This window comes from Gymnoscopelus microlampas (assembly GCF_963454915.1).
Source record: "Gymnoscopelus microlampas genome assembly, chromosome: 18".
Classification (NCBI taxonomy): Eukaryota; Metazoa; Chordata; class Actinopteri; order Myctophiformes; family Myctophidae; genus Gymnoscopelus; species Gymnoscopelus microlampas.
In genome coordinates, this window is record NC_139955.1 from 41,462,546 (window position 1) to 41,606,724 (window position 144,179).

The 144,179-nt window shown below is 42.2% G+C and overlaps 2 protein-coding genes across 4 annotated transcripts in view; both read right to left on the reverse strand.

Moving 5' to 3' along the window:
• Positions 1 to 4,921: 4,921 nt before the first annotated feature.
• LOC311033793 (mitogen-activated protein kinase kinase kinase kinase 4) lies at positions 4,922 to 114,700 on the reverse strand. Of its 3 annotated transcripts, XR_014599545.1 has the most exons (34): positions 114,296 to 114,700; positions 110,297 to 110,362; positions 91,354 to 91,410; positions 85,946 to 86,071; positions 84,495 to 84,605; positions 80,930 to 81,020; positions 79,311 to 79,441; positions 79,051 to 79,105; positions 77,635 to 77,713; positions 75,471 to 75,643; positions 64,556 to 64,628; positions 63,475 to 63,604; positions 62,640 to 62,756; positions 61,698 to 61,826; positions 57,698 to 57,751; positions 53,531 to 53,914; positions 52,273 to 52,407; positions 50,991 to 51,167; positions 43,981 to 44,051; positions 43,575 to 43,654; positions 42,038 to 42,126; positions 39,938 to 40,050; positions 38,365 to 38,443; positions 37,705 to 37,887; positions 36,192 to 36,297; positions 35,085 to 35,240; positions 33,550 to 33,693; positions 32,231 to 32,365; positions 30,601 to 30,701; positions 21,059 to 21,208; positions 15,790 to 15,949; positions 8,100 to 8,239; positions 5,312 to 5,734; positions 5,157 to 5,234 (listed from the first exon to the last, which is right to left on the reverse strand). XR_014599545.1 is itself a non-coding variant. In XM_084041446.1 (33 exons), exons 1-33 carry the CDS (start codon positions 114,356 to 114,358, stop codon positions 5,651 to 5,653), a joined length of 3,942 nt encoding a protein of 1,313 aa, XP_083897572.1. In that variant the 5' UTR covers positions 114,359 to 114,700; the 3' UTR covers positions 4,922 to 5,650. The 3 variants fall into 3 exon arrangements, 2 of the variants coding, with proteins under 2 accessions (XP_083897572.1, XP_083897573.1); XM_084041446.1 differs by having other exon boundaries at positions 4,922 to 5,734; XM_084041447.1 differs by lacking the exon at positions 53,531 to 53,914 and having other exon boundaries at positions 4,922 to 5,734; positions 114,296 to 114,699.
• A 26,967-nt stretch (positions 114,701 to 141,667) lies between these two features.
• LOC311034062 (beta-1,3-galactosyltransferase 5-like) overlaps positions 141,668 to 144,179 on the reverse strand; it is a 20,770-nt gene continuing 18,258 nt past the window's right edge. Inside the window, exon 4 of the mRNA XM_084041802.1 lies at positions 141,668 to 143,309. Within this exon, the coding sequence (XP_083897928.1) occupies positions 142,648 to 143,309 (662 nt within the window). The 3' untranslated portion in view covers positions 141,668 to 142,647. The remainder of the gene's footprint in view (positions 143,310 to 144,179) is intronic.

A 144,179-nucleotide genomic window follows, 5' to 3' on the forward strand; every position in this document is an offset into this window, starting at 1 on the left:
GCCCCCCATGAAAAATATTTAAATTTATGCTGTAACACATTTTTTTAAAGTATTTGTCTTGTTTGTTGTTCAAGTCAAAGCACCAGGAAGGCTGTACTTGTCAGCCATCTGTTAGCTCAATGGGTTGAGATACAGTATTCATGATCCAGAGGCCATGAGTTCAAATCCCATTGATGTCTTTCCTATGATTCTTTCCTTTGCAGACTGGCTTGCAGAAGATCAACTGAAAACGACCAGGAAGGCTATATTTGTCATCCAACTGTTAGCTCAATGGGTTGAGACGCAGTATACATGATCCAGAGGCCATGAGTCAAATCCCACTGGTGTCTTCACTGTTATGCTTCCCTTTGCAGACTAACTTCTAGAAAAACAAGTTAAAACCACCAGGAAACCTGTAACTCTCAGCCAACAGCATAGCTCAACTGGTAGAGCGTCTGTCCAATAACATGACTTGACTTGAGTGGGTTCGATTCCCACTCGAGTCATGTGTCCCCGGTAACTTGGGGCAATAGATAAATTGACTGATATCCTTAGTGATGCTTCCCTTTGCAGACTAACTTCTAGAAAAACAAGTTAAAACCACCAGGAAACCTGTAACTCTCAGCCAACAGCATAGCTCAACTGGTAGAGCGTCTGTCCAATAACATGACTTGACTTGAGTGGGTTCGATTCCCACTCGAGTCAAGTGTCCCCGGTAACAATAACATGACTTGACTTGACTTGAGTGGGTTCGATTCCCACTCGAGTCAAGTGTCCCCGGTAACAATAACATGACTTGACTTGACTTGAGTGGGTTCGATTCCCACTCGAGTCAAGTGTCCCCGGTAACTTGGGGCAACGGACTTGGCTTGACTTGAGTGGGTTCGATTCCCACTCGAGTCAAGTGTCCCCGGTAACAATAACATGACTTGACTTGACTTGAGTGGGTTCGATTCCCACTCGAGTCAAGTTTCCCTGGTAACTTGGGGCAACGGACTTGGCTTGACTTGAGTGGGTTCGATTCCCACTCGAGTCAAGTGTCCCCGGTAACAATAACATGACTTGACTTGACTTGAGTGGGTTCGATTCCCACTCGAGTCAAGTGTCCCCGGTAACAATAACATGACTTGACTTGAGTGGGTTCGATTCCCACTCGAGTCAAGTGTCAATTTATCTCGAGTCAATTTATCCGTTGCCCCAAGTTACCGGGGACACTTGACTCGAGTGGGAATCGAACCCACTCAAGTCAAGCCAAGTCATGTTATTGGACAGACGCTCTACCAGTTGAGCTATGCTGTTGGCTGAGAGTTACAGGTTTCCTGGTGATTTTAACTTGTTTTTCTAGACGTTAGTCTGCAAAGGAAAGCATCACAGTAAAGACAGCAGTGGGATTTGAACTCATGGCCTCTGGATCATGAATACTGCGTCTCAACCCATTGAGCTAACTGTTGGCCAAGAAATACAGCCTTCCTGGTGCTTTGACTTGAACAACAAACAAGACAAATACATTTATTTTTTCACCATTGTGTCACTACCGAAACGAAAGTTTGTCACTACCCAAACGAAAGTTAAATCCGAAAAAATCACTAAGTGTGGAGGCCAAAATCGTCCCCCCAAAAACCTGTTAGCAGGTATTATTAGGAGTGAAATGGTTGTGTTTTTTCACCCCATCTGCACAGGACAGCAGTTTTATATCTGTTTACATGTACGTGATTTTCAGTGATGGAGACAAACCGCACAGACGTTCACTGTACTTTAGTATATTTTGTAAACTTATGACTCTGAGTAGAGCATAGCCTGACTTAAACAAATAACAACTTAGTATAGTCAGACTTTTTTTGACACAACTTACATTTTGTAAAGCTTGACTCTGACTCAGTATAGTCAGACTTTTGTTTCCTTTCATTTTCTGACATGATGTTAATCAGAGTGTAGCAGAGTGGTTAGTGGGCCTGCCTGGTGAACCAGAGGTCCTGGATGTCCTGGGTACGATTCCAGGTGAGGTCAACAATGTGGCAATCTTAGAGTGATTTGAGGCTGTTAGTTGTTAAAGTGCAGAGGACACATTTCACGTATGTGCCTAACAGTATATACTTAGCGAGCACACTGACGTTATTGTCACTATGTATTCGGCCTGTTTTTTGACCCCTAACTAGTCCTTCATACTTTTAGCTACAAACTCCGTTCCAACTCTACAACGTTCGGCCTACTTAGGACATATCGGCTACCATTTGAATTTTATAGAATACCATAGAGCTTTAGAAGATTTAAAACCTTTTCCCCCCTGTTCTGAATTCCCATAGACGTGTTTAATATCGCGTCAAATAAGAACTGTGTTCCAAACATAAACAAATGACCCCGGCGGTTTTACTCTTATGGATATGAAGCATCAACTGACGGTGAGAAAACGCTAATGTTACTTCTGCCGAATTAGTTAAATTTGCCAGAAACGGACTGTTTCAAATATGAGTGACTGACTATCATAAACGATGCAGAGGCTCCTCCCTGACAATATCGCCGAGGCAGTTTGTTTATTTTTGGACCACAATTCTTATGAGACGATTCTATGATGGGATACCCTTTTTGCTTGGGCCGGTTCCACAACAACTGAAAAATATTAAACAAGTGCTGTACTGAATAGCCAGTGAGCTACCAGGGTAAGGTCCAACCAGAGCTACTTCATTGAACAGAACACAAGTTCAAATTACACAATACTGTACAATACTGTGACACTAAGATCCCCCACAATGGACAGTGAAAGTTCAAGTTAAATCAGTCCTACGTGACAGGTGACTCCGTGCGGACATCAGGCTCAATTCGAAGCTTACTATTGGGGGTTTCAGGTTCAAGAAATGCTCATCGACTAGTGTACTGATGGAACCTTTTTTAATACCAACAGTAAAATGGCTTTAAATGTTTTGTGACTTCACAATAAAAAAAAAAAGCATGCCAAAGCAAGCTATATTACAGAAAACATACAGTGGCCATTGTGCAAAGGGCCCGGTTACAGAGGACATATAAGTGAATAATCGACCACAAAGATAAACAAAACCAAAAAACAAAACAATAAAAAACCCAAAACAATAATTCACGTTTATTTTCCACGATCATGGACAGCTTGATTCATGGACATAAAAAGTCCAAAAGCCACTTTATGGAACAGAAGTGTCTACAATCGTAGAAATAATAGGCAAGCGTGGTGGTCTTAGGGTGGAATATTGCATTAACAAGCCCAAAATTCTATACATGTACAATACTGATGGCCTGCAGATTATAAAATATCTATAAAACAGTGCAAATTACGACATTATATATACATCCTCTATGCTGTACAAATGTAGAAACCACACACTATCCTCCACAGCCCTGTAGATCTGTATCTGTGTGTACATCGCCTCTATGCTGTACAAAAAAACACTGGTCCACTTAAACCCTAATTACCTAGTTGAGTCCCCCAGGAGTCTCTAGTAGGCCTGCTTCCTTTTTTCCCCTCTACACCAAATATATTCTCTAATGTTCGCCTCAGAATAGGGATGCTAGGGTTCCTGTGGCTAAAGACAAAGAATGCTCAAATAAATTGGGGTCTAACAGAAGGCAGTTCTGTTGTAAAAACAAACAAATATACTAAATGTAATGCTAAGTTTTAAAGTAATGCATATTTTCCTGCTTAATTGATTTACTGTTTTCTCAGTTGAAGAAGAGATATATCTTATTGTTATTGCTCGGCACAGGAAATAATACTGCTTTAGAATAATAATCTAAGATTAAGATAAACTATGTCATCAAAAAATAAACACATTTTGTATAATGGATGGAATACGATTCTCACATTTCTGGGCCAAACTGTGAAATGTGCTAATTATATTGTGATGACAATTTTGGAACAGATCTGTTGGATACATCTGGAAGGATGTTGTGACATTGTCACACTAAAATAAATGTTTGTTAACCAGTTAAAGTCACTATAATGTAACCCTGTGAGTTACGTTTTAGAACACATTCAACCAAATGCTTGAAGCCTAGTTATGGCTTCTGCTGTTGAAAATGTATTTGTGGTGCAAGGCTCTTTTGGTAATGTCACCTTTAACCACTTAACGCCTCTAGTCTTAGTGAAACGGACTTGAGTTACAACGCTTTTTTTTCTGTCTAAAAAAATAGCCGATCTACAACCTCAACTGCAAACACAGCACACTTTGAGCTTGTAGATCGGCACATTTTTGGCGAATGTTCCCCCCAGAATAGGCATGCAGGGGTTCAAGTCGCCTGACATGGTGGGTACTCAAGAGAAAGAGAAAAATACAAATTAAGCATTGGTATTGTGCAATGCAACGTAACAGTATAACGATCACTAAAGGATTCGACAAGAAAAAATAATGGCTTCAAAGCTTTCATTATAATTCAGAAAAGCACAACCAAAGGCCAAAACTAGCAGACAGCATTTAAGAGGCACTGAAGATAAGCAATTAATACCTTTCTATGAGGGGGGGGATTAGGGAAAAAATACTGTATGCTTATGGTCTTACTAGTTTTAAGCATTAACATTGCACTCCTAAATTGACAAATTATTACCTATGTATTGTGCCATAGTCAGAAACAAGCATAAGCACACGTCCATGCGATTTTAAATCTTCACTGTGCGGCCGTTATTTGGGCCACAGCCCGCATCCTGAATGACATCTCTCTCTGATTATGGTTTAGAGAAATGGCACTTGTACGCTCCGCTCTGGAAAAAGAATGCTGCGAACGGCGACACCTCCGGATTCATAAAGCTAGATGAATGTGACCCAAAGTGTAGCATTATTATGAGATTAACCCATTGAGACCGGGATACGCATCTGTATCATTTTAGATTTCTTTGGCTATTAAAAAATAGCAGATATACAAGCTCATAGCGCGGCACCGAGTGCCGCGCTATGAGCTTGTACATCTGCTATTTTTTTTTAATCGTGAAAATGTGTGCAAATCTTTGAATATATATATTTTTCGAAGCGAACATTTTAAACTCAAATCTGTCTTTTCTGGGGATTCTACAAATGTCTTCGAAATCCGAACAGTTTATTTTTTACTTATGTTATATCAGTGGTTCTCAAACTCTTTTGCAGATGTACAAGCTCATAGCTATGAGCTTGTACAGCTGTTTTTGGAATGGCCCGAAGAAATCAAAAAATGACACACAGATGCATTCCCAGTCTTAAGGGGTTAAACATAGAACACGGGGATGGATCCAATTAAGCCTGTAACTCCTCAAGGACCACCTCAAGGGGCCCCCCCCGGGCTGCACTAGATGATGACAACCTAATGGATTCATGTTTCTTGTATATTTAAGGATGACGGTTTTTATCTGCATCATCAGCTGCAGTTCCAGGCATCTTTAGACGATCAACGATTCACGGAGAGACAGTGTGTGTTCGCGACGGAGACAGAGTGGGCAGGACGACACATTCAAGACATTTCTAGTCGACGCTCGCACGTCTTCTTACTCCCAGACGTCAACGGGCTGAGCACCGACCATCAGGGCCAGACATCACCAGTCCAACAACCCCGGGAATCCCAGGATAAAACGGATCCTCGATCACGTACTAAACGGCGACGTTTCGACAAAAAGGGGGCGAGGAGTTAACGGATCCGATCGGCCGATCCCGGAGCGGACTGACGGACGGATCCCGGGTCATCACCAGTTGAACAGCGAGTTCTGTCCGAGGGTCATGAAGTAGATCTGACTGCTGCCTCCGGACTGCACCGACGCAAAGAACACCTGCAGGACAACAAGAGACGACATTTCAGTAGGCCTGCAACGATCCACTGTGCCCGTAAACCCACAGAATAATGTGTTATAAACCACCCAGCCAAATTAAAGTGTTTTTTATTTATTTCACTCTTTCACTGCCAGACTTATTCCTGGCTGTGTGCACCCACTTCCAGTGATTTTGAGATTTTCTTTCCTTTTCAAGTAGTCACAGAATATTTATCTCCAGTATGATCGATCCCCTGATGGTTGCTAATCACAGAGGGTTTCACTGTGCTTCCGAGAAAGAAAAAACTAAGTGTCATCGCGACCCAAAAAGAAATACATAGTTAAAAAAAAAAGTACACAGGAGCCGAGATACAGGATTTTTAAGTAATAAGTTAACTAGGAAGTGAATGGAGCAGTACGTCTTCCGATCTTGTTATCTCTCGAAAAAATTAAAAAAAGTCGTCATAAGTCATTCTGGGCAGCCAGGGCGTTATGACGATGTCTCGTCATAAGTCGTTCTTGGCAGTGAGAGAGTTAAGTATATAAAGATTGGTTTTGTGACAAATGAGCTGTCGTTTTTCTGCTAATGACTGGCGATGATGGCGATGAGCTCCGGGGTATACGACTGGTGTGGTTAAGAATTAGGGATGTCCGATATTATCGGCCTCCCGATATTATCGGCCGATATTAGCATAAAAATTGATATCGGGAAAATATCGGTATCGGTTTTTGAAAAAAAAAAATTTTTTTGCTTTATAAATAAGTTACAGGAGTTCTTACTGTATATGGTGTGTGTGATATGAAATTTGAGCTTACCCTAATCACAATAATCCCCGCATATATCGGTATCGGTTGATATCGGTATCGGTAATTAAGAGTTGGACAATATCGGTTATCAGTAAAAAAGCCAATATCGGACAACCCTAGTTAGGGACCAAAAAAAAAGTCACTACCAATCAACTTTAAATTGCCTGAAACGTACTCCTAACAGGTTTTTGGGGGAACAATTTTTTTTTCGTTTCGGTAGTGACACCATTGTGTCACTACCGAAACGGAAAAAAAATTACTAAGTCCAGAGCTCGATTAATGTTAGGGACCAAAAAAAAAGTCACTACCAATCAACTTTAAATTGCCTGAAACGTACTCCTAACAGGTTTTTGGGGGAACAATTTTTTTTTTCGTTTCGGTAGTGTCACTACCGAAACGGCAAAAAAAATACTAAGTCCAGAGCTCGATGAATGTTAGGGACCAAAAAAAAAGTCACTACCAATCAACTTTAAATTGCCTGAAACGTACTCCTAACAGGTTTTTGGGGGAACAATTTTTTTTTCGTTTCGGTAGTGACACCATTGTGTCACTACCGAAACGGAAAAAAAATTACTAAGTCCAGAGCTCGATGAATGTTAGGGACCAAAAAAAAAGTCACTACCAATCAACTTTAAATTGCCTGAAACGTACTCCTAACAGGTTTTTGGGGGAACAATTTTTTTTTCGTTTCGGTAGTGTTACTACCGAAACGGAAAAAAAATTACTAAGTCCAGAGCTCGATGAATGTTAGGGACCAAAAAAAAAGTCAATACCAATCAACTTTAAATTGCCTGAAACGTACTCCTAACAGGTTTTTGGGGGAACAATTTTTTTTTCGTTTCGGTAGTGACACCATTGTGTCACTACCGAAACGGAAAAAAGATTACTAAGTCCAGAGCTCGATGAATGTTAGGGATCAAAAAAAAAGTCACTACCAATCAACTTTAAATTGCCTGAAACGTACTCCTACCAGGTTGTTGGGGGAACATTCTTTTTTTTTCGGTAGTGTCACCACCGAAACGGAAAAAAAATTACTAAGTCCAGAGCTCGATATATGTTAGGGACCAAAAAAAAAGTCACTACCAATCAACTTTAAATTGCCTGAAACGTACTCCTAACAGGTTTTTGGGGGAACAATTTTTTTTTCGTTTCGGTAGTGACACAATGGTGTCACTACCGAAACGAAAAAAAAATTGCTAAGTCCAGAGCTCGATAAATGTTAGGAATTATGCGGTTAAGTGACTGAAACTCACCTGAGTGTGTCATCAGGTGAGGTCATTAGCCCCGCCAAGAAAAACAGCTCTCAGCAGGAAATTATCTCAGCAGGAAATTATGCCTAACACTGGGCATTTCTTGTTTACGGGCTCTTTCAAAAGGTAGGGTAAGTGATGTTTTGTTTTTGCTAAAAAATGTTTTTTTTTGTATGTTTGTGGGGGGCTGCAGCAGCCAAATTTCACAAGTGGACAATAAAGTTGACCGTGGCCCAGTCTTGTCGTCTCTTTTACCCCCATGCCCACCCAAAAATGTTAAATCCCAGCTCTGCCCCTGGAGTCTGCTGTAGGTGCTGTAGATGACCCACCTTGTCGTTCCTCTCACACAGGAACTTGAGCTTCTGGGCCTTCTTGTGCATGAAGACGCCCTCCAGGTTCCCCGTGTTGGCCGACCTCAGCTCTATGGCCTTGTCACCCCAGCCCATCACCTGATTGGACTGAAGGTAAGCTGCAGGGGGAGGGAGACAGAGACAGAGACAGAAACAGGGGGAGAGATATTTCAGTACCCTAGCAGCATTACATGGTCAAAACGAGGCCTTTTTTTTTACTGTTGCTTTTCTGTTTGTACCCTTTAAGTGATGTTTGTATGTGCTCTTTTTGTAATGTTGCTCGTTTTCTGTATGGGGACTGCGGATGGAAATTAGCATTCTTGCTAAATCTGTGTATTTACCTTGCATTGTATGGTGTGGTGTTCATTAATATGTGCTGTCCCTCCCAAATAAAACGTATAATAAATAAATACATATATGTATAATAATACGCATGTTGAAAAAGTATGTATATTAAAATCAACAGACCTTATTTCAAATGAGTACAAACATTGGCAGAGAGACAGACAACAGAGGGAGAGAGAGACAGACAGACAGACAGACAGACAGACAGACAACCCCTTTCCTAAAATAATGACCCAGCTACTGGACCCAATAGAAGACTCCCACGCACGCACACACGCACGTCATTATTTTTAGTCCTCCCTGTCCCAAATCTGTCTCCACTTGGCTGGGATCAGTGGTGAGGAGGACAACCAGTGATCTACAATCATCAGGCCAGTGCTCTACGGCCCAGAATGACCCGAAAAATTTCGATGCCATATCAATGTTTTTCAGATTATCATTTTTTAAATCAGCTTTTTTTTTCTTTTTCGAGGGCACGGTGGCGCAGTCGGTAGCGCTGTCGCCTCACAGCTAGAAGGTCCTGGGTTTGATTCCCGCCGGGGACGCCGTGGGCGCTGGGGTCGTGTCTTCTCCTCATATGCGTCATCTGCGCCCATACCCTAGGTGGGGTTGGCGAAAGGGCCCACTCTGTGTGGAGTTTGCATGTTCTCCCCGTGTCTCTCAGGGTAGTTAAAGCCCTCACAAAAACATGTAGTAATCCTGGTCACTATAACGCCTCCCCCATGACAGCCGGGGCGCCTGATGGAGGGGGAGGGAACTGGTTGGAATAACGTTTTCCTTCCACGCGCTACGTCCAATCAGGGAAACTCTCCCCTGTCAGGTGACAAGAAGGTCAGTTGGCTCTCATGCATTGAAGGAGGCATGAGCTCGGCCGGGGTTCTCCTTCCATTCCGACATCTCGCCACTCCAACTAGTGGCTTCCGCGTGCGGTTAGGGTTAGGGTTAGGGTTAGGTATAGGGTTCGTTAACGTCGGAAAGGCGACATGTCGGAAAGGCGAAATGCACCCAGCTCGGCCCTGGCCTCCCTAGGCTGGTAAGCTGATTGGTAGTGATTTTTTTGTGAATTTTTTTTTCCGTTTCGGTAGTGACGAAAAGTGACGAAAACAGAAAAAAAAATGTTCCCCAAAAAACCTGTTAGGAGCACGTTTCAGGCAATTTAAAGCTGATTGGTAGTGATTTTTTTGTGAATTTTTTTTTCCGTTTCGGTAGTGACGACTAGTGACGAGTGACGAAAACAGAAAAAAAATTGTTCCCCCAAAAACCTGTTAGGAGCACGTTTCAGGCAATTTAAAGCTGATTGGTAGTGATTTTTTTGTGATTTTTTTTTTCCGTTTCGGTAGTGACGAAAAGTGACGAGTGACGAAAACAGAAAAAAAAATATTCCCCCAAAAACCTGTTAGGAGCACGTTTCAGGCAATTTAAAGCTGATTGGTAGTGATTTTTTTGTGATTTTTTTTTTCCGTTTCGGTAGTGACGAAAAGTGACGAGTGACGAAAACAGAAAAAAAATTGTTCCCCCAAAAACCTGTTAGGAGCACGTTTCAGGCAATTTAAAGCTGATTGGTAGTGATTTTTTTGTGATTTTTTTTTCCCGTTTCGGTAGTGACGAAAAGTGACGAGTGACGAAAACAGAAAAAAAATCGTTCCCCCAAAAACCTGTTAGGAGCACGTTTCAGGCTATTTAAAGCTGATTGGTGGTGACTTTTTTGTGAATTATTTTTTTCCGTTTCGGTAGTGACGAAAAGTGACGAGTGACGAAAACAGAAAAAAAATTGTTCCCCAAAAAACCTGTTAGGAGCACGTTTCAGGCAATTTAAAGCTGATTGGTAGTGATTTTTTGGTGAATTTTTTTTCCCGTTTCGGTAGTGACGAAAAGTGACGAGTGACGAAAACAGAAAAAAAACTTGTTCCCCCAAAAACCTGTTAGGAGCACGTTTCAGGCAATTTAAAGCTGATTGGTAGTGATTTTTTTTTCCCGTTTCGGTAGTGACGAAAAGTGACGAGTGACGAAAACAGAAAAAAAATTGTTCCCCCAAAAACCTGTTAGGAGCACGTTTCATGCAATTTAAAGCTGATTGGTAGTGATTTTTTTGTGAATTCTTTTTTCCGTTTCGGTAGTGACGAAAAGTGACGAGTGACGAAAACAGAAAAAAAATTGTTCCCCCAAAAACCTGTTAGGAGCACGTTTCAGGCAATTTAAAGCTGATTGGTAGTGATTTTTTTGTGAATTTCTTTTTCCGTTTCGGTAGTGACGAAAAGTGACGAGTGACGAAAACAGAAAAAAAAATGTTCCCCCAAAAACCTGTTAGGAGCACGTTTCAGGCAATTTAAAGCTGATTGGTATTGATTTTTTTGTGATTTTTTTTTTCCGTTTCGGTAGTGACGAAAAGTGACGAAAACAGAAAAAAAATTGTTCCCCCAAAAACCTGTTAGGAGCTCGTTTCAGGCAATTTAAAGCTGATTGGTAGTGATTTTTTTGTGATTTTTTTTTCCGTTTCGGTAGTGACGACTAGTGACGAGTGACGAAAACAGAAAAAAAATTGTTCCCCCAAAAACCTGTTAGGAGCACGTTTCAGGCAATTTAAAGCTGATTGGTAGTGATTTTTTTGTGATTTTTTTTTCCCGTTTCGGTAGTGACGAAAAGTGACGAGTGACGAAAACAGAAAAAAAAATGTTCCCCCAAAAACCTGTTAGGAGCACGTTTCAGACAATTTAAAGCTGATTGGTAGTGATTTTTTTGTGATTTTTTTTTTCCGTTTCGGTAGTGACGACTAGTGACGATCGACGAAAACAGAAAAAAAATTGTTCCCCCAAAAACCTGTTAGGAGCACGTTTCAGGCAATTTAAAGCTGATTGGTAGTTATTTTTTTGTGATTTTTTTTTCCCGTTTCGGTAGTGACGAAAAGTGACGAGTGACGAAAACAGAAATAAAATTGTTCCCCCAAAAACCTGTTAGGAGCACGTTTCAGGCAATTTAAAGCTGATTGGTAGTGATTTTTTTGTGATTTTTTTTTTCCGTTTCGGTAGTGACGAAAAGTGACGAGTGACGAAAACAGAAAAAAAAATTGTTCCCCCAAAAACCTGTTAGGAGCACGTTTCAGGCAATTTAAAGCTGATTGGTAGTGATTTTTTTGTGATTTTTTTTTCCGTTTCGGTAGTGACGACTAGTGACGAGTGACGAAAACAGAAAAAAAAATGTTCCCCCAAAAACCTGTTAGGAGCACGTTTCAGGCAATTTAAAGCTGATTGGTATTGATTTTTTTGTGATTTTTTTTTTCCTTTTCGGTAGTGACGAAAAGGGACGAGTGACGAAAACAGAAAAAAAACATTTCCCCCAAAAACCTGTTAGGAGCACGTTTCAGGCAATTTAAAGCTGATTGGTAGTGATTTTTTTGTGAATTTTTTTTTCCGTTTCGGTAGTGACGACTAGTGACGAGTGACGAAAACAGAAAAAAAATTGTTCCCCCAAAAACCTGTTAGGAGCACGTTTCAGGCAATGTAAAGCTGATTGGTAGTGATTTTTTTGTGAATTTTTTTTCCGTTTCGGTAGTGACGAAAAGTGACGAGTGACGAAAACAGAAAAAAAAATGTTCCCCAAAAAACCTGTTAGGAGCACGTTTCAGGCAATTTAAGGCTGATTGGTAGTGATTTTTTTGTGAATTTTTTTTTCCGTTTCGGTAGTGACGAAAAGTGACGAGTGACGAAAACAGAAAAAAAATTGTTCCCCCAAAAACCTGTTAGGAGCACGTTTCAGGCAATTTAAAGCTGATTGGTAGTGATTTTTTTGTGATTTTTTTTCCCGTTTCGGTAGTGACGAAAAGTGACGAGTGACGAAAACAGAAAAAAAAAATGTTCCCCCAAAAACCTGTTAGGAGCACGTTTCAGGCAATTTAAAGCTGATTGGTAGTGATTTTTTTGTGATTTTTTTTCCCGTTTCGGTAGTGACGAAAAGTGACGAGTGACGAAAACAGAAAAAAAATATTTCCCCCAAAAACCTGTTAGGAGCACGTTTCAGGCAATTTAAAGCTGATTGGTAGTTATTTTTTTGTGATTTTTTTTTTCCGTTTCGGTAGTGACGAAAAGTGACGAGTGACGAAAACAGAAAAAAAATGTTCCCCCAAAAACCTGTTAGGAGCACGTTTCAGGCAATTTAAAGCTGATTGGTAGTGATTTTTTTGTGAATTTTTTTTTTCGTTTCGGTAGTGACGAAAAGTGACGAGTGACGAAAACAGAAAAAAAAATGTTCCCCCAAAAACCTGTTAGGAGCACGTTTCAGGCAATTTAAAGCTGATTGGTAGTGATTTTTTTTTTCCGTTTCGGTAGTGACGACTAGTGACGAGTGACGAAAACAGAAAAAAAAATGTTCCCCCAAAAACCTGTTAGGAGCACGTTTCAGGCAATTTAAAGCTGATTGGTAGTGATTTTTTTGTGATTTTTTTTTCCCGTTTCGGTAGTGACGACTAGTGACGAGTGACGAAAACAGAAAAAAAATTGTTCCCCCAAAAACCTGTTGGGAGCACGTTTCAGGCAATTTAAAGCTGATTGGGAGTGTAGTGCCCAGGATCACTTAGTTTGGGAACCACAATAACATTACTGCAATGTAGAAATAATCTGTTACAAGTAAAACGTGTTCAAAATGTTACCTGATTAAAAGTACAAAAGTATTGGCATCAAAATATACTTAAAGTACCAAAAGTAAAAGTACTAAATGTTTGAAAATAGCAGATCTACAAGTTCACAACGCGTCGCGATGAGACACGTTGTGAGCTTGTACAGTAGATCTGCTATTTTCAAATAGCCTATGTATAAAATTGGGCTAAAGTGGTTAATGTATGTTTTATAATATAATCATGTATATCTGCAAAGCAACTAAAGTGTTCAAATAATTGTAGTGGAGTAAAAGTACAATATTTTCCTCAGAGATGTAGTGGAGTAACATTTAAATATTATATTTGGAAATACTCCAGTAAAGTAAAAGTACCTCAAAATTGTACTTAAGTACAGCACTTGAGTAAATGTACTTAGTTACTTTACACCACTGATTATATCTCAGTGGTTATTATTAATATCATGACGATCACAACGTGACAGAGGTGCAGCTGGCGGCCGTTCCGTTGCCAGGTAACACGTGAGGTAAACAAGGTGGGTGTCAGTCAATCACAAAGCCAGGTGGGAACCTGGAAAGCGTTATATAAGCTGCAACACAATAATGGCCATGTTTTATTTTACACTGATGGGAATGTTCAGTACATGCAGTGCTGGAAAAGGCACTCAAATGTTTTACTTAACTCATTCAGTGCCAAAATTATTTATTCATGTTAATGGAATTTTGGTTCTGAGTGCCACAGCCAAAATTCATTGTAAAAAAAAAGTGCTTAGGAAGCGAGATACAGCCTTTTTAAGTTATAGGTTAAACAAGGAGTGGATGGAGCAGCAAATCTTCAAATCATCATATCTTGGGTTCTGAACATGTTTTTTCCCCCAAAAAAAAAAAAAAAAAAAAAAACTTTTATTTTGAAATTTTTTTTTTATTTTGAAATTTTTTTATGACGGATTTGACGGATCGTGGCGCTCTGGGCGTCAGGCCACGTGACGGATTTGACGGATTGTGGCACTCAATGAGTTAAGGAAAAGTATCAATACTGCAATGTAGAAATACTCTGTTACAAGTAAATGTCCGGAATTCATAATTTACTTGAGTAAGAGTACAAAAGTATTGGTATCAACGTGTACTTTAAGTACCAAAAGTAAAAGTACTCTTTATGCAGAATGTCCCATTTCACAACTTTTCAAATGTATGAGATGTATGAAAATCTTTTGAAAATAGCAGATCTACAAGCTCACACTGCGTTGCGATGCGACGCATTGTGAGCTTGTAGATCGGCTATTTTCAAATAGCCAAAGTTTAATAGGACTGAAGTGGTTAATGCATGTTTTGTAATAATAATCAAAATCTACAAAGTAACTAGCAGCAACTTAAGTTTTCAAATAATTGTAGTGGAGTAAAAGTACAATATTTGCCTCCGAGATGTAGTGGAGTAGAAGAAAAAGTACCAAAAATTGGAAATACTCCAGTAAAAGTACCTCAAAATTGTACTTAAGAACAGTACTTGAGCAAATGTACTTAGTTACTTTACACCACTCACACTTACGTCGCACCACCGATCAGACAAAATATGTCTGAGTCATACTGCCGGGGGGATTTTTCAGAGTACCCGTTGTACCTGTCTGTCTGTGTTGTGTATCTGTCTGTCTACCTGTGTCCCTTTTATGCCCAAATATGGAGATCCCTGATGTCATCAGTATATGCCCATATACAGTTGGTCGGTCCCATGGGCATAGCGGTTGGATCTGTGGCTCTGGACAACCGGATCTCTATATCTGTCAGTCCTTGTCCCTTTTATGCCCATATGGAGATTGCTGATGTCATCAGCATATGCCCATATATGGGTATCCCCCATAGAGTTAAACATAAAGAGAGGGCACCGGAAATCCACTTGTATGGAGTAGCTCACCCAGCGCATACTCCCTTCTCACCCCTTCTTCCGGGTTGGGAAATGTGACTATTTGGGGCCTATGTGACGCGTTTTGCGTCACCTCCGTGCTCAACCCCGCCCGTGCTCAATGAGTCGAGCCCATTCGTCCATGTGTCTGGCCCCAGCCGTAATAAGCTGCAGTACCTATGATTGGCCAGCATGTCCAATGCGCTTCACTGCTCCCTCTCCGTTCTGGGGGCTTGGTATCCCCCCTATTGTGCCCATATATGGAGCCGCCTGATGCCATGAGTACACATTGAGGTTAAGCAAACAGATCCATATTTGGGCGTAGCTTTATTGGGAACTCCTTATATGGTTATGGCTTAATCATGGTGACATTAACCCACAGAGATAGTGAAAACAAACAAGATATCAAATTTTGATTTAAAAAACTCTGACGGAAGCCTGGACCTGAATCTCTGAATATATTCCTAAAATTGCTGCACTTTATGGTAAAACTTGCAGTCTGTTTAGTACCACCTTGATAAATAAAATAAAACTATATTTTGTTGCTTAACCTTATCGATTGATGCACTCATTGATTCCCTCATATAAGAAAATCCGTTTTAACTGAAAATAAATTGCTTCTCAGGTCAAATATTGATACGCGATTAAACATGCAATTCATTTCAATTAATTAATTACAAAGCCTCTAATTAATTCGATTTTTTAATCGAGTCCCAGCTCTAGTAAATTGTAAATAATGTGCAAAAACGGTCTGAGTTCTTTTTGAAGGGTCGCTGTGTGAAAACAACAGAATTACAGAGAGAGGGTTTAGGCTCATCGTACCGACGGAGGCGGGCATCTCTCCCCACTGCAGGACGGTATCCTTGGTGATGCGTCCGTAGGTGTCGATGTAGACGCCCTCGTCCTCGTAGCACACCAGCACCTCTGTCCCAGCGCTGTTTGGCAGGATGATGATAGCATGGGGGCGGATGGAGCCCTGGATCTATGAGACACACACACACGTACGTAAAAAAATAAATGAGTATGTAAGCGAAACAAGGTAATTATTATGGGTTCATAATCCTTACGCAAACAATCCAACTTCTGTCACAATTTAGTCTCGACTCGCAAGAAAGTTGTTTGTCCAAATTGAGTTTCTATACAGAGTAAAGTCTAGTAACACAGTTCAGTTCAGCAACAGGTCTCTATCGGGAAATCAGGTCAGCACTGTGTGTGTGTGTGTGTGTGCATCATGCGCACATGCGTGTGGGTGCGCGTGGGTGCATAGCATACGTGTGTGCGTCCGCATGTAGAGCAAGGTTATTATCGTTAACTAAAAGCAACATAATAACTACTTAAATTTGACAAAACTTTTTTTTTGTTAACTGAAATAAAAATAGAAACGAGACTTTAAAAAAAAGACTACAGTTTTTTAGTGTTTACAAAACTACAGTTAACTACAATCAGAGAGAAAATGTCCTGCTAAAATTGCAGATCTACAAACCCAGTTGTGAGCTTGTAGATTGACTTTTCTTCTGACCGTGTTGAATCTTGCCCCTGCTAGCGCATATGCAAAATAAATTAATAAATAAAACTAACACTAAAGCTAATAAACCATCAACTAAAAGCATTTTCACAAAATAAAAACTAAACTAAACTAGCATAAACCTGCTTTAAGAACAAACTCAAACTAACCTTTTCAAGTCAAAAGAAACTTCAATAAAAAAATAAAAAATAAAACCCTCTAAACCATGACATTAAGCCTTATTTGCAGATAAGCAATAGTATGGCAATACGTGCGTTACCTGCGTGTGTGCCACCACAATCCGGAGCATTAAAACGGGCATCCACAGACGCAGCGCAATTTTAATCCGTTGCCTTGGAATCAGCATGGTTACATAATCCTACTGACAGAACTATGATGGCACCAACGAGGCTCTGGGAGGATGCACACGCGCATGTGTGTGTGTGTGTGTGTGTGTGTGTGTGTTTGTTTAAGTGTCGGTGCAAGTGCATGCGTTCAAGACAAGCTACATGTAACTGAGAATGAAGTGTGTGTGTGTGTGTGTGTGTGTGTGTGTGTGTGTGTGTGTTGGTGGGTGGGAAGGTGGGCGAGAGAGAGAGAGAGAGAGAGAGAGAGAGAGAGAGAGAGAGAGAGAGAGAGAGAGAGAGAGAGAGAGAGAGAGAGAGAGGGCAGTGTGATAAAATGTGGGTGAATGAGAAATTGAGTGTGTGTGTCAGAGAGTGCTTTCAGCAGGAAAGCGCAGCATAGAACCTGCAGGAGTGTGTATGCTCCGCGGAAGCACTGTGTGTGTGTGTGTGTGTGTGTGTGTGTGTGTGTGTGTGTGTGTGTGTGTGTGTGTGTGTGTGGCTAGCTGACTGCAGCAGTCATGTAAGGCACCGATGTAGGCAGCTGTGTGAGTGCAGCACCTTGATATATACTGGAGGAAATGGGTGAGGTAAAAAAAAGAGAGAAAAAAAATACAGTCCTACAGGCACAAGAACAGGTCAGGACACACACACACACACACACACACACACACACACACACACACACACACACACACACACACACACACACACACACACACACACACACACACACACACACACACACACACACACACACACACACACACACACACACACATACAGCGAGGGAAAGAGGACAGAAGAGATGTATTTATAGAGCTTCTTCTCTCCTCCATATCTCTCTTCTCCTTCTCTCTCTCTCTCTCACTTCTCTTGTGGAAACTAGCACGCCTTAAGGGTACTTGAACTCCAAGAGTATATATATATATATATATATATAAAGAAAGACGTACCCTCGTGGGACTAATTTGACACTTTCTGAGATCAGGAAAAGGCAGATCTACAAGCTCAGAATGCGTTGCGCTGCAACAATGTATTATTACATTATACATAATACATTATAGTTAAGAATAGTCTTTTTTTAATCATTCTAATTTGGCTGGGTGGTTTATAACTAGGGATGTCCGATATTATCGGCCTCCCGATATTATCGGCCGATATTAGCATAAAAATTGATATCGGGAAAATATCGGTATCGGTTTTTGAAAAAAAAAAAATTTTTTTTTTTTTTTTTTTTTTTTTTTTTTGCTTTATAAATAAGTTACAGGAGTTCTTACTGTATATGGTGTGTGTGATATGAAATTTGAGCTTACCCTAATCACAATAATCCCCGCATATATCGGTATCGGTTGATATCGGTATCGGTAATTAAGAGTTGGACAATATCGGTATATCGGTTATCGGTAAAAAAGCCAATATCGGACAACCCTATTTATAACATATTATTCTGTGGTCTCACAAAGATCTATCTGTGGTCTATTAGTAGGCCTACTAGGCCTACTAATACTGGGTTAGGGTACTTCCTGTTTACGGGCTCTTTAACCCTTTAAGACCTGGAACCTGTTTTTTTTAGATTTGAGCAAAAAAAAAAAAGCATTATTTTACACTTTGGGCTATTCAAAAATAGCAGATCTACAAGCTCGTAGCCGCGCTACGAGCTTGTAGATCTGCTATTTTTGAAAAATCGTGAAAATGTGTGCAAATCTTTGAATATATATTTTTTCAAGCGAACATTTGTAACTCAAATCTTTGCATCTGGGGGGTCCCTGGAACAAAATATTTTGAGATGGGTTCGGCGGCCAAATTCATATCATTTTGGGGGTCCTTGACATGAAAAGGTTTGAGCACCACTGATATAGAAACATACGTTTAAAAAAAAAACAGTTAGGATTTAGGAGACATTTTGTAGAATCGGAACCTCAGGTCTTAATGGGTTAAGTGGCCGTAAAAAACGTTTCCTCCCACCAGACCCAGGTGGGTGTGAAGCATTCCCACTGAACGCACATTCAACAGAATAATGTATGTTGTCTCTGTCGGAGTCGGGTGGAATACTTGTATGTCCAAAAAACTGTTCCTTTTTATTAGTATTTAAAAAAAAGAACATATCATACTGAAAATAGCCGATATACAAGCTCACAACTGAGCTTGTAGATCAACTATTTTCACTGCTTGTATGATGAAGGGCGTTAATTTTACAGGGGGATAAAACATTGAGATACAAGGTTTCTGCCTGACAGAAAAGATGCGTCGCTTAGTGTGTTTGTGTGTGTGTGTGTGTGAACATGATTCACCGTCACTGTCATGAGAACCACCTGTCCACCACACCGAACCACCGCACAGGAAATGAAGAGACATTTCCCGTCTCCCACTGGGGCAGGTGGGCGTCTCCTTCTATTTAAAAAAACGATTTGTTTAATTATTTAACCACTTCACCCCAGCGTCTCTATTCTGGGAATGTCTTACAGTATATATAGGCAGTGGTGGAAAAAGTATTCAAATGTTTTACTTATGTAAAAGTATTAATACTGCAATGTAGAGGAATGAATTGGCATAATGACTAAATTGGGGAGAAAAGGGGGTACACAGAAAAAATGTAACTTTTTTGTTAGAAAGTGTATTCTTTTAAGTGAAAGTGCTCAAGTGTGCCAGAGGATTTTCAAAATGTTGAACCAATGAAAAGTAAGAAGAGTTTGTGACTAAATAATAACTACATTGGAACACAGGTTCTTCCCCCCACCTCCCATGTTATGAAATGAAACTGTTTTGGACATACGAGTTTTGCACCCGACAGTGATGATATATAATACAGGTTGATGTGTTCTATACAATATCAGGGTCATGGCTTGGAAGACAATCACTATAAAAAGCGGTGACATGGTGTGTACCTGGGTGACTAAGCGCCTGTGGTGCGCAATGTAAATCGTCTCCGTCGGGGTGGAAATCTCATATGTCCAAAAACGTTACTTTTCAGGATTCAAATTCAAAAGTAGCAAAAACAGCAGATCTACAAGCTCGAAACGCGCCGCGTTTCGAGCTCGCAGATCAGCTACTTTTGTGTGACGCTGTAGCGTGATCGACTAGGGCTTTAATTTAACGAACAATAAATAAATATGGAGATAAGAGGTTTCTGAATTGCAAAGCACCACGAGAGAGAGAGAGATAGACTAGCTGTGTATCAGTGTGACGGTGAGTCACCAACGGGGCTGCCACTGTTAGCTGCACCTTCCCACATACTGTACTGTACTAACTGCATCAGTGGTGGAGGAAGTACGCCGTTTTTTTTCTTCATCCATTTTCAACATATCTTCATATACATTTACAATTTAGGCATTTAGCAGACGCTACATTTTTTTCCAATTACCAATTCTGCCACGGACGTAATAAACGTAAAAAAAATGTTTTATTTGATTTTAGAAACGATCGCACTGTTCTTTAACACCCGCAGTGACCACTTTCACTCTAACTCACCCGGATACGGAAATAACGTCATTCAAAGATTTCCGTTTCCGTCCGCTCCCTGTTTAACTGTTTGTTCCGTGAGACGCTCTGTTTTGAAACTGCTGCTACAGGAGAAGGAAATGTTGCGGATGGAATATTTATTCTCTGGGCGACACACACACACACACACACACACACACACACACACACACACACACACACACACACACACACACACACACACACACACACACACACACACACACACACACACACACACACACACGTACCCTGTGTGTTTACAAACAGTCGCAAACGCGATCATAAGGGATGTACATTTTCGGTGGCGAGCTGAAAAAGTAAGACAAGCGCGCATCTTTGGCGAGAAATGGTGTGTTCACACGGTGAGTGACCTGTTGAAAGTTAAAAAAAAAAAAACTAAAATTGCTGGCAGTGGGCAAACGCAGCCAGAAATACATCTGGCAGTGAATGAGTTAATGGTCTAAATGGTCCTCACTAATGCTCATGGTAATATATGGTTGCCATTTTTGTCTACTCACTCTGTGTCTCAGAGGAGGGCTGTGGACAGTTCAGACACCCACCTACCAGTGACATCATCGATGGGGAATCCAAGCTAATATAAACTTAGCATTTGGTTCCATCTGTACACTCTCAGAGGTCCATTTGGACCCCTGGTGGTCCCCGGACTCCATGTTGAGAACCAGTGGTCTATTAGCGTCTTTAAGCGGTCAATTAATGATCAACCAGACAGACAGACAGACAGACAGACAGACAGTCTTACATGTGTGGGGAGGTAGAGGTCGTAGGGTGTACCAGAGTCCACGTCGATGGCGTGGAAGCCAGAGAGGGAGCCATAGATGACCTTCAACCTCTGACCTTCCTCCACTGTCAGGTCCACGGACACAGGCTTCTGGGGAAGGTTGTTGAACGACTGGACACACACACACACACACACACACACACACACACACACACACACACACACACACACACACACACACACACACACACACACACACACACACACACACACACACACACACACACACACACACACACACACACACACACAGAGGCCTGTCACAATTAACACATAATCATCTAATCGCAATTATTTAAGATAATCACAATTATTTTAAATCGTCATAATCGTTTCCATGTAGAAACATGTTCGAATGTAAATGAAAAGCAGAAATAGTAGATCTACAAGCTTACAACTCGTCACTTGGTTTATTGAAAGCATGCCTGTGTAAAGATGTTGTTATTGTGTTCTGGCTTTTAACATTTGTTTTAGTTTTTTTTCTCCTTTTTCTAGGCCTGGGTGAAGATGGTTTCCAGGCAGCGGGTTAACCATGTGGGATGTGGAGCACAGAGAGGAAAGTAGCTCAGGCCACTGAGGAGACTAGCAAGTGGAACACATGCTCTGATGAGAGGGTGTGTATGTGTGTGTGTGTGTGTGTGTGTGTGTGTGTGTGTGTGTGTGTGTGTGTGTGTGTGTGTGTGCGCATGTGCGTGTGCGTGTGTGTGTGCGTGCGTGCGTGTGTGTGTGTGCATGTGTTAACCCATTCAATCCGAGAACGCATCTACAAATGTCTTCTAAATCCTAACAGTTTTTCTGAAAACCCGTATATGTTGCTTTAATATCAGTGGTTCCTCAAACTTTTTCATGTCAAGGACCCCCAAAATGATAAGTATTTGGCCGCCGACCCCCATCTCAAAATATGTTGTTCCAGGGACCCCCCCCCAGAAGCAAAGATTTGAGTTAAACATGTTAGCTTAAAAATATATATACACATTCAAAGATTTGCACTTTAATGTTTTTCAAAAATAGCAGATCTGCTATTTTTCAAAAAACAGCAGATCTACAAGCTCATAGCGCGGCACTCGCGCTTTTTAGCGGTGCCAACCGCTCTACGTTTGACTCTGTCTGCGTGTCCGTCCGTCCATCCGTCCGTCCGTCCGTTTGTGTGAGCACGGGATGAGCACGGGATTTTAAACAGCTATAACTTCAGTTTGCAGCATGCCACCAAGTCCACATTTGGTATGTGGACTTAGACCACCAATAGGGACGAGCATGAATTGATGAACTTATCAAAGAGGGGTCCAGGGACCCCCAGCGCCCGTATGAGCACCGCAAGAAGCTTGGGAAGACGAGAAGAGGAAGGGGTGGGTTAACCCTTTAAGACCGGGAACGCATCTGTGTCATTTTAAGATTTCTTTGGCTATATAAAAATAGCAGATATACAAGCTCATAGCGCGGCACCGAGTTCCGCGCTACGAGCTTGTAGATCTGCTATTTTTTTTTTATCGTGAAAATGTGTGCAAATCTTTAGTTTGAATATATATATACTTTTTAAATAGTCTCTCAGTTCTTCAGCTGACTTCCTGCTCCAGGAACAATGGTCTACATTATGTAGGCGAGCTCATCTTATCAATGACTTTAAGACATTTCCCAGGACTCTCTGCATGCCCCCCCACCCCCACCGAACCAAAATGATTGCTTTTATATCTCTTCCTCGCCTCCTAGCCCCATGCACGTCTTTCAGATGGGGATCGAGGAGGAGGAGGGTTTGGTGGGAGGGGGCCAGGGGGGTGGTGGTACTCCTCCTTTGGCCTAGAAGCACCACATGACCCATCTGCACTCCGCACTTCACTCCTGCACTCTGACGAGGGGAGAAGGCTTATGGAGAGAGACGGTGGGGGGGAACAATTTTTTTTCTGTTTTCGTCACTGGTCACTTTTCGTCACTACCGAAACGGGAAAAAAAAATCACAAAAAAATCACTACCAATCAGCTTTAAATTGCCTGAAACGTGCTCCTAACAGGTTTTTGGGGGAACCATATTTTTTCTGTTTTCGTCACTCGTCACTAGTCGTCACTACCGAAACGGGAAAAAAAATTCACAAAAAAATCACTACCAATCAGCTTTAAATTGCCTGAAACGTGCTCCTAACAGGTTTTTGGGGGAACAATTTTTTTTCTGTTTTCGTCACTCGTCACTTTTCGTCACTACCGAAACGGAAAAAAATAATTCACAAAAAAATCACTACCAATCAGCTTTAAATTGCCTGAAACGTGCTCCTAACAGGTTTTTGGGGGAACAATTTTTTTTCTGTTTTCGTCACTCGTCACTTTTCGTCACTACCGAAACGGAAAATAAAATTCACAAAAAAATCACTACCAATCAGCTTTAAATTGCCTGAAACGTGCTCCTAACAGGTTTTTGGGGGAACAATTTTTTTTCTGTTTTCGTCACTCGTCACTAGTCGTCACTACCGAAACGAAAAAAAAAAAATCACAAAAAAATCACTACAAATCAGCTTTAAATTGCCTGAAACGTGCTCCTAACAGGTTTTTGGGGGAACAATTTTTTTTCTGTTTTCGTCACTCGTCACTTTTCGTCACTACCGAAACGGAAAAAAAAATCACAAAAAAATCACTACCAATCAGCTTTAAATTGCCTGAAACGTGCTCCTAACAGGTTTTTGGGGGAACATTTTTTTTTCTGTTTTCGTCACTCGTCACTTTTCGTCACTACCGAAACGGGGAAAAAAAATCACAAAAAAATCACTACCAATCAGCTTTAAATTGCCTGAAACGTGCTCCTAACAGGTTTTTGGGGGAACAATTTTTTTTCTGTTTTCGTCACTCGTCACTTTTCGTCACTACCGAAACGGAAAAAAAACATCACAAAAAAATCACTACCAATCAGCTTTAAATTGCCTGAAACGTGCTCCTAACAGGTTTTTTGGGGAAGATTTTTTTTTCTGTTTTCGTCACTCGTCACTTTTCGTCACTACCGAAACGGAAAAAAAAAATCACTACCAATCAGCTTTAAATTGCCTGAAACGTGCTCTTAACAGGTTTTTTGGGGGAACATTTTTTTTTCTGTTTTCGTCACTCGTCACTTTTCGTCACTACCGAAACGGAAAAAAAAAATCACAAAAAAATCACTACCAATCAGCTTTAAATTGCCTGAAACGTGCTCTTAACAGGTTTTTTGGGGGAACATTTTTTTTTCTGTTTTCGTCACTCGTCACTTTTCGTCACTACCGAAACGGAAAAAAGAAATCACAAAAAAATCACTACCAATCAGCTTTAAATTGCCTGAAACGTGCTCCTAACAGGTTTTTGGGGGAACAATTTTTTTTCTGTTTTCGTCACTCGTCACTTTTCGTCACTACCGAAACGGAAAAAAAAATCACAAAAAAATCACTACCAATCAGCTTTAAATTGCCTGAAACGTGCTCCTAACAGGTTTTTGGGGGAACATTTTTTTTTCTGTTTTCGTCACTCGTCACTTTTCGTCACTACCGAAACGGGGAAAAAAAAAATCACAAAAAAATCACTACCAATCAGCTTTAAATTGCCTGAAACGTGCTCCTAACAGGTTTTTGGGGGAACAATTTTTTTTCTGTTTTCGTCACTCGTCACTTTTCGTCACTACCGAAACGGAAAAAAAACATCACAAAAAAATCACTACCAATCAGCTTTAAATTGCCTGAAACGTGCTCCTAACAGGTTTTTTGGGGAAGATTTTTTTTTCTGTTTTCGTCACTCGTCACTTTTCGTCACTACCGAAACGGAAAAAAAAAATCACTACCAATCAGCTTTAAATTGCCTGAAACGTGCTCTTAACAGGTTTTTTGGGGGAACATTTTTTTTTCTGTTTTCGTCACTCGTCACTTTTCGTCACTACCGAAACGGAAAAAAAAAAATCACAAAAAAATCACTACCAATCAGCTTTAAATTGCCTGAAACGTGCTCCTAACAGGTTTTTGGGGGAACAATTTTTTTTCTGTTTTCGTCACTCGTCACTTTTCGTCACTACCGAAACGGAAAAAAAAATTCACAAAAAAATCACTACCAATCAGCTTTAAATTGCCTGAAACGTGCTCCTAACAGGTTTTTGGGGGAACATTTTTTTTTCTGTTATCGTCACTCGTCACTTTTCGTCACTACCGAAACGGGAAAAAAAATCACAAAAAAATCACTACCAATCAGCTTTAAATTGCCTGAAACGTGCTCCTAACAGGTTTTTTGGGGAAGTTTTTTTTTTCTGTTTTCGTCACTCGTCACTTTTCGTCACTACCGAAACGGAAAAAAAAAATCACTACCAATCAGCTTTAAATTGCCTGAAACGTGCTCCTAACAGGTTTTTTGGGGGAACATTTTTTTTTCTGTTTTCGTCACTCGTCACTTTTCGTCACTACCGAAACGGAAAAAAAAAATCACAAAAAAATCACTACCAATCAGCTTTAAATTGCCTGAAACGTGCTCCTAACAGGTTTTTTGGGGAACAATTTTTTTTCTGTTTTCGTCACTCGTCACTTTTCGTCCCTACCGAAACGGAAAAAAAAAATCACAAAAAAATCACTACCAATCAGCTTTAAATTGCCTGAAACGTGCTCCTAACAGGTTTTTTGGGGGAACAATTTTTTTTCTGTTTTCGTCACTCGTCACTTTTCGTCACTACCGAAACGGAAAAAAAAAATCACAAAAAAATCACTACCAATCAGCTTTAAATTGCCTGAAACGTGCTCCTAACAGGTTTTTGGGGGAACATTTTTTTTTCTGCTTTCGTCACTCGTCACTTTTCGTCACTACCGAAACGGAAAAAATAATTCACAAAAAAATCACTACCAATCAGCTTTAAATTGCCTGAAACGTGCTCCTAACAGGTTTTTTGGGGGAACAATTTTTTTCCGTTTTCGTCACTCGTCACTTTTCGTCACTACCGAAACTGAAAATAAAATTCACAAAAAAATCACTACCAATCAGCTTTAAATTGCCTGAAACGTGCTCCTAACAGGTTTTTGGGGGAACAATTTTTTTTCTGTTTTCGTCACTCGTCACTAGTCGTCACTACCGAAACGAAAAAAAAAAAATCACAAAAAAATCACTACAAATCAGCTTTAAATTGCCTGAAACGTGCTCCTAACAGGTTTTTGGGGGAACAATTTTTTTTCTGTTTTCGTCACTCGTCACTTTTCGTCACTACCGAAACGGAAAAAAAAATCACAAAAAAATCACTACCAATCAGCTTTAAATTGCCTGAAACGTGCTCCTAACAGGTTTTTGGGGGAACATTTTTTTTTCTGTTTTCGTCACTCGTCACTTTTCGTCACTACCGAAACGGGGAAAAAAAATCACAAAAAAATCACTACCAATCAGCTTTAAATTGCCTGAAACGTGCTCCTAACAGGTTTTTGGGGGAACAATTTTTTTTCTGTTTTCGTCACTCGTCACTTTTCGTCACTACCGAAACGGAAAAAAAACATCACAAAAAAATCACTACCAATCAGCTTTAAATTGCCTGAAACGTGCTCCTAACAGGTTTTTTGGGGAAGATTTTTTTTTCTGTTTTCGTCACTCGTCACTTTTCGTCACTACCGAAACGGAAAAAAAAAATCACTACCAATCAGCTTTAAATTGCCTGAAACGTGCTCTTAACAGGTTTTTTGGGGGAACATTTTTTTTTCTGTTTTCGTCACTCGTCACTTTTCGTCACTACCGAAACGGAAAAAAAAAATCACAAAAAAATCACTACCAATCAGCTTTAAATTGCCTGAAACGTGCTCTTAACAGGTTTTTTGGGGGAACATTTTTTTTTCTGTTTTCGTCACTCGTCACTTTTCGTCACTACCGAAACGGAAAAAAGAAATCACAAAAAAATCACTACCAATCAGCTTTAAATTGCCTGAAACGTGCTCCTAACAGGTTTTTGGGGGAACAATTTTTTTTCTGTTTTCGTCACTCGTCACTTTTCGTCACTACCGAAACGGAAAAAAAAATCACAAAAAAATCACTACCAATCAGCTTTAAATTGCCTGAAACGTGCTCCTAACAGGTTTTTGGGGGAACATTTTTTTTTCTGTTTTCGTCACTCGTCACTTTTCGTCACTACCGAAACGGGGAAAAAAAAAATCACAAAAAAATCACTACCAATCAGCTTTAAATTGCCTGAAACGTGCTCCTAACAGGTTTTTGGGGGAACAATTTTTTTTCTGTTTTCGTCACTCGTCACTTTTCGTCACTACCGAAACGGAAAAAAAACATCACAAAAAAATCACTACCAATCAGCTTTAAATTGCCTGAAACGTGCTCCTAACAGGTTTTTTGGGGAAGATTTTTTTTTCTGTTTTCGTCACTCGTCACTTTTCGTCACTACCGAAACGGAAAAAAAAAATCACTACCAATCAGCTTTAAATTGCCTGAAACGTGCTCTTAACAGGTTTTTTGGGGGAACATTTTTTTTTCTGTTTTCGTCACTCGTCACTTTTCGTCACTACCGAAACGGAAAAAAAAAAATCACAAAAAAATCACTACCAATCAGCTTTAAATTGCCTGAAACGTGCTCCTAACAGGTTTTTGGGGGAACAATTTTTTTTCTGTTTTCGTCACTCGTCACTTTTCGTCACTACCGAAACGGAAAAAAAAATTCACAAAAAAATCACTACCAATCAGCTTTAAATTGCCTGAAACGTGCTCCTAACAGGTTTTTGGGGGAACATTTTTTTTTCTGTTATCGTCACTCGTCACTTTTCGTCACTACCGAAACGGGAAAAAAAATCACAAAAAAATCACTACCAATCAGCTTTAAATTGCCTGAAACGTGCTCCTAACAGGTTTTTTGGGGAAGTTTTTTTTTTCTGTTTTCGTCACTCGTCACTTTTCGTCACTACCGAAACGGAAAAAAAAAATCACTACCAATCAGCTTTAAATTGCCTGAAACGTGCTCCTAACAGGTTTTTTGGGGGAACATTTTTTTTTCTGTTTTCGTCACTCGTCACTTTTCGTCACTACCGAAACGGAAAAAAAAAATCACAAAAAAATCACTACCAATCAGCTTTAAATTGCCTGAAACGTGCTCCTAACAGGTTTTTTGGGGAACAATTTTTTTTCTGTTTTCGTCACTCGTCACTTTTCGTCCCTACCGAAACGGAAAAAAAAAATCACAAAAAAATCACTACCAATCAGCTTTAAATTGCCTGAAACGTGCTCCTAACAGGTTTTTTGGGGGAACAATTTTTTTTCTGTTTTCGTCACTCGTCACTTTTCGTCACTACCGAAACGGAAAAAAAAAATCACAAAAAAATCACTACCAATCAGCTTTAAATTGCCTGAAACGTGCTCCTAACAGGTTTTTGGGGGAACATTTTTTTTTCTGCTTTCGTCACTCGTCACTTTTCGTCACTACCGAAACGGAAAAAATAATTCACAAAAAAATCACTACCAATCAGCTTTAAATTGCCTGAAACGTGCTCCTAACAGGTTTTTTGGGGGAACAATTTTTTTCCGTTTTCGTCACTCGTCACTTTTCGTCACTACCGAAACTGAAAAAAAAAATCACAAAAAAATCACTACCAATCAGCTTTAAATTGCCTGAAACGTGCTCCTAACAGGTTTTTGGGGGAACAATTTTGTTTCGTTTTCGTCACTCGTCACTTTTCGTCACTACCGAAACGGGAAAAAAAATCACAGAAAAATCACTACCAATCAGCTTTAAATTGCCTGAAACGTGCTCCTAACAGGTTTTTGGGGGAACATTTTTTTTTCTGTTTTCGTCACTCGTCACTAGTCGTCACTACCGAAATTGAAAAAAAAAATCACAAAAGAATCACTACCAATCAGCTTTAAATTGCCTGAAACGTGCTCCTAACAGGTTTTTGGGGGAACAATTTTTTTTCTGTTTTCGTCACTCGTCACTTTTCGTCACTACCGAAACGGAAAAAAAAAATCACAAAAAAATCACTACCAATCAGCTTTAAATTGCCTGAAACGTGCTCCTAACAGGTTTTTTGGGGGAACAATTTTTTTTCTGTTTTCGTCACTCGTCACTTTTCGTCACTACCGAAACGGAAAAAAAAAATCACAAAAAAATCACTACCAATCAGCTTTAAATTGCCTGAAACTTGCTCCTAACAGGTTTTTGGGGGAACAATTTTTTTTCTGTTTTCGTCACTCGTCACTTTTCGTCACTACCGAAACGGAAAAAATAATTCACAAAAAAATCACTACCAATCAGCTTTAAATTGCCTGAAACGTGCTCCTAACAGGTTTTTTGGGGGAACAATTTTTTTTCCGTTTTCGTCACTCGTCACTTTTCGTCACTACCGAAACGGAAAAAAAAAATCACAAAAAAATCACTACCAATCAGCTTTAAATTGCCTGAAACGTGCTCCTAACAGGTTTTTGGGGGAACAATTTTGTTTCTGTTTTCGTCACTCGTCACTTTTCGTCACTACCGAAACGGGGAAAAAAAATCACAGAAAAATCACTACCAATCAGCTTTAAATTGCCTGAAACGTGCTCCTAACAGGTTTTTGGGGGAACATTTTTTTTTCTGTTTTCGTCACTCGTCACTAGTCGTCACTACCGAAATTGAAAAAAAAAATCACAAAAAAAATCACTACCAATCAGCTTTAAATTGCCTGAAACGTGCTCCTAATAGGTTTTTGGGGGAACAATTTTTTTTCTGTTTTCGTCACTCGTCACTTTTCGTCACTACCGAAACGAAAAAAAAAATTCACAAAAAAATCACTACGGGATGCGCAACAGCTATAACTCCAGTTTGCAGCATGCCACCAAGTCCACATTTGGTATGTGGACTTAGACCACCAATAGGGACGAGCATGAATTGATGAAGTTATCAAAGCGGGGTCCAGGGACCCCCAGCGTATGTTATGTCCGTCCGCCCGTATGAGCACGGGATGAGCACGGGATTTAAACAGCTATAACTCCAGTTTGCAGCATGCCACCAAGTCCACATTTGGTATGTGGACTTAGACCACCAATAGGGACCAGCATGCATTGCTGAAGCCCCACCCCCTCTGTCTTCCCATTGGCTGGCCTTCAAACAGCCATAACTCAAGTTCGCAGTATGCTACGGAGTACAAATTTTGTACATGGACTAAAACCAGCAATAGGGACAAACTGTAATTACTTAAGCCCCGCCCCCTCTGTCTGCCCATTGGCTGGGCTTTAAACAGCCATCATTCCAGTTTGCAGCATGCTACCAAGTACAAATTTGGTAAGTGGACTCAGACCACCAATAGGGACGAACTGAAATGAGTTAAGCCCCGCCCCAAAGGCACCGCTTCCTTCACACAGGGTGTGATTTTTTGAATAGCCAAAGTATAAAATAATGGTTATAGGCTCAAATCTACAATATCACAGATGCGCTCCCGTATTGAATGGATTAAGGTGACACTGTCGGTGGCTTTTTGTTCTGCATACAGTGGATAGACGGTAGGTAGACAAAAGCGTTGTGAGTGTATTTTTGCGCGAATAAGTATCACTCTGTCACTGAACGTCACTGACCTTAAAGGCCATGAATTTGTGGTAGGGTTTGGGAGCCCACGCATACACCTCCACCGCGTTCTTCAAAGCAATCACCAAGAACTTGATCTTCTCATAGCGGACTGAAGGAAAAGACACACACGCACAGGCACACACGCGCGCGCGCGCACACACACACACACACACACACACACACACACACACACACACACACACACACACACACACACACACACACACACACACACACACACACACACACACACACACACACACACACACACACACTTATTTATTTTAAACACTTTCAATCTGGCTTCCCAACTTTGGGGACATGTCCAGGCACAACAATATTTTCAAAATGTTCACGTGTTTTAACATTTCCAAACAATTCCCCGAATATCGAAAATAACTTTACTTGAATGTCGTGTCCATAATTCATCATAAACAAATGTATAATGCATTAGAATGCACTTACAAGGTTTATGAAGTACTATAAGTGCTGGTCATAATGCATCATACGCACATTACAACCATAACTTAGTCATTTATAAAGTCTCTTTATACAGTAACTGACCAAGTTATGGTTATGATGTAAATAGGGCTAAAGTGGTGAATTGATAATGTACTTTTTTCCCCTTTCTGGAAATGTAGTGGAGTCAAAAGTAAAATATTTGAAACAGAATTTTGTAGTGGAGTGAAAATGTACTTAAAGGTACAGATGTGCCATTTCAAAACTTCACATGTCCTGCCATCGCCAAGACAGTAAATTTTCAGGGGATTCCCAGGGCAATAAGAGGGAGAAAGAAGGGCATTTAAAATGCTGAATTATGTTGATGATCACTGCTTTTATGATGCTAATTAATTTGAGCAACTGGTCAAGGACCTCTTCAAATTACCTTTCGCCTCACAATGAGTCTGACACACATTCTTTTGTTCTCATGTATATGGATGTCTGTTGAAGGGAAAAACGGGGGTGTGTAGTGACAACTTCTTTTCAGGGGCAAAACAGTGCCTTTTCAGGGCAGAACAGGGGGGAAAACAATGCATTTTCAGGGCACTTTCAGGGAAAGAACAGTAACGTGTGAAGTTTTGAAGTGGCACATCTGTAGGTTAAGTGATATTTATTGGTTAAAACAAAAAGTGTTTTTGTTAAAAGCACTATTTTCTGATGGTAATCATTGCTATAAAGTGTTTGTTCAGATACAGGGGTCTCCCTGTCTCTCCAGCTCTTTAATAAACAGATAATCCATTTTCAGGTAGGTGGCAACATTTCAGCCAATCAGGAGAGAGTACCAATTTATCAGCTTAATCTTGTATAGTGTTCCAGTTCCATTGTGTCTGCTCATTTATTTGTGTCATCACTTACAATTTCACTTTAATCTGTATCCTGTCTGAGTTCTCTATCCTGATTGGATAAAATGAGTATCCCGAACTGAAAATGCATTTTCTGTTTAATAAAGAGCTGGAGAGATATGGAGAGACTCCTGTTACTGAACACACACTCTATAGCAACGAGTACTATCAGCATATAGAGCTATATTAACACTTATTTTAACCAAAGAAAATCACTTACCCTGCCTTCAAGTACAGTTCTCAAGTAAATGTACTTTGTCACTGTACCCTGCTAAGGCCTGCCCTCAGTACTCACCCACTTTGTAGTGAGCACAGCCCTCCAGGTCTCCCACTGACGTCCAGCCCTGTCTCTTCTCCACCTCCGGGTCGTTGTGGAGGATCTTGTTCCTGAGCCAGGACAGGTAGTACAGACGAAGCTTGTTCTTTTTCCCTGGGGGACACAGGACGTAAGCATACGTCCTTTAACCCTTTAAGACCTGAAGCCGATTCTACAAATGTCTTCTAAATCCCAACAGTATTCTGAAAAACGTATGTTACTATGTCAGTGGTTCTCAAACTTTTTCATGTCAAGTCCCAACTCCCAAAATGATATGTATTTGGCCGCCGACCCCCATACAAGCTCGTAGCTTGTAGATTGTATATCTGCTATTTTTGAATAGCCAAAGTGTAAAATAATGCGTTTTTAGCTCAAATCAAAAAATGACACAGATGCGTTCCAGGTCTTAATGGGTTACATAAAACACTTGCCTGCCAAGGACGTAAACATACGTCTTTTCAACAAAACAACAAACAAAAAATTCCACAAGAGGGCGCTCTAACACAACGTATGAATGATCCCTCGACGCTCAGAGAAGTAATGGACGTATGTGATGTCATCCCAAAAAACGGCACCTCCGTCCACTCCTATATTAGGACTTGTAGAAAAACACAACGAGCTCGCATTTCTCTTTTTTTTTTGTTAAAACGAGCCTTATTCAACGGGCGACAGCAACAAAATGGCCGATCGCGTCAATTTAAGGTAATAAACGCTGACATGGGGATAAAAAAAAAAGATGTTTTAATCTCAGGCAGTCAATGTGTTAACGGTTCGCTGTAACGATACCTATATATTTAGAAAAAAAAATCGATATAATTTCTAATAAAAAGTTTGAAAAACACCAACATTGCAATTGTATGGCAGACGTGATAAAGTCCACATACTGTACCAGCTCTGACAGTGTGAAACAGTTCTAAATGTTGGAACGAAATGGATGGAACGGATTCCGGTTCGTCAGTGTTGCATCCGGTTCCTCAGGTTCTGGATCCCGACCCTACTTGTGCATGTTTAATCGTGTGTTCCTGTAGACGAATCCACAGACGCGCTATCTGTAGGCAGCCATTGCTGCGGTGTCGCGGTGTGGAGCCTACAGCCAGCTACAGGCGTCTGTGGATTCGTCTATAGTAAAGGTCCAGGTCCATACAGGTGATCTGGCATGTTTAGCCCAAATCATGGAATACTTTACATTTCTGACGACAATTTTCCAGCATGTGTGTGTGTGTGTGTGTGTGTGTGTGTGTGTGTGTGTGTGTGTGTGTGTGTGTGTGTGTGTGTGCGTGTGCGGCGTCTCTAAACACCTGATATGGTGATGAGGACGTTGAGGCCTTCTAGGACGTCCATCTGCTGGAACCTGCGTCTGCTGATAAGGGAGTAGACCTTCCCCTGACCACTTCTGTCCAACAGCCACAGCCCACTCTCTGTGCCCACCAGGAGGTTCACACCTGCGCGCGCGCACGCGCACACACACACACACACACACACACACACACACACACACACACACACACACACACACACACACACACACACACACACTATAAATACACCTTCATGGTGACATTTCTATTTTCCCGGCCATACAGTAAAATCCCAACGATATCTGAAGGTAGGACAACAGATAACGGACAACTTTCTATATTTAAATAACAACAATATCTTTTTTAGTCATTATAATTATGTGGAAATGACTTAAAAAGGTGACCCTACAGGTAGCAGAATGGTGTGTTAAATATCTATAGCCGGAGTCTTCAACAGGGGGTCTAGTGAATAGACTAGGCCTACAGTTATGCACAGATAAGGGGGCGACACCTACTGGCTGACAAGAGATACTGCATAAAGCAACAAAGCTCAATAGGCACTATGCTCAGCAGCCATATTTTAAAGAAACAGGTCTTAAGGTGTTAACGATTCTAATTAAGGCTCTGTACCCTTTAGTGTAGCACAGTGGTTCTCAAACGTTTTAATGTCAAGGACCCCCATAACTCCCGAGTGCACAGATGGAACCAAATGGACCGTTACAGGTCCATGTGGTTCCATTTGTGCACTCTCAGAGCTACACACCCGTAAGGGGCCGTTTGGAACCCCCTCTAGGAACCACGAGGGTCCCTGGACCACACTTTGAGGCCCACTGGTGTAGCAGTGGGCCCGTGTGTTAGCCACCAAGCACAATATCAGTAGCCCTGACTCTGTGGAACAGAGCCTTCATTAGCATCATTGGTAGCCTAAGAGGCCCGATTCTCTCCAATATGGCTGCTGTGCATAGAGCCTATTCATCCTCAGTCCAAATAGGCATTCCATTATAGCTCAAGAGTAGACATGTTCAGTGGTGGAAAAAGTACTCAAATGTTTTACTTAAGTAAAAGTATCAATACTGCGATGTAGAAGTATCAAAATGTACTTAAAGTACCACAAGTAAAAGTACTATAATGTTTGAAAATAGCAGATCTACAAGCTCACAACGCGTCGCGATGCGACACGGTGTGAGCTTGTAGATCTGCTATTTTCAAATAGCCTCGGTATAAGATAGGGCTAAAGTGGTTAATGTATGTTTTATATCTGCAAAGTAACTAGTAACTACAGTTTTCAAATAATTGTAGTGGAGTAAAAGTACAATATTTGCCTCTGAGATGTAGTGGAGAAGAAATATAGACAATTGAAAATACTCCAGTAAAGTAAAAAATACCTCAAAATTGTACTTAAGTACAGTACTTGAGTAAATGTACTTAGCTACTTTACACCACTGTTGGCACTAGTGTGGTGGTGGTAACCCCCAGGTTTCTCACCCATTAGGCAGGACATACAAAATGTAGGCAGTATCAAAAGAACTACAAACCCCATAGTCCAGCGCAGAGGATCTCCGTGTTGAACTTCTTCTTGTACTTGCGGATCTCCGGCGTGTCGCTCTGCGGTCGGATGTTGGTGGGGTTGACGTTCACCACCGAGCCCTTCCTGTGGTTCTCCCTCCTTATTGGCTCTGGCTTATTGCCCGCTTAGACAAGAGATTAAAATAAATAATTATGATTAGGCATAGGGCTGTCACGATTGCAAATTTAAAGGAGTAGTTCACCCTAAAAATGACTTATTTTCTATCGATTATTCACCCCATGGAGACTTGAATTCATGGATATTTTTTTGTTTTTGTCGCATTGCTAAGCCAATAATTTGATGACGAACAGTGGGTTCCGGTAGGAGACACAAAGGAGACTTACAGTGTCTCCTACCGGAACCCACTGCTCGTTATAAAGTTATTGTCTTAGGAATGCGATAAAAACTAAAAAATATCCATGAATTCAGGTCTCCATGGGGTGAATAATCAATAGAAAAAAATGTCATTTTGGGGGTGAACTATCCCTTTAAGTTGACGATTAATCGTCACACAAATAATTGCCATTAACGATTTAATTGTGCTTTTGGCGTTCAACATTGGGACATATGAATGCAGTTTTTTATTGGTTCTAAGCTTGTAGATCTGCTATTTCTGCATTTTTTTTAAATATTCGGAATGCGTGAAAATACATGAACATGGAAACGATTATGCAAAAATAATTGCGATTATCTCAAATCATTGCAATTAGAAGATTATGTAATAATTGTGACAGGCCTAATTAGGCAGTGCGATTTCTACAAGATGACATGTATGACATTTATACTTTTATTTATTAATTTATACATATATATACATACACATACATATATATACATACACACACACAATTTTCAGGAAAATATATTTTTTTAATTTTCTTTCGGAAGGTGGGGGGTTATTTGTGCTTTTGAATACTTGAGTATTTTTTTAAGTAAGTACTCCAGGATTTAACTCAAGTGCTTGACACAGCAACTGCCACTTTGTAGTTGAGTAATATTTGACCGGGATAATCTTCTATACTTTGACTGGAAGTACTGGGCTTGAGGACTACTTTAGGCATAATGATGTACTCACTAGGGCTGAGCGGGGGCGATATCTGCAGCAGTCTGGGATCGATGAAGGGCGTGAAGGAGGATGAGGAGGACGAGGAGAAGTTCTTACCCGTAGGGCTGCAGACAGCCTGATGGAGGAAGACAAACAGTCGCTCACCACCAAAAGATCACAACATAAAAATGTCCATTTGGATGCCACTAAAGGGCCATTCACACCAATCATGATGACTAAATATGTTGTTTTAAAAATGTGTCTAATTCAAATGGATTGCAGCGTCCACACCACAACTAGTCGTGGGCGATATCATTTGGATCACTTACAGCGCAATTTTTTTTTTTTATATAATTTTTATCCCGCGATTTTTGTAACCCATTTTTTTCACCCGGTGCCAATTTCCTAAGTGATCCTGGGCGCTACACCAGCCCTACACCAGCGCTACACTAGTCCCCCACAGCCAGGGAGGCCAGGGCCGAGCTCATGCTTCCTTCAATGCATGAGAGCCAACTGACCTTCTTGTCACCTGACAGGGGGGAGTTTCCCCGGTAGGACGTAGCCCGTGGAAGGAACACGTTATTCCAACCAGTTCCCTTCCCCTCCATCAGGCGCCCCGGCTGTCATGGGGGAGGCGGTATAGCGACCAGGATTACATGTTTTTGTGAGGGTATTAACTACCCTAGGAGACACGAGGAGAACATGCAAACTCCACACAGAGTAGGCCCTTTCGCCAACCCCACCCTGGGTATGGGCGCTGATGACGCGGAGGAGAAGACACGCCCCCAGCACCCACAGTGTCCCTGGCGGGAATCGAACCCAGGACCTTCTAGCTGTGAGGCGACAGCGCAATTTTATAAACGATAGAAACATTGACAGCCATTCAAACTCCATCAGAAGGACATCTGGAATGCAGTCGGTCTCACTGACCCTCGGAAAGTTTTGTAATCAGCACATTACCCGCCAATAACGCAGATCTGCGTTCTATTATCAAATTATATATATTTTTTTTAAATTCCACAAGGGGCGCTCTAACACAGCTTTGGAATGATCCCTCGTCACTCAGAGAAGCAGTAGACGGATGTGACGTCATTCCAAAAAACAAGACATACGTCCGGCACAACTACAGTATAGAATTTTTAGAAAAACACTAACTTTTTGTGATGAAAACCACCCGTTTTCAACGGGCCATAGCCCCAAAATGGTGGATCGCGGTTGGAATGTTATTGTCCCAGTGGATACACGGATCCCTCCGCCAACCCACGGGGACTTAAAAAAAAAAAAATAATGTGTACACAACGTGGCTTCCACAGCGTTTCAACAATCGCAAGGGGATAAAAAAATATGTTTGATATGAAGGCGGGTAATGTGTTAATGGAGAGACGAGGAGACAATTATGAACCATTGCGGGTCCATTTGGTTACACGTGTACACTCTCAGTTACAGACCGGTAAGGGTCATCTTAGATCCTCTGACGGTCCCCGGGCCCCACGTTGAGAAGCAGTGTGTGTGTGTGTGTGTGTGTGTGTGTGTGTGAACTCACGTGTTGCTCCTGGTGGGAGGGGCCTCGGGGAGCGGTGGGCGACTGCGAGTAGGTGAGCTCCCGCGCTCGCTGCTGCTGCAGCAAAGCATTGTGGGTAGGACTAGAGGAGGAAGAGGAGGAGGAGGAGGTCTTCTGCAGGAGGTCTGGCAGCAGGTAGGTGTCATCTGAACCTGGCCTGGAGAACTGGACACACACACACGCGCGGGCACGCACGCACGCACACGCGCACACACACACACACACACACACACACACACACACACACACACACACACGCAGAGTTAACCCATTTAGACCGAGAAAGAATGTGTGTAATTTTTTCTTTGGCTATTGAAAAATAGTAGATATACCAGCTCGTAACGCGGCACCGAGTGCCACGCTACGAGCTTGTAGATCTACTATTTTTGAAAAATCTTTGCAAATCTTTGAATATATACATATATATATTTTAAGGCAAACATTTGTAACTCAAATCTTTGCTTCTGGGGATTTTACAAATGTCTTATAAATTCTACAGGTTTTTGAAAAACGTACTTTTCTATATCAGTGGTGCTAAAACTTTCAAAATAATGCAAACTCGCGATTGCATTTTTTTTTTCTACGATCGGGGGCTCGATCATACTGGAGATAAATATATCTCTGCGTGTGTGTGTTAATTACCTGGTTCAGACTGTGGTGTGGTTGCAGGACGATGCCATCAGGAATCCCTCTAAAGAACCTGCCATTGGCCAGAGGAGACCTTACACACAACACACACACACACACACACACACACACACACACACACACACACACACACACACACACACACACACACACACACACACACACACACACACACACACACACACACACACACACACACACACACACACACACACACACACACCACTTTAGAGACCTTACACACAAGAACACACACAGCACAACACTTTAGAGCAGCTAGGGCTCTTCAAAGGGGGGTCCTCAGAGTTACTACAGGGGGGCCGCCAAATCCTTGTGTGATAGGTTATTATTATTTTCTTTACATGAACTCTTTGCCTGCCTTTGTCTGCTAAGGCTCAGCCCTGCCGTCGACGAGAAAGACGAGATTTTGTGTTTTCAGTGGTTTTCCACCAGATCCGTGAGGACGGAGGGCACAGGGAATATTCCATGATTTGTTTTTACAGTAAAATCACCCTTTTTCTCTGGCAGTGGTGGTACACTATTACAATATCACTCTGGCAGTCAAAGAGTTAACCACGTGGACCCTAGCATCCCTATTCTGGGCGGGGAAAAGTTCACCGAAAATAGCAGATCTACAAGCTCACAACGCATCACGCTGCGATGTGAGCTTGTAGATCAGGTCAAGTATTGAGGGTAAGTGGTTTAATGTCTGAAAATAGAAATGAACATGAATCCAACTTATTGGTAGATAAGATAATGTGTAAACAAACAAACAAAATAACATACATTTTATTACACTTTTTTAACTTTTACTCAAGTACATTTTTAATTCCAGACTTTTACTTGTAACAGAGAATTTCTATATTGATACTTTTACTTAAAGGGTAAGACCACTTTGGTAGAGGTTTGGGTTGTGTAGTTACCTTGCCATGATGTAACTCCAAAGGTGGACAAGAAATCAAAAATAATTGCTCCATTGATTAGAAATTGATCATTCAAAATATGCTCCTGATTGACTTACATTGTACGGTAAAACAGCTCTCAAAGTCACTCTTTTAGCACATAAATGAACCCAAACAACGCTGATTCAGACAATATAGAGCATCACCAAACCCAGTACTGTTTGTTTTTTTAATAAAAAGGTCAACTTCCTGTTGATTTTACTATTTGAAGATCTGGATCCGGATCCGCCGATCCAGTCCGGGTTTTCTACTTATTAAAAATGGCAAAATCAACAGGAAGTTGACATTTTTATTTAAAAAACAAACAGTACTGGGTTTGGTGATGTTCTATATTGTCTGAATCAACTTTGTTTGCGTTTGTTTTTGTGCTAAAAGAGGGACTTTGAGAGCAGTTTTACCGTACAATGTAAGTCAATGAGGAGCATATTTTGAATTATCAATTTCTAATCAATGGAGCAATTTTTTTAAATTTCTTGCCCACCTTTGGAGTTACATCATGGCAAGGTAACTACACAACCCAAACCTCTACCAAAGTGGTCTTGCCCTTTTACTTAAGTAAAAACACTTGAGTACTTTTCCCACCACTGGTCCTAGTAGTCCCTCACCTGGTCCTGTCCTCGTCGTCACTGCTCCCGACCTCGTCACTGGAGGAAGAATACTCTGTGGCTTTGTTCAGCCGCCCCACACCCGACCTCACAGCCTGCATCGACCTCACACCCTGCATCACAGTCACAATCAACCATTTGCCACCTCCAGCGTTCATTTTGTCTTAACCCATTAACTCTTTTAACGCCATCGACGCATTTTCGAGTCAAATGCTACTTAACCCACCCACGCGTTAAGACGCGCTGATAGCTTTTTCATTGTTTAATCTGTGATCGCGCTGTTCTGTGTATTTTTCAGCATCAGTTTCTGTTTTTGTTTTTTTCACACTCACCCGGATCCATGACGCAGATTCCGTTTCCGGTTCTCGGAAGGCCTTCTTTAGGCATTTTAGGCCAGAATAGGGAAAAACACGTTTTTTTCACACGGCATAAAAACGAACGGAGAGCTCCAGTTCTATTTTCTTTAGTCTGGATGACGAACAGTTATCGTCACCGTGTATACCAACGATCTGAAACCCGATCGGCGAAAAAGGGGGGTCGAGCGAGTGAGCGCAGGGTCGATCTGCTGCTGTCGTGTGTGTTTAAAACTGTAGCCAGACAAAACACGAAAATCGCTGGCACTGGGGGAGTACTTTATGAAAATACTCTGGCAGTCAAAGAGTTAACTCATTCAGTGCCACATGACGTCTAAGACGTCCGTTTTTTATCATAAGCCCAGAGTGTCTAAAAGGTTTTGAAAAAAATGTTCAGAACCCAAGATATCACGATTTGAAGATTTGCTGCTCCATTCACTTCTTGTTTAACTTCTTACTGAACAAGGCTGTATCTCGGCTCCTGAGCACTTTTTTTTTTACAATGAATGTTTGGCCCAGACATGGTTATTTTCAACATCAGACAATTAATGTCAACAAGGTCGCGATGACCTCGTTGACATTTGTGAAACCACACAGTGCAACTCTCAGTGATTAGCACCCATCAGGGGATCAATTGGAGAGTCTGGCGAGTCTGGCACTGAATGAGTTAAGACCGGGATCGCATCTGTGTGTCATTTTTAGATTTCTTTGGCTATTCAAAAGTAGCAGATCTACAAGCTCATAGCGTGGCACCGAGTGCCGCACAATGAGCTTGTAGATCTACAAGCTCATAGCGCGGCACCGAGTGCCGCACAATGAGCTTGTAGATCTACAAGCTCATAGCGCGGCACCGAGTGCCGCACAATGAGCTTGTAGATCTACAAGCTCATAGCGCGCACCGAGTGCCGCGCTATGAGCGTGTAGATCTGCAAGCTCATAGCGCGGCCAAATGCATATCATTTTGGGGGTCCTTGAGAACCGCTGATATAGAAACCCTTTTTTTTTTTTAACTGCAGGATTTAGAAGACATTTGTAAAATCCCCAGAAGCAAAGATTTGAGTTAACAAATGTTTGCTTTAAAAATATATATATATTCAAAGATTTGCATAAATTGTCAAGATTTTTCAATAATAGCAGATCTACAAGCTCATAGCACGGCACTCAGACTAAAATGACAGAGACGCGTTCCCGGATTGAATGGGTTAAATAAAAACTAAATAAAAAACAAAGCTATGATGACTAAAACTATGACTAAAATATGCTGAAAACTTTTTTTTTAAATGGTAGTGAGGGACTATAGTGGATTAGAGATCCAGTAGAACTAAGATAAGTCAATTCATGCTTGGCTGTGTGTGGGTGTCACACTCCTGAAAATAGCCGATCTACAAGCTCAAAACGCGTCGCAGCGATCGGCTATTTTCGCCACGCAGCCAAGTTTAAATTAGTCATTACGACGGCATCACGGCCCGCCAAAAAATTATTTTAGTGGACTAAATCAACTGCAGATTTAGTCGGCTGAAACAAAAATATGACTGAAACCAAATTTAATTCAAAAGACTAAAACTAAATAAATATTTGCAATCAAAATGAACACTGGTCACATCTCAGGTTTACAGGCGTAAAGAAGTGGGTGAAATATGTTTTTTTGTGCCAGCTCCATCGTTTTTGTCCTTTTCAGAACGAGAAAAATATTGACTATGAACTCTGAATGATCAACTTGACTCTGTGAGTGAGAGAGACTACTGACTTGTGCAGGTCCAACAACCGAGTTGTCGTGTGTTTTCCTGTGCTGCGGTTGTCGATGGTGTAGAGGAGGACTCTCCAGCTTATAGTAACCTACGGCACACACACGCACGCACGCACGCACGCACGCACACACACACACACACACACACACACACACACACACACACACACACACACACACACACACACACACACACACACACACACACAAATTTGTACTTGAGTTAAAGTACTGTAGCGCTACTGAAGTGCTTACTTTTAAAAATACATAAGTATGCATAAGTACATAGGGGCGGAAGTTGGTAGGTACCTGACGATTCAATTAAATTGCCATTATTGCTATCTTTTATTAATAATAAAAAACGAATGGAAGAGATGTGTCACTGTCAGCTGGAAGGTTATATTTGCCAACATCAACAATTGCAGAAAACCCACAAGAAAATAAACAAGTCCTTTTATGTAAAATAATACTGACTTATAACAAAGGCTTCTCAATATTCTGATGACCAACCAAAATATGGCTGCTTTTAAAAAAATTATAATCGATTCTATAATCGTCCATGTCCGAATCGCGATTGGTATCCCTGCCTGAAAATTCACTTATTTTGCTGCATCTTTAAACTAAGTCTTGTTATGTCACAGTGGAAGGGCAGGGAGACCACCACTGCAGATTTGAACTTTTGTTTTTATTAACATAATCTACCATACAGATTCATTAACATGATGTTTTTATTCACTACAAAACAGTTCTGGATTGCAGCTTAACACATTGCCTGCCAGAGTTTTTTCAGATTTTTAGCTGTTGCCTGCCAGGGTTTTGCCATGTTTTTGGTACCTGTTCGCGTAGCCACAGATTTTTTTCCTCCAGTATGATTGATCCCCAGATGGTTTCTAATCACAGATGAGATTCAGGTGTGGTTTCACAAATGTCAACGAGGTCATTTTGACCTCGTTGACATGTTTGGTTGATGTTTCAATATAGCTCAAAAGCAGTAGTTTTAAACCAAAAAACAAAGTGAATTGTTTGTCCGTTTGAATTTTAACATTGAAGTGAATGGAGCAGCAAATCTTCGAACATTTTTAGCTCCTAATCTGTTCATAATTCGACAAGGGTTGAAATTATAAAAAAATGCAAAAAAAAAAAAAAAAATTTTTTTTTGAAAAAAAAATTTTTTTTTCCCCTTTTTTCCAAAGACGTATATATACGTCATTGGCAGGCAACAGCTGATTTCTAAATGACGTATATATACGTCTTAGGCAGGCAATGTGTTAAAGGAGAAGGACAGGAGGACATTTTTCTAACCTTTTATATGATATTATCTTACTTACTATCCTAGGACGAGTGGTATCCTAGAATGAGTTTATATCCTAGGATACTGGACATAAAACTGTCCAGTTCAAATAAGATTATTTTGGGGGGTCCTTGGGAACCCTTGGTGGAGTGAAGGGGCTCCAGACCTGAGTGGTTGGTTTAGAGAGAAGGGGCGGGGCTACAGACCTGAGTGGTTGGTTTAGAGAGAAGGGGCGGGGCTACATACCTGAGTGGTTGCTGCTGCAGGACGATCCACCATGAGACGCTGACCTTACTCCTTTACTGGCTACTGACACCGGACTGCCACTAGAGGGGGACAGAGACACACGAGAGAGTGTTCAGCCTGATAAGAGCCCAAACACTTCAACGGGCTTAAAGGGACAATGCAGAGGCCAGAGAGCGCCCCCTGCTGCCTGACCAAGGCCAGTGGAAACAGTTCAACTCACAGCTGTCCCCACTGGCCTCTGCATTCACACTGACAATGCAGTATTGATACTTTTACTTAAGTAAGAAATCGGAGCACTTTTTCCCACCACTGCGTGTGTGTGCGTGCGTGCGCGTGTTTGTGCGTGTGCGTGTGTTTGTGCGTGTGAGTGTGCGTGTGTGTGCGCGTACGTGTGTAATCCTCATACCTTGAAGCAGTCCTCTTGTGTCCCATCACCAGCTCCCTGCAGTAGAACTTGGAGGTAGTACGTTCCGGAACCTGCAGCCATGTGATTCACACAACAAGAAGAAGAAGAGAAACATAACAGTTACTTAACCACATGAAACATTCGGCGAAAATAGCCGATCTACAAGCTGACGCATTGTGAGCTTGTAGATCTGCTATTGTCGCCAAAGAGATTTGGTGTAGACTAGGGTCAATGACATTCTTTTTCATGTCAAGGTAAGTATTTGGCCAAAGGAGGACCCCTCATCTGAAATGATGTTTTGCCAGGGAACCCCATACAAGATTTGTGTTTCAAAAAAGTTCACGAAAAGCAGTATTCTTGTAGGATCTAAATGTATTACTAGCAGATAAATGTATTACTACAGTATAGCATCAAAATCAATTTAACCACTTTAAAATAGCTGATCTCTTCAACATTTGTTTTAGTCACTGATGCACCGAAACCCGCAGAACTGTTCCCACCAGCAGCTTTTTTCAGAGCACATTTGTCGCTTGCAGAAAGCGGCCCAATAGACAGTGACAAGTTGTCATATTTAAAATCGTACCAACATTATTCACATAATATAGCCTAACTCAGTGGTTCTCAAACTTTTTCATTTCAAGGACCCCCCAAAAAATATGTATTTGGCCGCGGACCCCCTGGTCAAAATATTACATTCCGTGCATAGACGCCTAGAAAACCCGACAATCCGTGCATAGCCGCCTCGCATCTCCTCCGTCGACTAAACCATTTCGGAGGCGCGCAGTCTCAAGCGAACTGGAGCCACGCGAGGGACCACCGAGTGAGCTAAACCGAACGAGTTGCCGTCCCGAACGTTGCGATGTTTGCTTGAGCCTACTCAGCGCCGTTTGAGTTATGTACCGTGTAGGCACAGAATGGTAAATCTTGTTGTGGGGACTGCTCTACTTCCGGGTTGCAACCCGGTTATGTCCACCGTGGGATACGCGGCTCATATGCACGGGTTTTTGGGTTTTCTAGGTGTCTTTGCACGGAATGACATCCGTGCAATGTATACTAAATAGTGTAAGATCAAGCTGGTCATAGACAAGGGAAAAAGTAAGTATGGTGATGATCATCTTCCATTTTATTATTTGTTTGGCTCGTTGGAACGGCGGGCTCCGCCGCAGACTTTCAGTTTTGTTTTTCGATGTGTTCAACCTGGACTCGTCTCTGCCCATTTATTTAAAGGGTCTACACCATGAATCTTAACTTTTTCTTCATTTTTGTGTGTTTTTGGTCTCCCCCACCTCTCTTCTGTTCCAAAAAATACCCGACTTCGAGCATGCAGGCTTTCATAGGCTATCTGTGTTTTCTATGTAAATTGGTCTGAAAACAGTCCGTCAGATTTGTTCCCCCTGCCTACGTCACGTCTGGGAACAATTCCTCCCGTTTTTAAGTTCTAACCCCCCCCCCAAAAAAAAAAAAAAAAAATTAAATTTTTTTAAAATTTTTTCATATTTTTTTTTTTACTTTTTCCACACAGAACCAGGAGATTACATGCATACAAACTGACTCAATAGCGCCCCGTGCCAAACAGGACAATGTGGTATTGCAGGTGAAAGTGCTTTATAAGCCTGAGAGAATTGACTTGGGATGAGTATATCTGAGTGTTGATTTAGGCTCAAACCTTTTGAAAATGGTTTGAGGGACATACACCATATGTTTTTTTAAATTCATGGTGTGTCTCCTTTAATAACAATAGTGCAGGCTTGGCTTATTCTGATAAAACTGTTGGTCTACTCCACTACATCTCATAGGCAAATATTGTACTTTTACTCCACTACAATTATTTAAAAACGTTAGTTACTGGTTACTTTCTAGATTATTATTACAAAACATACATTAGCCACTGCAGCCCTATTTATATATTCAGACCATTTGAAAATAGCCGATCTACAAGCTCACAATGTGAGCTTGAAGATCTGCTCACATTCTGCATAATGAGTCATTTTACTTGTGTACTTAAAGTATATTTTGATTCCAATACTTTTGTACTTTTACTCAAGTAAATTTAGAATATAATTTAGAATTAGAATTTTATTTGTAACAGAGTATTTCATAATTGCAGTATTGATCCTAACGAATTTGAGTACTTTTTACACCACTTCCACCAACATTAGCTCTTGAAGCCCACTCCCCCCCCCCCCCCGCAGAAAGGATCAGACCCTGCACATTTTCCCAGCATGTTTCTCAACATCACTGAACATTCTTGTCCATTATGAAACGCAGTGAATCAAGTGCGTCGGGGCGTGTTACAATAGACTGATGTCGTGCACTGTGTATTGATCAACACTTGTTGAACACACGTTGCTCAAACTCTCTGTTCTTGCCAACACGGGTGGAAGAAGTTCTCAGACTTTTTTGATTTTGTTACTGTGCACCACTGCCCTGCCAGGCAGCCAGCTGGGGACCTTTTGACCTTTGTGTGTGTGTGTGTGTGTGTGTGTGTGTGTGTGTGTGTGTGTGTGTGTGTCTCTCTCCTCGATCATACACCCAGCTTTATACAGGAAGACACACCCGACACAAAAGGAAGTGTGCCGTGGAAATACCCAGCATCCTCCTGACACCTTGCCCACATCCTGCATCTGGTGCCCCCCCCCACACACACACACACACACACACACACACACACACACACACACACACACACACACACACACACACACACACACACACACACACACACACACACACACACACACACACACACACACACACACACACACAGGCACGATTGTCTTACTGTACTTTTGAGGACATTAAAAAAAATGTGGGGCAGCAGTTTTCTAGATGCACCATTTTTGGCCATTTTTAAGCCTAATTTTGAAACCAAAAATAGCAGATCTACAAGCTCACAATGTGTCCCCGTATAAATGTCTAATCCTAACCTGAATCTTTTCCTAAATTGTAACCCTAACTCCACAAGATATATATGTATATATATATATTTTTTTATAACTATAAAACATTTCTCTTGTTCCCCCTCACATTCTATTATACTTGTGGGGATATTTGGCACTTAAGCATGAACACACGCACCCGTGCACGCAAGCACGCACCGAGCACGCACGCACACGCACGCACACGCACACACCAGCGCACACACGCACAGCAAGCTACTCCTGTGTAAGTATCAGCAAAGTATTTTCCAGCAATGATTGATCAATGATTTGAATTCAAATGGAGGTCAGCATAGATGAACTGGCTGTGCTACACCAGCTCCATTTGGCTTTAAAAAAGGCCCAAATGATTCATAAAAAACATAAATACATTGCTTAATGAAATCCTTGCCCAGGCTCTGCTCAATAAAGGATGATTATACTCGCTTGCCTGTCGGTGTCAGGCGCCGAAAATAGCAGATCTACAAGCTCACAACGTGTCGCAGCCAGACGCGGTGTGAGCTTGTAGATCGGCTATTTTCAGTGCAATACATGGCACGCAATCAAGTATAAATCAGGCATTACAGCCAGGACATGAAGCTGATGGCTGAACACTGTGGGACAGTAGGTTAGCAGGCTAACAGATCTATACATGTACCATCTGACAGTAGGTTAGTAGGCTGATATGTATATGGGATGGGTGGTCCACGGTCAAATACATATTCATTTGGGGGTCCTTGACATGAAAAGGTTTGAGAAACACTGACACTAAAGTAAAATAAAAGGAGAGGAGAGGAGCCATAGGGTCTGTGGTGAATAGTTCTCATAATGGTGTTTTAACCCTTTAAGACCGGGAACACATCTGTGTGTCATTTTAAGATTTCTTTAGCTATTCAAAAATTTGAATAGCCAAAGAAAAAAATAATGAGTTAAGCCAAGTTGCACAGTTTAAAGTTTAAACCATGAGAGAGTAGTGAGTTATTAACTTCTGTTCTATCAAGTCCACATGGTCTCCTGCTTGTAAAACTACATGATGACCCCCCCCCCCCCCCCCCTCTCACACTGTGATGCAGAAATACAAGCAGAACTATTACTGTGAGAAAGTGAAACAGAGATAGGGGGGGACAAAACATGTAAACAAGGTGTTTTCTAGGAATGTGTTTTCAGTTAGTGCACGCACGCACGCACGCACGCACGCACGCACACACACACACACACACACACACACACACACACACACACACACACACACACACACACACACACACACACACACACACACACACACACACACACACACACACACACACACACACACACACACACACACACACACACACACACACACACACACGCGTACGTTAGGTGGAACTCGTGCTGGGTACATGCGATGTGAGAGTGCGGTCTAGCCAACACTCGGGACTCCCGAATCGCTGCCCTCGCTCCCACACTCTCCTAACATCAGGGTGTACATGAATCACTTCTACAGCGTGACTTGACCAAGACTCAGTAACATCCTCTTTATGATTCAAAGGCTAGTTTATGATCACAGTCTGCAAACACATGCACATGGTGTGCACGCACACACAAAAACACACACACACACACACACACACACACACACACACACACACACACACACACACACACACACACACACACACACACACACACACACACACACACACACACATAGATTGTCTATTTTGAAATAGTCAAACAGAACATTGGGATCGAGTGGTTAATGTGTGCTTTGGAATAATAATCAAAACTAACTAGTAACTAAAGCTGTCAAATAATTGTAATGGAGTAAAAAGCACAATATCTGCCTCTGAGATGTAGTGGAGTAAATCCCAACAGTATTCTGAAAAACGTATGTTTCTATATCAGTGGTTCTCAAACTTTTTCATGTCAAGGACCCCCAACATTATATGCATTTGTCCGCCGACCCCCCATCTCAAAATATTTTGTTCCAGGAACCCCCAGAAGCAAAGATTTGAGTAAACATTTTTCGCTTTAAAACAATATATATTCAAAGATTTGCACACATTTTCACAGTTTCAAAAATAGCAGATCTACAAGATCATAGCGCGCCACTCGGTGCCGCGCTATGAGCTTGTATATCTGCTATTTTTAAATAGCCAAAGTGTAAAATAATGCTTTTTAGCTAAAATCATAAAGTGACACAGATGCATTTCAGGTCTTAATGGGTTAACATATTTTTGGTGAGAAACCTTTCGATTTGTTGTTTTTCACAGCATTTTGAAATTGCTCAGAGAAGAAATAATTTGCAGTTGTTGATGAATAAAATATAGTTTTCTAATGTCTATGGTTAGAAGAGCTTACAGATGAAGTGGCATTATTTTCGGTTATGTGAAGTTATTGCACTTTCTTTTGAGTTGAATAAGAGTTTACACTTCAAAAGAAGAGAAAAAGGACGTAAACAATAGGATTGTTATGCGTTTCCACACGGACCGATTTCAGTGCGAGTCGCCAGAGCAGCCGAGCTGACGGAGCCAGTGTAATGTCACGCTACGCTCTATTACATGGGCAACTGGTGGCCCCGGGGGCCACATGCGGCCCGCACCTTCACTTAATGCGGCCCGCAGGTTAATATCGGAATGCTGATATATAATTTCAGCTGTTACAATTCCAAACATGCAAACATGACCCGCTTTAATTACTTCAGCCTATATTATAGTAGCTTCATGACTAGTATTCAAATTCTAATTGTCTTTTTTACAGTATGTCCAATGTGTTTGTATTTAAGTTCAACAAGTTAACAAAAGTATAACTAAATGCATTTGAAATTAAATAAAAATGTTGCTTTTCAGGATTCCAATAAAAAAATAGCAAAAAAAAAAAATCTGGATTCCAATTCAAAAATAGCAGATCTACAAGCTCAAAACGCGCCGCAGTGCGACGCGTTTTGAGCTTGTAGATCGGCTATTTTTGCTACTTTTGTGTGACTTTTTTTTGTGCTACTTTTGTGGCGAAGTACGGCATTCAATTACGGAAAAAAAGTTAAAATACGGAGATAAGAGGTGTCTGCCCGACAGTATAGATACAATGGGAGTGAGTGTGGAAATATAGTGGCCCCTCTCCATCATCAAAGTTGCATCACCCCTGTTCTATGTGAAGCTTTAACACATTGAGTGCCAGTCGCGTAGATCTACGCAAACCTATTTAAAGCCGCCACGTGCCAGTCGCATAGATCTACGCAAACTAGCCTATTTCTTTTTTTTTTTTTTCAATTTTCGATACACTTCCGTTTCCGGTAGCACCACCGGAAACGGAATTATCCGGGTTCCGGCTTTTCCGATCGTATCCGTTTCCTGTCTAAAACAAAACCTAAAAGTCGATTATCTCGGTTGTTGTTTTTCTCCTCGCTGATCACTGTTTAGCGTTCACCGCTGTAGCTTCAAGATGGCGGATCGGAAAGCGAAGCGGTCTTCACTGCTCGTCTCACACAGATCCCCTGTGTGTTTAGAACCAAATGAACGCACACTTTTAACGGATTTAGCGAGGTCTGTGGCGACATGAAAAAAACAAAAAAACAACAATAAAACGCTGGCACTGGTGAGTACATTATGAGATTAAACGCTGGCATGGAATGTGTTAAGACCTGGAACTGTGTCATTTTTAGATTTGAGCTAAAAAGCTTTATTATACTCTTTGGGCTATTCAAAAATAGCAGATCTACAAGCTCATAGCGCGGCAACGAGTGCCGCGCTACGAGCTTGTAGATCTGCTATTTTTGAAAAATCGTGAAAATGTGTGCAAATCGTTGAATATATATATCTTTAAAGCGAACATTTTTAACTCGGATCTTTGCTTCTGGGGGGTCCCTGGAACAAGATATTTTGATGGGGGTCCGCAGCCAAATACATATCATTTTGGGGGTCCTTGACATGAAAAAGATTGAACACCGCTGATATAGAAACATAAGTTTTTCAGAAAACTGTTGAGATTTAGGAGACATGTAGAATCGTCTTCGGGTCTCAATGGGTTAATACAAGTGTAAGCAGCTACAATTGCTTCAACCGTCCATTCTGAGTGTACGGGAGACAGACACTAAAAAACGGCACCGACCTTGGGGGGTCTCTCGGGGAAGTCCCAGAAGACGTCGTCCGGGGCGGTAGAGAGCGAGGTGAGGGGGGAGGAGGTGGGCGAGGAGGAGAAAGGGGAGAAAGGAGAGAGGGGGGAGATGAGCATGTCGGACATGGAGCTGCTGTGCTGCGACTCGCGGCTGGCGCGCAGGTTGGCATTCTGGAGGGAAAAAACGAGGGAGAAGGAGTTATGGCCAATAGCAGTGGTGGAAAGTAACATACATTTAAGTACAATTTTGAGGATTTTTTTTTACTTTACTGGAGTATTTCAAATGTTCAATACTTTTACTTCCACTCCACTATATCTCAGAGGCAAATATTGTACTTTTACTGCACTACAATTATTTAAAAAACGTCAGTTACTAGTTACTTTGTAGATATAGATTATAAAACATACATTAACCACTTTAGCCCTGTTTCATACATCGGCTATTTGAAAATAGCCGATCTACAAGCTCACAACATGTCACATTGTGGGCTTGTAGATATGCTATTTTCAAACATTCTAATACTTTTGGTACTTTAAGTACATTTTGATGCCAATACTTTTGTCCTTTTACTCAAGTAACATTTTGAACACAGGCCATTTACTTTTAGCTGAGTTTTTTTCTTTTTCTACATTACAGTATTGATACTTTTACTTAAGTAAAACATGTGAGTACTTTTTCCACCACTGGTTAAGGCCAACAGACTAATAGTACAGCAGCCATGTCGGGCCCCTTCCTTACTTCCTTCACAGGTGTTAATGGTTCTAATGAAGGCTCTGTTCCATTTAGTGTACCACAGTGGTTCTCAAACTTTTTAATTTCAAGGACCCCTAAACTCTGGGGGTCCTTTTGGTTCCATTTGTACACTCTCAGAGTTACACACCCACACAAGGGGCCATTTGGAAACCCCTCAAGGAACCATGAAGGAACCCCACTTTGAGACCCACTGGTGTAGCAGAGTGTTTCCAGTGAGCCAACATGCACTATATCAGCACCCTGACTCTGTTTGACCGGAATGGACCCGAGCATTCATTAGCATCATTGGTAAAACCTGTGAAGGAAGTAAGGAAGCGGCCCAATTTCTTTCCAATATGGCTGCTGGTAGAACAAGTGGCGAACGGAAGTGACGTCAAAAAGACCAAAGAATAAAACAGCTATTTTCACTATTTTTGAAATAGGGCACAAAGAGTCTCCTTTGTGTCTCCTACCAGAACCGCTGCTTACCGGTCCACTTGTCATCAAATGATGTGTGTGTGCGCGCGCGTGTGCGTGGTATACCTGGTGTAAGTGAGCTCGCTGCATGGCTGGGGTACAGGGACTGGAGTTGCTCCCGGAGCCCAGTCTGGAGTGCATCTGGCTGGGCAGACCGGCGGCCGACAGCAGCTTGGCCAGGTTGGTCTCCTGGAGGTCCATCTGAAAGATACACAACATAACATTCTGTACGTGTGTGTGTGTGTGTGTGTGTGTGTGTGTGTGAGAGAGTGTGTTTGTGTGTGGTTAGTGAGATGACTGGTTGTGTCTCGCTTGTTGAAGTTAAAGTGGAAGTCCTCCTAAAAGACGCACGCACGCACACGCACACACGCACACACACACACACACACACACACACACACACACACACGGTTCGAGGGGTAAAACAGAGATGAGGAAGGACGTGCGAAGGAAGCGAGGGAAGCTAACAGTATGGCCTTCCCTCGATAACACTTGTTAACACTGAGCGCGCTCCAGGGAAACACACAAGGAAAACAGCAGTTATAGGGGTGCAAAGGCCAGGTAAAGGAGGGATCTCTATTAGCAGTGGTTCTCAAACTCTTTCACGTGGGCTAGCTAGGGTTCATGTGTATTCGGCCGCAGAACCCCCCCCATCTGAAAACATTTTGTGTGCCAGGGACCCCCGTACAAGATTTGCATTGTTAACATGTTTCTAACGTATTCCTAAATTCAAACATTTTCAACGTTGTTTGGGGAAAATATCCAATGTAATGTCGATGTCTGATTTTGATGCTATAGCCTATTAACACATTTGGCTAGGGGACCCCCTGGAACCCCCTTACAGGGGAAAACAATTTTCAACATTAAACTACCGTGTCATTTATATACTTTAGGGCTAATGTGTGGACATTAGAAGGAGTTTGCAAGTAAATATTAGTGGTTTTAATGGCATATGATTATTCAGTTTCACAAAACATAGTACTTGTACACAAAATATAACTGAATTGGCTAAAAAGGCGCTAAGAAGTTTATTTTCTAGCCGCGCCGTTTTGGATGGAAAATTATATCCCCATGTTATACTGCAGGCTGCCTAAGGGGGCGGGCCACAGCACGCACTTGCCGTCGTCACTTGATCACATGACCCCAACGAATCGATTCTGCCGTTCTCGGCTGCACTAATGTCCACACTTCAGTCCAAAAGTATATAAATGACAAAGTTTAATGTTGACAATGGGTGGTTTTCCCCTGGGCGGGGGGAGGGGCGGAGAGTCCCTGGACGCCACTTTTGAGAGCCACTGTTTTTAGAGGGCATGGCTGTTTTTACCGCGCGCCGCTGGCTGTTTGCGGGGCAGCTAGGCTTGGCGGCAACCGAAGCGGCCGCGGCGGAGGAGGAGGAGGACGAGGCTACTAGGACGCTGTTAGCCAGCCTCTGGACACTGCTGGCCACGGGCCTCTCTCTCTCCCTCTCCCGCTGCCTCCGCTGCCTCTCTCGCTCCCGCTCCTTCTCCCTGTGCCGGTGGTCGTGCTGCAGGGACAGCAGCTGGGTCTGGTCCTTGGGGAGGGTGCGGTGGGAGCGCCTGCCCGCCGCAGGCTGCTGTTGCTGGGGTGCGGGCTGCGGAGGCTTGGCCCCCCCCCCTGGGGGCTGGAAGTGCTGCTGCTGCTGCTGGGCCTTTGGCTGCTGAAGCAGATGATTTGGAGGCGCAGCTCGCTATAGCGGCCGAGACACACACACACACACACACAAAATAGAAGCATGCAAGCGCACACACACGCAAGCGCACACACACGCACAAGAGAGACAACCGCGCGTTAACAAAGGCACGCTGAGAAGCCTGAGCTGGAGTTCGATGGACTCCAATTAGTTTTGAAAACGTCTGAACATATATCGGCGCAGAAACCTTGTACTTCCAAAACGGTTTATTGTCAGCGGATTCAGTGTAGTTATTATTTAGTCAAAACCCGACGCCCACAGCGCGCCGGGTATCATTTACAAAAAAATATATATTAAATTATGAAATATGGAGATACAAGGTGTCTGCACGACAGAAACGACACCATTGAATCCTGCACATGACTCATACAAAGCACACATAACAACAGCAACAGGGGGCATGCGTGGACTGGGTATGCAGTTGGAGACAGGACTGTGCTGCTTTCTTTAGGAATGTCATTCAGATAGCATGTTATTTAAACATTTGCTAGGTCCATTGTTTACCTGGTATCCAATAGCTTCAACAAACAGATTTTCTTTAATTTAATGTTTTATAGTAAACTGATGCTAGGTTCTTGGTTTACCTGTGATCCTACTTTCCTGTGGCACCACGCTGTCTCTCTGCATGCTATGTATGCGTTCAGCTTGCTTATTGTAAGTCACAATGAGAGACATCTGCTAAATAATGGCTAACTGTTTTTTATTTTTTTTATTATTGCAAAAGCATTGGTTTCTATTACACCATGCTAACCTTTCAGGAGGAGAAAGGCGGTAGTTTCTATTAGCTTGCGACCATCATGGATGACGTGATTGGTAGGCAGATTTCTGAGATGATGCGTAGCGTTGCGAGCTAGTTCAGGCAGATACGCTCGAGAGGTTTACGTGCACGTGCATATGAGGGCGACGTTGTATGTGACGTGTCAAGGAGCTGACCAAATTGGCGGTCTTCTAAACCGATTCTAAAAACGCCTATTAACTCCTGACCTAAGTTTTCTGAAAAACCTCAAACATTTATTCCAAAATGACAAAAAAAAAGTTTTATATACTGTACATAGCAACAACAACCCGTCTTGAAAGGAATAGTTACAAATAGGGGTTCCTGCCATAAATGGGTTAACCCATTCAATCCGGGAACGCATATAATGCAATTTTTTACATTATTGTATACTTTTGGCTATTAAAAAATAGCAGATCTACAAGCTTGTCGTTTTTTTTATCGTGAAAATGTGTGCAAATCTTTGAATATATATGTTTTTTAAAGGGAACATTTCTAACTCAAACCTTTGGTTCTGGCTGATTCTACAAATGTTTTAGATGTATAACATCATGGAGTAATGTATAACAGAGCCTGAACGCTAAGATCCAATATACTATTCACAGCCACACTTGTACAGTATTTATATGTTATAAATACGTGTTCTGAAGCTATCAATGTTCTCAATCTCTTCGTGAGTTATCTGACTGAACTGCCCACAGCCCGACGAGAGTGAGGTGGAAATTGTGCCATCTTATAGGATTGAACATGGGTGAAGTGCTCTGTATGACAATTACTCGTCAACTAAAATGTCACGACAAACCTGACCTGTTCAACTTGGAACCACGTGTAATCTGATTTGTTCTGGGAACACACACGTAACAATTCTGACCCATAACATCACAAGGACTGGAAAACATGTGTGTTGTTAATGCGACCTTCACAACATTCACGTAAAAATGTGAACGATGTGTTCATATGGGAATGAGAAGAGCCCGGTCCATGATACTCACACAGTTGGAATGTACAAACATAGTCAAAGTATCTAAACACAACAGCTAGCGGTTCTGTCCAACACAACAATGGTGCACTGCTGTTAGTGGTGGGAAGTAACTAAGTACATTTACTCAAGTACTGTACTTCAATTGTTATTACAAAACACAATTATGTTAGGCAGTTAAGCCCTATTTTACACTTTGGCTATTTAAAAATAATAACATATCTACAGGCTCATAAAGTGTGGCATTGCGAAGCGTTGTGAGCTTGTAGATCTGCTTTAATTGAAATATTTTTCTTTAAATAATGAGTACTTTTACTACTTTAAGTATATTTTGATGCCAATACTTTTGTACTTTTGCTGATGCAAATTTCCCTTACTTTTACTTGTGATGGAGATGGAGTATTTCTACATCGTGGTATTGCTACATTTACTTAAGCAAAACAAAGGGGGGGAAATGGAGTGCCACTGAACAGAACAATGTCTTTGTCATGGAAAGACAACAGCATTCTCAGTGTTCTTTCCATGACAACACTATGAAACACTGTGTTGGCAGCCATCTTATGTGTGCCGATCGAATGTGTCAAGAATGTCCATTGACTCTAGCCCTGTGACATCATTGCAATGTCAGCTTGATTCAAAACACAGCCACAGAGAGAGAGAGAGAGAGAGAGTGACAGAGAAAGCAAAATGTCTCTAAATAGTTATCAATCCATTGCATCATAATTTGATCAACAAATCGGCACTTCCCGCATGCCACTGTGTCTCAACGTCGTGGAGAATCAATTCCCGTACACGGCACGCGGTGCACATGTGCGCCACGAAGCGCCATCCTTCAGTGGACACGCATTGGGCATGAGTCTTCTGCCGTCCTACTTTTTGTGTCCTTTTAGACGCCAACAGGCAAGTCCAAATCTCAAGGCACACTTTGTATCCGTAGCAAAGATAGCTGATCTAAAAGCTTGTATAGAAATGTGGCTGTATTGACATTGCACTGTCATCCCACCAAACACTGTATCAGTGGTGTAAACTCATTTACTCAAGTACTGTACTTGAGTACAATTTTGAGGTATTTTTTACTTTTGTGGAGTATTTCCAATTTTGATATAATGTTTAGACTGATGATAGGTTCTTGATTTACCTATGATGCTAGATTACTGAGGCACTACACTGTACACTGTACACTATGCATTTGATGATGTGTTATCTTGTGTTTACCTTGCTTACTGTAAATCACTCTGGATTAACCCATTCAAACCAGGAACGCATCTGTGTAACCACTTTATCCATATTCTATACTTTGGCTATACAAAAATAGCAGATATACAAGCTCATAGCGCGGCACCGAGAGCCGCGCTATGAGCTTGTAAATCTGCTAATAAAAAAAAAAAAAAACGTGAACATTTGTGCAAATCTTTGAATATATATTTATTAAAGCGAACATTTGCAACTCAAATCTTTGCTTCATGGGGTCCCCGGAAATAAATATTTTGAGATGGGGGTCCCCGGCCAAATACATATAATTTTGGGGGTCCTTGACATGACAAAGTTTGAGAAATCTTCAAGATTTTTAAAAAATAGCAGATCTACAAGCTTGTATTTCTTTGGCTATTTTTGAATAGCCAAAGAAATACAAAAAATGACACAGATTCTTTCCTGGTCTAAATGGGTTAAGAGTGTCTGCTAAATGGCTAAAATGTAAATTACCTCACCCAGCGCCCCCCCGTCACCTCAAACAAAGTGTTGCTATACCTCTGTCGGTACTCTTACCACAAGATGTAAAAAAAAAACACGCGCACACACACACACACACGGAACTATAGTTTGACGTGGATGGGGTCTGAGGAGCTGATGATATCCCCACTCACCAGACATGTGAGTCTGTACAGAATATATGAACAATCTACACATATGATTAATATTATGTTCTTCACCTTGTTGTTAAATAAACCTCACGCCCAACTCTGGAAATGTGCTAATTCTGCCAAACAATTAAAGGATAGGATGAGAGTATAGATGTTTGTTCTACCTGATCTGCTGAGGAGTCCACAGGATCACTGCTCTGCTGTCTGCCAGAATGATCCTACACACACACACACACACACACACACACACACACACACACACACACACACACACACACACACACACAATTTAATCAATGCCTTTAAAAAAAGGTGTCATTTTAAACCCAAATCCTCATGCCGGAAATAGTCGATCTCTACAAGCGTGTCGCGCTGTGAGTGATTCACGACGCAAAGGCGACTCACTCACCAGTTGAAACATGCACACACACACACACACACACACACACACACACACACCTGCCAATGTTCATTAGTGTACACCGAGGTCTCAGACAGCACTGTGAGAGGTATGAGTTCAAATATTCAGTGTGTCCTACATGGGACCCAGCTGTCAGCCAACGCCCTTAAATATTAATATTTCACTACGGCCTCTTTTTTGGAACTGGCTACAAGCAAACTCATAAGTCCAAAAAGTATCTTATTAGTTTGCTTTGTACCCCTTTTTTCTCCCCAATTTTAGTCGTTACAGTATGCCAACCGATTCCTTCCCCACACATTAGTGTGCTGTCACTGCTGTTGTAATGCTGGCTCACGCGCAGTGGCGTGCACAGACATTTTGAGGGGCAGGTGATCAAGTAAATTATACTTTATTTTGTTTACTTGGTCTGCTCTTTTTCCCCTCTACACCTATACCTCTTTGCCAAAAATAGCCGATCTACAAGGCCACAACGCCTCGCGGCGCGAGGCGTTGTGAGCTTTTAGATCTGCTATTTTTGGTTAAAGTTCTCCTCAGAAAAGGGATGCTAGGTTTCGAGTGGTTATGGTAAAAAGAAAAATCATATCGCATAAAGATTTGCCGGACCCCCTGTAGTAACTCTGAGGACCCCTAGGGGTCCCGGACCCCCTGTTGAAGACCCCTGCTGTAAACTGAAAAAAATATATATATTTTTTTCTTTTTTTCAAAAGGGCACTTCTGGTCAAGAGGGCAAAGGGCAGGAGCTCTAGCACCACCTAGAGTCTATCTGTGCACGTCCCTGCTCACGCGAGCTATTTGAGTGCACGGGGGTTGGGAAAGTCCCGGAAAAGACACACTGTGATTGGATATTGCAGATCTTGGTGGTAGTAGCACATATTCAAACGGGAACTTTGAAGGCCGAAGTGGAGAAGGGTTCCATGTGAACAGCAGTTGATGGTGATCAGTGAAATACGCAAGGTGTACTTTTGGCTGAGGGGGCGGTTCCAAAAGTACCCCTTGCGTATATCACTGATCACATGATCTCAATTAATTATCCAGTTCTAGTCAACATAGAAGGGGGGGGGGGGGGGGGGGGTTTCTTATTTCCACACAACAACTCTAAGGTGTATTAAAGACATAGTTCAATTTTGAAAATGGGTAGTATTCCCCTTTTATCACAATGTAGCCATTAGCAGACGCTCTTCTTTGTCTTAACCAGTGGTTCTGATGATCAAGTAGGGCACTAATTTAAAATTATGGAGATGGTTTCCTGCCGCAGCAACGATATACAGTACTAACCTGCCAGATGGAAGAAGCTTGCGTCACATTTGTTTCACAGGCTACTTCCATCTGGGACCTCGGTAGCACAATCGATGAAGGGGCCATCAAGCTACTTGGCAGGTGATTGGATGATCCCGCACCTAGCAGCCGCTGATTGGTTCGAACACGCAGCGGAGCGGGCAGCTCTACTATCTGAGCGAGTCCAGATGGAGGCTGTATTGTGAAGTCAATACCGCCCCCATCTGCCGGAGTCAGGTTAATGATATACAGCAACTATTTGAAAATAGCCGAAGATGTTTTTTTTTCATTTTCTGAAAAGTAATAGTTTTGGACATTCAAGGTTTCCACATGACAGTGTGTTAATGCAGTCGTATTGAAGTGCATCAGAGCATGGGACACATTCATTAAGTATGTTCAACCTAATGGCTTCTGACCCATCTGTGTGATCCCAATGGAATAAGAACAGATACCACACACACACACTCACACGCACACATGCACACACACACACACACACACACACACACACACACACACACACACACACACACACACACACACACACACACACACACACACACACACACACACACACACACACACACACACACGCGTGCGCGCCAAGTAACCAAGAACATTTATTCAAGTACTGTACTTACGTACAGTTTTGTATTATGATTTAGATTATTAATACAACACATACATTAATCCACTTCAGACCTGTTTTATACTTCCGGCTAGTCAAACATAGAGTCATTCTACGAGTTGAAAATTCGAGAAAAACGAGTTAAATTCTTTTTGAAAAATGTGAGTATTTTTCTTTGATATTCTAAGTATTTTGATGCCAAACTCAAGTAAGGTTTTGAATCTGAGTATTTCTACATTGTGGTGTTGCTACTATTATTTACTGTACGGTAAATAAAAAGTACTTCTTCCACCAATGTACGCACGCACCCACCCACGCACCCACCCAGTGTAATAGATATAATATGACTAGACAGATATTAGCCAGTTATTAATATAATGTTTCCAAAACCTTTCCTTTTTTTTATTACAATAAAAAAGTAGATCTGATATATTCACTAGTTTTGTGGGACAATCTTGTATGATGAAGTAGGTAATATTGTAATATTGGGGGGAAAAAGAAAAGAAAAAAACCTTAAAAAGATGAAAGATGGAGATACAAGGTTTCTGCTCGAGAGCAACGTTATAATATGACTAGGCAGTTATTAACCCATTTAGACCGGGAACGCATCAGTGTCATTTTACATTTGACCTATAACCTTTATTTTATAATTTTGGCTATTAAAAAAATAGCAGATCTACAGGCTCGTAGCACTGCACTTGTAGATCTGCTATTTTTTTTTTAAATCGTGATTTTTTTTTTGCAAATCTTTACAGTTTTCTGAAAAACAACATATGTTGCTATTACCGGTATATCAGTGGCTCTCAAACTTTTACATGCCAAGGACCACCCAAAATGATATGTATTTGGCCGCGGACACCCATCAAAATATGTTGTTCCTGGGACCCCCCCGCCCCCCAGTAGCAAAGATTTGAGTAAAAAACATTGTTTAAAAAATATTATATGTATTCAAAGTTTTTCCAAAAATAGCAGATCTGCTGTTTTTGAATAGCCCAAAGTATACAATAATGCTTTTAGCTCAGATCTAAAAATGACACAGATGCGTTTCCCGGTCTTAATGGGTTAATACAAATGAGATGCGAGCACCCTCTAAAGTGAGGAATCCCATCCGCTGACAGTGTGTGTAATGTAGTCCTATAGAAAGCCAGTGGAGTGTGGGATGGATTCATTATAGCTGTGTGTTGAACCTGAATGCTTAATGAACATTAAGCAGGACAGGTCTATGTGTCTTTGTTAAAGATTAGAGGAATTAGCCATGTGCAGACGCACAGGCCATGTGCACATGCACATATATATATACGGTACATGTCAGGTGTACGCACGCACGCACGCACGCACGCACGCAGGTTTGTGTTACTACACTTTTTTTTGTTCTTCTTTACATTTTTATCCCACGATTTTGTAACCCATTTTTTCACCCAGTGCCAATTGCCTATGTAATCCTGGGACTGGGCGCTACTCTCCCTCTGCCAGCCTAGGGAGAGCCCAGAACTGAGCTCATGCCTCCTTCAATGCATGATGAGCTAGCGGACGTTTTCGCGAGATCAAACGGCGCCTATTTAGGAGATTGGTTCTCATTGGTTCCAATGAGCTTGTAGATCTGCTATTTTTGAAAAATCTTGACATACATTTGTGCAAATCTTTGAATATATATATATTTGTTTAAGCGAACATTTGTAACTCAAATCTCCAAATACATTTTGGGGGTCCTTGACATGAAAATGTTTGAGAACCACTGATTTAGGAGACCATTTGTAGGATTTGTGTACCATTCCGCCTCCAGTGGCTCCAATCGGCATGGCGTATCTTGTATAATTGAACATCTTTGCTTCAGCCTCACCCGTTTCCTGTCGCTCCTCTTGCTCCTGTCGTCCAATAGGATTCTGTTGTCCTGGAGGTCCGCCTCCTCGACCAGAAGGATCTCCTGAAGCTCCGCCCACTGGAAGGCGGACTCTGTCAGCTGACGCTGCTGTAGTATATAGACAAACAAACGCAAATCAAAAAAATACAAACACAACCTCAATACAACAGCCCCAAGTAATTACTACACATTTACCACATTTTGGGCTTCAGTAGGCTACTTATTGTGTCAGATAATGTAAATTATGTCATCGTTCAAATATATATATATTACAATAAACATGAAAACAGTGATACTAGCAGATCTACAAGCTCACAAAGCACCGCGATTCCATCTGTTGTGAGCTTGTACATCGGCTATTTTCACAGTTTTTTTCATGCCACCATTGCATAATATCATAAGACCTCGAGAATGAACACCACCCTATGGTCTTCATTAACAACAATGACATCAGGGGTGTTAAGACCACCAATGCAACTAGTCACAACTCCTTGTAACCAAACAGTTTTAAGGCCAAGTCACACCAATGCAATTGTGAGTAGTTGCGAGTAGTTGCATGGAGTTACTACAAGGCAAATAATTGGGGTGGATTGGGCTTTAGCTGAAATATTAGAGAACACAGAATCATCATTACACAGGCTTAAGACACAGAAATAGCTCCATTATGCCCATCGCTTTCGATCAAAACTGCTGGTGTTGGTACTAGAGACTCATCCCACGTTGCACACGATCTATCTGGCCGAGAAATCTGCGCAATCCGAGAAATCCGTGCAGTTTCTTGTCGATTAATTGATGTATAATAAGACAAAAGAAAAAACCTTGCTTCTCAATTATTCGGTTTTAAGTCGGCTATCGGTTTTAAATACTGAGTTTTAGATAGGGGGTTAATTGTCCAGCCCTAAAGTGGTTTCATGTTCGTACATCTTCCAGTTTTTGCCGTTGTTCGTGCTGCTGCTGGATCCTCTTGTGTCGGTCAGCCAGTAACTGCTGCTTGTAGCGCTCCTGCTCCACCAGCTGCTGCCGGTGCTGCTGCAGTACCTACACCGACCACATCACAATGTAAACAATGCAGTACCTACACCGACCACATCACAATGTAAACAATGCAGTACCTACACCGACCACATCACAATGTAAACAATGCAGTACCTACACCGACCACATCACAATGTAAACAGTGCAGTACCTACACCGACCACATCACAATGTAAACAGTGCAGTACCTACACCGACCACATCACAATGTAAACAATGCAGTACCTACACCGACCACATCACAATGTAAACAATGCAGTACCTACACCGACCACATCACAATGTAAACAGTGCAGTACCTACACCGACCACATCACAATGTAAACAATGCAGTACCTACACCGACCACATCACATTGTAAACAATCATGCAGAGCGGCATATCATGGTAAAATGTCTATGGGTATTTACACAATATAAAATATATTGTTTATATAAAATAAAGTGTCCAGAACATTGGATATGTCTAGCTTTGTGAACATGTGATTATTTAGAACAAAATAATAATATTTCTAATAGTCGGAAAGTGCTGTGCTTTCGGAAATAAGGTAAATGAATAATACGGCTGAATGAATAACAATGTGATTGTCTACCCAGCAATACATTTTTTTTTTACCTTATTGTGCGAGTGTAGACGGTGCGCAGGTTCTTTCATTTTATTCTATTATGACGATTGGGTCTTGAGAACATTGAGAACCATTTAGTGCACCGTGCGCACGTACCTGCTGTTGTCTTTGTTGAGCTCCGCCTCCAGCGTGACCCCCGACCTCTCTGCTCCCGTCGCGACCCTCCGTCTGTAGCCGTAGGAACTCCCGCCGTAATGTCCACTCACCTGGCACGTTCACTATGGAACTAATAGACACACACACACAGCGAGGACACACACACACACACACACACACACACACACACACACACACACACACACACACACACACACCTCATTACATCAAAACAGTCCACTGTCGGGTGGAAACCTGGTATGTCCAAAACTGTACCTCGATCCAATGAAGTTATCATTTAGTCACAAGCTCTTGTTAACACATTCCCTGCCATTGACGGAGATCTCCATCAATTCATTTTTTCCCTCGACTGCGAGAGAATAATTGAAGCAGAAATGACGTCATCCCCCAAAAAAGTCACTCCGTCCACTCCCATGTTATGAGATGTAGAAAAACACATCTAGCTCGGGTTTCTTCTTTTTTGGATGAAAACAAGCCATATTCAAATGTTTTTGTTCCGGTGGATAGACGAGACCCTCCCCCCCCTCCACACAGCTTTTGTTTACATCCGTGTCGCTCTCCGTGGATCGTCAAAATAAGGAGAAAAAAAAAAGTCAATAATTTTCCAATGATTTGATCAAATTATTGTCTCAGGAATGCGACAAAAACTAAAAAATCTCCATGAATTCAAGGCTTCATGGGGTGTGTAATTGATAGAAAATCAGTCATGTTTTGGGTGAACTAATGCTTTTGTTAAGTGATAAGTGATGTTTCTCTCTCTCTCTCTCAAAAAAAGGGAAAGGTCAGGGAACTTCTTTTTGATTGAATGCTAATGTCCCATGACCCCAAGGAAACTGATACAAAATAGTGGTGTACATTTCAAACAGAAACTCTCGTCTCCATATTTTCACTTGGTATGTTTCTTCGTAAATTAATGCCTACTTCATTGTACGAAGCGGCGCGTTTTGAGCTTGTATATCCGCTATTTTTTTGCTATTTTGAATTTGAGTCCTGAAAAGTAAAAGTTTTGGACATATGAGAGACGAGAACACTGATGATGATGAAGAAGAGAAAGTCTTACCTGGGCTCTCCTTCCTCCTCTGTCAACTCCTCATCCTCTTCCTCACTGCCACTGTACTCATACTCTGGTCCTTCTGCAAGAGAGAGAGAGAGAGAGAGAGAGACAGAGAGAGAGACATTTAATAATCATTATTTCAAAATACTTTCAACCCCCCCAATGTTTCATTAAAAAAATATATATATGATGTGTAAAAAGCAAATATATATTTGAAGTAGTAGTGAAAATATAGCAGATCTACAAGCTCTTGACATCAACCTGCGTGCATGCTCGCAAACACACATACACACACAAACAAGCTGCGTGCATGCTCAAGCACACTAACACCAAGCTGCGTGCACACTCAAACACACACACACCAAGCTGCGTGCATGCTCAAATACACACACACCAAGCTGCGTGCATGCTCAAATACACACACACCAAGCTGCGTGCATGCTCAAACACAAACACACCAAGCTGCGTGCACGCTCAAACACACACACACACACACACACACACACACACACACCTAGCTGCGTGCACGCTTGCACACACACACACACACACACACACACACACACACACCTAGCTGCGTGCACGCTTGCACACACACACACACACACACCTAGCTGCGTGCACGCTTGCATAAACGCACACACCTAGCTGGGTGCGCGCTTGCACAACGCGCTTGCACACACGCACACACTTAGCTGCGTGCACGCTTGCACACACGCACACACCTAGCTGCGTGCACGCTTGCACACACGCACACACCTAGCTGCGTGCACGCTTGCACACACGCACTGCACACACGCACACACCTAGCTGCATGCACGCTTGCACACACGGCGTGTGCAGAAAGTCTCCCAGTCATTAGTGTGTTTTTATAAGCTAGGAGAAGATTGGAAACAGATGGCAATTCCATTTCCTGCTTCCTTCCTCTCTCTCCCTCTCTCCCCTTTCTCTCTCTAACTTTCCCTTTCATGAGACACGTTGTGAGCTTGTAGATCGGCTAGTTTCACTATTCTAATTTAAAAAGAGAAAATCATAAAAAAAAAAAACACATTTTCAGCTGGGGTTTTTACGTTGCAGAAAACAAACATTCAAAAACATTGTTTGTATAACTTTCTCTACTCCACCCCCCTTCTGCCCTTCCCTACTCTATCTCTCTCTGACCCCCCCCCCCTCTCTCTCTCTGTACTCAAAATGTACTTAAAGTACCAAAAGTAAAAGTATCAAAATGTTTGAAAATAGCAGATCTACAAGCTCACAACGCATCAGCTTGTAGATCGGCTATCTTCAAATTCAAATAGCCTACCGGTACTGTAGGTATAAAACAGAGCTAAAGTGGTTAATGTATGACATGTTTTATAATATAATGTATATCTGCAAAGTAACTAGTAACTAAAGTTTTCAAATAATTGTAGAGGAGTAAAAGTACAATAAGCCTCTGAGATGTAGTGGAGTAGAAGTAAAAGTATAGAGAATTGGAAATACTCCAGTAAAGTAAAAGTACCTCAAAATTGTACTCAAGTACAGTACTTGAGTACATGTACTTAGTTACTTTACACCACTGCCCTCCCCCCTCTCTTCCTCTCTCTCTGTACCCCCCGCCCCCCCCCTCTCTCTGGTCTGAGTTACAGAGATAATTACTGCCACAGTAAACTGAACACACATGTAACCACTGGTGGATACTATAGTAACTAAGTACTGATTCTATGTTTTAAAAATACTTCATACTTCTACTCCACTACAACTCAAGAGTCACGTGTCGTCACTGTCGGGAAGAAAAGCTTCCTAAATATTCAAATGTTTGTGTTTTTTTGTAGAGGCCGCTTCTAAACATTTTCAAAATCCTAAAAAAAAAATTGAAAAAAATATGAAAAAAAAATTTTCACGATTTTTCAAAAATAGCAGATCTACAAGCCCATAGTGCGGCACTCGGTGCTGCGCTATGGGCTTGTATATCTGCTATTTTTGAATAGCCTAAAGTGACAGAGATGCGTTCCAGGTCTTAATGGGTTAACACCCTACTTGATCATAGCGTCACACTCACACAAAAGTAGCAAAAGTAAGCTCCAAAACTGTGACTCTAATTTCAAAAACAGCAAAAGTAGCAGATCTACAAGCTCAAAACACGTCGCTTGCAAATCTGCTACTTTTGTGTGACGCTGTAGTATGAGAAAGTAGGCCATTAGTTTACGAAAAAAACACCAAAAGTTTGAATATGGAGATAGGAGGTTTCTGCATGACAACAGCGGTAGTAGCGCCCCCACACCAGACGCGTCGCTAGGTCTCTACTAGGTTGGGGGCTTAGCCCCGCAGGCAACGGGCACATGCACGCGCGCGCAGCCCCTCCCCCCCGCGCGTGCGCGAAGCGTTTTTTTTTTTTTCTTGCAGATTTGGGTACTTTTTTCGCCGTTTTTTGTTACTTTATTTCGGTTTTAGGGTTAGGGGTAGGGTTAGGTTAGGGTTATAGATATATAATTTAAAAAAGGAAAAGAATCACACCCTGTGTGAAGGTAGCGGCGCCTTTGATACATTTTGTCATCGATATGTGTTTATTATGTGTTTATAGCCACGTGTCATGTGAAGCTTGACCAATCACTTTGTTGACGGGTCTGACCAATCAGAACGTTGACGGTGAACACGGACAAAGTCAGGTATAGAGCAGGATCCGCTCTGAGCAGGATCCGCTCTATACCTTTAGGTATAGAGCGGGACCAATCACTTTGTTGACGGGTCTGACCAATCAGAACGTTGACGGGTCTGACCAATCAGAACGTTGCCGGTGAACACGGACAAAGTCAGGTATAGAGCAGGATCCGCTCTATACCTAAAGGTATAGAGCAGGATCCGCTCTATACCTTTAGCGCCGCTAAAAACAAACAAAACAAAAAAAAAACGTTTTTTTATTTTTTTTTATTGGTGGCTTTGGATAAAACATTTGTGGCTATAGCCACCGAAGCCCCCGCCTAACGACGCCACTGCCCCACATCCACACACCTCTCTCTCTCTATCTCTCTCTCTTTGCTAAAAAAGACATATCGTCGCTGACGGGTGGAAACCTCATAAGTTCAAAACTAACCCATTTCAGGAAACGGAGGGAAAATAACCTTTGTTCCAATGGATCCAATGTAGTTATTATTTAGCCACAAGCTCTTGTTAATACTTTTCATTTATTCTACATTAATAAAACCCCCACACACGTAACCACTTTCCAAAAATGTTCTCTATTTCACACCGCGAAGATCTGCCATGTTAGCTACTTTAGCACGACACTCTTGTACAATTAAGTAGGGCATTAATGTATGAAAAAAAAAACAAGAGGAAAAAAAAACAACATAAGATTTTCAAAATATGGAGATACAAGGTTTCATAGAACGCAACGCTATTCTGCCAAGTGACCTCAGTGGGAGAAGATAAGGTCAGCCACCTTTGTCATTTTCTCATTCTCTCCATCCTCTCTCTCTCTCTCTCTCTCTCTCTCTCTCTCTCTCTCTCTCTCTCTCTCTCTCTCTCTCTCTCTCTCTCTCTCTCTCTCTCTCTCTCTCTCTCTCTCTCTCTCTCTCTCTCTATCTATCTCTCTCTCTAACTTTCCATTTCATGGGTTGTTTTTCTTTTTTTCACCCTTTTATTTTACAGTGAAAAGCGAGGAAGGGACAGAGTCAGAGCGTATGCCCTGCGGGTTTAGGTTTTTACTATGTGGGTTTGTGAATGTGTACAGTGTGTGTGTGTGTGTGTGTGTGTGTGTGTGTGTGTGTGTGTGTGTGTGTGTGTGTGTGTGTGTGTGTGTGTGTGTGTGTGTGTGTGTGTGTGTGTGTGTGTAACCCAGACTATGCCACCCTGTGATTAGAAGCTGATGAAAGTTGAACTGGAGTCTCACCCTGCACAGAGGGTCTTTTTAACACACTCAAAATGTGAAAACTGCTTTGCCTTCCTGGCTCCCAAACAGTGGAAAACAAACTTCCCTATTGCAGTCAGAACTGCAGACTCACTCCCAATGCTCTGCCGTAAAGTGAAGACTCACCCCTTCAGACTCCACCTCACCCCCTAGCACTTCACACTCCTGGCATTCACCATTCACCTCTTCAGACTCAACCTCAACCCCCGGCACTTCACACCCCTAGCACTCACCTCTTCAGACTCCACCTCAACTCCTAGCACTCCACACCCCTAGCATTCACCTCTTCAGACTCCACCTCAACCCCTACCCCCCCCCCCCATGATCATTATAAGATTAAAGGACGACTTCACCCATTTTCAACCATTCTTCTATGGTCATCACTATATAACATGAGTTTTCTGTCGTCTCTCCAGTAAGATACTTACTATGGGATATCATCGCCCCCTAGCGATGCTACAGAGCAAACACAAGACTCCCGAGATCCAATTTCATTGGCGTAGGGTCGCTGTGACGCAAAAAAACGGCGACCGGTGGTGGTATAAATACCACTGCGTCACATGAGCTCGCCCTCTTCTTGCACTCTGCAACAGCGACTGCGCACGGAGACGAATAACACACAGAGAGAAACTTGACGAATTCCAACAAAACCCAAAGCTTGGGCACACCAGTGTTCCTCCACGGGCGCCTTTGTATAAAAAGTTTCGGATTAATTAACTCTCCCGAGTTTTCCTTCATTTTACATCGACTTTTCCTATCCTCTCCGTTTTCTCGCCACGAGGCGCGCGGCTAAAGCTAAGCTAAGCTAAGCTAGTAGCGCTCTAAGCGGCTAGGCTAACCTAGCCTTTTGTTCTGCCTCGTGTTCGACGGAGAAGAAAAGATGGAGGCTCCTCGTTCCTGCGGCATGCAGGGGTGCGAATTCCTCATCACCGCGGACGACGACCACAGCCTCTGCCTGTCCTGCCTGGGGGTAGCTCACGCCTGGGTCACCCGCAACCGACGCGGGGTGGACCATGGCTGCAGCCCCTGCAGGGCCCTGTCTGAGGCCCAGCTGGAGCGTCGGTTGGCGCGGGCCACCACGCTAGCTGGCTCAGCTAATGGCAATGCTAGCCCCGAAGCACCGCCCGCCAAAGCACCCAGAGCGCCGGCGGCTAGCATTAGCATGGGGGCTATGGCCCTCCTCTCCACTCGGCCTCACGTTCCAGTGGAGCCGTCAACAAGATCCGGCGTGAGGAGGCCTCGAGGGCTGTATCCTCATCCCCGGATCCAGACGTCGCTGCCGAGGCCATCGGGCCGTCCCAGGACAGCGACAACCTTGTCTTGTCCCCCACCACCTCCATCGCCGCCTGGGGAGACACTGCCCTTCCGGAAGGTAGTGACTACGAAGGCGACACCGACGAGGACGACGTCCTCATCCTGGGGGTGGACGGGGAGGAGGAGGATGTAGGCCGCACATCCTACCAACAAGAACCACAGGAGGTAACGATGACCAGTCCGGGTCCTCCTGTGCCTGTTCCAGCGACGGAGGCGTCCCCGGTGCTTAGCCAGGCGAGGGCATCCGAGGAGGCCGTATCCGTCGTGCTCAAGAGGGCTGTGGCCAGATGCGGCCTGGCACAGCCTATGGAGCCAGCGAGGGCATCCGCCGGGGTCCCCATACCGGGGTTCCAAGGCCTAACACCCCTCCCCCCTCGAGAAATCCATTTTGAGATGTCACGGGCTTTCCCCACCATCGGGCGATCAGAACCCGACAGGGCAGATGACGTCAGAAGCCCCCACCTTCCCCATGAATCCTCTCTCTCAATGTTTTTCCAAATGGAAAGCTTGCAATCCGCATCCTTGGGTGCTGCGCATCGTACTAAAAGGATACAGGTTGCAATTCTCGAGCATACTTCCACTAACAACCAAAGTAGTGTTTTCCCGAGCGTCAGGCCAGGCGGCCATTACGCTGAGGGACAAAGTATCGGCTCTACTGAGCAAGGGCGCTATCAGAGAACTATCTCCGGATCAGAACCTTCTGGGTTTTTATTCAGAGTATTTCCTAGTGAAAAAGAAAGGGGGGGGTGTGAGACCTATTCTGAACCTCAAGGATCTGAACAGGTTTCTGATGGTTTTCAACTTTCGAATGCTTACAACGACGACGTTGCTGCAAACGATACATCAGGGGGATTGGTGGACGAGTATAGAGCTCAAGGATGCTTACTTTCACGTCCCAATCTACCCTCCACACCACAAGTTCCTCCGCTTCGGTTACGAAGGCAGAGTGTACGAATACACGGTGCTCCCGTTTGGCATGTCACTGAGCCCCAGGGTGTTCGTGAAATGCACGGAGGCGGCGATAGCTCCACTGCGACAGCAGGGACCTAGGGTTTTCCACCCAACAAAGACGATATAAAATAAAGTTTGACATTTTGTTTGAAATAACCAAACCTGACTACCTAAAAGATAATGTCACTGGTAGCCAACTGTCTAAAGCCCTCTTCTGAGACACACTCAATTCAATTCAATTCAATTTTATTAAAGTGTCAAATCACAACAAGTTGTCTCAAGACACTTTACATGTAGAGAAGAGACCCGACAGTCGCACCCTGAGCAAGCAATTTTGCGACAGTGACAACAAAAAACTCCCCCTTAACACATAGACTGCCTGAATTATTTTCACTGCCTATTATTATTCATGCCAGAGATTTTTCAATGTCAATAAAAAATGGAATCAAGAGCCGAGATACAACATTTTAAAGTTTTAAGTTAACAAGGAAGTGGATGAGAGTCTAGATCTTCGAAAAATCATATATCCTTGGTCTTTGGGTCAAATACAAAAAAAAAAAAGTATTAAAACATTTTTATTTATTTTTTACTAGAAACGAGTTAATTCGATCTTGGCAAGCAAGTGATGAAAAGCTAAAAACGAGTTAAGTTGTTAGGCCAGGGCCATTTGCGGCCCGCGAGGGGCAACTCTCCGGCCCGTACCAACCAACCCCAAGTATGTCCTGAATGTTCGTAACAGCCGCCCGTGGGGCGGCGTATGCCAGGAATGTTCTTGAAATGTGTACATTTTTCCACGGGAAACCCGTGGGGGCGGCTGTTACGAACATTCAGGGCATAATTGCCCATATTCACCTAGGAGAATGAATGGCCTACTCAGTTCCGACCCTTAGTGACCTATTCGATACCAACGTCCCTATATATGGAGATCCCCATAAATGGAGACAGTCGACACTCTGACATCAGAACACACGTCCTGGGAGCTCCATATATGGAGATAACCAAAACATCCAGGACTGACATCATAGTCCCAGATTCGGGCATAACTGACATAGCCTGCTCCATATATGGATATGCCTGACACTACGTGACATCATCGTACTGACATCAAGGGCCACCGCCAAAAGTATAAAGGGTGAGTGCACTCATCACCGACTCAAATCTGCCTTAAACCCTTCCAGAGTGACCAGCATCAATACCAGCCAGATTAATCACCTAACTAACCAATCGAACACAGATCACAGACCCAAGGACTAGCAGCAGCTTTGACGATGAACCCACCGTTCCCGGCAACGAGCCAGCAGCAGGAAAACTCAGAAGAAGAAAGACCTTACAGTAGTCAACAGTCTACCAAGACTTTAACGCAATCGGAAGTAAAGAGACGTCGTCTGACTGACACAGGGAAGAAAACTCACACCTGTCAACAATGTGACAAGATTTTCAGTCTGTTAGGTAACCTGAAGGCACACCAGCGTGTTCACACTGGAGAAAAACCTTTCTGTTGTAAACAGTGTGACAAGAGTTTTGGTCTGTTAGGTAACCTGAAGACACACCAGCTTGTTCACACTGGAGAAAAACCTTTCTATTGTGAACAGTGTGACAAGAGGTTTGGTCAGTTAGGTAGCCTACGGAGACACCAGAGTATTCACACTGGGGAAAAACCTTTCTATTGTGAACAGTGTGACAAGAGTTTTGGTCAGTTAGGTGCCCTGAAGACACACCAGCGTGTCCACACTGGAGAAAAACCTTTCTGCTGTAAACAGTGTGGTAAAGGTTTCAGTGAGTTAGGTAGCCTACGGAAACACCAGCGTGTTCACACTGGAGAAAAACCTTTCCTTTGTAAACAGTGTGACACGAGTTTTGCTCAGTTAAGTAGCCTACGGAGACACCAGCGTATAAAACCTGTCCCAAGAGTCCCTTCCTAGGCCTGGGCCGTAGCGTGACGGTCCAGGCACCCTAGGCTGCAATGCCAGCCTGACAGCGTGTCGCGGGTTCGACTCCCGTTCCCGACGACCTTTGCTGCATGTCACCCCCCATCTCTATCCCCATTTCCTGTCAGCCTACTTTCCCTGTCCCTCTCTAAATAAAGGTATAAAAAGCCCAAAAAAAAGAATCTAAAAAAAAAAAAAAAAAGAGTCCCTTCCTAGAAACGTAGTGGAGTCAAAAGTACAATGTTTCTGTTTGAAATGTAGTGGAGTAAAAGTTATGTGCTTGCAAAAACAAAGCAAAAACATACTCCATAATAATAATAATAATTATAACAAAACATACTCTCTCACCATGCCTTTCGGCCTGGCAGAGACAATAATAACGGCATGAATTTATATAGCATAAACCCAAGGACGCTTTACATCAGAAACAATGAACCAACAAACAACCAACCAAACAAAACAACAACCAACTATTTGCCATAAGCCAGAGAGAATAGGTGTCTTTTCAAGGCAGCCTTAAAAAACAGTACTCAAGTAAATGTACTTATAGCTACTGTCCACCACTGGCTTAACCCATTAAGACCTGAGGCCGATTCTACAAATGTCTTCTAAATCAGTGGTTCTCAAACTTTTTCATGTCAAGGACCCCCAAATTGACAATTATTAGCCCGCGGACCCCCATTTGAAAAGATAAGCCAGGGACCCCCATAAGAGAAGATTTTTACGGCTCTCTAACAGTGATTCTCAACCATTTTAATTTCAAGGACCCCCAGTTTCACATACATTAGGCTACGGACCCCCATTTAATGGCATTTCTATCTCTGGGACCCCAATTTAGATATTAAAATCAATGTTGATTTCACTCATTTCAGAGTGTACAAATGGAACCAAATGGACCCTAACGGGTCCATTTGGTTCCATTTGTACACTCAGAGTTACAGACCCATAAGGGTCCATTTGGTTCCTATCCATCATTTAGCTGGGGACCCCCTGGACCCCCTCAAGTACCCCTGGCGGTCCCCGGACCCCACTTTGAGAACCAATGTTCTAAATCCTATACGTTTTCTGAAAAAACATACAGCATGTCGCTATATCAGTGGTTCTCAAACGTTTTCATGTCAAGGACCCCCCAAAAATATGTATTCGGCCGCGGACCCCCATCTGAAAATATGTTGTTCCAGGGACCCCCAGATGCAAAGGTTTGAGTTACAAATGTTCGCTTAAAAATATATATATACATTCAAAGATTTGCTAAAAATTTTCACGACTTAAAAAAAAAATGGCAGATCTACAAGCTCGTAGCGCGGCTACGAGCTTGTAGATCTGCTATTTCTGAATAGCCAAATAAATCTAAAATGACACAGATACGTTCCCGGTCTTAATAGCTTAAACAACTCAATAAGGCGGGGGTCTGTAGGGGATCAACTCTCTTCTCTACAATATTACATCTTTTTTGGGGTTCCCATGTGTGGTGCTGTATTTCTGCTCCACCGCTTTGATGTGTGAGTACAAACCACGGGGCTAATCTGAGCCGGGAAGAAAAGAAATGGTTACAGTGAAAGGTCACTTCCCCACCACACACACATTTTATACTTCCATACTTGACCAAACAACTCTTAACCACTGAAACGGCTCTATTCTTAGTCAAACAGACCCGAGTTACAGCTGCACAGTCTACACTAGGCCTGTCCCCGACTAAGGATTTCTATAGTCGAATCTGATTGGCCAAATGTTACCTATAGTCGACTAATAGTTGACTAATGCAACACCAAAAAAAAAAAAAGAATAATGTTTTTTATTCTTTTTTGAGATTGGCAGTCGAATCAGTCTGATTCGACTGCCAATCTCTCAGTCGAATCATGCAAAAAAGATGTTATGCAATAGAGGAACATTCCATTTGGGCTGTAGGGGTGCTAAATGTCTGATTTAACTTACTTGGTTTCTCCCAATAAATCATATGTATATCCTATTTTTGTCAAACTATTAGTTCATTAATATAACAAATTAGGCCAATCTCTCAGTCGAATAGTGATTCGACTAAGAGATTGACAGTCGACTCAAGACTCCCCTCGACTGATTAGTCGACTATTCCAATAATCAACGTCAGGCCTAGTCTACACCGAATCTCTTTGCTGAAAAATTGCTGAACTACAAGCTCACAACGAGTTGCGTTGTGAGCTTGTAAAACTCTTCAACAGATGAATCCATCCATCCCCTCCCTCTCTGCATCTTTACACTGGCCGTACAAAATACTACTGTTGGTCGAGAAAGCTTTGAATGGTTTAGGGCAGTGGTTCTCAACCAGTGGTCCAGGGACCACCACCAGTGGTCCTTGGGAGGGTACCAGGGGGTCCCCAGCAAAATTAGTTAACATAGTGTCACAAGCATTTTAACCACTTAGTTTTGGCTATTCAAAAATAGCAGCTATACAAGCTCATAGCGCGGCTATGAGCTTGTAAATCTGCTATTTTTGAAAAATCTTGAAAATGTGTGCAAATCTTTGAATATATATATTTTTAAGCGAACATTTTTAACTCAAATCTTTGCTTCTGGGGGTCCCTTGAACAAAACATTGTCAGATGAGGGTCCACGGCCGAATTTAGGGGTCCTTGGCATTTAAAAGGTTGAAAACCACTGGTTTAGGGCCAAAATACATTTCTGATCTTGTGTGATACCATGAACCATCTTTTGTTTTTATGCACCAACGTATCTGGAACAAACTCCCATGAAATTGTAGATCTGCTGTCACTCTTTAGTTCTCTTATATCACATAAATCCCATTTCTGCCTCCCTCCCTCCCTCCCTCCCTCTCTCCATCCATCCATCCATCCATCCTCACCTTTCTCTCTCTTCTTCCTGGTTCTGTCCAGGTGGTCTTTGAGCATGATGCGTAGCTGCCTCTCATTGGCCAGGTCCTTGATGAAGGCGTGTCTTAGCAGGGCGTCTGTGCCGGGCCGCTGCAGGTGGTTCTTCACCAGGCAGCTGTCTATGAACGACAAGAACCTCTTAGACCTGGGGGGGGAGGGGGGGGAGACATAGAGAGAGACAGAGAGAGAGAGGGAGAGAGAGACGGGGAGGGAGGGAGGGGAGAGAGGCATAGAGAGAGAAAGACAGAGAGGGAGAGAGAAAGACAGAGAGAGAGGGGGAGAGAGGGGAGAGAGACAGAGAGAGATACAGAGAGAGAGAGATAGAGAGACAGAGACAGAGAGAGAGACAGAGAGAGAGAGAGAGAGAGAGAGAGAGACAGAGAGAGAGAGAGAGACAGAGAGAGAGAGGGGGGGTAAAGATAAAATAGAAAAAGAAAGAAAACAGATATAATTAATAACATGCTCCCCATGGAATGCAATGCGATGTGAGAATGAAACTTCAGACACTCTCCCATTACCCGCAGTCCGTTTTAATTTTAGTGAAACGAGTCGAACGCAATCGGTAAGTAAAGTGACGTTGCGCTACTTTCCGCACACGGCCGCCAGTCGGGACGAACGGTGCATACACGGGGGGGGGGCGGACGGCGCGGTCGGATGAAATGTCCAATAACAAGCACATAAGTTACATTTCTGGCATCTAACTCTCATTGATGCTTCAGTAGACTCCTACGAGCAAATGACCATGCTGATAGTCAAATAAATGTATCATGTTAATGTCCCCTCTGTCTGTTTCCTCAACTTTGTGTTACACATGCACCGTTCCTCCCTCCCTGTCCGTAATGCACCGGCTAATGCAGTGGCTTAATGTGCCGTTTGTCCCTCCCTGCCCTCCCCGGATGTTTTGCTAGCTAGCACAAAAGCTATTGAATATTTTTCAATGGAACCTTCACTGAGAGTTAGCCCACAGATTAGCCTAACAGACAAAATCCATTCACAATCGGCACCAAATAAACACAGCAGTACAAATGGAAAACACTTAAATAGGGTCTTTTTTTTTTACTACAGTGTGGAAATACACAAAATTGGCTTCAACCCTGCCAATTTTGATCAGAACTGGGGGAAAAAATGAGGGGTCCTTGGCATTTAAAAGGTTGAAAACCACTGGTTTAGGGCCAAAATAAATTTCTGATCTTGTGTGATATCATGAACCATCTTTTTTTTTTATGCACCAACATGCCTCCTTCAATGAATGAGAGCCAACTGACCTTCTTGTCACCTGACAGGGGGGAGTTTCCCTGGTTGGACGTAGCGCGTGGAAGGAACACGTTATTCCAACCAGTTCCCTTCCCCTCCATCAGGCGCCCCGGCTGTCATGGGGGAGGCGGTATAGCGACCAGGATTACTACATGTTTTTGAGAGGGTATTAACTACCCTGAGAGACACGGGGAGAACATGCAAACTCCACACAGAGTAGGCCCTTTCGCCAACCCCAATTCCCTCAAGAAACCCAGAGGGTCCCTCGACCCCACTTTTAGCTGTATTTAAAAAGCAAAATGACACGTTAAGGTTTGGGTTGTGCACTTGCCTTGTCATGATGTAACTCCAAACATTGAAATATGATCAATAGTTGCTCCGTTGATTCCAAATTATTGCTGTAATTCGCTCTGGATAAGAGCGTCTGCTAAATGGCTAAATTGTAAATGGATAATCCAAAATAGTCTCCCCGTTTACTTACACTGCACAGCAAAACGGCTTACAAAGTCACAATTTTAGCACATAAACAAGCACAAACAAAGTGGATTCTGACAACGTATCACATTACAAAACAGGACACTGCTTTTTTTTATGTACAAAAATGTCAACTTCCTGTTGATTTTAGTCTTCAAAGATTTGAAATCCGGATCCAGTCTGGATGTTCTTTCTGATTAAAATAGTAAACTCAACAGGAAAAAGACGTTGTTATGCTGTTTTGGATTTTGCTGTGTGTGTGTGTGTGTGTGTGTGTGTGTGTGTGTGTGTGTGTGTGTGTGTGTGTGTGTGTGTGTGTGTGTGTGTGTGTGTGTGTGTGTGTGTGTGTGTGTGTGTGTGTGTGTGTGTGTGTGTGTGTGTGGGCGTGCGTGCGTGCGTGCGTCTCACCATTTCTTGGATTTGAGTTTGGGAGGAGGATTTCGCGGGATGAGAAACAGCGCCCTCATTGGGTGCATGTCACACAGCGCTGAGGACAGACAGATATACATACATGTGATACAACATACCATACTGTCTGTCTCGTACTGACTGTATTATAATTGAGTACAATTTGTTGATACTTCTACTCCACTGCTTTGGTGAAGCTTTAAGTGATTATGTGACAAAGTCAAAGACCAGTATATTTAATGAACTAGTGGATGTGTCTACGGAAATAGAGCTTTTTAAAAGTTAAATGTACAGTGTTTGGAAGACAACAGGATATGTAACGATAAAACCTCATCATCAACAACAATCATCATTATGTAGGTTTGCAACCAAACCCTATTTTAATTAAGTTGTAAAGTAATAAACATGATGTTGGAATGTGATTTGTGTTTTTTCTGCGTTTTGATATTTTGAACATGATTTCGGTGACTGTGACATCATCTTTCAGAATGTCAGTTCTTCCTGGACTACAATAGACTACAGTCCATGTTTCCTGTAGTTCCAGTCAGACCTTCTCCTCCAGCTGATGTCGTGTCAGTTGTTAGATAGTGTTTACATATCTTCTACTGTGGAGGTGCTGGTAGACAAGGTAACTGACACCTTAGAGCCGTCTTAACAAGGTGATTGACATCAGCTGGAGGTAGAGGTCTGACTGGAACTAGTCAGAATCGGCAAAGTTGCCCTTTAAGCTTATTGCGAACGCAGCGGAAGGAGCAAGTGGAGCTTACTATGAAACCGTGCTCGGGTTGTGTGTCTGTCTCTGTGCAGTATTGTGTGCACTGACTCACTACAGTGTGGCTGAAATCCGCCTGGCCCTGGGTGACTAATTACACTCCTCTGAGAGAAATATAGCAGCTACAGTCAAAAAGAACACATCTAAAAGCATCTACACGAGTAGATCTATTGGGATATCTAAGAATTCCATGTCATTTGTGCATATTTCAGGCTGGATGGCAAGTTGATGGCAAGTTGAGATTTCTTCTCGCTAGCTATAGTAGCTATGCTGTAACATCGGATTCCAAATGACTAATTTGCACTTTTAAGAAAAACAGAGCCAGATACAGTCAAATAAATAAGATTTTTTTTTGGGGGGGGGGGGCAATAACTACTACAATGGTGTGGCTAGCGGTATGGAGCCTTCTTGTGGCGGCCCTGTTCTCACTAATTTAACTGTACCACCCACTTCTCTACAATTGCTCATTCCTTTCTATTCTTCTTATTGTTATTTTCAAGCTGCGTTCGCTTCCCGCGTTTGTGCGTCTTACTTGTACATTGTGCGCGTGTGTGTCTGTGTGTGTGTGTGTGTGTGTGTGTGTGTGTGTGTGTGTGTGTGTGTGTGTGTGTGTGTGTGAGAGACAGACAGAGAGAGAGACTCACGTGGGGCTCCCTCGGCCATCTCCAGGGCAGTGATTCCTAGAGACCAGAGGTCACTCTGTATGAGACCACATGAGACAAGAGCATGGATTAAAGCAAAAATAAAGCCATAAAACAGAAACAGAAAATGTGGAACCAAATGGACACTCTCAGAGTTATTTGGACCTCCAAGTGGTCTCGGAACTAGATCTCCAAGTGGTCTCGGAATCAGATATTGAAAACCAAAGTATGTGATAATTGATGTAATATTCATGTCGGTGTACCCTGTAGTCATACGTGGCCTCTGGGTTCTCGTCACAGGCGATGACCTCGGGCGCCATCCAATAGGGCGTCCCGATGAAGGTATTCCTTCGGCCAATCGTCTTGTCCAGCTGGGCCGACACGCCAAAGTCCACTGGTACACACATTAAATACAACCAATCAAATCACTGGTACACACATTAAATACAACCAATCAAATCACTGGTACACACATTAAATACAACCAATCAAATCACTGGTACACACATTAAATACAACCAATCAAATCACTGGTACACACAGTAAATACAACCAATCAAATCACTGGTACACACATTAAATACAACCAATCAAATCACTGGTACACACATTAAATACAACCAATCAAATCACTGGTACACACAGTAAATACGACCAATCAAATCACTGGGACACACAGTAAATACAAACAAGTAAGACGCGCAAACGCTGGAAGCGAACGCAGCTCGAAAATATTGTGTATTTACGGACCGTGTGTGTGTGTGTGTGTGTGTGTGTGTGTGTGTGTGTGTGTGTGTGTGTGTGTGTGTGTGTGTTTTGACTGTAGCTGCACTCTGGCGCACTCTGTGGGTTGCACACAGGCAGTGCAGGCAGTGCACACATACTGCACACACACAGACAGACAGAGACACAAGCCGAGCAGAGTTTCATAGTAGGCTCCACTTGGGCACACACATTAAATACAACCAATCAAATCACTGGTACACACAGTAAATACAACCAATCAAATCACTGGTACACACAGTAAATACAACCAATCAAAATCAATCAATTCAACTTTATTAACCTCTTAGAGAGATATTTCATATTTTTTTTAGACAGTTTTTAAGTTGCTTAATTCATTATTTAGATACTTGATATTCCCTTTTCCTACTATACTATATGAACCCATTGTAACTTCAAACTCTGATATTTTATTATTATTATTTTTAATGTTTTTATTCATTTTCTTTTATATAGAAAATAAACAAAACTAAATTAAACATGTAATTTAAAAAGCACGGCCCCCTCACACATTAGAAGGAAAATATCAGTCACCAGAACCAAGGATCGGGTGTTTTCAATTAATCTAACATGGTTAAAATGGAGTTTGAAGTTACAATGGGTTTGTATAGGAAGGTCTGATAAAACGAATATCAAATTCAAACTAGAAAAAGTGCTCCTCGGAGCACAGGTCTCCGCCAGGTCAGGTACGTTAATGTGGCCTCCTGGTGGCGCTATAATAGGCCAATGTGAAAAGGGTGCCATTTCTTCTTAGGCCTTTCACAGCAATCGGACACTGCATTCTTGATTTGTAGGAGTAATGTCAAAAAATGGGTTCGCACAAATCGGCCTCCTGGTGAAAATTTTGGGCCAGATGTTCTGAATTGGCATCCAAGGAGTGTGTGTGCACAGTTCCGCAGCGAGCGGGCCAACGGTGCCGGAGATTAGCTGGTAACACACAGACAGGACACCCACACCCACACGGACGGACACGCGGACGGACGGACAGCGGGTAAAACATACTCTCTCGCCGACAATAAAAAACTATCTGGGGCGCAAACAAATGCAACGCACTGTGAGCTTGTAGCTATCGGCTATTTGTGTCAAATGTGTGTCTCACCCAGTTTGACCTCTGCGTTCTCAGTGAGCAGGACGTTTTGACCTTTGATGTCACGATGGATCACGTGATGGGAGTGGAGATGGGACAATCCCTGCAACACACACACACACACACACACACACACACACACACACACACACACACACACACACACACACACACACACACACACACACACACACACACACACACACACACACACACACACACACACACACACACACACACACAGATAGATGTTCATTAATAAGAGCCTGATCCAATGGATTTACTCATCGCATGGCGAGGCCTTGTGAGCTTGTATCTCGACTGTCGGTGTTGTATTGTGGAGGGAACGCTACAATGGCTACCAACCTGTGACCCAGTAAGAACGCGTGTGTGTGTGTGTGTGTGTGTGTGTGTGTGTGTGTGTGTGTGTGTGTGTGTGTGAAATAAGAGTCACTTCCTGTGTTTATTGAAGCCCCTTTGAAGCAGCGAGAGTACATGCAGAAGCACACACACGCGCACACACACACACACACACACACACACACTTCATCCTAGGTCGTTAGAGTGTGTGTGTGTGTGTGTGTGTGTGTGTGTGTGTGTGTGTCTGCGTGTGTAAACACGTGTGTGCGTGCGCGTGTGTGTGTGTGTGTGTGTGTGTGTGTGTGTGTGTGTGTGTGTGTGTGTGTGTGTGTGTGTGTGTGTGCGCGCTTGCTGAGATGTTGAAACAATAAGGAGACAGTATGGCTGACGACATTGGCAGTAGTCCATGCTGTCGCGGTTGGGTGAAAACCATGCACGTCCAAAACTAATTATGTTTTTTTTAAAGTTTCAAAACAATAGAAAATAGCAGATCTGCAAGCTCACAAATGCGGCGCATAGATCTGCTATTTTCACTACTTTTTGTGCACGACACTCGTGTCTCATGAAGTAGGGCGTTAAAAACAAACACTGTTGAAAAACATGGAGATACGAGGTTTCTGCCGTGACAGCGAAGATGTTGCTTTTCCCAAAAGGCTCTCGCCACTGGAAGTCTCTATTCAACCCAGTTGGACGCTAACCTCTCCCCCCCCCCCCCACCCCCCCCTCCGCCGCCCACCAACGCTAAACAGTGGCGGAAAAAGTATTCCTATTTTTTGGACTTAAGTAAAAGTATCAATACTGCAATGTAGAAATACTACTGTTGACTTGAGCAAAATTACAAAAGTACTGGTATCAAAATGTACTTGAAGTACAAAAGTAAAAGTACTCATTATGCTGAATGTCCCATTTCACAAGTTTTCAAATGTATGAAATGTATAAAAATCTTTTGAAAATAGCAGATGACACGTTAAAAGGATGTTTTCTCCCCAGGGGAGTATACCAAAAGAACGATGTGAAGAAATGATATGATATGATGAGCTGATGTTGATCCCCTGTCTAACATGCTGAAAATGCCAAATAAACACAATGGTTAAAAAAAAGAAAATAGCAGATCTACAAGCTCACAATGCGACACATTGTGAGCTTGTAGATCTGCTATTTTCAAATGGCTGTATATAGGGTTGAAGTGGTTACTGTATGTTTTGTAATAATAATCAAAGTCTACAAAGTAACTAGTAACCAGTTAGTTTTCAATTAATTGTAGTGGAGTAAAAGTACAATATTTGCCTTAGTTACTTTACACCACTGCAGCTAAAACCATGGTGTCTGTCCCCCAGGAGACACTCCTCCGAGTGTCCCCCCTCCCTCCACCGCAAACGTTAAACTGTGGTGTCTGTCTCTCCCCCCCGCCACCCATCCTTGGCCCCCGCTCCACATCTGTGTGTTTGTGTCGTTTAGTGTGTCCAAATGTGTGTGTTGTTTAGTGTCCAAGTGTGTGTGTGTGAGTGAGTGAGTGAGTGAGTGAGTGAGTGAGTGAGTGAGTGAGTGAGTGAGTGAGTGAGTGAGTGAGTGAGTGAGTGAGTGAGTGTGTGTGTGTGTGTACAGTACAAAAGTACAAAAGTATTGGTATCAAAATGTACTTACAGTATCAAAAGTAGAAAGTTCTCATTCTGCAGAATGTCCCATTTCACAAGTTTTCATATAAAAATCATTTGAAAATAGCCAATCTACAAGCTCACAATGCGTCGCGATGCGACACATTGTGAGCTTATAGATCTGCTATTTTCAAATGGCCGAAATACATATAGAGCTGAAGTGGTTAATGCATGTTTTGTAATAGTAATCAAAATCTACAAAGTAACTAGTAACTTAAGTTTTCTAATAATTGTAGTGGAGTAAAAGTACAATATTTGCCTCTGCGATGTAGTGGAGTAAAAGTACTGAAAATTGGAAATACTCCAGTAAAATAAAAATACCTCAAAATTGTACTTAAGTACAGTGCTTGAGTAAATGTATTTAGTTATTTTACACCACTGCGTGTGTGTGCGTGTGCGTGTGTGCGTGCGTGCGTGCGTGCGTGCGTGCGTGCGTGCGTGTGTGTGTGGGGAAGTGTTTGGTCAGAGTGAGAGCACACTTGATAAGACGTGTTACTGTGGATTGTTTTCAGTTTTTTTTTGTTTGTTTTCTAAACTGAAACCATGTGTTGAGTCTCAGTTCAGAGTACAGTGAGTGCGCACTTCCTCTCTTGCGGTGTATTTGTGTCCATGTGAGTGCGTGAGTGTGTGCGTGTGTGTGTGTGTGTGTGTGTGTGTGTGGACACGTTAGTCGATGTGTGGTGCGTTTGTGTGTCGTTCCAAAAACAGACGCGTTGGTTTGTTAGTGGAGTCCCAACACAAACACCACAACGTTCTCAGGACCTTTGTGATCTGTGTGTACTCACACAGTATAAAAACCCAGAAGTGTCACCGTCCGCAGATAAAGCCCCATTTAAATCACAACAATTTTGTAGGTCGACTATTTTCTGGCCGAGGGACTCAATTATAGGAGTTTTGTGCAGCTCTTTGGACTGAAGCCATGAAATCCTAGAGTAGATATGTACGTTAGAAGGGGAGTACGTCTACTGTACATACAGTCAGTGGTGTGAAGTGACGAAGTACATTTAATCAAGTACTGTACTTAAGTACAATTTTTAGGTACTTTTACCTCACTGGAGTATTTCCAATTTCCAATACTTTTACTTCTACTCCACTACATCTCAGCGGCAAACTTTTACTCCACTACAATTATTAGAAAACGTTACTAGTTACTTTGTATTACAAAAAAACACTAACCACTTCAGCCCTATATATATTTCAGCCATTTTAAAATATCAGATCTACAAGCTCACAATGTGTCGCGATGCGACGCATTGTGAGCTTGTAGATCAGCTATTTTCAAGATTTTCAAGACACCACCGCCGCGCCGCACCACCGGGACTCGACCATGGAATGGTGAAACGGTCACTTCCTTTTTAACCACTTAAACCTCCAAGCTTACAATGATGATGATCTTTTTTTAACCAAGACACAGACGTAAAGGGTGTTCAATAGCACTGATTTATGAAAGAAAATGAAAACGCTCAAAAATGGAGTTAGCTGGTTTCTCCCCGAGAGCAACAAATTATGTTGAGGTGTGTTGAGCGTACGTGCAGGTATGTATGTATTGAGGCTGCTCTCACCCGGAGCACCTCTCTGCAGATATAAGCGATCCAGTCCTCCTTCAGACAGTTGCCTTTGGTCTTCTTCACCAGGTCTGTCACTGATCCTGCTCCACAATACTCCATCACCAACTGTATGAGAGAGAGGGAGGAGGGGGGAGACAGACAGACAGACAGACAGACAGACAGACAGACAGACAGACAGACAGACAGACAGACAGACAGACAGAGATTTAAAAAAAAAAAAAAGTTGTATGGTTTCTTCAGTGAAACAATGGGGGGTAAGTAGATTAGATCAGGGGTCTTCGACAGGGGGTCCGGGACCCCTAGGGGGTCCTCAGAGCTAGTACAGGGGGTCCGCCAAATCTTTGTGTGATAGGATTTTTTTTTTTTTTACATTAACCACTTGAACCCTAGAATTTCTTTTTTGAGGAGAACATTAGCCGAAAATAGCCGATCTACAAGCTCTCAACGCCTCGCGCTGCGAGGCGTTGAGAGCTTGTAGATCGGCTATTTTTGGCAAAGAGGCTATAGGTGTAGAGGGAAAAAAGAGCAGACTAAGTAAAAAAAAAAAACTTTAATCTGAAACACATTTTTTTTACAATATAGAGTAGGGGGTCCCTGCTTCATCTCTCTCTCAGCTAGGGGGTCCTTGGCCTGAAAACGTTGAAGATTAGATAACCACTAAAAGGGCTGGACCACTTTGGTAGAGGTTTGGGCTGTGTAGTTACCTTGCCATGATGTAACTCCCAGGGTGGGCAAGAGATCTAAAATAATTGCTCCATTGATTAGAAATGGTCTAGCCCTTTAAACAATACTTATTCTTTCTTAGACCAGAATCACTCAAGGGGGTCTATTTTGGTCCCCTCCTTTTTTCCCTTTACACCAGGGCTCTTCAACGTTTTTCAGCTTAGCTGAGAGAAAGATGAAGCAGGGACCCCCCACTACATATTGTATTGTGTTGAAATTGAACATTTTGGAGAAAAAAAAAACAATTGAAATTGAGTTGCAGATTAAAAAATGTCATAGATTTCAGAGGCAGCTTCATGTCTATGAAGTTTGACAGCACTATCATCAGTGTATGTTGGATTCATGTTAATGTGTATGTTCAGACATTTAACCACTTAAACCGTCAATACATAGTAAACTTGAACTTTCACACTGTACTTGGTCTGCTCTTTTTTCAGTCTACATCAAACCTATTTTTTTGCCGAAAATAGCCCATTTACAAGTAGAGCTACCTGTAGATCTGCTGTAGATGTTTGGCTAAAGTTCTCAGAATAGGGACGCTAGGGTTCAAGTTGTTAATGTAAAAAAAATAAAGGTCCTTTCACACAAAGATTTGGCGGCCCCCCTGTAGTAACTCCGAGGACCCCCTGTTGAAGACCCCTGCTCTGCACAAATGGCTTTGGCAAAAAAAAACTAAACTAGTCGATCTACAAGCGATGTGCTGGTGATGTATTTTCACTGACCCATAGCTGGTGGTCCTGACCCGCAGGACCCTTCTTAATAAACGCTCCGTAGTAAGTGGCGATGTTCCGGTGGTGGGAGTAGCTCTTTAACATGTTGATCTCCAGCTTGATCTCCTCCTCTTCTTCCTACAGAGACGGAGCCAACACAAAGACAGGAAGAGCAGTTAAACACGGACACACACACTGGCCAATGTGCTTCTGTCTGTGGCGACAGGAAACCTTGACATGTTCATCCTTTCCTCCTTTCGTAGAAACAATAAAACTGGCACATCCACTGGACGGCAGGTGCAGGACCAACAGTGGAAACATATAAGAAATAATAAAGTCTGCACACTGTAAAATTAAAGAAGCTCCCAGTCGAGGCTTAATTAACGTTTCGACACAAGGTCTTCTTCAGTCGAAGCGTTAATATTGAGTGACAGAGATATGAGAGTGTGTAGCCTACAGTCTAACTGCATTTTGGGAGTATACATGGCTACCACTACTACTTGTTATTGCAAATGCTGAAACAATTGTTGGTTGCTGGCTTGTTGTTGATTCAGACTTGATTCTGACTTGTGTTTCTCTCTTCTTTTTTTGTGTGTATGTTGTCCTAAGTGTGTATCTTTGTAATGTGCATGTAATTGTCAAACATCAATGATATTGAAAGAGGGCGTGCAGCCAGTGATGGAAGCACGTTTTTAAATACCCGTGTCTCCCTCCAATGCGCTGTTGGAAATGTCTAGGAGACAGTTTGCCATTTTGTTTGTTTTTTTGGCTTGAGCCAACATTTCTTCAAAACTATCGCTGCTTTCACTGCTGGCAAAAGGAAGCCGGGCTGACTGGGGGACACAACCCTAATATATCACGGCCACTTTGAACGTCTGACCACCTTCAGTAAATCACGTAAATCAGCAGTCTGTGAGCTTGTACATCTGCTAATCTTTTTTTTAATGATACAAATTTTGAATAATTATTTTAACACAAATCTTCTCTTCAGGGGGTCCCTGGCACAAAACACTTTCAGATGGGGGGTCCGCAGCAAAATACATGCTTAAATGCATATGACCAGAGAGTAGTGTAGGGACACTAGGGTTCATGAGCTTAACAATCCAGACAGGTCCATAATGAACCCCATTCAGACATGGATGCCACCCAACACAGCCATGACACAGAGCCTCCTGACCCCCTGTATACGACCTCAGGACATGAACAATACAACACAGGACACTGTGCAAGGACACACACACACACACACACACACACACACACACACACACAGGGGTTCCCAGCTGTGTTGGCTCTGCCTATAAATCAGTGGTGTAAAGTAACTAAGTACATTTACTCAAGTACTGCACTTTAGCAACATTTGTAGGTACTTTTACTTTACTGGGGTATTTCCAATTTTCAGTACTTTCACTTCTAGTCCACTACTGTACATCTCAGAGGCATGTTGTACTTTTACTCTGCTGCAATTATTTAAAAAAAACTTTAGTTACTAGTTACTTAGCAGATATAAATTATTATTATTATAAAACATACATTAACCACTTAAGCCCTATTTTATACCTAGGTTATTCGGAAATAGCCGATCTACAAGGTCACAACGCGTCGCATCGCGAACACAGGCTGTTTACTTGTAACAGAGTATTTTTATATTGTGGTATTGCTACTTTTACTTAAGTAAAATATCTGAGTACTTCTTCCACCACTGCCATAAATCAAGGCAGAGGAGAGGAGAGGAGAGGAGAGGAGAGGATGGAAGAAGATATATAGGAGGAGAGGAGAGACCAGACAAAAGGAAAGTAGAGGCCATTGACCTCCTTAAATCTCCTCTGGACAGGAGGGTAGAAGCAACGGGCCAGATAGTGAACCTTCACCTCCATTTGAAACACAAAGCGTGTGTGTGTGTGTGTGTGTGTGTGTGTGTGTGTGTGTGTGTGTGTGTGTGTGTGTGTGTGTGTGTGTGTGTGTGTGTGTGTGTGTGTGTGTGTGTGTGTGTGTGTGTGTGTGTGTGTGTGTGTGTGTGTGTGTGTGTGTGTGTGTGTGTGCGTGTGTGTGTGTGTGTGTGTGTTTACTGGTGAGAGATAGATAGTACAGTATAATTGATGTGCTAGTGCAGCACCGTACCTGTTTCTTGACAAACGTGTGCATATAGAAATGTCCTAGATCAGTGGTTCTCAAAGGGGTGTCCAGGGACCCCCAGGGGGTCCTTGAGGGGGTTCCAGTGGGTCCCCAGCTAAATTAGGTAATATAGCAACATAATCGGTTTAACCACTTTAACCCCCTATAATACACCAGCTATTTGAAAATATCTTTGACATTTTCTTTTATATTTTTGAAACATTTTAACAACACAAATCTTGTAGTGGGGTTGGTGGCACAAAATATTTTCAGATGGGGGTCTGCGGCTAAATACATATACATTAGGGGGTCCTTGATATGATAAGTTCGAGAACCACTGTCGCACTTGGAAGCACTTACTGTAGATGCTGCATGGCCCTAAGACCTGTGTAATTGTGTTGGTGTCTTTACTCAAGTTTCAGACGTACAGAGGTACATGGACACAAACGTAATACTTGGGTGCGGTCTAAATGGCACACACCATGTTAAAGACTAACAATTGTTATAACTCACATAAGCATTTCCCTTCAACACCAACAAAACAATTCACACAGCAGTCCACGGTTACATAACTAGAAAAGCTATATGTTGGCTACCCAGAGCCTACCCAGGGCCCACTAACTTTGGAAGTCAGTCATTTGGAATGGCTATGACGTCTTGATCACATGACCAAGAGATAATTCGTACTGAATTGTGTGCATTTTGGACAAGATTTGTAGGAAAAGTAAAACACTAAAAAAACAGCACAATTGCCAGAAAGCACGGATACAACCTTATATGGGTGGAATCTAACTGAGCTTCACGATCAGCTGAGTGATGACAGTGTCTGCACACAAGTCCTCTAGGTCTGAATAAATGGGTGTGTAATGATTGTAAATGGTAAATGGTGCATTTATAGCGCTTTTATCCAAAGCGCTTTACATAGATTGTGCATTACATTCACCCACATTCACACACACATTCATACACCAATGACGGAGGAAACCATGCAGGGCACCAACCAGCTCATCAGGAGCAATTAGGGGTTCAGCTTCTTGCTCAAGGACATTTCGACAGTAACTCTTCTGGGGGAGCCCGGGATCGAACTGGGAATCTCATGGTTCCCAGTTCGATCCCGGTGTATGTGTATCGTGTTTGTATTGTATTATTTTACGACTGTTACGACTTTAAAGGTAGAGTAAGTGATATTTTTTGGTTAAAACAAAAAGTATTTTGTTAAAAGGTTAAAATACTACATTCTGATAGTAATAATTGCTATAGAGTGTTTGCTCAGTAACAGGAGTCTCCCCAGCTCTTTAATAAACAGAAAATACATTTTTCGGTAGGTGTCAAAATCTCAGCCAATCAGGAGAAAGTACCCATTTTTTTAAGCTTCATTTTTATAGTGTTCCAGTTCCAATTTTGCCTGCTCAGTTATTAGTGTCATCACTTCCCATTTCACTTGTTTAATCTATATCCTAATTAAGTTCTCTATCCTGATTGGATAAAATTGGAAATGAAACTGAAACGAAAATGCATTTTCTGTTTAATAAAGAGGTGGAGAGACAAGGAGACTCCTGTTACTGAACAAACACTCTAAAGAATGAATGAAACCTTTATTGCCCTTACGGGAATTTGCCTTGCAAAGCAATGAGTACTATCAGAATATAGAGCTATCTAACACTTATTTTAACCAAAGAAAATCACTTACCCTACCTTTAACTTGCCGCCTGACATTCTTTATTGCTAGTTAGTTCTTGTAGGACATGAACCCTGCCTCACCTGGTCCCCAGACCCCACTTTGAGAACCAATGTTTTATATCACCAAAGCTATCCCAGATTGGTGTTTGGAGTACACAGACGTACAGAAGCTTCAATAGTCAAGAAATTGGTCCCTAAATCTAATATAGAGTCCACCCAGAAACCACGTCATATTGTTGGGAGCTGCAATTTGCAGGAGAACATTTTGTGTTAATTTAATATTTGGGTGAAAGGGGTGTCTGTGTTTAAAGCGGATCTCTGAGGCTTTGGGATGGTGGCCGTGTGTCTGTCTGCACGGAAGTGGAAGATGAGGTGATACCAGGCATGACATTAAACAAGTAACTCCACTTCAATCACAAGATGACTTTTAAATTGAAATGAGGGAGGGAGGGGGAGAGAGAGAGAGAGAGAGAGAGAGAGAGAGAGAGAGAGAGAGAGAGAGAGAGAGAGAGAGAGAGAGAGATAGAGAGAGCGAGAGATAGAGAGAGCGAGAGATAGAGAGCGATGGAGAGAGAGACAGCGCTTACTGGACACTAAATGACTTAACAGAGATGAAGAAGAAGATTCAAATAGAACAGGACAGACAGGCAGACAGTAAGTGAAAGGGACAGAGTGATATCCATTTGAAGCCATGGAAACATGTTTTAATGGCGTCTGGGCACTTAAGCTGAATAATGAAACACTAATGAAACTCTAATTAAATCGACTCACACACACCGACCGTGTCGCGCGTCACACACACACACACCGACTGTCACACTACTGTCAGTCAGAAACATCTAGGGATGCAGGAGCGTCAGAAAAAAGTCCATCTGCTGTTCTGATTGACGTCATTTCCGTGCACATTGGTTGCCGTTGCTTGGTTGGACAAAAATCCTCTCTCTCCATCAGTGGTGGAAAAAGTACTCAAATTCTTTACTTAAGTAAAAGTATCAATACTGCAAAATAGAAATACTCTGTTACAAGTAAAAGTCCAGAATTCTAAATTTACTTGAGTAAAAGTACAAAAGTATTGGCATAAGAATGTACTTAAAGTACCAAAAGTAAAAGTTTGAAAATAGCAGATCTACAAGCTTGTAGATCGGCTATTCAAATAGCCTATGTATAAAATAGGACTGAAGTGGTTAATGTATGTTTCATAATATCATAATCTATATCTGAAAAGTAGTAACTAAAGAACCTGACGTCTACAGAATGCACTGGAGTCTATGAGCGTTTGTCACTGTTTCGAGTTAACATGAAACATGTGGCCGGCGCTGTTTCTGCACCCTCAGAATAGCCAAGGAAGTCTTAAAATGATGCGTTCCTGGATTGAATGGGTTAACCCATTAACTCATTCAGTGCCCAGCGTATTTATGGAATTTTGGCTCTGAGTGCCACAGCCAAAATTCAATGTAAAAAAAAAAGTGCTTAGGAGCCGAGATACAGCCTTTTTAAGTTAGAAGTTAAACAAAGAGTGAATGGAGCAGCAAATCTTCAATCTTCGGTTAAGAGAGAGAGAGAGAGAGAGAGAGAGAGAGAGAGAGAGAGAGAAAGAGAGAGAGAGAAATGTAATGCATTGTTACCTCTGTGACTTCCATGACTTTGATAGCTGCCAGCTGGCCCGTCTTCACATGACGACCCTGGTGGGAGACATCCAGATTTAGGAACACAAAAACACAGAACATCACACACATGTATTGTATGCACACACACACACACAGGTTTGTATTACTATAATTGTGAGGACCTTAACATTTTAGGACAGCAATTTTATTAATTTTATTAGACCCTCCAGAAAAACGCGGGCAAAAATCCTTGATTATGCGGGCTAAAACTCTTGATTATGCGATGAAATATGCGGGTTTTTTTGTGCAATTTTATGCGGTGAAATTGCGGGAAGTTACGAAATATGCGGAAAGTTGTGAAATATGCGGCAATATGCAAAAAATGCGATATGCGAAAAACTGATATAGAAACAGAAGTTTTTCAGAAATCTACGAGCTTGTAAATCAGCTATTTTTCGGTGCATGACACTGGCACGCGACTAATTACAAATCATGTTTAACTCTAATTCAAACCCCCTAACTAACGTCTAAATGTCATATACTAAACCTGACCCCAAACTGAACCATGAAACAATGTATTTTCTTGTGAGGACCAGGAAAATGGTTTATTTCTCATATTGTACTATACTTGTGGGGACATTTTTACTTAAGCCTTGTGATATCAAGTGCAAAAATATGGACTTCTCTATTTGTACACTTCTCTTACTCATTAGACTGTAACACAGAGAGAGAGAGAGAGAGAGAGAGAGAGAGAGAGAGAGAGAGAGAGAGGGCGCAGTCAGGTGGAAAGATGGGAAATTGAGTTAGAAAGCAGAGAGTTACTCTATAAGACTTTACACCGCATGATTTACTACACTTCTGTGTGTGTGTGTGTGTGTGTGTGTGTGTGTGTGTGTGTGTGTGTGTGTGTGTGTGTGTGTGTGTGTGTGTGTGTGTGTGTGTGTGTGTGTGTGTGTGTGTGTGTGTGTGTGTGTGTCCAAATCTCAATATGATGTGCAAGGTTATTTATCCAGAATCAGAGAGCCAGGGAAGGAACGGATGTGTTATACCTCGAGAATAAACTATCTACAAGATCCACAACATTTCTCATTATTTAAGCTTTAGAGAGGTAACCACACAGACAGACAGACAGACACACACACACTTTATTTGGATCTGCACAAAAAGTGGAATACAAAGTAGATCCAAACACTGATCAGAAGGTTACATTAGGGTCAAACCAGACAACTGCTGCACATGCTTATTAACACACAGAGGAAAGATAACACATTGATGACATACTACTATATACAAACAAATATTTGACAGATGATTTATTTTTTCTCCCCCCTTTAATAGCTACTCAAGGATATATGAAACATTCGGCTATTTTCACAATATTTATCTGTGGAACCGAGTCAATACTAAATGTAATATGCCTACATCCCAAGTGCTTGTCAGGGTAGGGGGTCCCCAGATCAAATATGATTAGTCTGGGGGGAACTCAGGTGTGTTGTACTAAGTATAGAGGGTCTGAGTGGTTAACCCATTAAGACCGGGAACGCATCTGTGTCATTTTAGATTTCTTTGGCTTTTCAAAAAATAGCAATCTAAATATGCAAATATGCGGAAAGTTGTGAAATATGCGATATGCGAAAAGCTGATATAGAAACAGAAGTTTTTCAGAAATCTGCAAGCTTGCAGATCAGCTATTTTTCGGTGCATGACATTGGATGACATTCACGGTTCGAAACCTGGCCCCTCCTGGCTTCCTGTCGAAGTGTCCTTGTATTGAGCAAGACATTTTGAACCCCTTAACTGCCGCTAGTGGGGTGAATCAATGTAATGCACATGGAGAAGTACTTTGGAAGAAATGCAGACCATATGAATGCAGAATCCTACACACTGAAATCCTCGGTGTAAAAACACACGCACAAGGCTCTAGTATATGTCACTGTCTGCATTGTGTCATTTGATGGTTGTCTTCTTGTACTGCTCTGCCTGCATGTGTGTCGCACATGAATACAACATGTGGTTCATATTTGCTGCTAATTTCTCCCTCTGCCATCAATTCAGTCGCTCGGCAGAACTGCAGCGACTTGAATGCAACAAAGTTGAAATGACTCTTTTTTCCCCCGTTTTTTATTTATTTTTACGTCTACTCTGGCTTTTGTGTGCACACCAGACAGGTTTTAAGTTGCTTGATTCATTATTTAGATATTTGATATAAATTGCATTACTTATTTGTTTCTATTATTATTTTATTCTATTTTTAATGTATTTTAAAAATATCTATAGTATAGACATTTTTAAAATACATTAAAAATAGAATAAAATAAGGGTTAGGGTTAGTATTTTTAAAAAAAAAGAAAAAAAGCACGGGCCTCTCACACGTTAGAAGTACAATTAGACACCAGAACCATGGACGTGCAAATGACGTCCAAATGGAGTTTGAACTTACAATGGGTTTATATAGGGGCGTGTCTGTTTATTTGTATTAATTTATTTGGTTTGAATTAATTCTTTGAGAATTAAATGTTCTCAAAGAAAACAAATGTATTTAAAACTTTGTTTCTTTTTTTTCTTTTTTTTTCATTACGAAATACGGGTCAAACCATTTGCATTCTGTGGTCTAGAGAATTGACACAGGACACAATATTGTGTCATGGGTCGGGCTCTAAGGTGAAGAAACAAGTGAATGCAAACCCAGGACGGATGTTCTTTTTCACAACTAATTACTCCTCTGTGATGAAACGGTCTATGATGAAATATGTCCATTCATATCTAGGCGTGTGCCGACATACTGAATATCACAATCATTTTGTGAACGGAGTGTTCCAGTGACGACGTATTTCTGGAGTCGGAGGGCGGAGCATCGTCTTGGTTCTATATCCACAAAAGTCTATGGAATTTTTGCATCTGCAATTTAAGATTATTGCCGAAAATAAGTTGCTCTGTGGCAAACAAGTGATCAAGATACTTCAGACGGTTAATTTCCCAAGATAATCTTTAACCCATTAAGACCTGGAACGCATCTGTGTCACTTTAGATTTCTTTGGCTATTCAAAAATAGCAGATCTACAAGCTCAAAGCGCGGCATTGAGTGCCGCGCTATTTTTTTCTTTTTTTTCTTTTTTTTTCCAAAAACTGTTAGGATTTAGATTTTTTTTAAGAACACATATTTCAAAAGAAAAAACATAAAGGTTGTTATGCACATGGCCAATCAAAATATGTATTTTGATGCAGTGTCATAATTAATGACGTTGCCATTTGTACACTCTCCGAGTTATGAGCGTCTGTGAAATAAAAAAGTTTGACAACCACTGGACTATCCTCGGGAACGATGCAAGTTGGGAATGCCTGCCCCACCCTGGTATGCAATGTCCGCTGTACTTATTGTCAGAGAACTAACTGTACCCGTTGTTAGAGTAACCCGGGCGGGTAGATATTACAATCAAAGTGGTTAAAGCAGGACCCCCTGGAGGTCCGCAGACCCCATTTTGAGAACCACTGCTACAGCATACCACCACACAAGGGACAGGGAAAGACATGATGCCGTGGGTGGGTGGTTCAAAGGAGTTTAATTAATAATAAAAATAAACAAAATTGGCCAGCTAATTGACCAAAAGACTGTAGGATATTTTAATAACAATGATATGAATACATATTTTTTGAAATATTAATTTCACACCAATATTCGTTTTTTTGTGACAGTTTTACGGTTGCAAATGTCCCTAAATTGGTGGCAGTCTGGAGCACTGACACACACACACACACACACACACACACACACACACACACACACACACACACACACACACACACACACACACACACACACACACACACACACACACACACACACACACACACACACACACACACACACACGCAGCCTTTAGCTGGAGTAGAATTAATTGGCAAAGTCCTCTACACTTACTGACAGTACCATGAATCACATGTGCACGCACACACAACATCACTCTGAGAGACAAATGTACACCCCCTCCATCCTCAAGTGCACACACACACACACACACACACACACACACACACACACACACACACACACACACACACACACACACACACACACACACACACACACACACACTCTACTGTCTGCGGGGAGAGGGAACACTACAAATATTGTGTCAGTGAAAAGGTTAGCATCACATATTCATGTGCTATGCTAATGACTTCCAACAAGAGGAACATTTATAATGAAGACAGCAAGAAGACAACTGTCCCCCGTCTGTCTGACTGTCCTCTTCTATCTGTCTCACTCGCTCCGTGTGCTGTCCCCTGTCTGTCTGTCCTCTATCTGTCTCACTCTCTCTCTCACTCGTCGTTGTCGGGCAGAGAACCTGGTATCTCCGTTATTTCAACTTTTATTTTTTCGTAAATGAATGCCCTACTTCATCATAGAAGAGCGCTGAGTTCTGAGCTCTTGAACCACTGGTCTAATGCCATCCTCTCTCTATCCGTATCTCTCTCCCTCTCTCTCTCTCCTGCTCTAGGCATTGTGGGAGCAACACTGTGGAGGGGGAGGGGCAGCTATGGGACAGTCAGCCAGGAATACATGTTCCTGTGTATTCCTACGATAGCCGTCAAGACACGTGCGTGCGCACGCTCTGTCGGGTGTAAACCACATGTCCAAAACTTACTTTTCGGGATTCAAATTCAAAAACTGCAAAAGGCAGCAGGTCTGCAAGCTCAAAATGAGCTTGCAGACCTGCTACTTGTGATACGTTTGAGTGACGCTGTAGTATGACCAACTAGGGCAGGGGTCTTCAACAGGGGGTCCGGGACCCCTAGGGGGTCCTCAGAGTTACTACAGGGGGTCTGCCAAATCTTTGTGTGATATGATTTTTTTTTTTCTTACCTTAACCACTTGAACCCTAGCATCCCTTTTCTGAGGAGAACTTTAGCCAAAAAATAGCAGATCTACAAGCTTGTAGATCGGATATTTTTAGGCAAAGAGGTGTTTGGTGTAGAGAGGAAAGAGAGCAGACCAAGTAAACAAAAAAAGTTACATCTGAAACACAATTTTTATACAATATAGAGGGGGTCCCTGCTTCATCTCTCTCTCTCAGCTAGGGGGTCCTTGGCCTGAAAACGTTGAAGACCCCTGAACTAGGACGTAAATTACGGGGAAAAAAACACAAAATGTTAGAATGTGGAGATAAGAGGTTTCTATGTGGTCCCTCCTCTATCTGTAGCTGTTGTTGTGGTCTCATACAAACTAGCCTCCATCTCCAGGCTTTTATTGTTTAGTTTCGCTAAAATAAAAAATAAAAGCCTGGACCAGCGCGTCGGTGTACCCGGTATAGGAAGTGTTTCATTTCCACCAACCAACCAGAGTGCAGTGGGCGTCGCTCGTAAATGTTGTGCTGACGGGGGCGGGGGTTGACGGACAGATCAGGTGAACCAATGGGATCAGGCGCATTCTCCCCGCGCTGATTTTAAACCCCGCCCCTCTATAGATGAAAGCAGGAAGGCTGACCATGACTACCCCCCCCCCCCCCCCCTCCCAAGGGTCAATGTACCCTGGCCTTGAGCAAGGCACTACAGTGCAACAAAACACTCACTCAAGGCCGGGCTGTGTTGCAACTCCCTGCTGTGGCTGTGTGTGTACAGTGTTGCCAGATTCTGTGAGCGAAACAAGCAACCAGCTCACAACGCGTGAGCTTGTAGATCGGCTATTTTCAAAAAAAATCTTGCGTGGAAATTATAATAAGCAGGTCTGGCAACCCTGTGTGTGTAACTGGGGAGGGAGAGACAGAGACACACAGAGAGAGAGAGAGAGAGAGAGAGAGAGAGAGAGAGAGAGAGAGAGAGAGAGAGAGAGAGAGAGAGAGAGAGAGAGAGAGAGAGAGAGAGAGAGAGAGAGAGAGAGAGAGAGAGAGAGAGAGAGAGAGAGACAGAGAGAGAGAGACACAGAGAGAGAGAGAGGGGCCAGCCACTTCTAAGGATTTTCTGACCAGGGGATTTCCTCCAGTGCAATACGCATACATACACACACACACACACACACGCGCGCGCGCGCGCACACACACACACACACACACACACACACACACACACAGATAAAGAGACACAATTGCACAGTATTCAAACATGCAAAGGTTTACGGACGGGACAACACATATACACAAAAAGCACACACACACACACACACACTTGTGTACTCATTTTTGGGGCCTTTTTTGATTAGAAAGTAGGCTGACAGGAAATGGGGAGAGAGATGGGGGGGGGGGGGTGATACGCAGCAAAGGTCGTCGGGATCTGGAGTCGAACCCGCGACACGCAGTCAGACTGGATTACCAGCTTTATTATGTTGAGCCATTTTTAACCGTACCTTGTAGATCTGCTATTTTCGGTGTGCGACACCGGTGCACAACTAAGTGTAAATCAGGAATAACTAACCCCTAAACATGACCTCTAAGTCATTGGTTCTCAAAGTGGGGTGCGGGGACCTCGTCCTTTGGGGGGGTACCAGGGGTCCCCCGCAAAATGTGTTAATATAGCGTCACAATAATTTTAACCTTTTACACTTTGGCTATTCAAAAATAGCAGATCTACAAGCTCATAGTGCGGCACCGAGTGCCGCGCTATGAGCTTGTAGATCTGCTATTTTTGAAAAATCTTGAACATTTTTGCAAACCTTTGAATATACTGTATATATATTTTAAAGCGAACAATCTTAACTCAAATCTTTGCACCTGGGGGTCCCTGGAACAAAATATTTGAGATGGGGGTCCGTGGCCTAATACATATAATTTTGGGGGTCCTTGACATGAAAAGGTTTGAGAACCACTGCTCTAAATGACTAAAGGTCATAATTAGACACCAGGAGCGACGCAAATTAACTATTAATTTGGCGATGCCTCTCATTCATTCATACAGGTTGGTGATTGTATTTATTTGCACTGAAAAAATCGACCTCGCTTCGAAAAACGAATATGCCTCTTTATCGCCTCGTTATACAGTATTTGCGATCTATGTGGATGTATTGTACTCATAACAATTAATAGCACAAAAATACATTCTCCCTGGGTGTACAGACCTTAACTCTTTTAACCATAAAAACAAAACTATAATGATTGTGAGGACTGGGAAAATGGTGCTCAAAATGTCCATTTCTCAAATTCTACTATACTAGACCATACCCGGTCGCGCAGCGCATCCGTGGGGGGATATGCGCACATGATCTGGCAACCCGGGAGGCAGTTCGTCCCATAGCTGGGCAGGCCCGTAACCATGGCGACATTGTTTGACACATAAACGCTAATAAGAAGCTGAGATTTGATGAAATTGAAAAACGGGCTTCACAGTTGCGTTCAGATGGTAATGGTCAATGGCTGTGTGCAAAATCAGAGCAATTGCTCCAGCCAGTGAGGAGAACCGGGTAGCGTCACCTACTCACTCACTCACCACTACAAACGGACGGACAGAGGTTACCGGTACTAGAATTATAGTAGGATACAGTGATGAAGGTAGAGAGGTCATCAGGTCGAGCCACAGCTCCAAACCATAGGAGACGTCAGCACCCCACCCCCTCCCCCCCACTTCCTTCCTTTCTCCCTTTCACCTCTACCATCCTCTTCCTTCAGCCTCTCTCTGTTTCCTCTCTCTCTCTCTCTCTCTTACTCTCTCTCTCCCTCCCTCTCCCCAGTGGTGTAAAGTAACTAAGTACATTTACTCAAGTACTGACTGTACTTCTACTCCACTACATCTCAGAAGCAAATATTGTACTTTTACTCCACTACAATTATTTGAAAACTTCAGTTACTAGTTACTTTGTAGATTTTGATTATTATTACAAAACATACATAAACCACTTCAGCCCTGTATACATTTCGGCCATTTGAAAATAGCAGATCTACAAGCTCACAATGTGTGAGCTTGTAGATCTGCTATTTTCAAATGATTTTTTTAATATATTTGAACTTGTGAAATGGGACATTCTGCTAAATGAGCACTTTAGGGTTAGGGTTTGAATTCCTTCATATTCTCTCTCTCTCTCTCACTCTCTCTCTCAAACATTGTCGTCGCTGTCGTGCCAGGAAACCTTGTATCTCCATGTAAAGTTGGCCGGATGGTCAAGGCTCCAAGAACGTAGATTCTTTGGGTATTTTATTTACCTCCAAAACTAAGGCTTCGTCCACATGAAGCCTAATAAACAGCCCCATGCATGGAGTGATACAGTCAAATATATACTTCAAAATTAAATACCGGCCAAAAATACACTAAACCAAAAGTAACAAATAAACACTTGATCACTAAACTAAGAAAAACCAAACAAACCGAAAGAACTAAAGATAACTGTAACAGGCAATGCCTTTTGACCATACATGGGCAACTGGCGGCCCGGGGGCCACATGCGGCCCCCACCTTCACTTAATGCGGCCCGCAGGTTAATATCGAAATACTGATATATTATTGATTTCAGCTGTTTACAATTCCAAACATGCAAACATGAGCCGCTTTAATTACTTCAGTCTATATTAGTAGCTTAATGACTAGTATTGTCTTTTTTATGTCCAATGTAGTTGCATTTAAGTTCATAAAGTTAACATAAGTATAACTAAATGCATTTGAAATTAAATAGAAATGTTACTTTTCAGGATTCCAATTCAAAAATAGCAAAAAAGAAATCTGGATTCCAATTCAAAAGTAGCAAAAATAGCAGATCTACAAGCTCAAAACGCGTCGCAGCGCGACGCGTTTTGAGATTGTAGATCTGCTATTTTTGCTACTTTTGTGTGACATAGAATGGTGAAAAAAGTGAAAATACGGAGAGACAGTATATGCAATGTGGCCCTCTAGAGTGAGTGTGGAAATATAGTGGCCCTCTACATCATCAAAGTTGCCCACCCCTGCTTTTGACTCAAGGCCCTGTCAGCTCTCCCCTGATGTCGTCTCAGAGTGAAATGCTCAGTTTACTTCAAGCTGTGAAGGACATAGCTTGAAGTAAACTGAGCATTTCACTCTGAGCATTCCCCACTTAACATTTACAGTTGTGAGCTTGTAAATCGGCTATTTAAAAGATTGAATAAAATACTTTTCAAATAATAAAAACAGAACAGTATTGGACATGCAAGGTTTCCACCCGACAGAGATGATAATGTGTGTGTGTGTGTGTGTGTGTGTGTGTGTGTGTGTGTGTGTGTGTGTGTGTGTGTGTGTGTGTGTGTGTGTGTGTGTGTGTGTGTGTGTGTGTGTGTGTGTTCGTTCTCCGATCAGCTTAAAGCCGCCACCACTTACATTTCATGACAGTCTTAAAGGGCTGTTTGCCGTTATAGAAGCAGACATGTTTGATACCTCAGAGCGAGTCTAAATGACAATGAATAACATCTGGCTCACACAGAGAGAGAGAGAGAGAGGGGGGGGGAGGGCGAGAGAGCGAGAGATGGGGGAAGAGAGAGATATGGGAGAGAGAAAGAGGGGACAGAGAGAGGGGACACAGAGAGAGAGGAGAGAGAGGGGGGAGAGACAGACAGAGGGGGAGGGGCGAGAGAGAGAGATATGGGAGAGAGAGAGAGAGGGGAGGAGAGAGAGAGGGGACAGAGAGAGATGGGACAGAGAGAGAGAGAGAGAGAGAGACTTGTCTGAAACAAGTGGTGGCATACAGTAAGTACTCAGATGTATGTGCCACAATGTAGAAATACTGAAAATAACCAGTAAAATGTCACTTTAGTAGCACACATTTTAATGGTTTCCCAAATCTGGAACACCGCTGATCTACAAGCTCACACAGATCGGCTATTTTTCGAATCGACAAAATACAGCTTAATCGGTTGACAAACATGTTTTGTCATTATTTTTTTATTCATCTTTTCCAATAATTATAGTGGAGTTAAAAAAAGTCGAATATTTGCCTTCTGAGATGTAGTGGAGTACAAGTACTGAAAAAAAAATACTAGTAAAAGTACCTAACAATTTTACTCAAGTGCAGTACTTGAGTATATGTACTAGTTACTTTCAGGTTTTTTTTTTACCGAAGAGTGAGTTAGAGAGTGACGCACGCTCGCGGTGTTGTGTTGCATGCAGCTGATTGCTACTCTGAGCAGGATGTGTGTGTGTGTGTGTGTGTGTGTGGTGTGTGTGTGTGTGTGTGTGTGTGTGTGTGTGTGTGTGTGTGTGTGTGTGTGTGTGTGTGTGTGTGTGTGTGTGTGTGTGTGTGTGTGTGTGTGTGTGTGTGTGTGTGCGCGTACGTGCATGATGTCACAAAGCCATACTGAGATTCTTTTTTTGTTTGTTTTTTAGGAAGTCGCCCAGATTGCATTATGGTTCAACAATCTAAAACATGGCAGGTTTCTTGTGCGTTGGAAAGGATTTCAGGAGACAGCTCACAAGCTGGTGGCAAAACCGTCAAGATTTTTTACACAGTATATATTTTTTTTTATTAAATGCCTTGCAATCACATTTATAATGCATTATAATGTGCTTATAAGACATTAAAACACTAATTTTAAATGTCTAAAACTCGGTGGTAATCTATCCATTTATGGGTCCATTTGGTTCCATTTGTACACTCTCAGAGAGTTACATTAGCACTCAGGGTTTGCCTGTGTGAAGAGTCACGCATGCCACCTACTGTAGATGGCCCGTTGAAATCTGTCTCAGAGAAGAAAAAGAAACTGTTGAAACCTCGTATCTCCATATTTAACCCATTGAGACCTGAAGCTGATTCTACATGTCTCCTAAATCTCAACCGTATTCTGAAAAACGTATGTTTCTATATCAGTGGTGCTCAATCTTTTTTCATGTCAAGGACCCCCACAATTATATGTATTTGGCCGCGGACCCCCATCAAAATATCTTGTTCCAGGGACCCCCCAGAAGCAACGATTTGAGTTAAAAATGTTCGCTTTAAATATATATATATTCAAAGATTTGCACACATTTTCACGGTTTTTCAAAAATAGCAGATCTACAAGCTCGTAGCGCGGCACTCGGGTGCCGCGCTATGAGCTTGTACATCTGCTATTTTTGAATAGCCCAAAGTGTAAAATAATGCTTTTTAGCTCAAATCTAAAAATGACACAGTTCCAGGTCTTAATGGGTTAAACTGTTTTATGTTTTTTTTCATACTTGTATGCCCTACTTCATCATACAATAGTGTCACAACACAGCAGGGAAAAGCAGAGCTCACAACAACGTGTTGCAACGACGAGTGTGAAGATCGGTTACTTTCACTATTTCAAAATGTTTTGTTTTTTTTAGAATATAAAAAAAGTAAAGGTTTTGGTCATACAGTTTTCCACCTGACAGCCACTAAATGCTAAAGAGAAGGGGCTTCCTACTTCCCTTTTTATTTTTGCTTCAAGTTTTTTATTTAAAAAACAATTAACAATGAAAGCCTGTCAACACTGAAAACTAAGGGTTTCTGGACAAAGAGGATTCGTTGCATCACTTGTCAGAGTTGCAGTGGTAAAATAGACACACACACACACACACACACACACACACACACACACACACACACACACACACACACACACACACACACGCACACACAGGGCGTTTCCCAGTTTAGAAAGAGGAACTTCCCTTCCCTGCAAACCGCTGCTAGGTCATGAGGTGCACGTGTGTGTGTGTGTGTGTGTGTGTGTGTGTGTGTGTGTGTGTGTGTGTGTGTGTGTGTGTGTGTGTGTGTGTGTGTGTGTGTGTTGTGTGTGTGTGTGCGTGTGGTGTGCGTGTAAGATGACTGCATGATGAATACCAGTTGCATGTTGCTGATCTTGCATTAAGACAGTCTCAATGGGACAACACGAAACGGACCAATCAACCTCCATTCACTAATCAATTCATTCAAATGAAAAGACAGCATGATTATTGGAGTGTGAATAGCCGATCCACAAGCACACAACGAGTCGCATCCTAGATCTGCTATTTTTTTTAAAAACACTGGAATGCTTTTGAAAACATCACAAATCTTGTATGCCACACAATATTTACATGTGCCCAGTGGTGGAAAAAGTACTCACATTTTTACTTAAGTAAAAGTATCAAAGCTGCAATGTAGAAATACTCTGTTACAAGTAAAATTCTAAATTTACTCCAGTAAAAGTACAAAAGTTACTGGTATCAAAATGTACTTAAAGTACCAAAAGCTGATAGTACTCATTATGCAGAATGTCCCATTTCACAAGTGTTCAAACGTATAAAATGTATGCAAATCTTTTGAAAATAGCCGATCTACAAGCTCACAATGCGTCGCATCGTGACGCATTGTGTCGCATCGCGACGCATTGTGAGCTTGTAGATCGGCTATTTTCAAATGGCCGAAATGTATATAGGGCTGAGGTGGGTAATGTATGTTTTGTAATAATAATCAAGATACTAGTAACTAAAGCTCTCAAATAATTGTAGTGGAGTAAACGTACAATATTTGCCTCTGAGATGTAGTGGAGTAGAAGTAAAAGTACTGAAAATTGGAAACATTCGCAGTAAAAGTAAAAAAAAAAAATTCAAACCTGTACTTAGGTACAGTACTTGAGTAGATGTACTTAGTTACACCACTGCATGTGCCTTTCAAAATGTATGGCACATAATATTTTCATTCGGCGCGTCCATCTTGACACGCCAAAGTGTGAGAAGCAGTGGGAGCGCTCCATGCTAGCAGGGAGGCTAGTCAGGGGGTGTGTGTGTGTAGCTTTGTCCTGGGGCCACGGTCCTTATGTAGGCACCCACGCCATCCCCATGTGACTGTTACTGCTCACAATACCTCCTTTAACACCATTAAATGGGAGTGTGTGCGTGTGCGCGCGCGTGTGTGTGTGTGTCTGAGTTTTGTGCTTACTGAATAAATTGGACACAAATAACTTCTGCTCTGGTCTGCGTGTGTTAGTGTGTTACTGTGCGTGTGTGTGTGTGTGTTTCTGTGCGTGCGTGTTTGTGTAACAGTTGACTCATGAAAAGAGGAGAGGAGGGGGGAGATTTAGAGAGAAGAGGAAAGGAGAGAAAAGGAGGAGAAGAGGAGAGATTTAGAAAGAGGAGGAGAGAATAGGGTTATTGTGTCTATCCGATACAGGAATCTCTCTCACTCACTCTCGCTCTCCCGTCTCTCCTCCATGTCTCCCTATCAGCATGACAGACAACTGTATTCACTAGTTGTTTTAATGTTAAATATAACATTATGCATCGTCTCTGTCCGCTGGAAACCTTGCATGTCCACAACTGTTCCTTTTTAAATTATTTTAAAAACATAAAAGAAATTGTGATTTTATTTCACAAATTTTGTGCATCACTCTGTATGAAGTAGGCCACTCATTTACAAAAAAACATTAAATATGGAGATAGGAGGTTTCTACCTGACAGTGATGACATAATGGTTTAGTAGCTTAATTGTTCTGTATAAATTCAAATTTGCACCAAAACAGTAGGCTTGTCACAATTATTACACAATCGCTTGGTTGTAATTATTTGAAAAAAAATCCCTATTATCTTTTGCATAATTGTCATAATTGTCACAATCATGTCCACGTAGATAAATGTTCATACAATTTCAAACATTTACAAAAATAGTGGAAATAGCTCAAGTTGTCATAACCAGAGCTACCCTATTCTTGGGGGAGCATTCGCCCCCAAAATTAACCAATCTACACGCTCACACCGTTTGTGACGCGTTGTGAGCTTGTAGACCGGCTATTTTCGGCGAAGAATTTAGGCCAGGGGGTCTTCAACGTTTTTGAGGCGAAGGACCGCTTAGCTGAGAGAGAAATGAGGCAGGGACCCCCACTACATATTGTATAAAATGTTGTTGCAGATTCAAACTTTTTCAGTGATTTCAAAGATAGCTTCAAAGACTTCTTTGACAGCACTGTCATCAGTGTTGTGTCAATTCATGTTTTTGTTATTGTGTATTTTCAGATATTTAACCACTTAAACCCTCAACACTTACTAAACTTGACCTTTGGCTCTGTACTTGGTCTGCTCATTTCCCCTCCACCATCTCTTCACGGAAAACGGCAGATCTACAAGCTTGTAGATCTGCCATTTTCGGCAAATGTTCCCCTCAGAATAGGGATGCTAGGGTTCAAGTGGTTAATGTATTTTTAAAAGAAATGTTTAAGGTCCATTTACACAAAACATTGGGGGCCCCCCTGTTGTAACTTGAGGAACACTTAGGGGTCTCGGACCCCCTGTTGAAGACCCATGGATAAGGCGTAAAAGGGAACAAACAAAAAAAAAGTACTGTTGCAACTCAGGTCCGCTTTACTAAAAATAGAGGGTTGATGTGGTTATAAAAGACACATCAGAGCAGCAGTGTGGTGCTTATGAATACACTGTAACACTGCTCTCTGTTTACCCCCCCGACTTGAAAAAGCTACACCAAAACTGCACACGAGATCGCCTCAGAAAATGCCCCCCGCCCCACACACACACACACACACACACACACACACACATCGGCTATTTTCACAATATTTATCTGTGGAGAATCAACCGAGTCAAACTAAAAGTAATGCCTCAACTCATACAATTACACAAGTGTTTGTCAGGGTGGGGGGCCAGTTCCAAACATCTAATAATTTTGGGGGGGGGGGGGTGGCCAGAAAAGTTCGAGAAGCACTGCTCTATAGTACTCCTCTTGCCTGATGCTGTAGACCTGGGGTCTTCAACAGGGGGTCCGGGACCCCTAGGGGGTCCTCAGAGTTACTACAGGGGGGCCGCCAAATCTTTGTGTGATATTTTTTTACATTAACCACTAACATCCCTTTTCTGAGGAGAACGTTAGCCAAAAAGAGCAGATCTACAAGCTCACAACGCCTCGCGCTGCGAGGCGTTGTGAGCTTGTAGATCGGCTATTTTTGGCAAAGAGGTATAGGTGTAGAGAGAAAAAAAGAGCGGACCAAGATTTTTTTCTTTTTTTTAAAATCTGCAACACAATTTTATTCAATATAGAGGGGGTCCCTGCTTCATCTCTCTCTCAGCTAGGGGGTCCTTGGCCTGAAAACGTTGAAGACCCCTGTTGTAGACCAAGAGAGAGATAGTAGCAAGGTGAGCCTATAGGCATGACATCAGCACAGACCACAGGGAACGTTACAGACGGCAACAGACTGGATGTTACAATAGTCACAAGTTGAGAGTCACTGGCTTATTGTCAGTGTCTGTGGCTGTGAGTGTGCGCTAAATGTCCACTATCTATGATGTAATGTGAACATGCTATATGTCGCAGTCAGCTAAAAGGCAACACACACACACACACACACACACACACACGCACGCTCAGCAGCTCTGGGAGTCACAGGTCTATCAGCAGTACAATGAGAAAAGGCCAAAACAAAAGTGTTTTCTTAACCCTGTAAGACCTGAAACCGATGCTACATGTCTCCTAAATCCCAACAGTTTTCTGAAAAACGTATGTTTCTATATCAGTGGTTCTCAAACTTTTTCATGTCAAAGACCTCCAAAATGATATGTATTTGGCCACGGACCCTCATCAAAATATTTTGTTCCAGGGACCCCCCCCCCCCCCCCCCAGTAGCAAAGATTTGAGTTGAGTTAAATGTTCGCTAAAAAAATATATACATTAAAAAATTTGGACACATTTTCACGATTCACGCCCAAAGTGTAAAATAATGTTTTTTAGCTCAAATCTAAAAATGACAAAGTTCCAGGTCTTAATGGGTTAAGGAGGGCTGTGTGTGTGTGTGTGTGCCTGCATTATTGTTTCACAGGCCCAGTTCCTAGACTTCCGTGCATGGGGCTCTCACACACACACACACACACACACACACACACACACACACACACACACACACACACACACACACACACACACACACACACACACACACACACACACACACACACACACACACACACACACACACACACACACACACACACACACACACACACACACAGCTTCAGCACTCTAGAAGAAAGTCGAGTCCCAGAACAACAAACGGTACAGCTCCACAAGTGCTTGTGGAGTTCTGCTAACTAACTGCTGGCGCAACAGCCATGATTCGAACCCCGGTCTCCCGTGTGGGACGGCGACACTAAAGCCAAACCAAATCTTAACCGCTAGCCTAAAAGGGGAAATCCCCCCCCCCCCCTTGGGCGGGGGGAGATACTGTATATTAGGCTTTTGGTCTTCAGGGAGAGACTCTGAGCCACTACTGCTACACTAGCATTTGCAGAGATTTCAGACAGTGTTGCCAGATGTTGTGAGAGAAACAAGCACAAAGGTGTACAACAAGAAGCTCAAAAGAAGGATCTAGGCCAGATGACCGCACGCGCGCGCGCGCACACGCACACACACACACACACACACACACACACACACACACACACACACACACACACACACACACACACACACACACACACACACACACACACACACACACACACACACACACACACACACACACACACACACACACACACACACACAGTGCTTCAGCACTCTAGAAAGTCGAGTCCCAGAACAACAAACGGTACAGCTCCACGAGTATTGTGGAGTTCTGCTAGCTAACTGCTGGCACAACGGCCAGGATTCGAACCCCGGTCTCCCGTGTGGGACGGAGACACTAAAGCCAAACCAAATAATACCTAAAAGGGGAAACCCCCCCCCCCCCTTGCGTCAGTTGATGCTTCATATCCATAAGAGTCAAACCGCCGGGATCATTTGTTTGTTTTTGGAACACAGTTCTTATTTGACGCGATATTAAACACGTCTATGGGGATTCAGAACGGGGGTGGAAAACCGCGAACCAGGTAGGATGTGTAAATTACATCAGACTTCGGTGCTCTGTTGTCAAATAATATAAGAAAGAGGGAAACATTGTGTAAGTAGCCGATCTACAAGCTCACAATGCCACGCAACGTGAGGCGTTGTGAGCTTGTAGATCGGCTACTTTCACAATATTTATCTGTGGAACCGAGTCAAACTAAATCGAATGCATCAACTCCTACATTCCAATCGGGGTGGGGGGTCACTACTCACTAGATCAAATATGATTATGTTGGAGGGTCACAGCCTGGAGCAAAGGGCTTAAGTCATTGGTTGTAAATATGTGTTTTGATATAATGGGTTCATTGCCCAGCCTTGCTGTGTCAGTATAGCAGTAGAATAGTCTGATTCTACAGTCCTACACTGTGTCAGCAGTGGTGGAAAAGAAATGTGGAAATACCCTATTACAAGTAAAAGTCCGGAATAAAAAAAATACTTGAGTAAAAGTACAAAAGTATTGGTATCAAAATGTACTTAAAGTACGAAAAGCAGAAAGTACTCATTATGCAGAATGTCCCCTTTCACAAGTTTTCAAATGTATACAATGTATAAAAAATCGTTTGAAAATAGCAGATCTACAAGCTAGGCATTGTGAAAAAAAACTGTACTTAAGTACAGTACTTGAGTAAATGTACTTTTCACCACTGTGTGTCAGAACAGTATATAGCAGCAGGCAGACAGTCCTACACTGCCTCTACTGTCCCTTGAGTTTTGCAACATTTCCTCTTTCCAGTAAATCAAACATCGCCAGAGGAACACACCCATCTTTAGTGAATCTCACACACACACGCACACGCACACACACACACACACACACACACACACACACACACACACACACACACACACACACACACACACACACACACACACACACACACTTGTGAGGACATCAACATTTTAGGGCTAAAATTGAATGAATGCCACAGTTAACATTTGTTTAAAGCCGATCTGTAAGATCACAACACATAGCAGCGTGACACATTGCGAGCTTGTAGATCAGCTATTTTCGGTGCACAACTGTACCTAATCCTCCCAACCTGAATCCCCTCCCCAAACTCCCCAAATCTGTTTCAACCATAAAACACCCAGGATAATGGTCCTCACCATGTCTACTTCTCAAATGCTACTACACTCGGCCCTCACAAGTACAGTAATACATACATGCACGCACGCATACGCACACACACACACACACACGTTTGTATCACTACACTTGTGAGGACATAAACATTTTATGAATAATTTCATGAATTCTTTTATTTTTAATGCACATTTTTAACCGCGAGCCTAAAGCCGGAAAACTGCAAATCTACAAGCCCACAACGCGCTGCGCTAAGACGCGTTGTGGGCTTGTAGATCAGCAATTTTTCGGCACATGACACAAGCGCACGACTAAGTGTAAATCAGGCTTTAACTCTATGTCTCACACACACACACACACACACACACACACACACACACACACACACACACACACACACACACACACACACACACACACACACACACACACACACACACACACACACACACACACACACACACACACACACACACACACACACACACACACAGGTGCCTCTCACCCAGGCCCTAACTCTAACCCCAGCTCTTAAAATAGGCCCCATTTCAAGGTGAGAACCACAGCAGATGTGGTCTCCTCATCCACACCACTGCCCCCCCCCCCCCCCCTTACTGGCTTCTACTGTCATGGTCCTCTTAAGTATAGTCACTCACTCACAGCAGGAGCGTGTGAAAGTGGTTTGCACCCAGGGCACAGTGCAGAGTGCGACCAGGATACACACACACGAATAAACACCCCTTATAGACCGCAAACCACACACACACACACACACACACACACACACACACACACACACACAAGATAACTGTGATAGGGAAGTGAGCTCCACCCAGGCCTTTTAAAAGATGCTGCTCTGTGTCTGTGTGTGTGTGTGTGTGTGTGTGTGTGTGTGTGTGTGTGTGTGTGTGTGTGTGTGTGTGTGTGTGTGTGTGTGTGTGTGTGTGTGTGTGTGTGTGTGCGTGCGTGCGTGCGTGCGTGCGTGCGTGCGTGCGTGCGTGCGTGCGTGCGTGCGTGCGTGCGTGCGTGCGTGCGTGCGTGTGTGTGAGTGGACAGAAGTCAGTGACAGAGCGAATCTGACAGAATAAAAAGACAGTCAATTCTGAGAGACAGGCTGTTTTGTGGGGAGTTGAACTACCAACCTTGTAGACCTGCCCATAGGTCCCGTTGCCCACCACCTCCACCAGCTCAAAGATGCCCGCTGGGTCCTAAAACAAAAGAAGACAGTATGCTTGGTCAAAACGCAACTATTCACCTACAATACAGATCAATGAGCAGTGGTGGAAAAAGTACTCACATTTTGTACTTAAGTAAAAGTATCAATACTGCAGTGTAGAAATACTCTGTTACAAGTAAAAGTCTGGAATTCCCCACTTGGAGAACCGCAGTAGAATTCATGTAAGGTATAAAAAAAGAACTGTTTGCAAACAAGTTCAATGTCAAAGGTCATGTCCATGACATCATTCTGGGCCATCCTGAAGTAGCAGTGATTTTTTTTTTTTTTTTCAAAAATAGCAGATCTACATGCTCATAGCGCTATGAGCTTGTATATCTCCTATTTTTTGAAAAATCGTGAAAATGTGTGCAAATCTTTGAATATACATATCGATTTTTTAAGCGAACATTTGAACTCAAATCTTTGCTTCTGGCGATTCAACAAACAGTTTTTTGAAAAAAACTGAAAGAAATGTTGCTATAATATCAGTGGTTCTCAAACTTTTTCATGACAAGGACCCCCAAAATGACATGTATTTCAATTTAAAAAAAAAAAATATATATATATGAACTGCTCAAAAAAAGTTTGGAAACGTAACTTCGGTCAATGATATCTTCCCTTTAATATTACCAATTGGTATTGTATTTTATATCATTTTTATCGTTGATTAGTCACCTTTACAACGAGGTACAGCTTGTAAGGATCGGGCATTTGTGGAATGAGCAACACAGATAAACGTGTGGGTAGCGCCTTGAAAACAATTGCCAAAATCACCCAATATGCTTCTGTTGGTAATTCACTGTTGTTTTGAGCAACCTGCCAGCATACACCTGCTGAGAGGTGTGTGCCAGTAGTCACAGGTGAGTGACTGGCACCTGAACATGGGTCCTGCAACTTTGTTGAGTTTGTGTATGCTCCAAAGAGCAACACTGCCCCCATGGAAAGATGCCATGTTTGTCCCTTCAAGATAAGGCCCGTGCTGCAATAGGGCAAGTGAAGCTGGTGTTCCGTTACGCAGATTACACATTATTTGATGTCAGCCCTGGTACCATTTGCAGGCAGACCTGTGTGTGCCAGTCACAGGTGTGTGACTGGCACCTGAGCATGGGACCTGCAACTTTGACATCTGTCTTTGGTACCGTTGTGCAAATCTTGCCTGTAACTCTATGGTGGTCCTCAGTGAAGCAAGGGGTCTTGGGTTGTTGTCTTCCTTGTTGACTTCACCAGTCTCACAGAACTTGGTCCTAAGTTTGGAAATGGTACCAGGGCTGACACCAAATAATGCTGTTACTCTGCATAACTTAACACCAGCTTCACTTGACCTATTGCACAGGCCTTATCCTGAAGGGACAAACGTGGCATCTTTCCATGGGGGCAGTGTTGCTGCTTGGAGCATACACAAACTTAACAAAGTTGCAGAACCCATGTTCAGGTGCCAGTCACTCACCTGTGAGGCAGTCATACACCTATGACTACTGGCACACACCTCTCAGCACTGTCAGCAGGTGTGTGCTGGCAGGTTGCTCAAAACAAGAGCGATTAGCAACAGAAGCATATTGGGTGATTTTGGCACATTTTTTGGAGGCGCTACCCACACGTTTATCTGTGTTGCTCATTCCACGAATGCCCGATGCTTACAAGCTGTACCTCGTTGTAAAGGTGACTAATCAACGATAAAAATGATATAAAAGACAATACCAATTGGTATTATTAAAGGCGAGATATAACAGACCGAAGTCAAGTTTCCGAACTTTTTTTGAGCAGTTTATATTCAAATGTTAACAGATTTTTCAAAAAATAGCAGATCTACAAGCTCATAGCTTGCACTCGGTGCTGCGCTGTGAGCTTGTATATCTCTCCAAATTTGGTATCGGCATAGGACCCAAAAATCTGGCATCGGTCGGGCTTTAGTTGTTGACCTTGAGCTTGTAGATCTGCTATTTTTTTGAAAAAACACGAAAATGTGTGCAAATCCTTGGATATATATTTTTTTAAAGCGAACGTTTGTAACTCAAATCTTTGCTAAACATTTTGAGATGGGGGGTCGGCGACCAAATACATACAGCATCATTTTGGCAACATACGGTCATATTATAGCAACATACGGTTTTCCAAAAACTGTTAGGATTTAGGAGACATTTGTAGATGTGTTCCCATATTGAATGGGTTAACACAAAAACTGTACATACCACACCCACACACACACACACACACACACACACACACACACACACACACACACACACACACAAATGTTTATCTTTTTCCGGGCGTCCCTTATTTTTCTTGGAAATAAGGGACGCCTGGTTGAGTGTCCCTTATTTGAATTCCAGTAGTTGGCAGCCTAATTGTGACCAGAAATTGTCATAAATGAATGATGCACATTGGCCAAATAAAAACATGTACACTTTGAACACATAATAATGCTTGCAACAAAAATAAAAATAAACACCACCGTTATGTTATGTCCAACATCTTCACTAAAGGAACAAACACATTGTCGTGACTTGGTCTGACACCAGTGGTTCTCAAGCTGTTTCGACCCCCAAATTAATATGTATGGCCACAGATTTTGGGCCAAGGACCCCCATACAAGATTTGTGTTGTTCAAAAGTATATTAAAAAAAAGATTTCTTCATAGATTGTTTTGAAAATGGCAGATCTACAAGCTCACAAGGCATCACATGTGGGCTTGTAGATCTGCTATTTTCAAATACTGTAGCCTCTATGTACTATACAGGGTTAAAGTGGTTTCCATGATATTCTTAACTCCAACTAACTTTTGCTGGGGACCCCCTGGGAACCCCCTCAATGACCCCGTGGCCCCGTGGGGGTCCCCGAGCCTTACTTTGAGAACCAGTGGTCTACACAGTGGTGGAAAGTAAATAAGTACATAAACCACTTTAGCCCTATTTTATACATAGGCTATTTGAAAATAGCAGATCTACAAGCTCACAACGCGTCACGATGCGACGCGTTGTGAGCTTGTAGATCTGCTATTTTCAAATATTTAGTACTTTTACTTTTGTTACTTTAAGTACATTTTGACTCAAGTCAATTTTGAATTCTGGACTTTTACTTGTAACCGAGTATCTTTATATTGCAGTATTGGTACTTTTACTTAAGTAAATCATTTGAGTACTTTTTCCACCACTGGTAGTCTGGTACACACTGTCGCATCACGACACTTTTTCATTGTGAGATACACAAAGCCTCACACAACACCACCGTCTGAACACAAATAAAAACATTCACACAACATTATTTTCTGAACAGATAATGAGATGTCAATATGTTGAATTTAAGCCTAAAAACACGACAACTTCAAACTTTGTTTTCAAACTGTGTCTGTTGTCCTCCACACTGTTTACTCACCTCCCCCCCCCCTCTCTCTCTCTCTTAACTCCCAGAGTGTACACAACACATGTAACCAAACCGTTACTTATGGGTCCATTCGGTTACATGTGTACACTCTCAGAATCACATACAAATGGATAACTTGACACTGATGGTTTCACTGTATAACTAACACCCCCTCTCTCTCTCTCTCTCTCTCTCTCTCTCTCTAAACTTTGAGAGAAATCATGTCCCCAAACAGGCTGCATTTTTGCACACTCTTAAAGTTACAAATGGACAAACTGACACTTTAGATTTGATTGTATAACTATCCCCCCCCCCCCCCCCCCCCCCCCCCCATCTCCCTCGCTCTCTCTCCTTTCATCTACAGGCTACATTCTGCACACCCTTTAGCACAAGGTTACAAATGGACAAATAAACTGACACTTTATAGATTTCATTGTATAACATCCTCTCAGAGAGAGGGGGGGAGAGGGGGGGGGGGGGCTGCATAAACAGACATAGTGTTTCTCTCAGAGCAGTGAGGTCTATGCTGTCCAGACTTTAATAATAATGATATTATACTCACTCTCAGAGCAGTGAGGTCTATGCTGTCCAGACTCCTGGTGGTGTTACTGTTCTCTCTCGACATGTCGCTGGACGAAGCTTCTCCTCCGTAGTGAAACACTTTAGAGGCTTGTTTGTAGCGTGTTTGTGTTGCATGTAGCCGACGACTCTCTCTCTCTCTCCCTCTCTCTCTCTCTCTCTCTCTCTCTCTCTCTCTCTCCCCTCCTTAGCAGCTACACTGTAGCTAAACTAACGGTTCTCTTCTCTGCCACGGCGTAGCGTCCATGCCGAGTGTTTACCGCTGTCTGTCGTTCTGTCTGTCTGTCGGTCTCTCTCTCTCTCTCTCTCTCTCTCTCTCTCTCTCTCTCTCTCTCTCTCTCTCTCTCTCTCTCTCTGTCGGTCTCTCTGTCTGTCTGTCTGTCTGCTGTCTGTCGGTCTCTCTCTCTCTCTCTGTCTGTCTCTCTGCCAGCAGAACCAGAGCGACTCAGTCACTCAGGAAACTAAACCCGGAAAAACCGAGGAGGAAACTTTTTTGCTTTGCTTTACCCTCCTCAGCTCGCGCTCTCTCTCTCTCTCTCTCTCTCTCTCTCTCTCTCTCTCTCTGAAAGTTACCTCCCCCCAAAATAAATAAATAAATGTGACTACAACTAAGTGGAGTTTTATTCAAAAGACTCAAACTAAATACATATTTGCTGTCACAATGGATGATCTAAGTAGGCCTAACCGTCTCTCTTTAGGATGCATCTCAGCTCTTCATTGTTTCTAAGAAGTAAAGCACTGTCTCTTTACTGGCACAGTGCATCACTGACTGACTGTCATTCTCAATGGATTCTGACGAATTCACACACCCACCCACAGTCAGACAGTGGAGGAACAAAAACACTAATAAACAGTATTACAGTAAATGTGCTGAGTTACTTTCCACCACAGCCCACAGTATAGTACACACACCTAATGTACAGTCACAGACACACGGAAATGGATCAAGAAGTGGGTTTTTATCAGTAGGCTATATTAAAACAAATTGTACACAGTATTTCACTTATGGTATTATGTATGTAACCTTTTTTAGTAAATACATTTGTATTTTTTTCCCAGTCTGTATAGCAAGAATACAAGAAGAGTGGGCAATAAGGAAGAGTGTAAAATGTGCTATTTTGTCCAATTTTTATTTTTATATATATATATATATATATATATATATATATATATATATATATATATATATATATATATATATATATATATATATATATATATATATATATATATATATATATATATATATATATATATATTTGAAAAATGGTCTTAATGCAAAGTACTGTAGTACATGATGTTAAAATGCACGGTACATTATCAGACTTGACGTGTAATCCTTCAACTTCTTGTTTATGCCCAAAATGACTGGATATACAGGTTTTGTAGCGATTTGTAGCAGTTGTAGAAATAGTAGACCTTAGTTGTGAAATGTTCAATCATGTATGCAGTATTTTATTTTTTAGCAAAACTAAACAATAAAAGCCTGTAGATCGAGGCTATGTATAGCGACTGGCGTCGAATAGGTCGGATATGAGCCAATTAATTGCCATGGCAACCCCAGCCTTAACTTGATTTGGCAAATTTCTCACACCTGTCGAATTCCCCACACGTGCCATTTGATTACTTATTCAGTCCACTTTCTACACAGGCTAATTTGCACTCTTCAGGCATTATCTACACATTCTCCACAGTCGTTTACCCCTGCACAAGGGGTTTCCAAGTAAAAGTATTGGCATCAAAATATACTTAAAGTACCAAAAGTAGAAAGTACTCATTATGCAGAATGTCCCGTTTCACAAACTGTCATGAAAAAATGTATTAATCTTTGAGCCTGTAGATTGGCTATTTTCAAAGAGCCAAAGTTTAAACAGAGCTGCTGAAGTGGTTAATGTATGTTATGTAATAACAATAATTCAAATCTACAAAGTAACTAGTAACTCAAATTGCCTGAAACGTACTCCTAACAGGTTTTCGGGGGGACGATTGTGGCCTCCAAACTTAGTGATTTTTTCGGATTTAACTTTCGTTTCGGTAGTGACCAACTTTCGTTTCGTTTCGGTAAACGTTTCGGTAGTGACCCAATGGTGAATTTACTAAGTCCAGAGCTCGATGAATGTTAGGGACCAAAAAAAATGTCACTACAAAGTACTACCAATCAACTCTAAATTGCCTGAAACGTACTCCTAACAGGTTTTCGGGGGGACGATTTTGGCCTCCACACTTAGTGATTTTTTCGGATTTAACTTTCGTTTCGGTAGTGACCAACTTTCGTTTCGTTTCGGTAAACCCAATGGTGAATTTACCACTGGGTAAAACGTACTCCTAACTTTCATTTCGGTAGTGACCCAATGGTGAAAAAAAAAATGTACTAAGTCCCGAGCTCGATGAATGTTAGGGACCAAAAAAAGTCACTACAAAGTACTACCAATCAACTCTAAATATGAAGACACTGTATCCAGATGTATACTTATCAGCTCTGCGCATAATGGATTATTTGAAAGGCATTAAGTATTTTTTGCTTAAATCATTGCCCCCTCTTAAGATAAAGCTGCATATTCTGAATGTCTGACCTATTCATTGCTAAGGCTGTGTAGGGAAGTGACAGACTGGTGGACTGCATTGGTCGGGTCTTGAACCTGCAACCTTCGGCTCACCAGGCAGTGATGCTTTCCATTCACCTACAGCTGCCTCTTAATATAAAGCTGCATAAGCTGAATTTCTATCCTAATCATTATGTAGGGAAGTGACAGACTGGTGGACTGCGTTGGTCAGGTCTTGAACCTGCAACCTTCGGCTCACCAGGCAGTGATGCTATCCATTCACCTCCAGCTGTCTTCTTTAGCCTGAAGATTAAGGTGGGCTATTCTAAATTGTGGAAAAACAGGGAAGACTTATACTAAGAGTCAAGTTTACAAAATGTAAGTTGTAAAATAAAAAAGTCAGACCATATTGATAATGTTACCAGTTTTACCCAGCTGATGTCTGCCCCCAAAGGATCAGTCATAAGTGTCTTGCTCAGGGACTCCCTGACACACTGCCGTGATCAAGTCTTGATCCTGCAACCTCCGGTTCACCAGGCTGTGACTCTAACCATTCACCTACGGCTGTTGTCTTTGAATCTGTGGTTCTAAAACATTTTGTTTTGAAGGACCCCCCAAATTGACTTTTGTTTGGCAGTGGACGCCAATGTGAAAAATACCTCAAAATGTTACTTAAGTACAGTACTTGAGTAAATGCACTTAGTGTACTTAATGTACTTAGTTACAAAGTTGTACTTATAAGTACAGTACATGTACTTTGTAATGTTCCACCACACTGTCAAAGACCACGCATCGAGCCCCAGGCTGAGGTTGCAGAATGGCGCCCTCTGCTGAAAGGGAGCACCATTGTCCCACCATATTACAGTAACAGATTGAACGGATCAGAGCGATTAATTCACTCTCAATAGAATTGTCACAAAACGTGGAAAGTAACTAAGTACATTTACTTAAGTACTGTACTTAAGTACAATTTTGAGATATTTGTACTTTACTTGAGTATTTCCAATTTCCAATACTTTTACTTCTACTCCACTACATCTCAGAGGCAAATATTGTACTTTTACTCCACTACAATTATTTGAAAACTTTAGTTACTAGTTACTTTGCAGATGTAAATTATGATGTTATAGAACATACATTAACCACTTTACCCCTATTTTATACCTAGGCTATTTGAAAATAGCCGATCTACAAGCTCACAACGCGCCGCGATGCGACCCGTTGTGAGCTTGTAGATCTGCTATTTTCAAACATTTTAGTACTTTTACTTTTGGTACATTTTGATGCCAATGCTTCTGTACTTTTACTCAAGTACATTTTGAATTCTGGACTTTTACTTGTAACAGAGTATTTTTGTATTGCAGTATTGGTACTTTTACTTAAGTAAAGCATTTTAGTACTTTTTCCACCACTGATAGTAATCAATCCTTGTTTTCGATTTAGTCATTATTGGCAAAAAGATCTAAATTGTTCATTGCGACAGATACAGTATTGGATCAGATATTTTTTTAATAGCCAAAGTACAAAATAGTGCTTTAATCATAGCCTACAAACATTAAGCAATTACTAACTGGTTAATTTATGTTTTTTAATAATAACTAAATCTACAAAGTAGCTATGTGTTATGGGTTGCGAGTAGATATTATTTTTTATTATTTCAAAAGATTTCCCCAAAAATATATATAAATAACGTAGCATATCTTAAATGTTCAGAACTGAAAAGGTCGAAATTTTCAAAAGAAATGTATGAAATCAAAGAAATTCCTTTTTTTAGAAGTAGTGAAAATATAGCCCTATTTAGCCTTATTTTATACGCAGGCTATTTTTATGCAGTATTGATTTTACTTAAGTAAAACATTTGAGTACTGCTTTTAAAAACAGTTTGAGTGTCGCTTAACAGTTCCTCTTAAGCGACACTGTTTTGTGATGGAGTATGACTTCAGGTTCAATCTTGACCAAGAGTGATGTTTTTAAAGTGAGGCTCAGTGCAAAGAGCAGCATAATGAGCTCATTCATATATTCCTTATATAATGGGGCTGAGTCAGAGCTCAATTATCCCCCCTCCCCCTCCCCGCCTATCTTAACTACCACCGCACCAAGCAAACAGCACTACCGAGGAAGAAATAATACTTTTCTTACTGGTTAAATTGACATGAATAAGATAGTCGTTACAGACTGCCTGAAAGCAAAAAAAAAAAAAAATGTGATGTGATGTTTTAGAACAAACATGGAAAAATTCTCATTCTACAGGAGGTAAATGTCATTTTTCCCATCTCGTTTGTACATAATAGTGTTTTATTTGTTGATAACATGTATTATAGTGTTTTTATTCTATTTTTATTAATTGAATACATAGGACCACAATGGAAAAAAGTCGCCAGGACTCTTTTATGTTATCCGTTTAGCCGTAATGTCTGACTGTACCACGTGCGTTACATTTCTGACTAATAAAGCATTCAATTAAAAAAAAATTCAATAGCGACAGAGATTAGAAGCCAGGACGGGTTGCCTATACCCAGGTCCCACAGATGTTAGAAGGCAGTCATAGCCAATTGGAATGGAATCTGAAAGTTCTGACAGATGCATCTTGATCACATGACGCCAGAGATAATGTGTACCGATTTGTGTGAGTTTTGGACAAAATCTGTAGGATTAGTGGCAAAAAGCTGTGCTATGTGACTTTCCTCTTCTACCCTGGATTTGAACCCGGTTTCCTGCACAAGTGCTGACATTTTTACTGTTGAGCTGATAGAGCCTGTCTGCTTGCTCAGTGGATGAATTGAATCTTGACCATCAGGTCAAAATCTGTGTGTCTATAGGTGAGACATGACCTTTGATCTAAATGTCTCAATAGAAGAGCAGGGAGACAAGATACAACCACCCCAATTGTATACGTTTTATTGTATTAACATACTCTACCATAAAGATTGGACAAAATTACATTTTATTTATTAAAAAAGTGTTCTCTCTCTCTAGGTCGTCCTCAGACGAGCCCTCCATCGTCGCTTCCAGTCATCCCGGTTCTCCATACATCTGGCCAGTTCATTGGTACTTTGTGCTGCTGCATCTTTCTTGAGTACATCCACCATGTTAGTGCGGGACGTCCTCGTGACCGATGCCCGGGTGTTGGTTCCCACGGCACCAATTTGCTGCCTGACAGCTCTTGATGCCTTTGGCAGTGTCCTGCTAGTCTCATTCTCCTGGCTGCCATTTTCTCGCTCACCCTTGGTATTCCCTCATTCAGGATCTTGTTGGTTACATGTACACTCTTGCTGATGTTTTGAAGTATTGCACGCAACATTCTGGTGTAGCATCCGTCTAGAGACTTCTGCAGGGTTGGCTACAGGGTCCAGCATTCACTGCCATAGAGGAGAACAGACTCTACCGTTGCATAGAAGAAGCTGAGATTGATTTGACGGGGGAGTTTGAAGTTCCATACACTGGTCATGCCGTTCAGGGCCCTCCGTGCAAGTGCCTTCCTCACCTTAAGATCTTGCTCGGTTGAGTTGACCCATGAGCCCAGGTACTTGAAGTCCTTGACTTCCTTAAGCACAGTGCCTCCTGTTGTTGTCAGAGGTGGATGTTCCGGTAAGATGTTAAAGGTGATAACCTCAGTTTTCTTCAAGGCCAACCTTGGCACACTCTTAACTCCACTCTGTTCAGGAGTTCCCGTGCTTGTTCCACGTTGTCGGCGAGCAGGCTGATGTCGTCCGCCTAGTCCAGGTCTGTCAGGACTACTGTGGGGTGTCGTCTCGAACTCCTTGGTGTTAGGCCAAGATCCTGTTCTCGTCCACTTATGGCCTCCCTGAGCGCATAATCCAGGACTATGATGAAGAGGAAGGGGGCTAGGGTGTCCCCTTGCATTACCCCAGCCCGGAATAAACAGCTTAAAATAAACAATTTTCATAAGAGCAAAAAAGGAGGCAAAAAAATAAGTTGAAAGGCTAAAAACATTAAGCTACTGTAAGACTAAGAAGCAGAAAGGGATATTTGGTTTGAGTTAGGTGGGGAACTCTTGCGTGACACACTTGTGCAACGAAGTCGGGCATTAATTTTCGAACAAAATACAGGATTCAATACAGGATGATGACTTTATTATCGCTGAAAAATCTACCTCCTTTCGGAAAATAAATACGTTGCTTGCCTTCATCGCCTCGTTTTAACCACACTCAGTGTGCCTGTACTCACAACAAATAGCAGTTCAGATCAGGGGTCTTCAACAGGGGTTCCGGTACCCCTAGGGGGTCCTCAGAGCTACTATAGGGGGTCCGCCAAATTTTTGTGTGATAGGATTTTTTTTTTTTACATTAACCACTTGAACCCTAGAATTCCTTTTCTGAGGGGAACATTAGCCGAAAATAGCAGATCTACAAGCTCTCAACGCCTCGCGCTGCGAGGCGTTGAGAGCTTGTAGATCGGCTATTTTTTGGCAAAGAGGCTAGAGGTGTAGATGGAAAAAAGAGCAGACTAAGTAAAAAAAAAAAGTAATCTGAAACACAATTTTATACAATATAGAATAGGGGGTCCCTGCTTCATCTCTTTCTCAGCTAGGGGGTCCTTGGCCTGAAAACGTTGAAGACCCCTGGTTTAGATTATTGTGAACTGACGACATAAAACCTGCAAAGCTCGATATAAAAACAGGTACAGTTTGAAAACTGTGAAGAAAACAAAAACATTGATACAATATATCGCAACACCGAATCTCTTTGGTGAAAATAGCCGATGTACAAGCTCACAAAACGCACGTTGTGAGCTTGTACATCGGCTATTTTAACTGAATGTCCACATTATATGGACGCTAGGGGTTCGTTCATATGGCTAGTGAGTCACTGGCAGCATGGAGGAATATAGATGTGACTGGTGTGTGTGTGTGTGTGTGTGTGTGTGTGTGTGTGTGTGTGTGTGTGTGTGTGTGTGTGTGTGTGTGTGTGTGTGTGTGTGTGTGTGTGTGTGTGAGTGTGTGTGTGTGTGTCACGGGCGAAGAATGGCCTCTCTGTGGTCTCACACACTAGTCCTGTTCACACCCCAGGGTCAGCTGCCTACACACACACACACACACACACACACACACACACACACACACACACACACACACACACACACACACACACACACACACACACACACACACACACACACACACACACACACACACACTTACTTGAGTATTTCCAATGTCCAATACTTTTACTTCTACTCCACTACATCTCAGGGGCATATATTGTACTTTTACTCCACTACAACTATTTGAAAAATGTAGATACTAGTTTGTAGAGTTTGATTATTATTACAAAACATACAGTAACCACTTCAGCCCTATATACATTTCCGCCATTTGAAAATAGCCGATCTACAAGCTCACAATGCATCACAATGCGCCTACTTGTTGTCAATTAGTTGTACAAGCTCTTGTCTCATTGGATCTTGTTTATTCCATACATTTATTTGTTTTAGCTCTACCTCATTTGATTTTCCTATTCCTATTTTCTCATCTGTTTAAGAAAGTAGGTAGCTGATATATTGCACTTTTACCTTAGCGCTTAGGTATACTCTTAGTTGCTTGTTTTAGAAGAGAATGCACTTAATGCTTCTGGTGATTAGTAGTTTTCCTTGCCTACTTATGTTGAATGCACTTATTGAGAGTCGCTTTGGATAAAAGCGTCTGCTAAATGACTGTAATGTAATATAATGATTACGAAGAATAGAGGCAGAGAAACGTGGTCTGTTTCCACCGAGTCTTCTCTCAGTTATGAGAAGAACCAGCAGCGCATGCGTCCTCAACTACCTATAGCTTGGCGGCGTAGCACGAAAATCGTTCAATTTTGTGATTAAAGCGCCAAATTTGGCAGAAGTGTTGATTGATATATTAGAAACAAAACTGGATATTGGGACATCAGAAATTCTCACCCTTGTGGGCGTGGCAGGCATTTTTCAAAATGGCCACCAAACCTTCCTAAATCACCCTCTAGCAGCTACAGATTTTGCCTTAGGAAGCTGAAATGTTGCATGAAGGTCATGACCTTCATGCAACATTTCAGCTTCAGTATATGTTTGTGAAGCTGTGTGTGCGTGTTCGTGTCAATTGGTTAAAAGGGGGTGTGGCAATGGGAGTGGCCGATCAAAGAAATTGCATAACTTTGATATAGATGTACAGATTTTCACAAAATGTTGTGGAAAGGTTGGTCATGAACAGCTGAGTAACTGTTCATACCATCTTCCAAAAAGGGGGTGTGGCAGTGGGAGTGGCCTATGGGGCACCAAAACAATCGTTCATTTTATGATGAAAGCACCACATTTGGCGGCTCTGTTGATAGATATACCGGTATGTTGAACAAAACTGGATATTGGGACATCACAAATTCTCACCCTGGTGGGCGTGGCAGCCATTTTTCAAAATGGCCACCAGCGGTTGATCAAATCCTCCTAATTTTTGTCCTAGTAAGCTAACATGTTGCGTGATGTATGTGAGTATGAAGGTGTGTGGGTGTGTTCATGCTAATTACCTAAAAGGGGGCGCTGCAATGGGAGTGCCTAGTGCCTAGTTAGCAGCAATATTTTGGGAGAATTGTTCAAATAGTGATACAAGTTGGAAATTTGGTACAAATCTTTGGAGATCACGCTTCGATTTAGAAAACCGGGCCACTCCTAAATCAAAGATGGCAGCCATTTTTTTTCAAGATGGCCGCAAACACTGTTTTTGCATTTCTGCATATCTTTTAATTATTTGAGGTCAATCACCAAATAGCACTCCCATAGTATGTTTTTGAACATTTTAAAACAGGAGTTACCATTTCTAACCATCTAAATTAAAACATTTCAAAAACACGCCATACAACTGTGCTCACAGTCAAACTCAACGACAAAATCTCATGACTTCTGAACATGTATAAATGTTTTCCCATCTAGTTCTGTGTCTTCCTTTGTGACTCCAGCCACCCGCATGTCGTCTCTCACCGCATCCTTAAACCACCGCTTTGGCATTTGGCCTTTCGTCAGTGCCACCGTTTCCAAGCCGTACAGCCTCATGGCTGGTCCCCCTACCGTCCTATACATCTTCCCTCTCACTGGTATCCTTCTGTTACAAATAACTCCTGCATACAGAAAAACATCACATGGATGCACCTGGGACATATCAGTGTTGTAGCCTGGGGTTGATCGGTGTTTCGGTTCTCAACATGGGTGGTGGGTACGCAACATACACCCTCGCCGAGGTGACCCGGGCTGGGGTTTGTCAAGCGCCCGACTTACATCCCAGTAGCTACCCACGGTCAGTCCTCTTAGGGCAAGACAGGGCCTCTCAGGCCGCTTATCCGGGGCTACTCTGCCAGGACTGGGGGAGAGCGGAGGATATGGCATGTGGAGGGACTAGGCTCTGTGGATGGCCTCCTGGCCGGGCTCCTCCTTCGTCTCACCAGGTCCAGGACCTGAGCGTTGCACCAGACTCCCCTGTTCTAAACATTTAATTCTGGCGTGATGGTTTCTTGGGCCGTGGTGGTACTACAGGCTCCACTTGCAGCTTGCTTGAATAGCCCTCCTTAAAGGCCTCACCATGGATTTGTTGGGCTTCCTCCTCACGGAAGACACAGGCTAGGGCGCTAACCCATATTGCTCCCGGATGCTGTCTACATTCCGGCTGTCAACCGTCTCTCCAGTGGTCACCAAACTATTCCTGGTTGTCACATTGTCTATTCCTTTGAGCCACTATGCATAGAATAACACCGACACTGTCCTCCATCCGTTCCCTCAAAGTACTCCTTCCAGGCATTTTCTCAACACACCGTCTTTGGTTAATAGAACATTTCCAGCCATCCTTCATCACCTTAACCTCTTGCTCATCCTTCCCATCTCAGTACCTGTCTAAACAATCGGTGCAGGTCCTTTTCTCCCTCCTTGGTGTCCAACCTTTCATACAACTTCTCATACTCTTTTCCTTAACCCTCACCACTGTTCTCTCCGCCTTACCCCTTATCTCTTTGTACTCCTCCCTACTTTCTTCATCTCTCTGGCTGCCTTTCTTATCTCCTCCCTTCTTCATCTTCACACCTAACATCAGCTCCCAGTACCTACCACAGGACTCAAGCCATGCTACTCGATATGCTGAGTTGGCACCTTCACCGTAAATTGTAACTCCTATTTGAAAATGTTCAAAACATACTATGGGAGTGCTTTTTGGTGATTTGGTAATTTACCTCAAATAATTATAGTCAGAATTATGCAGAAATGCAAAAACAGTCACATTTTGGCAGCCATCTTGAAAAAAATGGCTGCCATCTTTGATTTATGACTGGCCCGGTGTCCTAAATCGAAGTGGGATCTCCGAAGATGATTTGTACCAAATGTCTCGCTTGTATCACCATTTGAACAATTCTCCCAAAATATTGCTGTTAACTAGGCCACTCCCATTGAAACGCCCCCTTTTAGGCAATTAGCATGAGCACACCCACACACCTTCATATTCACATACTTGAGCAACATTTCAGCCTACTAGGACAAAAACTAGGAAGATTTGATCAACTGCTGGTGGCCATTTTGAAAAATGGCTGCCACGCCCACCAGGGTGAGAATTTGTGATGTCCCAATATCCAGTTTTGTTCCCAATATATCAATCAACACTTCTGCCAAATTTGGCGCTTTAATCGTAAAATTGAACGATTAGGCGGATTTCTTGTGCCACGCCGCCCCACTACTAGACTACAATCTCAGAAGGAGAAACAGGTTAACACCATTGTCTTGCACTGCCACCTAGTGACCAAACGTATTATTGTTTTTTAGGCGAAAACATTATATAATGACACAACCTGGGTTTAAAGGGAAAATAAAATGCCAACACTTCTCAAAACACAGTGGCAAATACAAGAATCACACTAATATGATGACACTTTAGTGGGCATCTTTTGAGGTATTTTTACTTCCACTCCACTACATCTCAGAGGCAAATATTATTTTTACTTTTACTCCACTACAAAAACTTTAGTTGCTACTTACTTTGTAAATTTGGTCAGATTGAGGCTTGCTTTTATGAAATGAAACACTAACTAATAAACGCTCTTTAGCTGGACCACTTCAAATACTCTTTAATCTTAAAATAGATAATAGCCGAAATATAATCAGCTATTTTTTTGGCGTGCAACATTCCATATAGCAATATGCTGGCTACTATGGCTACACTGTAATAAAGTGCTGTTGTGCATTTCAAAGGTGCAGTTTATGTCATGTCCAGTCAAGTCCCAGTCCAGTTCAGTTTGGGTCAGTTGGTTTTGGGGGGGTCACTTAGTTTGGGGGTTAGAGTTAATACTCATACATAAATGCAGTGGTGAAAAAATGTGTTACTTAAAAGTATCAATACTACAATGTAGAAGTACTCTGTTACAAGTACAAGTCCGGAATTCAAAATTGACTCGAGTAAAAGTACAAAAGTATTGGTATCAAAATGTAGTACTAAAATGTACTAAAATATTTGAAAAAAGCAGATCTACAAGCTCACAACACGTCGCGATGCGACGCGTTGTGAGCTTGTAGATTGGCTATTTTTCAAATAGCCTAGGTATAAAATAGGGCTAAAGTGGTTCATGTACTGTATGTTTTATAATGTAATAATTTATATCTGCAAAGTAATCAAAGTTTTAAAATAATTGTAGTGGAGTAAAAATACAACATTTTCCTCTGAGATGTGGTGGAGTAGAAGTACAAGTCTAGACAATTGGACTTAAGTACAGTACTTGAGTAAATGTACTTATTTACTTTACACCCCCCCCCCAAGCATTGTGGGTGAATGTGTGTGTGAATGTACAGTATGTCCACTATGAATGTCAAACGCATGAGTATGGCTGGAAGGTATTTTGGACTGTAGTTTGAGGAAGATTGACTGTGTGTGTGTGTGTGTGTGTGTGTGTGTGTGTGTGTGTGTGTGTGTGTGTGTGTGTGTGTGTGTGTGTGTGTGTGTGTGTGTGTGTGTGTGTGTGTGTGTGTGTGAGAGAGAGTGATTTGCGTGCTGCGTGTGCGCGTTAGTCAACATACAAAGTGTTCTGTATCATGGGAGGAGGTTGACATTCAGTGTTCCTCACACCACTTCCTCACAGCACGCACACACACGCATGTACACGCACACACGCACACACACAAACAACATTCCTGGGAAAATACGAAGGCATCATTCATGTCCTGCAGGGCCATACTGAAATGATTCTAACTGACAAGTTGAGCACCTCTCCCCTCTGTCTGTCTGTCTGTCTCTCGCTGTATCTGTCTGTCTGTCTGTCTGTCTGTCTGTCTCTCGCTGTAATCTGTCTGTCTGTCTGTCTGTCTCTGTCTGTCTGTCTGTCTGTCTGTCTCTCGCTGTAATCTGTCTGTCTGTCTGTCTGTCTGTCTGTCTGCCTCTGTCTGTCTGTCTGTCTGTCTGTCTGTCTGTCTGCCTCTGTCTGTCTGTCTGTCTGTCTGTCTGTCTGCCTGCCTCTGTCTGTCTGTCTGTCTGTCTGTCTGTCTGTCTGTCTGTCTGTCTGCCTCTGTCTGTCTGTTCCCCTCTGGTCTTAAAGCAGCCATCGTGGTCCCGCGGTTCCCAAGCACTCCAAGGTGGCGTGCCTGAATGACTGGAGACCGGTGGCCCTTACTCCAGTGGTTTCCAACCTTTTTCATGCCTAAATTGATATACATTTGGCCGCGGACCCCCATTTGAAAACGTTTTGTGCCAGGGACCCCCAGAAGCAAAGATATCAGTTACTTTTTGCTTTAAAAAATGTAAATATTCAAAGATATGCACACTTTTTCAAGGTTTTTCAAAAATAGCAGATCTACAAGCTCATGTGCCGCGCTATGAGCTTGTAGATCTGCTATTTTTGCGGCACAGTGTGCCGCACTATGAGCTTGTAGATCTGCTATTTTTGAATAGCCCAAGCTAAGTGGTTAAAAATTATTGTGACGCAATTAACACATTTTGCTGGGGACCCCCCTGGTACTCCCTCAAGGACCACTGGTGGTCCCCGGACCACTGGTTGAAAACCACTGCCATACTCCGATTGTCAGTAAGGCTCTATAGATATTTTAACTGCATTGAGGGGCCTAACACAATTAAGAATTTCACCCACATTACTTGTAATGTGATGTGGCAATAAAGTTTGAGTCTGTCTGTCTGTCTGTCTGTCTGTCTGTCTGTCTGTCTGTCTGTCTGTCTGTCTGTCTGTCTGTCTGTCTGTCTGTCTGTCTGTCTGTCTGTCTGTCTGTCTGTCTGTGTGTGTGTGTGTGTGTGTGTGTGTGTGTGTGTGTGTGTGTGTGTGTGTGTGTGTGTGTGTGTCTCTCTCTCATTCCCTCTCTTCCTCTCACTAATCAAGGAATGCAGTATTCCTAAATGAGTGTGTTAAACAATTTAACTGGTGCAGGCCGGTGGTTCTCAAACGTCTTCATGTCAAGTATCCTCAGATCGATTGTATTGATATGCATTTGGTCACGGACCCCCCTCTGAAAACATGTTGTGCAGGGACACACATAAGAGAAGATTTGTGTTGTTAACATACAAAAAAGTGTTTTAAAATAGCGTATGTACAAGCTCACAACGAGCCGGAATATAAAATATTGTGTTTAAATGGTGTTTAAACATATTTTTAAGTCATTTAGCTGGGAACCCCGTGGAAAGGCCCTTGGGGGTCCCCGGGCCCCACTTTGAGAACCACTGGTGTAGGCTGTTTGAGTAGTATAGTTGCAGTTTTGTTTGTTTGTTTTTTTCCCCATAAATGAAAGCCCTACTTCAGCATTCAATTCAGTTGTGAAAATAGCAGATCTACAGGCGTACTTTTGTTTTGTTGTTAACAATAATAAAAAGGAACCGTTTCGAACATTGCTCTCAAACTGTGGGGCATTTTTTTCCAGATGGGGGTCCGAGCGGGGTCCAAATATATATCATTTTTTTCATATATCCTTGACATGAAAAAGTTTGAGAACCACTGCAACAGTACTGTAATCAACTTCAACATCAGATTTCTCACATCATGGAGAAATCAAGTCTTTGTCAAGACTAACTAAACTCTCTCTCTCTCTCTCTCTCTCTCTCTCTCTCTCTCTCTCTCTCTCTCTCTCTCTCTCTCTCTCTCTCTCTCTCTCTCTCTCTCTCTCTCTCTCTCTCTCTCTCTCTCTCTCTCTCTCTCTCTCTCTCTCTCTCTCTCTCTCTCTCTCTCTCTCTCTCTCTCTCTCTCTCTCTCTCTCTCTCTCTCTCTCTCTCTCTCTCTCTCTCTCTCTGATAATCACTTTCTCAGGGAACAGCTTGGAGGCAGGGTTTGCCCAAACTACAGTTTATTATGGCGCTAATGAAGTGCCAGTGTTACCTCCCTGGGCTTGTGCTTAACTACAGTGTCTGAATCACTCTCGGGGATCATGCTGTGATGACACACGCACGCACGCACACACATTACAGCAGGGTTCCCCAATTAGTTTTCCCCAAGGGCCAAATTATGTCTAGGGTACCAAGCCGAGGGTCACACAACCTGCGAACAGATTGGGGCATGGGGCACCATTATCTTATCTTACTACTATATAATTGACAAAAGCTCCGGAAGTTCGTCCAGGATTCGCAAGCACAGGATCACTCCACATGCCTCCAAGACCCGCCACAGACTGTTGATCAGAGCTCTGGCTATGTTTTAGGCATCTTACCCCACCTCGATCATGTGATAAGACTCTCGGCTTGATTGATTCTCTGATTTGCCCATCAGACCCTCAGCCTGATCTGGCAGGTTGCCATACTGTAGCAACCACCAGATATAGGAAGTCTGACCTCTTTATCACATGACCGAGGTTGGGAGGTCGGGAGGTGGGGACTAGAGGTTAGGGACTAGAGGTTAGGGACTAGAGGTTAGGGACTACAGGTTGGGGACTAGAGGTTAGGGACTAGAGGTTGGGGACTAGAGGTTAGGGACTAGAGGTTAGGGCCGCAAAGCAAAGCGGGGAGGAGAGGAGAGGAGAGGAGAGGAGAGGAGAGGAGAGGAGAGGAGAGGAGAGGAGAGGAGAGGCCAGAGGGGCCGGACTTCGCATGATGTGTGTGCATCATGAAAAAAAAAACGATGATGATGTCAATATTGTTCGGATCGGGCCTATATGAACAATATTGTTTGGACCGCGAAGCAGCCCTGACATCTAGTTATTGTAATTATTGGTTGTGGTAATTTAGCCCTGGGATTCGTTTTTTCTTTTTAGCCGCTTGCTGAAAGCTGGCGGCTCTACAAACAGGCTCAGACATCGTCATCCTCGACATGTCCTGGCGACATGTATTTGTCTATTGGCTGTCCTGGCTGTCCTTCACTACTTTAAAGCCAATGGGGAGACACTACTTTAAAGCCAATGGGGAGACGGCCGTCCTTTGCAGCACCCGCCTCCCCTCGCAGCACCGCGGCGCAGGCACGGCAGGCAGTTGTCCCCCCAACCCCCCTTGCCTCTGACTGCAAAGGTCTAATAGTGGCCAAACTTGTTCTGTTCTAGACAGTCATGTCTAAACAATCAAGACAAGAGGAGATCAAGAAATAAATCTAATCACCCACGCTGGCACAAAGATGTCAGTCTAAAAGTGTATTATTATATTAGCTCACTATTGGATACATCGCTTCTTTAAGGGGACCATAAGGGTCCATTTGGTTCCATTTGTACGGGTGGTTGCGTCGTTGTGGTGGAATAACGGCCGTTACGAGTGAAACGCTCAAAAGTTTCACTTCCCACTGAGCATTTTTCGGGCTATTAGACGTCTAAAATACGTCTATGGGCTAGGCTAAAACGGGGTTATAATTGGTCTAGCAGTGAACGAGACAAAACACAGCAGCATCCCAAAATTACGAGTCTTATTATCCAGCAAGCAATATAAATTGATACCCAGTGGTGGAAAAATTACTCAATTTCTTTACTTAAGTAAAAGTATCAATACTGCAATGTAGAAATACTTACGAGTAAAAGTCTGGCAATGAAAATGTACTTGAGTAAAAGTAAAAGTACTCATTTTGCGGAAGGTCCCGTTTCACAATGTATAAAATGTAAAATAGCCAACGTTGAAAAGGGGCTGAAGACTGTGGTTAATGTACGTTGTTTAGTAGGCATAATAATAATTAAAATCTACAAAGTAACTAGTAACTAAAGTTTTCATAACATTTGTAGTGGAGTAAAAAGTACGATATTTGCCAGAGGACAACCCACTGAGCAATAGTCGGCTATTAGAGGAAGAAGACTCGCCCCAAAACCCCCTCGCCCCCATGTTTTTCGCGGACCCGCGGTTCTTGTATTCTTGTAATTGTTTGATGATAAGGTTATGAATAAGTTTAGGGTTAGGCATAGTTTTACTAAGGTTAAGTTTAGCCATTAGGTTAGGTTTTGGGACCGTTTTACTGAGTTTAAGTTTAGGAATAAGGTTGGGTGAATACCACCGGATTTGCCCCGGTGCGAATGAGTTTTGGGGCGAGGGTTTTGGTGTTCACCGTGTCAGCCAAATTCACCCTGCTCCGTTCAGAAACAGTGTGGTGATGTTAAGTAAGTTAACATCGCAGACAGACTTCTCCCGAAAACTGAATTTCAGCCCAGATTAGGGCCAATTCTGCAATATTCCGCGTTTTATTCCATTTTTATTGGTCATTTCCACGGATTTCATATGCCTCTATCCATCCCTAGTCATGAACATCAACAAATCCAAACTGCCCTCACAGTTGACACATGGACATCTAAATGACATTATGAAAGTTACGAGGCCTACTGCTAATCTGTTGGGTTATTTTTTCCTATCTAAAACCGCAAAAAAAGTATTGAGTGTCATTATTTTGATTCATTGACATTTTCTGAATTTTCGTTAATATTGTTCAATAAAAAGTCTGAGTTGCATTGCTGAAAGTAGGCCTAAAAAGAACTAGAAAAAGTGCTCCTCGGAGCACAACTCTCCGCTGTTGGGAATGTTGGGAATGTTCTATCTGTATAAGTGTCCTATCCGTCCTGTCTGTATAAGTGTCCTATCCCTCCCGTCTATATAAGTGTCCTATCCGTCCTGTCTGTGTAAGTGTCCTATCCGTCCTGTCTGTGTAAGTGTCCTATCCAATTGTTACAGTATCCGCCATTTCTCAACCATTTCGTGATTGTTCCTGTCTTACCTCACTCTTACCAGACTTGTGTTGGGAATGTTGGGAATGTTCTAATTCTTATGTTCTAACTGTCCTATCCATACTGTCTGTATAAGTGTCCTATCCGTCCTGTCTGTATAAGTGTCCTATCCCTCCTGTCTGTATAAGTGTCCTATCCGTCCTGTCTGTGTACTGTAAGTGTCCTATCCGTCTGTGTAAGTGTCATATCCCTCCTGTCTATATAAGTGTCCTATCTGTCCTATTTGCCAATTATGTATCAGCCATGCAGCCATTTCGTGATGGTTCCTGTCTTACCTCACTTTGGCAGTGTCAAGACACTGCCAAAGTGATGCCATGTATTTATACAATATTTCACCGTATTGTCACGTGTCACGTGAGGCTTGACCAATCGGTGTGTCATATTTAGAAAGTGAAAACAAAACTCTCCTATGGAGAGTAAATAATGTTGGGTACTGTAGCTATTTACTGGAGAAAAAAATAAAATAATAATAATAATAATAATAAATATATATATATATATATATATATATATATATATATATATATATATATATATATATATATATATTCCAAATATTATTTAACTTTTTCTTCTCAAGATATTTTTGAAAATAGCCGATCTACAGGCTCACAAAGTGTTGCGAATGCAACACTTTGCGAGCATGTACATCTGCTATTTTCAAATAGCCAATGCACTAGTCTGTGCTAGTGCTCATGTAGCCTAGTCACTTTTGATTTTCACCCTGAAAGGTGGTTTCACTTATACGGAGCCCCTGAAGGGACATTACTAGGTAGATTGTTTTAAGGGTTGGTACATTTTTTGAAAGGGTCACTTTATTTTTAAAAGCTGGCGGTTTATGTTTTGTGGTATGGGGAAAAAAATCATATGTTGGCAGAAAAAAAGGAGGAGGCTATAAGATTTCTTTTTTAGGGGGTGACATTTTTTTTAAAGGGGAAGGATTTTTTTTGGGGGGGGTTAACATTTTTAGCGGCGCTAGCCGCTCTATACCTTTAGGTATAGAGCGGATATTAGCCCTCTATGCCTGGCTTTTGCGTCAACGTTCTGATTGGTCAGGTGCGCCAACGTTCTGATTGGTCAGGTGCGTCAACGTTCTGATTGGTCAGGTGCGCCAAAGTTGTGATTGGTCACTATTCATGACATCACTATGATGTCATGAATATAGAATTCGATGTCTATATAAACGATGACAATGACTTCATCTTATTATTCATTTGGCTAAAGTCTCCGTCTAGGTAAGTTATTTAAAGTTAATATGACGAATAGAAAGAGAAAGATACAAGAACAGATGAAGGGTGAATGTATAGAAAGTCTGAGTTCGGGACCCAGTCATCCGTTATGACAGAATGGTTTGATAGAGACGATCGAGAATCCAAGAGTCCGTTAAGGTTCTGATTGATCAGGCCCGTCAAGGTTCTGATTGGTCAGGCCCGTCAAGGTTGTGATTTGTCAGGCAAGGGGACTATTCATGACATCACTATGATGTCAAGGTTTATTTTTTATTTCCTCATGTTTTTTTTTGTATATATTTTTATTTGGCTAAAGTCTCCTTCTAGGTAAGTTATTTAAAGTTAGATCCTCAATTTAACTTTATCTGTCGTCGACGCTCTGATTGGTCAGACCCGTCAACAAAGTGATTGGTCAAGCTTCACATGACACATGGCTATAAACACATTATAAACACATATCGATGACATAATGTATTCAAAGGCGCCGCTACCTTCACACAGGGTGTGATTTTTTTATTATAGTTGCTTTATTATTAAAGGGTGTATAGAATAATCTTTTTAGAGAATGACATTTTTGTAAAGAGGGATGATTTCCTTTATTTAGGAGAAAAAGTTTTTTTTTTTTTTTCAAAGATTTTTTTTTCAAAGTGAGTGTTTTTTATCTTTCAAAAGGAGATATATTTTTTCAAAAAAGTTTTTCTTTTTTTTTCAAAAAGTTTTTTATTTTATTTCATTTTTTCAACGGCAGATTGGGGCAAAAAAAGCCTGCCGCAAGCGGCTATATTATGACTTTGTCATTTCTTGTTTTTTTAGGTTTTCTGACCTCAGTTACACCCCAAAAAACTGAACTTTGAACATTCAGTAGATGGTCTGGGGTTTTCGGAATAATTAGGCCCAGAAAAGTGCTGTGATTGGCCCGTGGACTTTGATGTCAAAGTCCATTAATCCTGCCCCCTCCCCGCAGAGTAGAGGCGATGATTGACAGGCAAAATCCCTCAACAGCGGTTTTTCTTTTCTACGTGTCTCCGTAGGTTACCTAACTGACCAAAACTCTTGTCACACTGTTTACAATAGAAAGGTTTTTCTCCAGTGTGAACACGCTGGTGTGTCTTCAGGTGACCTAACTGACCAAAACTCTTGTCACACTGTTTACAATAGAAGGGTTTTTCTCCAGTGTGGACACGCTGGTGTGTCTTCAGGTTACCTAACAGAGCAAAACTCTTGTCACACTGTTTACAACAGAAAGGTTTTTCCCCAGTGTGAATACGCTGGTGATTCCATAGGCTACCTAACACACTGAAACTCTTGTCACACTGTTTACAACAGAAAGGTTTTTCCCCAGTGTGAATACGCTGGTGTTTCCGTAGGCTACCTAACTCACTGAAACTCTTACCACACTGTTCACAGTAGAAAGGTTTTTCTCCAGTGTGGACACGCTGGTGTTTCTTCAGGTCACCTAACTGACCAAAACTCTTGTCACACTGTTTACAATAGAAAGGTTTTTCCCCAGTGTGAACACGCTGGTGTCTCCGTAGGCTACTGAACTGACTAAAACTCTTGTCACACTGTTTACAATAGAAAGGTTTTTCTCCAGTGTGAACACGCTGGTGTGTCTTCAGGTTACCTAACAGACTGAAAATCTTGTCACATTGTTGACAGGTGTGAGTTTTCTTCCCTGTGTCAGTCAGGCGACGTCTCTTTACTTCCGATTGCGTTAAAGTCTTGGTAGACTGTTGACTACTGTAAGGTCTTTCTTCTTCTGAGTTCCCCTGCTGCTGGCTCATTGTTGGGAATGGGTTCATCGTCAAAGCTGCTCCTAGTCCTTGGGTTTGTGAGTAAGAATAGTCTCCAGGGCCCTTTATATTGTTGGCGGTGGCCCCTGATGTCAGTACGATGATGTCACGTAGTGTCAGGCATATCCATATATGGAGCAGCCTATGTCAGTTATGCCCGAATCTGGGACTATTATGTCAGTCCTGGATGTTTTGGTTATCTCCATATATGGAGCTCCCAGGACGTGTGTTCTGATGTCAGAGTGTCGACTGTCTCCATTTATGGGGATCTCCATATATAGGGACGTTGGTATCGAATAGGTCACTAAGGGTCGGAACTGAGAAGACCATTCATTCTCCTAGGTGAATATGGGCAAGTATGCCCTGAATGTTCATAACAGCCGCCCCCACGGGTTTCCCGTGGAAAAACGTAAACATTTCAAGAACATTCCTGGCATACGCCGCCCCACGGGCGGCTGTTACGAACATTCAGGACATACTTGGGGTTGGTTGGTGCGGGCCGAAGAGTTGCCCCTCGCGGGCCGCAAATGGCCCGCGGGCCGCCTATTGGGGAACCCTGCATTACAGTCATTTATCAGACGCTTTTATCCAAAGCGACTTACAATAAGTGCATTCAACATAGGTAGGGAACGAAACTACTAATCACCAGAAGTATTAAGTGCATTCTCTTAAAACAAGCAACTAAGAGTATACCTAGCGCTAAGGTAAAAGTGCAATATATCAGCTACCTACTTTCACAACACAACACACACACACACGATTGTATCACTGTCCTGCTACTTTTAAGGATTCAAATTCAAAAATAGCAAAAGTAGCAGATCTACAAGCTCAAATCGAGTGGCTTCGTGCGTTTCGAGCTTGTGGATGCTTTTGTGTGACGCTGTAGTATGATCAAGTGGGTCGTTAATGTATGTACTTCATTACTTTCTACCGCTGCAACCTGCAATCATCTCAGACCTTCACTCACTCTCTCTCCCCATGCACCACCATCCTGTACCTGTAGTTGTCTCCGCCAGGCCGAAAGGCATGGCGAGAGAGTATATGTTTTACCCCCTGTCCGTCCGTCCGTCCGTGTGTCCGTGTGTCCATCTGTCTGTGAACACCCAATCTCGGAACCCAATCTTCAGAGACAACTGAAAAGGAAAAACAGCGACCTCTGCTGTTCGTTCCTCCTCAGTTATACTCTGGGACAATGCCGACGCAGCACAAGTGCGCAAGGAAACCGGGGTTTAAGTCTGCCTTCACCACTCCACTTCCGGGTGGTGCGACTATGTTTTCATTCCCACTAACAATATTTCTACATGGAACACTAACACCACTTCTCCCAGAGAACATGGATCGTTTTGGTTATAAGCCCACTTGTTTCTATGATGAAAGAGTAAGTTAAAATGTGAATATCTTTCCGTGGTTTTGTCTGCTCCGCGGACGCTATTGTTAAATTAGTTTCGGTTAGTTTCCAGCAGGGAAGATCGACACACGTGAATCCCGCCCACTACATTTGATTGGGTAAAGTGCGGCCTGCTTCCTGATCTGAAGGCACGCCCACTCCCACACAGTGTGCACACGTTCTGACGAACCTTCAGGACAGATTCCAACGCAGTGCAGAATCTGTTCTTGAGAGATTATTGAACACCTAATCTCCGGCACCGTTGGCCCGGTCGCTGCGAAACTGTGCACACACACTCCCTGGATGCCAATATAGAACCTCTGGCCCCAATTTTTTACATGGGTCTGTTATAGCGCCACCAGGAGGCCGATTTGTGCAAAACCTATTTTTTTATACTTCTCGTACAGATTTTATCCAAACATCACGCAAATCAGTACACATTATCTCTATAGTCATGTGATCAACACGGATCTGTCCGATTTTCCATATTCCATCCTGATTGGCTAAGGTTGGCTTCCACAGTTTGCAAGATTGGTCTTTTTGAACAAAACGCAGCGTGCGATTTCCGTGAAATTTCACACACACATTCCCACTAGGCCAAGGAAGAAATGCCACCCTTTTCATATTGTAGTTATAGCGCCACCAGCAGGTCTAATTTAGCAAAACACATTTTTGTCACAAAATGCCTCAAATCATGAACGCAGTGTCTGATTGCCGTGAAAGGCCTAAGATTTTTTTTTTCTTTTTCCCTTATCACATTGGCCTATTATAGCGCCACCAGGAGGCCACAATAACGTACCTGACCTGGCGGAGACCTGTGCTCCAAGGAGCACTTTTTCTAGTTATCAACCTTTTTCTTATTAAGGAGGACCCCCCTTAATTGATATATATTTGGCCGCGGACCCCCATCTGAAAAGGTTTTGTGCCAGGGACCCCCAAGAGAAGATTTATGTAAAAAAGGGGGAAAAAAGTAAATTATTCAAACTTTTGCAAACATTACTTTTCAAAAATGTTCTAAAATAGCAGATAAGTACCTCAAAATTGTACTTAAGTACAGTACTTGAGTAAATGTACTTTACACCACTGTTCCTTGGAATGCCTTCAGAGGTCAGCATTTAATTTCATTGGTTCTCCCGTCCGTCAAATCAGTGACAGCTGGAGGCGGGGCGGAGGTGGGGACCCGCCGGAACCCATCCAAGGACCCCTGGGGGTCCCAGACCGCACTTTGAGAACCAATGCTGTCTACTGTATCTCTCAATATGACTAATGACCATTATCATGTTGTCCACAAGGGGCTGCTGTTTGCCATTTTTTGTTTAGTTTTATCCCACAGGTCAAAGTCAGAGTGTGTCAATCTGTGTGAGAAGACAAATCAAAGTGAATAAACATGTCTCTGTTTATTAACCACCTGAGCCACACCTCCCCTATTTAAGAGGGAACATTTGCAGGAAATTAGCAGATCTACATGCTCACATGAGCTTGTAGATCGGCTATTTTAAGCAAAGAGATATTTGGTGTAGTAGAGGGAGAAGTTGTGTTTTTTTAAAGATTTTTTTTGGGCTATTTCTGCCTCTATTGATTAGAACATTGGTTCTCAAAGTGGGGTCCGGGGACCCCCAGGGGTACTTGAGGGGGTTCGGGGGTACCCAGCAAAATGTGTTAATATAGCATCACAATAACTATGACCTTTTATACTTTGGCTATTTTGAAAATTTGTGCAAACCTTTGAATATATATTTTCAAGCAAACATTTGTTGCTCAAATCTTTGCTTTTGGGGGGTCCCTGGAACAAAAACATTTAGATGGGGGTCCGCGGCCAAATATATTTTGGGGGTCCTTGACATGAAAAAGTTTGAGAACCACTGGATTAGAAAGTAGGCTGTCAGGGAAATGGGGAGAGAGATGGGGGGGAAGGTAACACGAAAAGGTCGTAGGGATCGGGAGTCGAACTCGCGGCGCGCTTTCAAACCAGAGTATGAGGTAAGCGCCTGGACCACTAGGCCAGCGGGCACCCCACAGTAGTTGAGTTTTTTTACTAAGAGTAGAGGGTTTAAAAGGTAAAGCACTTTGAACCTGGCGTATAAATGGTCAAATTAAGGTAAATGGTGCGTTAAATAGCGCCTTCATCCAAGGCGCTTTACAATGATTGAGCATTACATTTACCCATTGTTTTTCCACCACTGCTAAGCACGGTTGCCAGATCTGCTTATTATAATTTCCCGCAAGATTGTATTTGAAAATAGCCGATCTACAAGCCCACAACGCGTCGCATCGCGACGCGTTGTGAGCTTGTAGATCTGCTATTTTCAAATAGCTGATGTAAAGTACTCATGTTGCCCATAGTCGCTTCTTTTGGGCTGGTTTTCCTACACCTGGTTTCTTGTTTCTCTCACAGAATCTGGCAACACTGCTCCTAAGCCACTGTGTCTCTAGGACGTGAATCACTGGTTTCTTTCAAATCTGGCCTGGAAAAAAACAAAAAACATCTATCAGAAGACCACAAAGGGAGGTAAATGTACATTCCCATGAAAGGAGGTGTCCTTTTTCCTCCCCCTTTTTTTTCTCCTCCTTTGTACGTATGCCAGGGTTTCTATTGATGATATGCATTTTATTGTGTTCATTTGTTATGCTATGTTGACGACTTGAATACATAGGACCACAATGGAAACATTGTATGTGTAATCCTTTTAGCCTGTGTCTGTCTTACTGTACCATGAACGTTTACATTTCTGACAAATAAAGTATTCAAACAATCAATCTAATCAACAATCTCTCGTGGCTCAGGTTCGCTTTAGACGGTACGCCTCCGTCGTTTTAACTAGGGATGTCCGATATTATCGGCCGATATTAGCATAAAAATTGATATCGGGAAAATATCGGTATCGGTTTTTTTTTTTTTTGGCTTTATAAATAAGTTACAGGAGTTCTTACTGTATATGGTGTGTGTGATATGAAATTTTAGCTTACCCTAATCACAATAATCCCCGCATATATCGGTATCGGTTGATATCGGTATCGGTAATTAAGAGTTGGACAATATCGGTATATCGGTTATCGGTAAAAAAGCCAATATCGGACAACCCTAGTTTTAACGTTTTTTTTTGCAGACCCTTTTGCGTCTTAGGTTTGAGAACGGCACTTCCGCATTCCTGGAGTGCGGAAGTGCCCCGATAGGCCGTTTGGGGAGGTCACGATTAGGCCGTGAGAGTGTGTCGAGTCATTTTCCCAACACTGACCATTGACCACCATTCCACAAGCATGCGGTGGGTGTTACAATCTATTATGTCTGGGGCGCAGTTCTGCAAAGACGCTCATGTGTCATCAGTTTTTACATGCACACATTATGGCCTTGTTCACACTGGCAGCACAAATCTGATTTCCTATCCAGATTATTGGAGTCGGATTGGTTTGGCGCAGTCTGAACAAAGTCTAAGAATTGTGATTAATTTTGTTTTGCTGTTCCGACTGCATAAAAACATGACTCCAACCTGGATATCTGTTTATAATATTTAAGTTATAATATTTTTTTTTTCCAAAAAAGACATAGGAATTCCCAAGCGGCCGCTCTACGTCCTGAGCCAAGGACCCCTGGCCAGGTAGTCCCCAGCTAAATTTGTAAATATAACATAAAAATCAGTTCAACCACTTTATCCCTATATATAAAGTATACATCGGGCATTAAAAACTAAACAAAACAAAAATCTTGTATGGGGGTCCCTGGCACAAAATACTTTCAGATGGGGGTCCATGGCCAAATATATATGTATTTGGCCCAAATTGATATTATCAATTTGGGGGGGTCCTTGACATGAAAAGGTTTGAGAACATTGCCGTATGCCGACATTATTTCAGCTCAATGAGACAAAAACACCAAATTATTTTTCAATGTAATTTATTTCTGAGCATCGAAAAAAAAGACCCTTTCCTTTTTAATTTGTATATAATAACAAACCATCGTCACGGCGGGAAAGGGAACGGTATCAATTCTGCAAATATAAAACTTCTGTATAGCAGCTAAAACGTGCCAAATATAAAAAAATCAAGTTCTGTTCAAATCCATAAAGGCAACCAAAAACTAAACAAAACCAAAACCAAAAATAGGGTTGCGTGAAGATGTGATAACGTCACATGTTGTAGACCGCTTCCTTGAAATATCCATAAACTGTGGTGAGCAGTCGCACGCTACTTCTCACTTTCTGTTTTTACTGCTGTGGTTCTCAGAACTGGGGTCCGGGGACCTCCTGAGGTCCTTGAAGGTGTTCCAGGGGGTCCCCAGCTATTCATCATCACAATCAGTTTCACCACTTTAAAGCTTCTTTTTTTTTTTTACTTTCGCAATTCCATAAATAGCTGATCTACAAGCTCACAACTCTCCCAAAAAAATATGGAAATTTTAACGCAAATATTCTCGTCGGGGTCCCTGTGCGCAAATAAATACTGTCAGAAGGAGTCCACAGCATATACGTACATATACATTTGGGGGTCCTTGAAATTAAAACGTTCGAGAACCACTTGTTTTACTGCAACTTGATCAACTAAAGTGAATGGAGTAACCTCCAACGTGGGAACCTGTTGGGTAACTTCTTGTCTAGACATACATGATGTAACACTGCAGAACTGACTACAGCAGTGATTTCCCATACATATACTGTAGGGTCGCCCCATTTTTGGGTCACGGCCCGTTTTTATGGCTAAATATCTGCTTTTTATAACCTTTTCCACATAATATTATGTACTTATTTCATATTACAATTTTACCAAAAACATTATTTATTTGGAATTACATTATATTTATTATTATATTATGTTATATATTATTCATTAATTTAATAAATACAAAAGGGTTAGGGTCAAAAACATTTCAATCATAAAAAACATCTGAGAAATCATAATGGAATAAATCGTTCGATAGACCACATCAGCCGTATTTTATACGTCGTCACATGACAGTGTCACAGAAAAATATCAGATCTATAAGCTCACAACACGTTGTATCCCGACACATTGCAAGCTTGTATTCCCGCTGTAAAAGCGAGATTTAAATAGCCTTCCTCCAAAAATCGATTAGGTTTTTATTCAAATCGATTATGGGAATTTCACTTGACTCAGTGGCGCGCACAGACCTTTTTAGGGGCAGGTGCTCAAGTAAATTATACTTTTTTTTGTTGACTTGGTCTGCTCTTTTTTCCCTCTACACCTATACCTCTTTGCCAAAAATAGCAGATCTACAAGCCCACAACGCCTCGCAGCGCGAGGCGTTGTGAGCTTGTAGATCTGCTATTTTTGGCTAAAGTTCTCCTCAGAAAAGGGATGCTAAGTTTCGAGTGGTTATGGTAAAAAGAAAAATCATATCACATAAAGATTTGGCGGACCCCCTGTAGTAACTCTGAGGACCCCCTAGGGGTCCCAAACCCCCTGTTGAAGCCCCCTGCTGTAAACTGAAGAAAAAAAAAAACTTTTTTTTTTCTTTTTTTCAAAAGGGCACTTCTGGTCAAGAGGGCAAAGGGCAGGTGCTCTAGCAGCACCTAGAGTCTATCTGTGCACGTCCCTGATACATGCTTTGAAATAATCTATTGACTGTAGGACACATGTACGCGACCGTAAAGACGAGACCGAAGCGTGCGGGGGCTGTGTAGCATCCGCTTTACCCCCGGATCGTTTTCAGAGCTTCCGTGCTCCACACCGTATGACGGAAGCATTTGAAACGTTTTTTTTTGCGAGGCAACAGTCTAGCTCGCAGTGTTGATTTTGACAGCAAATTTTAATTTAGTCATAGTCTTTTGAATAAAATTCCATTTAGTTTTTGTCATATTTTAGTAATCTGAAATGTTTTAGTTTTTGTCTAGTTTTAGTCGACTAAATATAAGATTTTAGTCGACTAAATCTACAGTTGATTTAGTCGACTATAATGTATTTTGGCGGTACCTCGATGGCGTCGTAATGGCTGATTTTACACTTGGTTGCATGCTGAAAATAGCCGATCTACATGCTTGTGAGCTTGCAGATCTGCTTTTTTATCAGAGCGCAACACCCGAGCGCAAACAAACATAAAATGACTTGTCTTTTAGTTCTACTGCATCTCTTCTCCACTAGTCCCTCACTAACATTTTAGTCTAGTTTTGATTGGTCGACGAAATTGACAATATATTTAGTCTTAGTTTGAGTCGTCATAGCTCAGTTTTTATTTAGTTTTCGGCAGTGAAAAAAGGCAGTCGACGAACGTCTTTCGTCATCGTTTTAGTCGGCGAAATCAACACCGCTGGCTCGCGAGACTACGTGAACAGCCAGCAGTATACGCCGCTGTGCTGAGCCCGATAATCTCTCCACGCGTCCAGCAGCTCCTGAGGGCTCTCCAGTATCGTCACGACGATGGAGGCCCAGTAACACGGCCACTTGAAGTACGGCTGCCACGACCGGAACAGGCCGACCGGCGGGTCCGTGGGATCGATGCCCAGGTGCCTCATGCACATCCCCAGGTACACGTCTTCGATGTAGACGGCCCGGACGTGCCGGGACGCCGCCACCAGCTTGCCGGGCAGGTCCATGGAGAAGGCGTAGCCGAGCCCCAGGGCGTAGGGAGGGTAGCGGTCGTCCGGAAACGCCTCCTCCGGGAGGAACCACTTGGAGTCCGGGTCCCGGAGGACGGGGGGGCCCCTGGCCACCCTGCCCGTCAGGTAGTCCTCCGGGGGGGCTTTGAGGAGCAGCCGGACCAGGTTGGGGACGTTCAGGAACATGTCGGAGTCTATCTTCATGGCGTAGGAGGCGTTGGGGCAGCGGGAGCTGAGCCACTCCATGATGAGCATGGTCTTGATGGTCAGGTTGTGGTAGCTGTCCAGGAAGTCGCTCTGGAGGATGTCTCCGTATCGCTGGCTTTCTTGGGTCACCTGTGGAATCAAGAGGAAACCAAAAATAATTCTGATTGTACGCCTTATGGCTCAAGAGTTATAGGCCAAAAAAAGCTAATTGGCCTGTTATAGCGCCACCATGAGGTTGACTTGAAATATTTGGGGCAGAGGTTCTGTTCTGCCTTGGTCTACGGGGCCGATGTCCGAGTCATAGTGTCAGGGGCTTTGTCAGAGTACCCGATGTACCCGTCTACCTGTGTCCCTTTTATGCCCATATATGGAGATAAATAGATAGACAACTGGATATCCATTCTTGTCCATATATGGACATATCGGTCTGATCGGCGGTTCTGAAGAACTGCGTATCCGAACGACTCGTCGGCGGGCACCGCACTCCCTCAAGTCCTTGCCGATTCGCTCGCCGAGTTTGAAGTCGGTCGGTCCCATATATGCATATGACCATATATAGGCATAGTGGTCGGATCTGTGGCTCTGTACAACCGGATCTCCATATAAATATACCTATGTATATATGGGCTTATCGGGTTTGTTTGTGGTCATGTCTGAGTCATAGTGATATGCCTATATATGAGCGTATTGGGTTTGTTTATGGTTATGTCTGAGTAACAGTGATATGCCTACAGTATGTGGGCGCATCGGGTTGTTTATGGTTATGTCTGAGTCAGAGTGACGTGGCCATGGTCCTGCCTATATATGGGCGTACCAGTTTTTTCATGTTTATATCCGAGTCATAGTGACCTTGCCGTGGTCCGCCCTGCCGTGGTCCGCTCTAACGCAACTTATGAATGATCCTAGGTCCCTGTAAAATGGAATGGACGGAGGTGACATGAGCCCAAAAAACGTCACTTCCGTCCGCTCCAATGATAGGATTTGTAGAAAAAGGTCCATATCTCCATACTTTTTTTACAGTGGTGAAAACGACGGGCGATCACTCTGCA

Excerpts from the sequence above, each read along its gene's own strand:
- LOC311033793 (XM_084041446.1), bottom strand. The coding sequence starts at position 114,358 with ATGTCGAGAGAGAACAGTAACACCACCAGGAGTCTGGACAGCATAGAC. Across the intron at positions 79,106-79,310 it reads AGGCCACGTATGACTACAGG|AGTGACCTCTGGTCTCTAGG; the intron begins GTACACCGACAT and ends GGTCTCATACAG. Across the intron at positions 57,752-61,697 it reads AGAGGAGCGACAGGAAACGG|GATCATTCTGGCAGACAGCA; the intron begins GTGAGGCTGAAG and ends GTGTGTGTGTAG.